Source organism: Rattus norvegicus, chromosome 9, assembly GCF_036323735.1.
Source record: "Rattus norvegicus strain BN/NHsdMcwi chromosome 9, GRCr8, whole genome shotgun sequence".
NCBI classification, from domain to species: Eukaryota; Metazoa; Chordata; class Mammalia; order Rodentia; family Muridae; genus Rattus; species Rattus norvegicus.
This window is the reverse complement of record NC_086027.1, coordinates 14,262,928-14,407,106: the sequence shown is the minus strand read 5'-3', so window position 1 is coordinate 14,407,106 and position 144,179 is coordinate 14,262,928. Positions and strand designations below refer to the sequence as shown.

Here is a 144,179-nt window from a genome sequence, read left to right as displayed (position 1 = left end):
GAGTACAGGCCAGGGCAGCACATCTTGCTTGAGTCTAAGAGACTTGTACACAGCATTATTCCCACTAATTCCTCACTCAACAGGAAATGTGCTGCATAAGAGCAAAGTTTTCATTTGTGCATGCGAGTGTGTATCTGTTTGTCTGTGTTTGTGTGTGTGTTTGTGTGTGTGTGTGTGTGTGGTGTGTGTGTGGGTATATGTGTGTGTGTGTGTGTGTGTGTGTTTGCAGTAGTGAACGTGTGTTTCCCTCTATTTCCAATTTTCATGAGAAAAGTACTCTAAGCGTTCACTTTAAATCCATGAAACATGAAATAGAGCTGCCCTGTCATTTGGCATCTCCATCTAGCTCTGTACAGCAAAAGGACACTTATATTACTAATTTATTCTATTTCCAAAAATTTCAGAACAGAATTATCTTGTGAAGTCTGGGGGAGGAGTAGAAATATGTTCAAGTGAGTCATGTTTCACAGGGGTAACAAATGGTACAGGCCTAGAGCTTGCAGGTCCCTTTTTGTTATGGTGTAGAAGCAGGACAATACAATCCTTTAGAAATGCAACCCCCAAAAAGAGGACACAAAAACACCTGTAAAGTTAGATTTTCAAGTGATTAGGGGCAAAACTACTGATCTGCATTGAAATCCTTTGGAGCACATCAAAGGAATGGAGTACTGGGAGGTAAGGGCAAGGCTTCTCTATAAAATCTATGAGTTTATGTTGCTTCTCTGTTCTTTGTGAATTGTGAAAGCCCACTGGAAGGTTATGTCACTCACTGTGTCTTCTCCAAGGTTGCTTTCCACACTGCCTGCTACCATTTCTTTCGAGCTACCTTGGCACACTACAACTTCCCCTGGGAGTTTGGCTTGGATTTTATTCATTGAGAATTTGAGTTGCTTGGAATTGTATCGTCATCCAGAAAAAGTCCCATAGCTATGCCGTGGTGCAAGAACAGGGCAGTTTCAGGAACCCCTTTAGGTGCACAGATAATCCAAAGCGCTCCTCTATGTTATCTGTGTAGCATTCTGCAAGTGCTGTCGATCAACATCATTTTCTCTCAGTTAATTTCTGCCTCAATGGGTTAGGAGAAATGATGAGCTTCAAATGGGTCTGACAGTGTAAGAACAGGTAGCCCTATGAGAAGCCATGTTCAGAAAGTGGAACAGAAGTTTTAGTTAACCCAGTGATTCCACAACAAGGAGTAGGTATTGCCATTGCAACTAGGGAGCATCAATGTTGTAGTGGTCCCAGAGTAGCCCTGAAGGAGAATCTACCCAGACGTCCATCAGCCAAGGAGTAAAAGTGTACCATACGATGGAGCCCTTCCATAGATTCTGATTCAGTGTGAGATAACCCATGCAAGCTTTTACTTACTTATTCAAATTATCTGTGGAACAATCACATTACGGGGAGAAAATTTGTTGATTTGGATCCTGGTTATGGAGATTTCCTATGATTCTAGCTTTGGGCATGAAGTCACTCAGGCTATGGTAAAGACAGCTCCGATTAGAAGAAGTTGCACACTTTGGGGAAAGTCTGAAAGAGTGAACAAGAACAAGAGTCTAGTCCACCACCAACATATGATCCTTTGCTGAGCAACAAGACAGCTCTACACAGCCTTTGGGACTTGCTAAGCCAGATTGTTAATGGGGAAAGAACCCTGAGTCTATGAAGGTTTATGGGAGGACAGCACATCACTGACTGAGCTGTCTCTAGGCTCTGGCCACTATGTACATATCCTACTCAACATTTGTTTTTATGCCTCCAGCGAATCCTGGGGAATCTTTACATTGAGCATTAATGTTCAGGTAGGAACATAGGCTGGAAGAAGCCATTTGAATATCCTTCCCTATATAAATACCCTTTTTGGGTGGATGACCACCCCACCTGGATTTCAGCCTCATGCAGCTAAGGAGCTACTCAGAGTATTGTTCTGGTACAGTTCATGTGAATTTTGCCCATGAAACAATATATATGATCCTCTGTATTTCTTGCTATGTTCTACTCCTTTCTTCCTGTGATCTCTCCAGAAAGATCTGAGGACATTTTCTCTTCTGTCCTCTCACAAATTGCCTTACACTAGCCATAGACTTACAGGGGTGCTGTTCTGTTTCTACATCACAATCACCTTTAATGTCCGTGTGTACGCTGCGAAGATTTGCATGGAGCACATTCTCAGTGATTACAGGATCTATGCAATTCCCATGGATTTGATGTGAGATGGCTTCTCTGTGTATTTGCAGATACAGTGGTTACAAATGGAAACTAGACGGGTTCCATCAGTGCTAACATAATCAGAAGTTTCACCTCAATTCTGGGCATGTTCTCCAGAAGGAATCCACATGGTATTCTAGGTTGCTCATACCTCTCTTGAACTCAGATTCAGACATAGCTACAATGTTATTATTCAATGTCATATACCTGGACCAGTGGGAAAAAATGCTCATTTTTCTCTTAATCCCAGCACAGTGCATAGTCCACAGTTCAAATTCTAGCAGTGTTAAAAGCTGAGATATAAATCCAAGCGCAGGTACTCTATGACACTTGGGGATGCAGGACCTGACCTCAGCTGACAGGTCATGCTGGATTGTCCAACTGAATAGAGCTGATGTAAGAGGGAGAGCTGAATTGACAACCACTCAATAAATCTTTATTCCCTTGCTCTGCTAGGTCTGAAATTCTCCAGCAGAAACTCGAACATGACACAGACCAGGACAAGATCTCCCTTGGAGAGAAGAGCTACAGGAGGAGAACTAAGTGTGCACAGCAAATACAGCACTATTGTGTTTTATCTGCAGTGTCCATAACAAGTGTGGACTGCATTTTCCTCCTTTAGTTTAACTTCTTTGGATTGAATAGGCCGTACTTTCACCTCAGTCTCTCCAACAAGTGTGCACTTTTTGAGGGACTCAGAGAAGTGCTGATGAACATCAATCAAGAGCTGCTGGTCATCCAGAAAGACTGTGCACGTGTAAATTTGTACTTGTCCTGATGGGTCATCCAGAAGAGTTTCATGGAGATCAGTTCACAACATTGGAAAGACTTTGTGACAAAGTCTTTAATATCATTTATACTCAGTATTGGTAGGCTTTTTCCTTAATACCCCCACTCCAACAAAACAGACCTACTTCCACTCCTCTCGAAAAGATTGTTACCATCACTAACTGCTTGTCTACTATGTCTCCAAGGCAAGCCACAGGCTATAAGTCTATTCTGCAAAAGGAGCAGCAAAAGAATGCTTAGCGCAATTCTTCTATTTAAAGTTTGGTTAATTTTTAATTGTTTTGGTTATTTGGTTTTCCTTCTATTCATTTGGAGATTTATTATTTATCTGTTGTTGTTGTTTTGTTCATTTGCTTTTCTATTTTGATAAGGATATAGACTGTATATATTTACTACCTGCATCTGGTTACTATCAAGTAAATTGGATGTATTCTGGTCAATAAAGGAGTAATCTCAAACACTTCACTCTTAAGAACCTTCTTTATTGATCATTAGTGTCAACATCTGAAGTCCCACAGCTATCAGGGAGGGATGGATCTCTGAATTCTCATGGGGACTGGGCATCAAATCACTTCCCAGTCAGACTGAGATTCACAGGCATTTATACAGTCACTGTGCACTGTGTTTCCAACTCTGAATTTCAACTTCATCATGCATACATTACCCACTGTGTATGCTTGCTGTCAAATATATAGTTACCTCTAAATTATACTCTGTCGATGACAGTTTTGACCAAATTAATAGGATAAACATTAATTTTTCTGTAACACCTCCCAGAACATATAAACATGGTATAAGGGAGTTTAAAGCCATCGGGAATCCTGCACCCAAATCCCGGGGCAGAAAATGCTGAACACCCAGGAATGCAGATAATCCTGAGACCACAGGAAAGAAAGCCACTTCTGACCAGCTCTGCCCACATCTCTGGCCCAATATTAATCTGCATGATGACTCTGGAAAGAGGAATAGAGGAGCAGTCACTGGCAGGAACCTGCTTGGTCCAGCCTGGACCCAGAATCTACCTGGGCCCTGAGCATATTTGAAGAAAACCAGAGGAATACAATTCTGTGTTTCCTGATTGTGACTTTTTTTGATTCGAAGCTCAAAATACCATTTTGTTGTTGTTGATTTTTAGTTGGATATTTTTCATTTCGAATTCAAATGTTCTTCCTTCCTTGTTTTCCAGAAATAAGTCTGAATACCATCGCCCTCCACCTCTGCTATAAAAGTATTCCCTTCACCATCCATCCACTTTCCCAGCCTAGGCAGGACCAAGGGCTGCTCATTCCATTTGTGCCCAAGAAGACCATCCTCTGATACACATGCAGATTTGGCCATTGCACAGTCCCTGTATAGTGATTGGGTAGTGGCTTAGTCTCTGGGATCTCTGCTTGGCAGGCATGGTTGTCCTTATGGGGTTGCAAGTCCCTTCAGCTCTTTCAATCTTTCTGTAATTCCTCCAACTGAGGTCTAGTTCTCAGTTCAATGGTTTGCTGCTAGCATTCACCACTGTATTTGACATGACCTGGCTGTGCCTCTCAGGAGACATCTATATCCAGTTCCTATCAGCCTGCACTTCTTAGCTTCATCCACCTTATCTAGATTGAAGGCTGTATATGTATAGGCCACATGTGGGGTAGACTCTGAATGGCCATTCCTCTAGGCTCTGTTTTAAACTGTGCATCCCTATCCCTTCAATAGGGATTCTGCTCCTTTAAAGGAAGGAGTGAAGAATCAGCATTTTGGTCATCCTTCCTGACTTTCATTTGGTCTGTGAATCTTGGAGAATTTGAGCATTTGGGCTAATATCCACTTATCAATGAGTGCATACCATGTGTGTATTTCTGTCATTGGGTTAACTCACTCACGAGGATATGTTTTAGTTCGTTCTCTTTGTCTATGAATTTCATGAAGTCATTGTTTTTGATATATCTGTAGTAGTCCATTGTGTAGATGTACCACACTTTCTGTTTCCATTCCTCTGTGGAAGGGCATCTGGGATCTTTTCATTTTCTGACTATTATAAATAAGGCTGCTATGAACATGGTGGAGCATGTGCCCTGTTGTATGTTGGAGCATCTTTTGGGTATATGTGCAAGAGAAGTATAGCTGGGTCCTCAGCTAGTGCAATGTCTAATTTTCTGAGGAACCTCCAGACTGATATCCAGAATGGTTGTACCAGTCTGCAATCTCACCAACAATGGAGGAGTGTTCCTCTTTCTCACATCCGTGCAAGCATCTTCTATAGCCTGAGTGTTTGATCTTAGCCATTCAGACTGGTGTGAGGTGAAATCTCAGGGTTGTTTTGATTTGCATTTCCCACATAACTAAAGACGTTGAACATTTCTTTTGGTGCTTCTCAACCACTCCATATTCCTCAGCTATGAATTCTTTGTTTAGCTCTGAACTGCAATTTTTAATAGGGTTATTAGTTTCCCTGCAGTCCAACTTCATGAGTTCTTTGTATATTTTGCATATTAGCCCTCTATCAGTTGTAGGATTAGTAAAGGTCTTTTCCCAGTCTGTTGGTTGCTGTTTTGTCCTATCCACAGTGTCCTTTGTCTTACAGAAGCTTTGTAGCTTTATGAGGTCCCATTTGTCTATTCTTGATCTTAGAGCATAAGCCATTCGTGTTTTGTTCAGGAAATATTTTCCAGTGTCCATGTGTTCAAGATTCTTCCCCGCTTTTGCTTCTATTAGTTTGAGTGATCTGGTTTGATGTAGAGGTCCTTGATCCACCTGGACTTAAGCTTTACACAGGGCAATAAGAAGAGGATGATTTGTACTCCTCCATATGCTGACCTCCATTTGAACAAGCACCCTTTGGTAAAAATGCTATCCTTTTTCCACTGGATGCTTTTGTTTCCTTTGTCAAAAATCAAGGGACGATATGTGTGCTGGTTCATTTCTGGGTCTGCAGTTCTATTCCACTGGTCTATCTTCCTGTCTCTGTACCAATACCATACAGTTTTATCACTAATTCTCTGTAAACTGCTTGAGTTCAGGGATGGTGATTCCCAGGGAAGTCCTTTTATTGTTGAGGATAGTTTTAGCTATCCTGTGTTACTTGTTATTCCAAATGAATTTCCAAATTGTTCTGTCTAACCCTATGAAGAATTGGAATCGAATTTTGATGGAGATTGCATTGCAACTGTAGGTCACTTTGGGAAAATGGCCATTTTTACTATCTTCATACTGCCAAGCCATGAACATGGGAGATCTTTCCATTTTGTGAGATCTTCTTCAATTTCTTTCTTCATATCATGAAGTTCTTGTCACACAGATCTTTCACTGGTTTGATAAAAGTCACACTGAGGTATTTTTATATGATTTGGGACTACTATGAAAGGTGTCATTTCCCTAATTTCTTTCTCAGCTTGTTTATCTTTTGTGTAGAGGAAGGCTACTGATTTGTTTGAGTTAATTTTATACCCAACCACTTTGCTGAAGTTGTTTATCAGGCTTAGGAGTTCTCTGTTGTAACTTTTGGGGTATCCCATGTATACTACCCTATCCTCTGCAACAGTGATATTTTGACTTCTTCCTTTCCAATCTGTATCCTTTTGACCTCCCTTTGTTGTCTGAGTTTTGGCTAATGCTGGGGACACCCACAATGGAGACATCTCAGTAGCCCGCAGTAGCTTTTTGTAAAAACTGGTTGTTTCCATTTCTCCAAACCTTAGCCCTGGACAACGGCTGTATAGATTTCATTTGTGTGTGACTGCCTATCAGTTGGCCTTGGTGTGCACAATTATTGTATTATATCTGACTTTCCTACTTCTTTCTCCTTCTGCTCTGGTGAATTCTGTGAAACTAGATGTTCCTTGAGGTTATGATTCTTAGACAATTGGAAATTGATGCATAGGGGCACAGCACAGCACAGCCCTAGAGGCCCATGTGGATACTGTGTATTCTCATCTTGGAAAAAATGTAATAACTGCAGAATTGTTGTTCTAGATTAGGGTTTTACTTGCAAAGACAGCTTGAAGAAAATAAGAGAAAATGAATTAGAGCCAACATTGGGACCCTAAGAAACGAAAAAGTTATTGACGTTAGGAAGTAAGTTTTACATAATATTATAGACTGGTTAAGGAAGTATAGAATATATAAAATAATATACTAGTAAACTAAGTCTAACTACTGGAACCCTAATGAGAGTCATTGTGTGCAAGGAACAGAACGCTAGTGGAATTAGTGTGCTAAGGGTTACCTTGATTCTTTCTGGCCACTGCCTGGCAGTTTTGCCTATGTCATTTATCATTAGAGTGTCACAGGAAAATGCAATTAGCTGATCTCGGAGCTTTGGACTCTGAAGTATAAAAGTAAAGAGTTAAAGTTTAAATAATGATAAGTTTACAATTATTATTATTATATTGGCCACAGGCCTGGGTATAGGGCAAGCCTGAAACTTTGGAGAACAGTTGTAATTCTTAGTTCTTGGTGTGATGTAGTCATTCTTTGCATTTGATTTGGCAATGATTATAAAATCTCTTTTTTCTACCCGCTTTTGGATTATTAATAAAGGACTGGGGCAAGAGAAAGGCTGTAGTTCTGTAGAACATGTGAAGAGTAAGTGAGAGAGAGCATGAGGGAGTGAATGAGAAAGTAAATCACAGAGCAAATGTAAGAACAAATGTGAGAGCCAGGGAGAGAGCATGAGAGGAGAATGTGAAAATGAGTGAGGAGAGAATGTGAGGTGTGTATGAAGATTGTGTGTGTGCGTGACAGGAGAGTGCATTGGTGTGTGTGAGATATGTGTGAGGTGTGTATGAAGAGTGTGTGTGAGAATGAAAGGGTAATGAACAGATGTGTGAATGATTGTGGGAGTTTGAGAAAAGAAAACTGCAATAAAAAAGACAGAGTGCACAAAAGAATTCAGAGTGTGTGCAGCCTCAAGCTGAGAGAGAGAAAGAGAGAGAGAGAGAGAGAAAGAGAGAGAGAGAGAGAGAGAGAGAGAGAGAGAGAGAGAGAATAACTTTAAGCCTTGAAGTTGCCTGTCAGTTTGTACCCAAAGAGTCGTCTGTGGATATGTATTATGTGCCTTCCAGATATTCCTGCTTCCAGGTGAGAACTCTGATCCTGTGACAGAAGCCAGGAAAGTCTGACAGAATGGCTGCAACCCTGAGGGCAGAGGATAAAATATTTGGCCTAGACCTCCTAATTTATCTTTTCACCTGAAGCCTTATTATTAAATTTTCTTACTGGAATAGGACTACGATCCTGGTGAGCATCTTGTCTCTTGGATACTTAATCATTTCTTTGTTGTCACAGACTGTTTGAGCTTACTCCAGTCACTGGGACTTATTCACATCTTCAATTTTCCTGAACTTTTCAGATTTCTAACATTTGTGGCAAACTGAGTAAAAAAGCAATGAATGTTGAGCACTTCACTGGGGTCCAGTGCATATGGAGCTACGGGTGTATGGATATGGTAAGTCCCTAGGAGTTACTCTAAGAAAGTAGGACTGTTCTCTTAGGACCCCTGCGTGACCTCACTTCACTTTGCCAGCTTTGTGGGCTTCTACACTGCTGGTCTGAGAAGAACTGAAAACTAATGGAATAGATGTGTAGCCTCCCATTACCTTTGTCATTGTTAGGATATTAGTAGGAGAGGTTTGATTGAAATACACTCTCAGGAATATTAACAAAACCACTGCCTCTTGTGTACCATCTGGATGAAGTACCAAGTTCACAGACAGTTCTTCACAAACTTCTCAAAGCCAGCAAACTGGAGCATGAAGAAAGCCAAGTCCAAGGCATTCAAAACCAGCATCCTCACCAATGCCCCCAGGAAAGGCTTTGTTAAAAGAAGGGAGGTACTGAGACAGTTGGCCCTCATACACACAGAGAAGACTGTGCCAGGAGAATTGGGGAAGGATTGTGGGAGAGAGTAAGTATCAGTAGTCAGTGAGCAGAACGTAAAGTGAAAAAGAAAAAATATATAAATAGAAATAAAATAAAGGTCTTTAACAAAATGGGACACAATGTATTGCTGAACTAACTCTACTGTGTTTACACTTGCACATGCTTTAACATCTAGAGAGACTAGATGTGATAAAGTAGGATGCCCTTGTTGTTTACATATACTATGTACACAACAAAGATAAATGAAGTGGATAACATGCAGATCACAGATCCATTGTTCCCTCACATCTATGTGACTCTGCTTCCCTTTATCAGGACTGTGGAGGCCTCCTCTCATCCAAGTCTCAGGGCTCAAGCAAAATGCAGTCCCCTATGATCTCTGGCCAAGTGCTCTTGTCTTCCCAAAATTACTCTGCCTCAGGCTGCAGAGGCACTGAAGTGCCAGTCTTCACCTTCAAGGTGCAACCACTCTTTCAGTCTTTCCAGGCTCTCTGTTACTCAACTGAACGTTTCAGCAGAGGCCTTTCATCTCAATAACAGAAGCTTACCTAATCCAAAACGTTGGGAAGCCATCCTACACTCCTGATTGCCTGCTTACCTAAGACCAAACAACATAGCTCTCCTCTTTATGCCTGTTTCCCTGATTTGAAAGTAAATATTGTGTTCATCTGTGGCATTGGTGGTAAGAATAAAATCCTTAACATGAATAAGAGGACCATGCAGAGCATGGCTTTACATTCTATATACAAATTGAATAGCTAGAGGGAATTACCAAAGAAAACAATAAGAATCCTAACAACAATTACAGAAATTATGAAATGAAATAAAACAAAAACAAGAGCAAAAACAAAAATACCTTGTGGGTGCTAGTATTAAAGGCATGTATTAACTCTGACCAGCTTTTAGGTATTTCCAATAAAAAGCAAACAAACAAACAAACAAACAAACAAACAAACAGCCTTATTACATTGCAGCAGGTGCAGGAGAGAAAGCTGGGAGATATCCTGTGCTGCTGCCCCCATGCTGTGATTCTGGAGCAACAACTTCCTTGGGAATAGGAACCTGTATGCAGTGGGATCCCTTGCTGGGCCTGTCATCTCAAAATTAGGGGCTTCCCTAATCCAAAACCTTGGAATCCAGTTTACTTCAGGCCAGGAATGAAGTCAACCATCATTAGGGAAAGAGCAAGGGGAAAATTACATAGGAAAAAATATGTGCCTTAATCAGAAAAGATCCTCAACTTCTAAGGCCTCCACAATCTCCACCCCTCTCTTCTGAGCTGTGCATAGAGATGTTGTATAACTCCAGATGGTAGGAAAAGGCAGAGTTCTTCCCAGAAGAGTCATACATGATTTTCACCCTGACATATGTGAGGTGAGGTGGCATCGTATCACAGAGTCAGCTCACCCGGGATAAGGACACAGAAGCCACAGATGACAATGCCAATGGACTCCCTCCTGAACTTATGGACCCATTAAAATTGAGGTTTAGCCTAACCTTAGGCCATTCCACTCCCTGCCCATCTACCTGATTTTTATGTTTGTTGTGAGTAAAAGATCAGAGTGGAGCCCCAAATATCCTCATGATAGGACTTGGAAATTCAGGAAGAATGATATTGGAGAAGGGATGGCTATGTGGTTACAATGTGGTAACTGGGTTCTGACCAGGAACCTCGTCCTTAGCCAATGGAGACTTTAAGGCCGGGCCTCCTGCTTGTTCCAGTGCAGGCTAAGACTTCAGGGTCAGGCCAGCTCCTGACCCCCACACAGGGCTGCTTGCATATCCTTGTGACTGCATTAGAGCCAGAGTGCTCTCTGCCCAATCCCCTTCTCTCCTCTTTGTCACAGCCATTGTCCCCAAGAGCACTTGTCAAACACCTTTATACATCTATGTCAATGTCAAAGTCAGATTCCCAGAGAATCAATCCCCATAGCTGACCATAAATGAGTATTCTTTGTGTGTGTATATATATATAATGTTGTAGAACACAGAATAGGGATTCTTGGTGACAGCTTCGTGGACATGTGTCTTTGCACTTTGATCTTTCCACATGACTTAGATATCCTTGCCATGAGGTCATTACCAGTCACCTTGCCATTTCAGTTTCGTTTTTCTTTTGGATGCTAATGCTGTTTGATGTAAGATCCAAGAATAAACTTCCATACTGGGCTATGGTTTCAGACTTGATTTACAGCCATGTGCCCCTCCGGTTGCTGCCTTTTGATCCTAGAGGTTGATTAATCTTTCCAGCAAGGCTTCCAGTACTTGATAGGATTGTGCTACATGCTGCCAGAGAAGAGTTATACAGAATTCATATGCTGGCCTTCCTCTGATGGTGCTTACCTTTGCCAAGTCCTCAAACAGGGCAGCTCTTGGAAAAAAAACACTGCAGGCAAAGAAATCATATATGTGGGTCTACCCCTGGCTCCTTGAGAAATGAAAGAGGAATATGTCTTGGCTTACTGGAAGTCTTATCCCAAGTCTAGGGAAGGGGACTCCCAGAGAGCACTAAGCCTTCTCCTCATCCATCATAGTCTATATAGCCTGTGGCTTTCATGTGGTCAGTGTGATGACCTTAAAATGTTCTAGGTATTTCTGCCATGTTACGTCTCTATACCTAGACATGACCTCAGGTGTACAGTCACATTGGAAATATAAAAAGCCTTGCATCTGAATTGTGAAATTCAATGTGTGTTATATTTAAAATACCACAATAATTGAGTGGCCATTGCTACAGTAAATATTATTAGGGGGTTTCTCCCCCACCGTAGATCATTTAGTTCCCAAATAAAAGACACAAAACTTTTAGATTTAGAATAAGCCTTAAAGTACTAGAGCTGGACAGACATCAACCCTCTGTGCTATTTTTTCTGCTTCCCTGTCCATAACCCCAAGGTATTGCTTGCCATGCTCTGCCTGGGCCACTCCTGTTCTGACAGGCTGCCCCTCATGGTAATACACTCACGATCCACCTACCCTATAAGGTGGTGTCTCCTTCCTTCTCCTCCATGTCCTTTCCCTCTCCTTGTGGACCCTGCCTGAGCCCCCAGGCCCAGGGAAACTTTGCTCTGTCCCCTCTCTTTTGCCCAGCCCATGTTGTACGGATTTTATTAACCAATCAGGGATAACTTAGGAGGCAAAAAAAGAAAGAAAGAACGAAAGAAAGAAAGAAAGAAAGAAAGAAAGAAAGGAAGGAAGGAAGGAAGAAAGAAAATCTGGTATACATGAGGATCTCCTTGTCTTGGAGCAACCAGAACTTAGGGTACAGAATTTACCATTTGAATATACAGCAGCAGCAGACACATTATAGGCCGATCTACTTTGTAGGTGGTCTCAAAGCTTGGCGCTCATACCCATTGGATGTTCAACCTGGAGAAGTTATTTTACCTTTGTGTGACTCAATTCCCTTATCTGCACAATGAGGATGATAACGAGTGTTAATTCACAGAGTTGTCTTGGGGACTGACGAGTTAATATATCTAGTATTTAAACATTAAACACCATCTACTTTGCATAATTAATAAAAGTCTGTGGAAAGGGCAAAGTCATAAAGCCAGAAGAACATTTGATTTGGAAATGGGGCCATACAACTACCTCTAATAACAAACTCAGAATCAGGGAATGGTGGAAGACTAAGGCCAGAGAATTGGGAAATCAAGGCTAGCCTGGGCTGCATAATAAGATCGTATCTCAAAATATCAAGAAAAGTCAGGTTCATAGTAATAATAAATCAAGAAATAGCCATTGTAAAGAATGTACAAAAAGCAAAGCAGTGGAGCAGAGTGGATGCTGAGTGTCAAATCCCTCTGCTGTCCATCTCTGGGACCAAGTATGCATCAGATCAGTGACAGGAATGGGGTGCTGAGAGCATGGAGCAAAGGGATGCTGGCTGCATGGCCACATTTGAACAGTGCTAAAGCAGGACTAAATGCTAAGAAAAAAAGCCATATGCAAAACATGTAAATTTTAATGTCCTCCAGAAAGGCAAAACCACAATAATTTTACTGTTTGTCAAGCTGCTTGTGTCACCAAACTTCTAATATTGGTAAGGATGTGAAAAACTCTTCTGATGCAAACCAGTTGCCAATAAGAAGAGCAACCACTGTCCTGACCAAGGTGACCTGGATGGTGTCAAATAGGCCGAGGCAGCCTGGACAGCCATGAGAGTATGTTTAACACACAGATATCTGTCATTTCAAAACGGGGAAAATGAAGCCTGACTTTTCCCCCCACTTTTTGCAAAACCAAGAATACTCCAGCATTGAGGCTTACAAATAAAAATATGCCAAGAAACTTCATAGAATATGCATTTCTCTTGTGTGTGCTCCTGAGTGTGTGTGTTTTGTTTGTGTTTTGTGTGTGTTTTGTGTGTGTGTATGTGTGAGTGTGTGTGTGTATGTGTGAGTGTGTGTGTATGTTTGAGTGTGTGTGTGAGTGTGTGTTTTGTGTGCATGTGTGTATGTCTGTGTGTATGTGTGTGAATGTGTGTGTGTTTTGTGTGCATGTGTGTGTGTCTGTGTGTATGTGTGTGAGTGTGTGTGTGAGTGTGTGTGTTTTGTGTGCATGTTTGTGTGTGTGTGTGTGTGTGTGTGTGTGCACAAATGCTTCAATTATCTGCTATGGTGAATACTATCCCCAACTCAATTATGAAGGTTAGTATTAAGCTGTGAGTAGTATGTGGAGAGTGGTCACAAAGAATAATTAGAAGTCCTCTTCTGTTAAGTTGTCTGAGACTTCCAAATGCTGCATGCTGTGAGTGGGCCTCACATCTCAGCACACTAATTCTACTAAGTACAATTCCCGTGTGTTTTTCTTAAACAATTTTCTATGAAAACCTTTAATAATTTTTTCTCCCATTCATTTTTTGTGGAGGGGACAAGGGTCTTTGTTTTGTTTTTTTTCCTTTTTTCTTTTTTTTTTTTCTTGCTTATTTTAGGTCCACAGGATTTTCTGAAACTTTTGAGGAAGTCCTAGACTTAGGACACTGGAGCTGTATAGTTTAGGGAATTAACCAGTTCACTGAGCACATTTTTTCTTTGTTTGGTTTCTGTTTTTCTTTTGAGATCTCACTGTGGGAGCAGAGGAAGTCCTGAGGAACTGCAGCCCTAAGAGGATGTGTGTTGTAAAAATGTTATGACCACGCCATGGACCCAAAGCTATTTATCCATGGGGAAAAGGCAAAGGCCCCCATACCCCTTGAGGCTCAGAGACATGACAAAGCCTTCTCAGGATGGTGTTGATAGTGTGTGCAGATAAAGTCTACTCTACCTTTCCCCCTGGTCCCATCTGGATATTTACAGCCTGAAGACTGCTCCCTGCACAGACTGCTCCTACTGAGATTAGCTAAATCTGCCCCTTGTCAGTTACATATGCATAGTCCTCCCCTCCTTGTTTATCTGCATGTAATGCCTACCTCCTTGCTGCCCCTTGCAACAGCCCTGCTTCCTGGCCAACTCTATATAATAAACATGCTGAGCTTCTGGGATGCTGCATTTTCTCCAGCTCATGGACCCAGCCTTCCCCATGTAAGTGTGTCCAATGTCATTCTTCATTTCCTCCTCACCCCTGGTCAGGCCCAAGACCCTGGAGCCAGGCAAAGGACTTGGCAATCTCAGTCTGCTCCACTTTGAAGGAAGTGCTTTCTACACTGAAATCTAAAGCACACAGTGGGTTCAGCTCCCTCTCAAGTGTCTTTGGTGAGGGTTGGGGTGGGTGTGAGACCAGTTGCATTATGACTATTTCAGAAGAGTAAGGATTCACAGTTTGTTTTTGGTGAAGCTGAGCTCCCCAAGAGGCTATCATTGCCAACGTTTTCCCAAGTCACCTTCTAGGAGGTCAACTGACTCCTAGGTGAGTCTTTGGTTACACTGCTTCAGTTTTCTGTGGCTACACTGTCCAAATGGCACCCACTGGTCACACATGGCTATTTGAGATGAACTAAACTTAGAACTAAAATCTGCCTCTTTAGTCACAGCAGGCAAACCAGGAGGCAAACAGCCAGCCAGAATCCATAGCCAGAAACACAGCAGATATAGAATATTTCTATCATCTAGAAATTTCTCCTGGACAGAAGTGGTCTAGGTTCTTGGTGTCTGGTTTTTCCTTCAGGGAGAATTACTTGCCATACTAATATCCAACGGTTTATTTTTAAAGCAACTTTAACAAAATACGACTTACTCATCCCCAAATTAATCCAGTTTAAGTCTACAGTGCAATGGTTCCCCATAAATCTACCCGAGTTCCCCATAAATCTACCGGAGTTCGTTGCTAGACCACGGAACAAAAGAACTCGAGTGTATGCAGTTTTGTAAAATGGTATGCAACAGTATTGTCCACTGCAGAATTATACTGCACTACTTTTGAATTCTTCAAAATTCAGGCCTTTTATTGATAGTTGTACAAAAATACATTATCCTAGAGTTAAGAAAATATACAGTATTTCATCTGGGCTTTTTTTTTCATTGAGACTTTAATATTTTTGCATCTTTTGCTAGTATCGTTAGATTCTTTATAAGAGTTTTATTTTTTGGAGTTTTTTTTCTTTTTGTTTTTTGGTTTTTTTTTTTTGTTTGTTTTTTGCCAATCTGGTCAGTATTTGATGCCATTTAAATGTTCTGAATATTTTGATGAAAATAATACTACAATGATAAAGTGATACTCATTTTCTTGAGCCATTTACATATGTATATACACACATATGGGAAGTTATATATACATATTTCTATGCTATACTGTGTAGAATACAATTCTATTATACGTCAACATATACATTTTGCTCAATATGATTTCTGTGAATGTTATCAGTCAAGGGGAAATATTAAGAGCCTGAATAAACATGGACAATATTTGCAGAATGCACATAAAATTGAAGATGGTATATAAGCAAAAATGTGAAGTATATCACTTACACTTTCATATCGAATGCACTTTAAAATTTTTAATAGATTAAAAAATTTAAATCATCTTTACCCAGTTTCTTGTTTTTTTTGAAATGTGTCTCCTGGATGATTTGAATTATATATGCTGCTTAAGATCCTTTTAACAACAGTGACCTAATACCTTAAATGTGTTTCTGATATTTCCATTCACTTGATCACTGTTCAATAATTGTACCATGTTGATAACTGTACTTTCTTTTTTATCACTTTAAGAATGTAACTTTCATGTGTGAGTATACACTTTTGATCCTAACACTTTGAAGGCATAAGCAGGTGGATCTGTTTTGTGAGGTGGACCTGGTCTATATAGGAAAACCCTATCTTAAAAAAAACAATCAATAAATAAGCAAATAAATATAAAGAATTTAAAACATTTCTAATTAATATGAACACAACCACATCTTTAATAACAATTGATTTTTATTGCTGATAATTCATATAATCAATTTACAAAATGTTACATAGTGTCATATGGGAACTCAATTTCATCGTAAAATAAACCTGCTTTTCTCTTTTCATTGCTTGCTATTAGTTTCCATATTCATACACATATATAATTTATTCTGATTATTCTCTCCCCCACATCGTCCCATTCCCTCCCCTGTGACTTAAACATATACAGTCTTCTAAATTTAGGTTTCCGATGTCTGATTTCTCTTTTATTTATTATACATTCCTTTACTTTTCCATCTATAGTTTATGATATCTTAATAAGAAACCCATTCTGTCATTAGCACTCTCTGTGCTTGATAGGAGACATTCACATTCTTCAGTAGCTTGTCATCAGTGCAGGAAATGACATCAAGCTCTCTCGCTCTCTCTCTCTCTCTCTCTCTCTCTGTCTCTCTGTCTCTCTGTCTCTGTCTCCCTCTCTGTCTCTCTGTCTCTCTGTCTCTCTGTCTCTCTCTCCATCCCCTCCCCAATTGTTCTGTTTTCTAGTACAAGGACTCACACTTTAGTCTAGCCTTGAACTCAAGGCAATCCACCTACCTCAGCCTTGTGAGTGTTGGGATTGCAGGTATACACCATCTTGCCCAGTGAATTTTGTGACTCTCGTACATCCCTTTACTATTTCTGAGTTATTTTTAATATTGCTGTGACCCTTTTCTAGCTTCTAGATGTAGATACATTAACTGATTAGAAGGTTTTATTTTTAAAGATTTATTTATGTACATGAGCACTCTGTTTGCGAGTGTGCCTGCATGTCAGAAGAGAGCTTCAGACAGAAGAGGGCATTGGATCCCACTACAGATAGTTGTGGGTCACCATGTGGTTGCTGGGAATTGAACTTGGGAGCACTGGAGAAGCAGAGCTCTTAACCACCAAGCCATCTCTCCAACCTGATAAAAAAGATTTTAAATTTCATTCTTTTCGTGTTTGTTTGCATCTTTCTTCTTGACAACACTGTGATGGAATGTCCAAATGGTAATTAGTGGCGGTTGGTAGAAGGAGCCATATGTGTGATGCTGCCATATGTGTGAGGGGCTGGCAACAAGGTGCAGACCCAAGGCCATGGCCCTGAGCACTGAGGCTCGCCTGCTGGATGTGGGCTCTCAGCCCCATCAAGATGCCTTCAGGGGAGGACATCAGGTGGTGGCTTGTGCCCTGCTGAACCGGCCTAGGAGAGTGGCAACCACAATCGCCATGCCCAAGCCTCCAGCCTGGGGCACCAGGAAGCTCCGACTGTGATGGCCTCAGGTTGGTCACGGTGGGCCTGGAGGCCCGAAGAAGCCGCCCAGGCCTCCGCGGGCCCTGAGAGGGGACTGACCCGCCTGAGCGGAGCCGGGAGCTCCACACCACACGCCTCCCCTTGTCCTGCCTCCCGGTGTTGTCTGCCCCACGGAGTGGGCACACGTGTCCTTCCCACCCCGCAGCTCGACCGCGCCCGAGCCGGGCCTCAGGGCACGCGGAGCTCGTGGGTGAGCGCGGGGCCTGAGGGGGCGGGGCGCTCGCGTTATATTTGGCGCCGGCAGCAGCGCCTGTGCCTGGGCGAGTTTTCCTTCCGCGGGTGCCGGCAGTCGGGGCGCCGCCGCCCAAGCTGACTCCTCTCTCTCCCTCTCCGACCGCGGCAGGGCCCAGAGGTGATTCTGCCTTCACGATGCCCTCCTTCCTGGAGACGAGCTCTTCGCAGGCGCCACCTCGCGAACAAAGAGAGAAAAGAAAAAAATGAAAAGAAAAATCAGAAGAAGCTGACAGAGAAGGGGGCGGTAACAGCGTTGGGGGTCACCTCGGCCACGGGAGGGCGCGCTAAGACAGTGGCGGTGTTTCCAAGGCGACTCCACCCTGCAGTTTCCAGGGAAGAAGCCTAAGCTAGTCCTGCCAGGGGACCTGGAGGCCTGGCGACCGCGCGGACCCCTAGCCCGACCTCCGGTCTGCTCCCCAGGGAGAGCAAGCAGCAAGCAGGGCGGGCTGCACCTTAAGAGAAGCATCATCAAGGTAGGTAGGAGACCGTGCCCGCCCGCGCCCCCCCTTAGGCTCCTTCTGCCCCCCTCCCCCGCCCTGGGAAAGCAGTGGCAGAAGGAGGCAATGCAAAGGGAGCCCATTGGGTAGGGGAAGGGAGGGTTCAGGGATGTATGGAGAGCTGAAGCAGGGATTGGAAAGCCTATGGCATTGGGAAAGAGTGTAGAGGTGCTCTGGAGTGTGCATGAGAGCTGTGCTCTGACATCCCCAGAGCAACTTGGGGCTGTCACCTCTCTCCAGATGACTTGGAATTAAATGGCCTGTACCTGCCAGGGCAGGACAGGCTTTTCAGAGGCAACTTAGCCTGGTGGCACACACCCTGTAATGTTTCCATTGTATGTTAAAGGGCAGGGATCATGGGAAAATATTTCCTTAAAACCTCAGGCAATGAATTATTATTTAATAGATATCTTCTGATCTACTTTGTAATTGGTTGCCCCTTGCAAGAGATTGTATTTGGAGGATGTAAAATACCCTCCTTCAATTACTCTGAGAAAGGGAACATAAACAGAGATTTCCTCTTTTTTAGCCTCCAAAGCTCTGAGATTACAGTTCCGCATAATTTAATTCTTTCCTGCCTGCTATGAGCAGGCCTCCAGATCAGCAAGTTCCTTTGGAATGGTTTTGCTTATTTTTATTTATTTTCCATGGTGCTGATTAGAAAGCCATGAATTGTTTTGTGAATTTTAAATTTCAAGAGGTGGCACCCAGAGTTGATGGTGTTTTCCTTCAAACACTGCAGTGTAGTTGCAGCACAAAAAATATACTTCTTGTGAAAAGAAGTGGAAAAAGAAAGTTGATGAGCTAAGAAAAGTAGAGCCTTGAGCCAGATCAACCATTTGACTTCCTCAAATAGGGAGCAAGCATGGAATGTGGCTTTTTCAGAATCGAGGGGGTTTTTAGGATTGGGCAGTGAATGCTGTCTGGGGCTAACCCGTCCCTTTTGTGGCTGACAACCCTTAGGAGAAGGTCAGAATGTGCCAACAGCACAGTGTTGGCACTGGTGGTGTTTGAACTCAAGTGCTCAGGAACTGTGAAAGTTTCTCTGTTATCACCCTGGAGCCATCTAGTGAAATAGACCAAGTGATGGTGTGTAAGAGGCCATTGTGAGGGCTGGAGAGATGGCTCAGTGGGTAAGAGCACCAAGTGTTCTTCCAGAGGTCCTGAGTTCAAATGCCAGCAACCACATGGTGGCTCATAACCATCTGTAATGAGTACTGATGCCCTCTTCTGGTGTGTCTGAAGACAGCTGCATGGTCTCACATATAAATAAATAAATCTTACAAAAGATTGTCATCTACTGCAGTTTCTATGTGGACAGGGCACAGTTTAAGGGCTTTAAGATCAAATACATTGCCTGTCTTTAAAGATCAAGTGTATCACCTAACTTTTAAACCAAGAAATGTAGTGTCTTTTTTGCTGCTTCTGTACCTTTTAATGATGTATCTTTTCTCCTATAACATCATTTGTTTCCATGATAGTTCTTTTCAAGTGTATATGATCATTGATCCTATTTGCAGAGCTATTCAATATTTCTGTTTTCATTGGTTAAATATCTGTGGTGAATTTGCATTGTGATATCAGTAAAATGCTATGTGAAAATTTTAGAGAATATACCGGTTTGGGCAATTGTAATAACCTTTCCCCTCAAGTGGTGGCCTGTTTACACATTAAAAAGACTGGAATGTATTACCATCCATAGCAGGATTGATAGGGAAGCACAATGGACAGCAACAGTGTTGTTCCCTTTGACAGTTTTGAGAGCCAAGAATGAAGTGTGAGTTGCCTATTTGTGTCTTACAAAATCAAGGCTTAGTGTCATTACTGTAGGAGCCCATGGAAAAAATGATGAGTTTTTCAGAAATCACCAGTTAAAGAAATGGTGGTATTGCTTATATTTAACTCTGAGTTTCAAAATTATGTTTCATTTTTCTTTATTCCTTAATGAAGCTTTTTATTAAGTTTTTTATTCACCATTACACCCTTAGATACACAGTGCTAGGATCGTAGTAGGTGCTCAATAAATCACTGACCATTGGGGAGGAGGAATGATAAGAAAGTATGTATTTTCTGTAAGTTCTGTTAGTTTCAGGAACAGGGGGTTTTAGGCTTACCAGTTATAGAAACAGAGAGAGCACTACCAAATTCCTTCTATGAAGCCACAATTATTCTTATACCTAAACCACACAAAGATACAACAAAGACAGAGTAATTCAGACCTATTTGATTTATGAATATTGATGCAAAATGCTCAATAAAATTCGTGCAAACTGAATCCAAGAACACATCCAAACAATCATCCATCATGATCAAGTAGGATTCATGGCAAGGCTGCAGGGATGGTTTAATATACAGAAATCCATCAACGAAATTCACCATATAAACAAACTCAAAAGAAAAAAAACACATGATCACTTCATTAGATGCTGAGAAATCATTTGACAAAATTCAATACCCTTTCATTAATAAAGTCCTGGAAATATCAGGAATTCAAGGCCCATATCTAAATATAGGAAAATGCAAAATACATCAAACCAGTAGGTAACATCAAACTAAACTGAGAAAATTGAAGGAATCCCACTAAAATCAGGGACTAGACAAGGCTGCCCACTCTTTCCCTACTTTTTCAATATGGTACTTAAGGTCCTAGACATAGCAATCAAACAATGAAAGTAGGTCAAAGGGATAAAAATTAGAAGGGATGAAGTCAAAACACTAATATTTGAAGATGATATGATAGTATACTTAAGCAACACCAAAATTCCACCAGAGAACTACTTAACCTGATCAACAACTTCAGCAAACTGTCCGAGTATAATATTAACTCAAACAATTCAGTAGCCTTCCTCTACTCAAAGGGTAAACAGGCTGAGAAAGAAATTAGGGAAATGACACCCTTCACAACAGTCCCAAATAATATAAAATAACTTGCTGTTACTTGAACCAAGCAAGTAAAAAAACTGTATGACAAGAACTTCAAATCTCTGAAGAAATTGAAGAAGATCTCAGAAGATGGAAAGATCTCCCATGCTCATAGATTGACAGGATGAATATGGTAAAAAAATGACCATTTTGCCAAAGGCAATCTACAGATTCAATGCCATCACCAACAATATTCCTACTCAATTCTTTATAAAGGTAGAAAGTGCAATTTGCCGTCATTTGGTATAACATAAAACCCAGGACAGCAAAACTCTACTCAACAATAAAAGACCTTCTGGGGGAATCACCATCTCTGACCTCAAGCAGTATTACAGAGCAATAGTTTGTATGGTATTGGCATACAGACAGGCAGCTCAGTGGAACATAATTGAAGACACAGAAATGAACACACACACCTATGCTCATTTGATCTTTGATAAAGGAGGTAAAACATCCAATGGAAGAAAGATAGCAGTTTTAACAAATAGTTCAACTGGAGGTCAGCAAGTAGAAGCATGCAAGTTGACCCATTCTTATTACCCTGTACAAGGCTTAAGTCCAAGTGGATCAAGGGCCTCCACATCAAACCAGATACACTAAAATTAATAGAAAAAATGTAGGGAAGAGTCTCGAAGACATGAGCAATAAGGAAATTTCCTAAACAAAACACCAATGGCTTATGCTTTAAGATCAAGAATCGACAAATGGGGGAACCTCATAAAACTGAAAATCTTCTGTAAGGCAAAGGACAGTGTCATTCGGACAAAAAGGCAACCAACAGATTGGGAAAGAATCTTTCCCAATCCTGCATCTGATGGAGGGCTAATATCCAAAGTATACACAAAACACAAGAAGTTAGAGTACAGAGAGCCAAACACCCCTGTTAATAAATGGGGTACGGAGCTAAAGAAAACATTCTCAGCTGAGGAATATCGAACAGCTGAAAAGGACCTAAAGAAATGCTCAACATCCTTAGTCATCTGGGAAATGCAAATCAAAACAACCCTAAGAATCCACCTCACACCAGTCAGGATGGCTAAGATCAAAAACTCAGGTGACAACAGAGGCTGGCGAGGATGTGGAGAAAAAGGAACACTCGTCCATTGTTGCTGGGATGGCAAACTGGTAAAAGAACTCTGGAAATCAGTCTGAAGGTTCCTCAGAAAATTGGACATTCCACTACCTGAGCACACAGGTATACCTGTCCTGGGCATGTAGCCAAAAGATTCTCCAACATACAACAACACACATGCTGCACTAAGTTCATAGCAGCCTTATTCATAATAGGCAGAAGCTGGAATGAACCCAGATGCCCTTCAACAGAGGAATTGACTTGAAAAATATGGTACATCTACACAATGGAGCACCACTCAGCTATCAAAAACAATGACTACGTTCAATTCATAGGCAAATGGAAAGAACTAGAAAATATCATACACAGTGAGGTAATCCAATCACAGAAAAACACACTTGGTATGCTGTTGGGAGCGATGGCCTTGAAGCCCTCCATTATTGATGTTATTATTATGGTTAGCATTAAGTATGACTGGGTTCATGGAAAATCCCCAGCCAGCTGCAGAAGACTAATACAAATGTGGTTGTCAAGATGAATAACCATATGATAACGTGTGAGGTTAAGATACCCAATGTCATGACCTGTAACCTTTCTGAAAAACCAACATCCTGCTTTCTAATAGATATGACAAACCTGTGACCTTTCTGACATCCTGTCAACATCAGCCGATTCCCTGACCACATGAATATTGTGTCCTTGGCTTGCGTAAATGTTTCTTAATTCCCTCCTCTCTCTGTTACCCTTTTTATGGTACAAATTCAGCCTTGGGGAAAAATAAAATTGTCGCCTTGATCAGACTCTTGTCTTGGAGTCCTTCTTCACATCTCTTGTCCCCCTTTCTCTTCCAGGTACTCAGCACCCCTCATTGACAGTATGCACTCATTGATAAGTGGATATTGACCAAAACCTCAAATTACCCAAAATGCAATCTACAGATCTCAGGAAACTCAAGTAGAAGGATGACCAAAGTGCAGATGCTCCCACTCCTTGTTAAAATGGGGAACAAAAATATCCATCAGAGGGGATATGGAGGCCAAATCTAAAGCAGAGACTGAAGGAACAGCCATTCAGAGCCTGCCCCACATGTGGCCCATGTATATACAGCCACCAAAATAGGTAAGATTGATGAAGCTAAAAAGTGCTTAGTGAAAGGGACCAGATATACATCTCCCCTGAGAGACACATCCAGAGCATGTCAAATAAAGAGGTCAGTGCTAGCAGTAAACTACTGAACTGAGAACAGGACCCCCTTTATGGGAATTAGAGGAAGGATTCAAAGAGCTGAAGGGCTTGCAACCCCATAAGAACAGTCATGCCAACCAAATAAACCACTAGCAAAAGGCTATACATGGACTGACGCAGGCATCCAACTGCATATGTAGGAGAGAATAGCCTTGTTGGGCACCTGTGGAAGGGGAAGCCCTTGTTCTTAACAAGGTTGGACCCTGAGTGCAGGGAAATGTCCGAAAAGGGGTTTCTAAGTGGCATGGATTGGGGGACCATACATATGGGAGAGGGCACGGCAGGGGGGCTTATGGACCAAAAACTGGGAAAGGGAATAACGTTTGAATAAAACATATATATCTATTAAAAAAACTGATATTTAAAAAAATGATACTAATACCAAAAAAAAAAAACCAAAAAAATGTGAATAAGAAAGACAGTTTAGTATTTGGAAAAAGATAAATGCCAGGTATTTGAAAAACTGTATGACCATGGTAAACAATTTAATATACTTGAGAAATATTTTACATGTTAATGAACTGCATCTTATTTTTAAATAGTGAATGGAAATCCACTCCCTTCCTGGCTGTGAGGCTAGGGATCCAGATGTAGTGGAATTCATTATTTGTTGGTCCTGAATCTTTGAGTCTGCTTCTAACTCAGCTTATGCCAAGGAAACTAGGCCAGGGTGATATCTAAGCCATTGACCAAACTATCTGGACTAACAATTACATGTGAAATTCCACCTTGTAAATGGGAGGAGAGGAATAAAAGATACCTTTAAGGATTTAAAAAAGATGAAATGTACCCAAAAAAATCCAATAAAAAAGTTTAAAATAAAAATAACTTAGGAAATACAAAATACTGGGGTGCCATTCCACAATCATGATGTGTTTCTTCTGTGATAGCTTACAGGTTAATTTACTTCTCTATAACTGTTTTCTTATTTCAAAGTAAGTAATGGCATCATCTGTGGAGTGATGGTGAGGACAAAAGCTTTGCCGAACTTGAATAATCGATCCCTCCCGAGCATGTGCTTAACATTCTAAGCACAGGGAAATTTCCTGAGGGGATTAAAGAACAAAATCCAAACATAAAACAGGAACAACAACGATTTAAAAATATTCTGCACGCTGGGTATGAAGGCATGTTACAACTTTAATCAGCTTTGTAGGTATTTCTAATAAACACACAAAGAAACAAAAATCCTATCACAGTCCTAGCAGTTGCATGCAACAAAGAGAGAGCTGTGAGGTAGTGCCTGCTACTTCTTTCCCCAGATACCCCTGGGCCTCAGGCCTGCACCCAGTGAGTTGGACCAAGAGCAGCCAGGTTGAAATTCCTGCTGCCATGGCAGGGTTCTGCAGGAACATTTCCCTTTGACAACAAGGAACCTGTGTGGAGGAGACCTCTTGGTGAGTCCTCAAGGACTCTACATGTCCTATTCTACAGGGAGAAGCCCTGCAAGGTCTTTGGCAAGGCCAGCCATTTGTATGGGGAAGTCTCTGGTCCTGTGGCAGAGGGCGAGGAATGGCAGAAAGAATGGCAGCTCCACTGAGATCAAAGGATAACCCTTCTAGGCCTGTGACCTCCTAATTAATTTATCTTTTCACCCGATGCCCTATTCACATTTTCTTAATCTCATACAACTGTGATCTTGATGAGCAGCTGGGCTCTTGTTTTCTTAATCAGTTCTTTGTTGTAACAGACCTTTTTAACTTACTCCAGCCCCTGAGACTTATTCATACCTTCTGTATGCAGTAGGACCCTTGGTGGGACTGTCATCTCGAAAATAGAAGGTTCGGTAATCCAAAAGATTGGACTCCAGTTTACCTCAGGCCAGGAAAGAAGTCAACCACCATTAGTAAAAGAGCAAGGGAAAAATTACATAGGAAAAACAAGTGCCCTAATCAGAAGAAAAGATCCTCAACTTCTAAGGCCCGCACATCTGCACCCCTCTCTTCTGAGCTTTGGATAGTGATGTTGTATAACTCCAGATGGTAGTAAAAGGCAGAGTTCTTCCCAGAAAGGTCAGACATGATTTTCACTCTTACCTCTCTGAGGTGGGCTGGCATTATAGCACACATTCATGTTGAATTATTATAACACCTATGATAAGAAGACAGAATGCTTATATCACAATGCCAAATAGACTCCCTCCTGAACGTATGGACCCATTAAAATTGAGGTTCAACCTGAACTCAGGCCATTCCACTCCCTTCCCGTCCTCCTGATTCTTATGTTTGCTACAAGTAAAAGATCATGTTGTAGTCCCCAATATTCTCATGCCTAGACTTGTCTATTCACGGAGAAGGATATTGGAGAAGTGATGGTTATATAGTTACAATGTAGTAACACAAGGTCCAGGTTGACATTTGCTCCCTGATGTCCAATTTAATTGTCTTGTTATATTTGAGAAAGGGAGGATGTCCTACATAATATATAAAACAGACAGAAATTTATTGTTTTATATATGTCCTGTAGTTGATCCCTATGTTCCCAAGGAAAAGGAGTTTTTATTGCAAAAAAATAGGATTATAGACCATTGATTTTGTGAAATACATGGATATGTAAATGGAAACAATGTCGGCTTTCAAGGACTGCACAGTAAGCAAATATTTCCAGGTTTTATACACTCAGAGGTATAGAAGAAATATACTGGCCTCCAGAAAAAGGGAAAACCTTAGAAATCGAAATACATGTCACATGCATTGTCTCGAGTAGTAGATTTACTTTTAAGGAAAATCTCCCTCCTCCTTGGTCTCTAGAGATTTGGGTGCTAAGAAAAATCTGTTCTCCAATTCAGGGTTGTAAGAAACCCTCCGCAGCAAAAGCATTGTTGACTTCTAATGAAGCAGAGAGACATATCTAGCTTTGAAATAGAGGTTGCCAAATGGTATTCCCAGTGACACATGGGAGACTGGAGGAAAGGGTCCCCACAGAAATTCATCAGTGTGGGGAGAGCTGGTTAATAGGTAGGCCATAGAATTTTCCAGTGACATCACCAGTAAGCTGTTCACTGGACACTCTATTGTATCTAAGAGATCCCTAGAATCTTCTGTGATGTCACCAGTGTTGTGGTGACACCAACTGCCTTTGGGATATTACTTCAGTTCCCTTTGGGTTCACAAGCAGGCATGTTTCGCCAGCTGCTCAGGCTATTTCGGAAGGAAAGTGTTGATCAAGGAGAGACCGCACCAGGTCAGAGGGAAGCTGACCCCCTCTCTAGTGAAACAGGAAGGAGGAAATCATTCTGGGGAAGGCTTGGTGAGTCGTGGGCAGAGTTGGGGAACATCCTCAAGGAGGTAGGTTTGAAATGTGCCTTCTAAGACTAGGCCTTACAAGCAGGAGCCTTGGGATTTTTCAAAGGCAAACCAAGAGTCAGGAGTTCCTGATCTTTAATTTGAGAGAAAGCCATAAAGTTGTAAGACTTCAGTGTCTTTTCTTGAAGCTTTTTAACTGTGAGTGTCAATGATTGGCAGGAGGAGGCACTGTGAGATTAACAATGTGACCATCCATGTTTGGGAGTTGAAGCACTTCATCCTCTAGATTACTGTAGGTTACATAAGTCTCTGATGGCGAGAACAAGGAAGGATGCACCCCTAGTCATGAATTGAGTTCGAAGACACTTTGGGTTGGACCACACTTGGTTAGAGCTTGATGGTGCTAAACATTATGAAGTCATTATGAACTCCAGGATTATCTGCACCACATCTGATATGAGATAACAATGTCGCAGATGTTTATGTCTCAGTCAGATTATAACTTTCACTGCCGGGGGTTGTGTAATAGTGAGTGTGGCACGTGTATGGCATTAGAGGTTGGGAACAGGGACATAGCTTAAGAATCAACCTTTAAGAAAGCTTTTCTGCTCTTTCACGGATTCACCCAGTCTCTACCATTTCCCCTTCCTCAACCTCCTTTTCAGATTCAGAATGATCTATTCTGCCCATTGGTTCAAATATGCAAATTCACTTGGGTTTATCTCTCTACAGGTTTTGGTAGGAAGGCATCATCCCAAAATGTCATCAGTAAGCAAGAGGAGTGTCTAAAGGAACTGGAGGAACTCAAATTTGAAATCCAGAAGTGTCAATTCGAGAGGGATGAACTTTATCAAATCCTGGATCTTTATATCTATGATGAGTGGGACCACAGGTAGTCATTATGCCCAGTAACCTGTTCACTGTCTTGCACTCTCTCTCTGCTACCTCAAGATTTACTCATAGCACGAGAGTGTTTCACCTCTCATCCTGGATTTTAAGGAGATTTGGCAGGCATTTGCTTGTGAGATGAGCTAGGTGCTGTGTGTTTAGGGTCAACCTCTTTTGTACTTGACCCTGAGCCTCTTGGATTAGCATTGGGTCTGTCAACACCTAGAATGATCTTGTCACACTTGCTGCAACTGTGTGTGTGAATGAAATGCCTGCACGTCATCACTCTTTCCTCTGAATTTGTTCATTATACACTGATTCTATGGCACCTCCATGGATGTAGTTGGCATTCTAAATGTGTTTGGATATGGGTTGGTGTGTATATATGTGGCAGTATTTGTTGGTGGTTTACTCTGGATCAGGACGTCTGGGACCTTTGATTGGGTCTGAGGATTTGTTTGATCAACAGTTTGCAGGTCATGATAGTGATGAGTACATGGAGGCCCACATTGATCAACACAGCACTTTGCTCCTTCTGTATACCTTGGTGGAACACAGGACTCTCCCGAAGGGAGGAGGTGCTATAAATCCTCTTCCCTGTCTAACATGGTTATGCCCTCTGGGAATTCATGTAACGATAGAAACCAAGGATTGAGTATACCTGCTTTCAATACAAGAGAAATGTCAGCACAGCTTTCTCTTGGGCCCAAAGCTGTGGCACAGACTGGAGGAATCTTCTTCCTGAACTAGTCAATTCCATCATGCTCACCTGGCCAGCTCTTGAAGGTCAGCTCCCTCCAACTGGTACCGTGACTCTGTTTTCCTGTGCCCAGGATAATAAACTTAACCAGTACAAATACTTTGAAGGAGCAAGTATGTGGAACATACTGAGTTTAAGTAATAGAGAGAACAGTCTGATTTCACCTAATTTGTTTCACCTGCTTTGATCTTTAGTTTTTTTATTTTTTTAACTATCCAGGGATTGTTTATTGTGACCTAGAAATGGTCACTGTGGTCTTGACAGTTGTTATTCCCAAACTGGCAGCTCTCAGGCTCTGCCCCCTCCTATATAGTGAGTCTTTGCAGAACCATATCTCTCAGGATTCCAAGGAGTCCTTATTTCAAAACAAATGTTTGCTTATTTACATAGAAATATTTTCTGTGGATTGAGTCTCACTGTTGGGTTTTGGTCTGGTTTTTGACTTTGCCATTTTCTTCCTTCCACCATTCCTTGAATTTGAAATTTTTTATTATATATTTTTATTTACATATCACCTAATTCTGAAATCGTGAGTTCAAAACATTATTTGTTCCTTTGGCCATGACCTAACCCAGGCTGCATGTCGAATTGCCAGTCCTTCAATCTGAACACGAGATGAGAATGATGGCTATGCAAATGATGACCAACTCAATAAGTGATGCCATGGAGAGGTACAAGGAGCTCATACAAGTGAACAGTTCCTACCGGTGAGTCGCTGACAGAGATGAGAACCCAGCACTAGGCTGGGAGTGCTTCTGTCCTGTATGACTTTAACAAAAGTCAGGGCTCTGGTTCTGTAGTGTCTGACTCTTAACAAGAAGGCTGCCTCCTGGCAAGGATCTTAGATTTGTAGCTCTTGGACTCAGTTGTCGTACATGTGAGGGGTGTAGAAGACCCTCCAATTGTTATTTTCCCAGTTAAAGTTCCTCTAGATAGAAAAGGTTTGCACCATGATGGGAATAGCAATCAACTCTGAATCTCTAGGACTCTGACAGGAGATTTAAAGATCTGTGATCCATGAGAAACACATGGCAAGATTGTATAGCTATTGGTCTTCAACTCCCCCTCAGCGGGGCTTTCCCCACAACGTGAAGATGGTTTCACCATACCATGGACATACGAGCTCCCTTATGGACCATCTCTTCTTCCTTGATTTATATAAACCGTCTTAGTGTCAGGATTTTCAGAAGTACTTTGATTCATGTGGAATGTGTCCTCTGGATTTGACCTCCTCTAATTGGTGCTAACCTGCATAGTGTGGCTCTATCTGGGGAATTCTGAGGATGAGGACCCTTGAAGGGATGATTGGACTTGCAGGAGTGACAGGCAAATAGAAGCTGGCTGGGATTTACCATTTTTTTGTTTGTGGTTCAGCATCAGGCACTCCCAGCTCCTGCGTGAACAAGCTCAATTGAAGAACAATACACAGATTTTGCTGAATGAGAAGAGAGAACTGCTGGTGGAGCAGACTGAACTGCCAGCATCCTCTGTGGAGACAAAGAGGCTCTGTGAAGAGGCCGGAATGAACATCTGTGACCCCAGAGCCAAGCATCAGCAGGTAGGGTTAGGCCTCAGGGTCAGGTTGTCCTCAGGTCTTACCATAACCATAGACAAACCAATGTAACTGTCTATTGACTGATCCATGTCCTGTCCTAGGTCTCATCCAAGTGTTCATTCATGTGATTGTTTACAAGGCTTTCTGTGGAGATAGCCCCATTTCAAGAAACTGCAAGTTTGGAAAGCAAATGCTCCTGCTCTTCGAAATCTGCACTTCATTAAGGGAGATAGGTTGATCACACAGCAGAGCACTACATGCCATTATGTATGGAGGGTGCTATGTGGGAGCCCCTCTTTAGACTAGAGCAGGGCTTTGAGGGATGAAGCAAAAGCCCAGAGCCCATTTTATTTACAGGGATCGTGTGAGACTCAGGAAGTAAGTAGTTTTCAAGGAGAGCCTGGTGGAAATGCCAAAGAAATTGTTCTCATTGTCATTTGTGGTGGCTTTTGTTCTCCCTCCCCTCATGTCCCTGTATATGAAGATGGTGACTTCATGCTTCATAGATCTTGGGTAACTACAGAGCCTGTGTATCAGCATGTCAGTCCTGTCTTATTTGAGTGCTCCTGGAGAGTTCATAACTGGGCCTTACAACCTGAAGCTGGTTAGAAGAGCAAGGATGTGGAAAAGGTTTCTCAAAGGCTGAGGGTTGGCATGAGAGACTTGAGACTTCAAGAACAAAGTTATCCGTATATACCCCCAATTCTCACCAAGAAAGTTGCATTGATGTGCTGACCTGCATCTTAGGGAGCATGCGGGGAGGCCAGTTCATGACATGCAGTTTTCTCCAGTCATTATCTAACTTAGTCCTTTAAGCCTAGGTCTCTCAACAAACATGAAGCTTCCTGTTTTGTGCTGGCCAGCAGTCTTTGCATCATTCGTCCAGTTCCAAGATGAGCCCCCTCTCTTATTTGTCTCAACACATTCTTAAACCATTCAGCTATTTTAAAAATAAGGATTAGATTTCTTCACTTTACCTGAACAGTGTTTTCCCCCGGGAAGATTCTGGATTGTCTTATTGGCTTCACCATGATATTGCATGGAATCCTAGAGTGCAACCCTCTGCTGACATTGCTTTGCTGACTATATCATGGGCACTGCATTCTTTCAGGATAGATTCCCTCTCAATATTGTACACAGTGCTGCATTTCAGAAAATTCACTGTATGTTATTTATTTAGCCTTTTTCTGACTGACATTGAGGTTGTTTTAATATCACAGGAACTCCAATGTGATCAAATGTTCCTGGTAACTGACCGTGAGTTACTGTCTTCTCTGATGCTTCCAAAGTCTTCTATGAAGGAAACAGGGTAGTTTTAGTGAGGGGCCTATGATGAGTCAGCATAGAGCTCCATGGAGTCTTTTCCTAGAAATCTCTCTTGGGGATTTGATGTTGTATTGTTTAGGCTATCTGTGCAGAACATGTAACTTACTTGTCGGGCCAGCAAGTATCTGCATAGAAATTTTCCTGAAGTGGAAATGAGTACAGCCAGGGCAGCACATCTTGCTTGTGTCTAAGAGACTTGTACACAGCATTGTTCCCACTAATTCCTCACTCAACAGCAAATGTGCTGCATAAGAGCAAAGTTTTCATTTGTGCATGCAAGTGTGTATCTGTGTGTCTGTGTTTGTGTGTGTGTTTGTGTGTGTATGTGTTGTGTTTGTGTGGGTATATGTGTGTGTGTGTGTGTGTGTTTGCAGTAGTGAACGTATGTTTCCCTCTATTTCCAAGTTTCATGAGAAAAGTACTCTAAGCATACACTTTACATCCATGAAACATGAAATAGAGCTGCCCAGTCATTTGGCATCTCCATCTAGCTCTGTACAGCAAAAGGACACTTAAATTACTAATTTATTGTTTCCAAAAATTTCAGAATGAATTATCTTGTGAAGTCTGGGGGAGAAGTGGAAATATGTTCAAGTGAGTCATGTTTCACAGGGGTAACAAATGGTACAGGCCTAGAGCTTACATGTCCCTTTTTGTTATGGTGTAGAAGCAGAACAATACAATCCTTTAGAAATGCAACCCCCAAAAAGAGGGTACAAAAACACCTGTAAAGTTAGATTTTCAAGTGATTAGGGGCAAAACTACTGATCTGCATTGAAATCCTTTGGAGCACATCAAAGGAATGGAATACTGGGAGGTAAGGGCAAGGCTTCTCTAGAAAAATCCATGAGTTTATTCTGCTTCTCTGTTCTTTGTGAATTGTGAAAGCCCACTGGAAGGTTGTGTCACTCACTGTGTCTTCTCCAAGGTTGCTTTCCACATTGCCTGCTACCATTTCTTTCGAGCTACCTTGGCACACTACAACTTCCCCTGGGAGTTTGGCTTGGATTTTATTCATTGAGAATTTGAGTTGCTTGGAATTGTATTGTCATCCAGAAAAAGTCCCATAGCTATGCTGTGGTGCAAGAACAGGGCAGTTTCAGGAAACCCTTTAGGTGCACAGATAATCCAAAGCGCTCCTCTATGTTATCTGTGTAGCATTCTGCAAGTGCTGTCGATCAACATCATTTTCTCTCAGTTAATTTCTGCCTCAATGGGTTAGGAGAAATGATGAGCTTCAAATGGGTCTGACAGTGTAAGAACAGGTAGCCCTATGAGAAGCCATGTTCAGAAAGTGGAACAGAAGTTTTAGTTAACCCAGTGATTCCACAACAAGGAGTAGGTATTGCCATTGCAACTAGGGAGCATCAATGTTGTAGTGGTCCCAGAGTAACCTTGAAGGAGAATCTATCCAGACGTCCATCAGCCAAGGAGTGAAAGTGTACCATACGATGGAGCCCTTCCATAGATTCTGATTCAGTGTGAGATAATCCATGCAAGCTTTTACTTACTTATTCAAATTATCTGTGGAACAATCACATTACGGGGAGAAAATTTGTTGATTTGGATCCTGGTTATGGAGATTTCCTATGATTCTAGCTTTGGGCATGAAGTCACTCAGGCTACGGTAAAGACAGCTCCGATTAGAAGAAGTTGCACACTTTGGGCAAAGTCTGAAAGAGTGAACAAGAACAAGAGTCTAGTCCACCACCTACATATGATCCTTTGCTGAGCAACAAGACAGCTCTACACAGCCTTTGGGACTTGCTAAGCCAGATTGTTAATGGGGAAAGAACCCTGAGTCTATGACGGTTTATGGGAGGACAGCACATCACTGACTGAGCTATCTATAGGTCTGGCCACTATGTACATATCCCACTCAACATTTGTTTTTATGCCTCCAGCGAATCCTGGGGAATCTTTACATTAAGCATTAATGTTCAGGTAGGAACATAGGCTGGAAGAGGCCATTTGAATATCCTTCCCTATATAAATACCCTTTTTGGGTGGATGACCACCCCACCTGGATTTCAGCCTCAGGCAGCTAAGGAGCTACTCAGAGTATTGTTCTGGTACAGTTCATGTGAATTTTGCCCATGAAACAATATATATGATCCTCTGTATTTCTTGCTATGTTCTACTCCTTTCTTCCAGTGATCTCTCCGGAAAGATCTGAGGACATTTTCTCTTCTGTCCTCTCACAAACTGCTTTGCACTAGCCATAGACTTACAGGGGTGCTGTTCTGTTTCTACATCACAATCACCTTTAATGTCCATGTGTACACTGGGAAGATTTGCATGGAGCACATTCTCAGTGATTACAAGATCTGTGCGGTGAGCATGAATTTGAAGGGAGATGGCTTCTCTGTGTATTTGCAGATTCAGTGGTTACAAATGGAAACTAGACGGGTTCCTTCAGTGCTGACATAATCAGAAATTTCACCTCAATTCTGGGCATGTTCTCCAGAAGGAATCCACATGGTATTCTAGGTTGCTCATACCTCTCTTGAACTCAGATTCAGACATAGCTACAATGTTATTATTCAATGTCATATACCTGGACCAGTGGGAAAAATGCTCATTTTTCTCTTAATCCCAGTACAGTGCATAGTCCACAGTTCAAATTCTAGCCGTTTGAAAGGTGAGATATAAATCCAAGCACATTTACTCTAGGACACTTGGGGATGCAGGGACTGACCTCAGCTGACAGGTCATGCTGGATTGTCCAACTGAATAGAGCTGATGTAAGAGGGAGAGCTGAATTGACAACCACTCACTAAATCTTTATTCCCTTGCTCTGCTAGGTCTGAAATTCTCCAGCAGAAACTCGAACATGACACAGTCCAGGACAAGATCTCCCTTGGAGAGAAGAACTACAGGAGGAGAACTAAGTGTGCACAGCAAATACACCACTATAACATCTCATCTGTAATGTCCATAGCAATTGTGGACTGCATTTTCCTCCTTTAGTTTGATTTCTTTGGATTGAATACGCTGTATTTTCAACTTGCCTCTCTCCAGCAAGTGTGCACTTTTTGAGGGACTCAGAGAAGTGCTGATGCACATAAATCAAGAGCTGCTGGTCATCCAGAAAGACTGTGCACCTGTAAATTTGTACTTGTCCTGATGGGTCACCCAGAAGAGTTTCATGGAGATCAGTTCACAATATTGGAAAGACTTTGTGACAAAGTCTGTAATATCATTTATACTCAGTATTGGATGGCTTTTTCCTTAATACCCCCACTCCAACAAAACAGACCTACTTCCACTCCTCTTGAAAAGATTATTACCATCACTAACTGCTTGTCTACTATGTCTCCAAGGCAAGCCACAGGCTATAAGTCTATTCTGCAAAAGGAGCAGCAAAAAATGCTTAGTGCAATTCCTCTATTTAAAGTTTGGTTAATTTTTAATTGTTTTGGTTATTTGGTTTTCCTTCTATTCATTTGAAGATTTGTTATTTATCTGTTGTTGTTTTCTTCATTTGCTTTTCTATTTTGATAAGGATATAGACTGTATATATTGACTACCTGCATCTGGTTACTATCAAGTAAATTGGATGTATTCTGGTCAATAAAGGAGTAATCTCAAACTCTTCACTCTTAAGAACCTTCTTTATTGATCATTAGTGTCAACATCTGAAGTCCCACAGCTATCAGGGAGGGATGGATCTCTGCTTTCTCATGGGGAATGGGCATCAAATCACTTCCCAGTCAGACTGAGATTCACAGGCATTTATAAAGTCACTGTGCACTGTGTTTCCAACTCTGAATTTCAACTTCATCATGCATACATTACCCACTGTGTATGCTTGCTGTCAAATATATAGTTACCCCTAAATTATACTCGGTCGATGAGAGTTTTGACCAAATTAATAGGATAAACATTAATATTTCTGTAATACCTCTCAGGACATATAAACATGGTATAAGGGAGTTTAAAGCCATCGGGAATCCTGCACCCAAATCCCGGGGCAGAAAATGCTGAACACCCTGGAATGCAGATAATCCTGAGACCACAGGAAAGAAAACCACTTCTGACCAGCTCTTCCCACATCTCTGGCCCAATATTAATCTGCATGGTGCCTCTAGAAACAGGAATAGAGGAGCAGTCAGTGGCAGGAACCTGCTTGGTTCAGCCTGGGCCCAGAACCTACCTGGGCCCCTAGCATATTTGAAGAAAACCAGAGGCATACAATTCTCTGTTTTCTGACTGTGGCTTTTTTTGATTCGAAGCTCAAAATACCATTTTGCTGTTGTTGATTTTTAGTTGGATATTTTTCATTTCGAATTCAAATGTTATTCCTTCCTTGTTTTCCAGAAATAAGTCCGAATACCATCGCCCTCCACCTCTGCTATAAAAGTATTCCCTTCACCAGCCATCCACTTTCCCAGCCTAGGCAGGACCAAGGGCTGCTCATTCCATTTGTGCCCAAGAAGACCATCCTCTGATACACATGCAGATGGAGCCATGGCACAGTCCCTGTATAGTGGTTGGGTACTGGTTTAGTCTCTGGGAACTCTGCTTGGCAGCCATGGTTGTTCTTATGGGGTTGCAAGTCCCTTCAGCTCTTTCAATCTTTCTGTAATTCCTCCAACTGAGGTCCAGTTCTCAGTTCAATGGTTTGCTGCTAGCATTCACCACTGTATTTGACATGACCTGGCTGTGCCTCTCAGGAGACATCTATATCCAGTTCCTATCAGCCTGCACTTCTTAGCTTCATCCACCTTATCTAGTTTGAAGGCTGTATATGTATAGGCCACATATGGGGTAGACTCTGAATGGACATTCCTCTAGGCTCTGTTTTAAACTTTGCATCCCTATCCCTTCAATAGGGATTCTTCTTCTCCTTTAAAGGAAGGAGTGAAGAATCAGCATTTTGGTCATCCTTCCTGAGTTTCATTTGGTCTGTGAATCTTGGAGAATTTGAGCATTTGGGCTAATATCCACTTATCAATGAGTGCATACCATGTGTGTGTTTCTGTCATTGGGTTAACTCACTCAGGAGGATATGTTTTAGTTCGTTCTCTTTGCCTATGAATTTCATGAAGTCATTGTTTTTGATATCTCTGTAGTACTCCATTGTGCAGATGTACCACACTTTCTGTTTCCATTACTCTGTTGATGGGCATCTGGGATCTTTTCATTTTCTGACTATTATAAATAAGGCTGCTATGAACATGGTGGAGCATGTGCCCTGTTGTATGTTGGAGCATCTTTTGGGTATATGTGCAAGAGAGTTACAGCTGGGTCCTCAGCTAGTGAAATGTCTAATTTTCTGAGGAACCTCCAGACTGATATCCAGAATGGTTGTACCAGTCTGCAATCTCAGCAACAATGGAGGAGTGTTCCTCTTTCTCACATCCGTGCAAGCATCTTCTATAGCCTGAGTGTTTGATCTTAGCCATTCAGACTGGTGTGAGGTGGAATCTCAGGGTTGTTTTGATTTGCGTTTCCCACATAACTAAAGATGTTGAACATTTCATTTGGTGCTTCTCAGCCACTCCATATTCCTCAGCTATGAATTCTTTGTTTAGCTCTGAACTGCAAATTTTTTTGTTTTTTTTAAATTTAGAGAATACTTTATTATTTTTTGTAATCAAACCCACGTAGATAAGACCTTACATATTTAATACAGTGTTTTACCCCTGTACAAATGGAAAAAACTTAAGTTCAACATTACTAGACCAATATGGCTGTTAATTTCTGTACAGTGCCAACTCAACACAGTAAACGGGGATACTTTTTTCCAAAGTTGACAGCACAGCTAAAGTTTCAAAAAATTCAAATTATATATCTGTATATATATATTTATATTTATATAAAAAGACCAATAATAGCAGTGTGTTATGCATCAACAGCAGCAACAGCTTTTCCAGATTCTGCAGTCATCTGAACAAAACTGTAGAAACATCCAGCACACTCCATTAAAAAAGAAAAGTAAAAAAACAAAACCCGAGAAAACAGCACAGTTCTGTTACTCTTGTGGTACCTGGCACCATTTTTTTTTAAAATTAGCTTCTCAATCATCATCTGGAAAGAAAACATTCTGAGCAACATCATTAAAAACAGCTCTGATAAAGCACGGTCACTACTACGTATCATAAAGCAGGTACAAGCTATTTTACATCCACAGAGGTATGATACAGTACTGTCCTACATCTATAATACTAGAGGATACAATTTAAAAGGCATTATTTGAGACTTGATTCTACTTTTCCAGCAGAGGGCCCAAAGGATGGTGTGACACAGCTTTGTAAAGAAACATACTCTAGACAGGATTTCCTTTCACTAGTGGCACAGTTCTAAGGATTCATTCTCTCCATGAATGTCAGCTAAAACCGTTATTAAAAAAATGAAATATCCCTAGAACAAAACCGTATAACCACCGGATTCACATGAAGATGACCTAGTGGAGACAAGCTGGACCTCACCTTACCAACAAGCTATCAAATCTGTTATGTTTAAACAGTGAGACCTCCAAGGAAGGAGATGCCAAGTAGTGCTTCAAAGCTTCGGACCACAATCAAACACAGCATCCTTTTCAACAGAAGCAGAAGCTCATCTGAATATGCTCAAGGATGCTGACATCAACATTTAATCATCTCCTCACTCATCCAGGAAGAGGGGGAGATCAGTTACTACTGTACTTTATTGTGTTCAACCAAATCACCATGTTACAAAAATAGCAAGCTGCCATAATAAAAAATAAGGCTCCTCTATCCAGCACCAGATAGCATCATTTTACTTTCAAGCCTAGAAATTGCACACTTGTATATAAACCAACCGAAGATGAGGATTGAGAGTTCATCTTGGTGGATTTTTCCTTTGATGAATATGAAGTGTCCTTCCTTATCTTTTTTGATGACTTTTAGTTGAAAATTGATTTTATTTGATATTAGAATGGCTACTCCAGCTTGCTTCTTCTGACCATTTGCTTGGAAAGTTGTTTTCCAGCCTTTCACTCTGAGGTAGTGTCTGTCTTTGTCTCTGAGGTGTGTTTCCTGTAGGCAGCAGAATGCAGGGTCCTCATTGCGTATCCAGTTTGTTAATCTATGTCTTTTTATTGGGGAGTTGAGGCCATTGTTGTTGAGAGATATTAAGGAATAGTGATTATTGCTTCCTGTTATATTCATATTTGGATGTGAAGTTATGTTTGTGTGCTTTTCTTCTCTTTGTTTTGTTGCCAAGATGATTAGTTTCTTGCTTCTTCTAGGGTATAGCTTGCCTCCTTATGTTGGGCTTTACCCTTCATTATCCTTTGTAGTGCAGGATTTGTAGAAAGATATTGTGTAAATTTGGTTTTGTCATGGAATATCTTGGTTTCTCCATCTATGTTAATTGAGAGTTTTGCAGGATACAGTAACCTGGGCTGGCATTTGTGTTCTCTTAGGGTCTGTATGACATCTGTCCAGGATCTTCTGGCCTTCATAGTTTCTGGCGAGAAGTCTGGTGTGATTCTGATAGGTCTGCCTTTATATGTTACTTGACCTTTTTCCCTTACTGCTTTTAATATTCTTTCTTTATTTTGTGCGTTTGGTGTTTTGACCATTATGTGACGGGAGGTGTTTCTTTTCTGGTCCAATCTATTTGGAGTTCTGTAGGCTTCTTGTATGTCTATGGGTATCTCTTTTTTTAGGTTAGGGAAGTTTTCTTCTATGATTTTGTTGAAGATATTTACTGGTCCTTTGAGCTGGGAGTCTTCATTCTCTTCTATACCTATTATCCTTAGGTTTGATCTTCTCATTGAGTCCTGGATTTCCTGTATGTTTTGGACCAGTAGCTTTTTCTGCTTTACCTTATCTTTGACAGTTGAGTCAATGATTTCTATGGAATCTTCTGCTCCTGAGATTCTCTCTTCCATCTCTTGTATTCTGTTGGTGAAGCTTGTATCTACAGCTCCTTGTCTTTTCTTTTGGTTTTCTATATCCAGGGTTGTTTCCATGTGTTCTTTCTTGATTGCTTCTATTTCCATTTTTAATTCCTTCAACTGTTTGATTGTGTTTTCCTGGAATTCTTTCAGGGATTTTTGCAATTCCTCTCTGTAGGCTTCTACTTGTTCTCTAAGGGAGTTCTTTATGTCTTTCTTGAAGTCCTCCAGCATCATGATCAAATATGATTTTGAAACTAGATCTTGCTTTTCTGGTGTGTTTGGATATTCCGTGTTTGCTTTGGTGGGAGAATTGGGCTCCGATGATGCCATGTAGTCTTGGTTTCTGTTGCTTGGGTTCCTGCGCTTGCCTCTCGCCATCAGATTATCTCTAGTGTTACTTTGTTCTGCTATTTCTGACAGTGGCTAGACTGTCCTATAAGCTTGTGTGTCAGGAGTGCTGTAGACCTGTTTTCCTGTTTTCTTTCAGCCAGTTATGGGGACAGAGTGTTCTGCTTTCGGGCGTTTAGTTTTTCCTCTCTACAGGTCTTCAGCTGTTCCTGTGGGCCTGTGTCTTGAGTTCACCAGGCAGGTTTCTTGCAGGGGAAAAGTTGGTCCTACCTGTGGTTCCAAGGCTCAAGTTTGCTCGTGGGGTACTGCCTAAGTCCTCTCCGCGGCGGCAGCAACCGGGAAGATCTGAGCCGCTCTTTCTGGGAGCCTCCGTGCACCAGGGTTCCAGATGACGTTGGGTGTTTTCCTCTGGTGTCTGGATGTGCACAGAGTGCAGTCTCTTCTGGTTTCCCAGGCGTGTCTGCCTCTCTGAAGGTTCAGCTCTCCCTCCCACGGGATTTGGGTGCAGAGAACTGTTTGTCCGGTCTATTTCCTTCAGGTTCCGGCGGTGTCTCAGGTGCAGGGGTCCTGCCGCTCCTGGGCCCTCCCCTACGGGAACCCAGAGGCCTTATACAGTTGCCTCTTGGGCCAGGGATGTGGGCAGGGGTGGGCAGTGTTGGTGGTCTCCTCCGCTCTGCAGCCTCAGGAGTGCCCACCTGATCAGGCAGTGAGGTCTCTCTCCCACGGGGTTTGGGAGCAGAGAGCTGCTGCGGGCCGGGATCCGTCTGAACTGCAATTTTTAATAGGGTTATTAGTCTCCCTGCAGTCCAACTTCATGAGTTCTTGTATATTTTGGATATTAGCCCTCTATCAGTTGTAGGATTAGTAAAGGTCTTTTCCCAATCTGTTGTTTGCTGTTTTGTCCTAACCACAGTGTCCTTTGTCATACAGAAGCTTTGTAGCTTTATGAGGTCCCATTTGTCTATTCTTGATCTTAGAGCATAAGCCATTCGTGTTTTGTTCAGGAAATTTTTTCCAGTATCCATGTGTTCAAGATTCTTCCCCGCTTTTGCTTCTATTAGTTTGAGTGATCTGGTTTGATGTAGAGGTCCTTGATCCACCTGGACTTAAGCTTTACACAGGGCAATAAGAAGGGGATGATTTGTACTCCTCCATATGCTGACCTCCATTTGAACCAGCATCCTTTGCTAAAAATGCTATCCTTTTTCCACTGGATGCTTTTGTCTCCTTTGTCAAAAATCAAGGGACCATAGGTGTGCTGGTTCATTTCTGGGTCTGCAGTTCTATTCCACTGGTCTATCTTCCTGTCTCTGTACCAATACCATACAGTTTTATCACTAATGATCTGTAAACTGCTTGAGTTCAGGGATGGTGATTCCCAGGGAAGTCCTTTTATTGTTGAGGATAGTTTTAGCTATCCTGCGTTACTTGTTATTCCAAATGAATTTGCAAATTGTTCTGTCTAACCCTATGAAGAATTGGAATCGAATTTTGATGGAGAGTGCATTGCAACTGTAGGTCACTTTGGGAAAATGGCCATTTTTACTATCTTCATACTGCCAAGCCATGAACATGGGAGATCTTTGCATTTTCTGAGATCTTCTTCAATTTCTTTCTTCAGATTATGAAGTTCTTGTCACACAGATCTTCCACTTGTTTGATAAAAGTCACACTGAGGTATTTTTATATGATTTGGGACTACTATGAAAGGTGTCATTTCCCTTATTTCTTTCTCAGCTTGTTTATCTTTTGTGTAGAGGAAAGCTACTGATTTGTTTGAGTTAATTTTATACCCAACCACTTTGCTGAAGTTGTTTATCAGGCTTAGGAGTTCTCTGTTGTAACTTTTGGGGTGTCCCATGTATACTACCCTATCCTCTGCAACAGTGATATTTTGACTTCTTCCTTTCCAATCTGAATCCTTTTGACCCCCCTTTGTTGTCTGAGTTCTGGCTAATGCTGGGGACAACATACAATGGAGACATCGCAGTAGCCCGCAGTAGCTTTTCGTAAAAACTGGTTGTTTCCATTTCTCCAAACCTTATCCCTGGACAACGGCTGTATAGATTTCATTTGTGTGTGACTGCCTATCAGTTGGCCTTGGTGTACACAATTATTGTATTATATCTGACTTTTCTACTTCTTTCTCCTTCTGCTCTGGTGAATTCTGTGAAACTAGATGTTCCTTGATGTTATGATTCTTAGACAATTGGAAATTGATGCATAGGGGCACAGCACAGCACAGCCCTAGTAGCCCAGGTGGATACTGTGTGTTCTCATCTTGGAAAAAATGTAATAACTGCAGAATTGTAGTTCTAGATTAGGGTTTGACTTGCAAAGAAAGCTTGAAGAAAATAAGAGAAAATGAATTAGAGCCAACATTGGGACCCCAAGAAAGGAAAAAGTTATTGACGTTAGGAAGTAAGTTTTACATAATATTATAGACTAGTTAAGGAAGTATAGAATATATAAAATAATATACTAGTAAACTAAGTCTAACTACTGGAACCCTTATGAGAGTCATTGTGTGCAAGGAACAGAACGCTAGTGGAATTAGTGTGCTAAGGGTTACCTTGATTCTTTCTGGCCACTGCCTGACAGTTTTGCCTATGTCATTTATCATTAGAGCTTCACAGGAAAATGCAATTAACTGATCTCGGGGCTTTGGACTCTGAAGTATAAAATTAAGTGGTTAAAGTTTAAATAATGATAAGTTTACAATTATTATTATTATATTGGCCACAGGCCTGGGTATAGGGCAAGCCTGAAACTTTGGAGAACAGTTTTAATTCTTAGTTCTTGGTGAGATGTAGTCATTCTTTGCATTTGATTTGGCAATGATTATAAATCTCCTTTTTCTACCCGCTTTTGGATTATTAATAATGGACTGGGGCAAGAGAAAGGCTGTAGTTCTGTAGAACATGTGAAGAGTAAATGAGAGAGAGCATGAGGGAGTGAATGAGAGAGTAAATCACAGAGCAAATGTAAGAACAAATGTGAGAGCCAGGGAGAGAGCATGAGAGGAGAATGTGAAAATGAGTGAGGACAGAATGTGAGGTGTGTATGAAGATTGTGTGTGTTCGTGACAGGAGAGTGCATGTGCTGTGTGTGAGATATGTATGAGGTGTGTATGAAGAGTATGTGTGCGTGACAGGAGAGTGCATGTGGTGTGTGTGAGATATGTGTGAGGTGTGTATGAAGAGTGTGTGAGAATGAAAGGGTAATGAACAGATGTGTGAATGATTGTGGGAGTTTGAGAAAAGAAAACTGCAATAAAAAAGGCAGAGTGCACAAAAGAATGCAGAGTGTGTGCAGCCTCAAGCTGAGAAGGAGAAAGAGAGAGAGAGAGAGAGAGAGAGAGAGAGAGAGAGAGAGAGAGAATAACTTTAAGCCTTGAAGTTGCCTGTCAGTTTTTACCCAAAGAGTCATCTGTGGATATGTATTATGTGCCTTCCAGATATCCCTGCTTCAGGTGAGAACTCTGATCCTGTGACAGAGGCCAGGAAAGTCTGACAAAATGGCTGCAACCCTGAGGGCAGAGGATAAAATATTTGGCCTAGACCTCCTAATTTATTTTTCACCTGAAGCCTTATTATTAAATTTTCTTACTGGAATAGGACTACGATCCTGGAGAGGGTCTTCTCTTTTGGATACTTAATCATTTCTTCGTTGTCACAGACTGTTTGAGCTTACTCCAGTCACTGGGAGTTATTCACACCTTCAAATTTGCTGAACTTTCCAGATTTCTAACATTTGTGGCAAACTGAGTGACAAAAGCAATGAATGTTGAGCACTTCACTGGGGTCCAGTGCATATGGAGCTACGGGTGTATGGATATGGTAAGTCCCTAGGAGTTACTCTAAGAAAGTAGGACTGTGCTCTTAGGACCCCTGCGTGACCTCACTTCACTTTGCCAGCTTTGTGGGCTTCTACACTGCTGGTCTGAGAAGAACTGAAAACTAATGAAATAGATGTGTAGCCTCCCATTACCTTTGTCATTGTTAGGATATTAGTAGGAGAGGTTTGATTGAAATATACTCTCAAAAATATTAACAAAACCACTACCTCTTGTGTACCATCTGGATGAAGTACCAAGTTCACAGACAGTTCTTCACAAACTTCTCAAAGCCATCAACATGGAGCATGAAGAAAGCCAAGTCCAAGGCATTCAAAACCAGCATCCTCAACAATGCCCCCAGGAAAGGCTTTGTTAAAAGAAGGGAGGTCCTGAGACAGTTGGCCCTCATACACTCAGAGAAGACTGTGCCAGGAGAATTGGGGAAGGATTGTGGGAGAGAGTAATTAAGTATCAGTAGTCAGTGAGCAGAACTTAAAGTGAAAAAGAAAAAATATATAAATAGAAATAAAATAAAGGTCTTTAACAAAATGGGACACATTGTATTGCTGAACTAACTCTACTGTGTTTACACTTGCACATGCTTTAACATCTAGAGAGACTAGATGTGATAAAGTAGGATGCCCTCGTCGTTTACATATACTATGTACACAGCAAAGATAAATGAAGTGGCTAACATGCAGATCACAGATACATTGTTCCTTCACATCTATGTGACTCTGCTTCCCTTTATCAGGACTGTGGAGGCCTCCTCTCATCCAGGTCTCAGGGCTCAAGCAAAATGCAGTCCCCTATGATCTCTGGCCAAGAGCTCTTGTTTTCCCAAAATTACTCTGCCTCAGGCTGCAGAGGTACTGAAGGGCCAGACTTCACCTTCAAGGTGCAACCACTCTTTCAGTCTTACAGGCTCTCTGTTACTCAACTGAAGGTTTCAGCAGAGGCCTTTCATATCAATAACAGAAGCTTACCTAATCCAAAACGTTGGGAAGCCATCCTACACTCCTGATTGCCTGCTTACCTGACACCAAACAACATAGCTCTCCTCTTTATGCCTGTTTCCCTGATTTGAAAGTAAATACTGTGTTCATCTGTGGCATTGGTGGTAAGAATAAAATCCTTAACATGAATAAGAGGACCATGCTGAGCATGGCTTTACATTCTATATACAAATTGAATAGCTAGAGGGAATTACCAAAGAAAACAATAAGAATCCTAACAACAATTACAGAAATTATGAAATGAAATAAAACAAAAACAAAAGCAAAAACAAAAATACCTTGTGGGTGCTGGTATTAAAGGCATGTATTAACTCTGACCAGCTTTTAGGTATTTCCAATAAAAAGCAAACAAACAAACAAACAAACAGCCTTATTACAGTTGCAGCAGGTGCAGGAGAGAAAGCTGGGAGATATCCTGTGCTGCTGCCCCCATGCTGTGATTCTGGAGCAACAACTTCCTTGGGAATAGGAACCTGTATGCAGTGGGATCCCTTGCTGGGCCTGTCATCTCAAAATTAGGGGCTTCCCTAATCCAAAACCTTGGAATCCAGTTTACTTCAGGCCAGGAATGAAGTCAACCATCATTAGGGAAAGAGCAAGGGGAAAATTACATAGGAAAAAATATGTGCCTTAATCAGAAAAGATCCTCAACTTCTAAGGCCTCCACAATCTCCACCCCTCTCTTCTGAGCTGTGCATAGAGATGTTGTATAACTCCAGATGGTAGGAAAAGGCAGAGTTCTTCCCAGAAAAGTCATACATGATTTTCACCCTGACATCTGTGAGGTGAGGTGGCATCTTATCACAGAGTCAGCTCACCCGGGATAAGGACACAGAAGCCACAGATGACAATGCCAATGGACTCCCTCCTGAACGTATGGACCCATTAAAATTGAGGTTTAGCCTAACCTTAGGCCATTCCACTCCCTGCCCATCCACCTGATTTTTATGTTTGCTATGAGTAAAAGATCAGAGTGGAGCCCCAAATATCCTCATGATAGGACTTGGAAATTCAGGAAGAATGATATTGGAGAAGGGATGGCTATGTGGTTACAATGTGGTAACTGGGTTCTGACCAGGAACCTCATCCTTAGCCAGTGGAGACTTTAAGGCCGGGCCTCCTGCTTGTTCCAGTGCAGGCTAAGACTTCAGGGTCAGGCCAGCTCCTGACCCCCACACAGGGCTGCCTGCATACCCTTGTGACTGCATTAGAGCCAGAGTGCTCTCTGCCCCATCCTCTTCTCTCCTCTTTGTCACAGCCATGGTCCCCAAGAGCACTTGTCAAACACCTTTATACATCTATGTCAATCTCAAAGTCAGATTCCCAGAGAATCAATCCCCATAGCTGACCATAAATGAGTATTCTTTGTGTGTGTGTATATATAATGTTGTAGAACACAGAATAGGGATTCTTGGTGAAAGCTTCGTGGACATGTGTCTTTGCACTGGGATCTTTCCACATGACTTAGATATTCTTGCCATGGGGTCATTACCAGTCACCTTGCCATTTCAGTTTCATTTTTCTTTTGGATGCTATCGCTGTTTGATGTAAGATCCAAGGCTGAACTTCCATACTGGGCTATGGTTTCAGACTTGCTTTACAGCCATATGGCCCTCGGGTTGTTTCCTTTTGATCCTAGAGGTTGATTAATATTTCCAGCAAGGCTTCCAGTACTTGATAGGTACATGTTGTCAGAGCAGAGTTATACAGAATTAATATGCTGGCCTTCCTCTGATGGTGCTTACCTTTGCCAAGTTCTCAAACAGGGCAGCACTTGGGAAAAAAAACCCTGCAGGCTAAGAAATCATATATGTGGGTCTACCCCTGGCTCCTTGAGAAATGAAAGAGGAATATGGCCTTGGCTTACTGGAAGTCTTATCCCAAGACTAGGGAAGGGGACTCCCAGAGAGCACTAAGCCTTCTCCTCATCCATCATAGTCTGTATAGCCTGTGGCTTTCATGTGGTCAGTGTGATGACCTTAAAATGTTCTAGGTATTTCTGCCATGTTCTGTCTCTATACCTAGACATGACCTCAGGTGTACAGTCACATTGGAAGCATAAAAAGCCTTGCATCTGAATTGTGAAATTCAATGTGTGTTATATTTAAAATACCACAATAATTGAGTGGCCATTGCTACAGTAAATATTATTAGGGGGTTTCTACCCCACCGTAGATCATTTAGTTCCCAAATAAAAGACACAAAACTTTTTGATTTAGAATAAGCCTTAAAGTACTAGAGCTTGGCAGACATCAACCCTCTGTGCTATTTTTTCTGCTTCCCTGTCCATAACCCCGAGGTATTGCTTGCCATGCTCTGCCTGAGACACTCCTGTTCTGACAGGCTGCCCCTCATGGTAATACACTCACGATCCACCTACCCTATGGGGTGGTGTCTCCTTCCTTCTCCTCCATGTCCTTTCCCTCTCCTTGTGGACCCTGCCTGAGCCCCCAGGACCAGGGAAACTTTGCTCTGTCCCCTCTCTTCTGACCAGCCCATGATGTAGGGATTTTATTAACCAATCAGGGATAACTAGGAGGCAAAAAAAAAAAAGAAAGAAAGAAAGAAAGAAAGAAAGAAAGAAAGAAAGAAAGAAAATCTGGTATACATGAGGATCTCCTTGTCTTGGAGCAACCAGACCTTAGGGTACAGAATTTACCATTTGAATATACAGCAGCAGCAGACACATTATAGGCCGATCTATTTTGTAGTTGGTCTCAAAGCTTGGCTCTCACACCCATTGGATGTTCAACCGTGGAGAAGTCATTTTACCTTTGCGTGACTCAATTCCCTTATCTGCACAGTGAGGATGATAACGAGTGTTAATTCACAGAGTTGTCTTGGGGACTGACGAGTTAATATATCGAGTATTTAAACATTAAACACCATCTAATTTGCATAATTAATAAAAGTCTGTAGAAAGAGCAAAGTCATAAAGCCAGAAGAACATTTGATTTGGAAATGGGGCCATACAACTACCTCTAATAACAAATTGAGAATCAGGGAATGGTGGAAGACTAAGGCCAGAGAATTTGGAAATCAAGGCCAGCCTGGGCTGCATAATAAGATCGTATCTCAAAATATCAAGAAAAGTCAGGTTTATAGTAATACTAAATCAAGAAATAGCCATTGTAAAGAATTTACAAAAAGCAAAGCAGTGGAGCAGAGTGGATGCTGTGTGTCAAGTCCCTCTGCTGTCCATCTCTGGGACCAAGTATGCATCAGATCAGTGATGGGAATGGGGTGCTGAGAGCCTGGAGCAAAGGGATGCTGGCTGCATGGCCACATTTGAACAGTGCTAAAGCAGGACTAAATGCTAAGAAAAAAAGCCATATGCAAAACATGTAAATTTTAATGTCCTCCAGAAAGGCAAAACCACAATAATTTTACTGTTTGTCAAGCTGCTTGTGTCACCAAACTTCTAATATTGGTAAGGATGTGAAAAACTCTTCTGATGCAAACCAGTTGCCAATAAGAAGAGCAACCACTGTCCTGACCAAGGTGACCTGGATGCTGTCAAATAGGCCGAGGCAGCCTGGACAGCCATGAGAGTATGTTTAACAAAGAGATATCTGTCATTTCAAAAGGGGGAAAATGAAGCCTGACTTTTCCCCCCACTTTTTGCAAAACCAAGAATACTCCAGCATTGAGGCTTACAAATAAAAATATGCCAAGAAACTTCATAGAATATGCATTTCTCTTGTGTGTGCTCCTGAGTGTGTGTGTTTTGTTTGGGTTTTGTGTGTGTTTTGTGGGTGTGTATGTGTGAGTGTGTGTGTATGTGTGAGTGTGTGTGTGAGTGTGTGTGTGAGTGTGTGTGTGAGTGTGTATTTTGTGTGCATGTGTGTATGTCTGTGTGTATGTGTGTGAATGTGTGTGTGTGTTTTGTGTGCATGTGTGTGTGTCTGTGTGTATGTGTGTGAGTGTGTGTGTTTTGTGTGCATGGTTGTGTGTGTGTGTGTGTGTGTGTGTGTGTGTGTGTGTGTGTACAAATGCTTCAATTATCTGCTATGGTGAATACTATCCCCAACTCAATTATGAAGGTTAGTATTAAGCTGTGAGTAGTATGTGGAGAGTGGTCACAAAGAATAATTAGGAGTCCTCTTCTGTTAAGTTGTCTCAGACTTCCAAATGCTGCATGCTGTGAGTGGGCCTCACATCTCAGCACACTAATTCTACTAAGTACAATTCCCGTGTGTTTTTCTTAAACAATTTTCTATGAAAACCTTTAATAATTTTTTCTCCCATTCATTTTTTTGTGGAGGGGACAAGGGTCTTTGTTTTGTTTTTTTTCCTTTTTTCTTTTTTTTTTCTTGCTTATTTTAGGTCCACAGGATTTTCTGTAGCTTTTGAGGAAGTCCTAGACTTAGGACATTGGATCTGTATAGTTTAGGGAATTAACCAGTTCACTGAGCACATTTTTTCTTTGTTTGGTTTCTGTTTTTCTTTTGAGATCTCACTGTGGGAGCAGAGGAAGTCCTGAGGAACTGCAGCCCTAAGAGGATGTGTGTTGTAAAAATGATATGACCATGCCATGGACCCAAAGCCATTTATCCATGGGGAAAAGGCAAAGGCCCCCATACCCCTTGAGGCTCAGAGACATGACAAAGCCTTCTCAGGATGGTGTTGATAGTGTGTGCAGATAAAGTCTACTCTACCTTTCCCCCTGGCCCCATCTGGATATTTACAGCCTGAAGACTGCCAGCTGCAGAGACTGCTCCTGCTGAGATTAGCTAAATCTGCCCCTTGTCAGTTACATATGCATAGTCCCCCCTCCTTGTTTATCTGCATTAATGCCCACCTCCTTGCTGCCTGGAGCAACAGCCCTGCTTCCTGGCCAACTCTATATAATAAACATGCTGAGCTTCTGGGATGCTGCATTTTCTCCAGCTCATGGACCCAGCCTTCCCCATGTAAGTGTGTCCAATGTCATTCGTCATTTCCTCCTCACCCCTGGTCAGGCCCAAGTCCCTGGAGCCAGGCAAAGGACTTGGCAATCTCAGTCTGCTCCACTTCGAAGGAAGTGCTTTCTACACTGAAATCTAAAGCACACAGTGGGTTCAGCTCCCTCTCAAGTGTCTTTGGTGAGGGTTGGGGTGGGTGTGAGACCATTTGCATTATGACTATTTCAGAAGAGTAAGGATTCACAGTTTGTTTTTGGTGAAGGTGAGCTCCCCAAGAGGCTATCATTGCCAACGTCTTCCCAAGTCACCTTCTAGGAGGTCAACTGACTCCTGGGTGAGTCTTTGGTTACACTGCTTCAGTTTTCTGTGGCTACACTGTCCAAATGGCACCCACTGGTCACACATGGCTATTTGAGATGAACTAAACTTAGAACTAAAATCTGCCTCTTTAGTCACAGCAGGCAAACCAGGAGGCAAACAGCCAGCCAGAATCCATAGCCAGAAACACAGCAGATATAGAATATTTCTATCATCTAGAAATTTCTCCTGGACAGAAGTGGTCTAGGTTCTTGGTGTCTGGTTTTTCCTTCAGGGAGAATTACTTGCCATACTAATATCCAACGGTTTATTTTTAAAGCAACTTTAACAAAATGCGACTTACTCATCCCCAAATTAATCCAGTTTAAGTCTACCGTGCAATGGTTCCCCATAAATCTACCTGAGTTCCCCATAAATCTACCGGAGTTCGTTGCTAGACCACGGAACAAAAGAACGAGAGTGTATGCAGTTATGTAAAATGGTATGCAACAGTATTGTCCACTGCATAATTATACTGCACTACTTTTGAATTCTTCAAAATTCAGGCCTTTTATTGATAGTTGTACAAAAATACATTATCCTAGAGTTGAGAAAATATACAGTATTTCATCTGGGCTTTTTTTTTTCATTGAGACTTTAATATTTTTGCATCTTTTCCTAGTATCGTTAGATTCTTTATAAGAGTTTTATTTTTTGGAGGTTTTTTTTCTTTTTGTTTTTTGTTTTTTTTTGTTTTTTGTTTTTTGCCAATCTGGTCAGTATTTGATGCCATTTCAATGTTCTCAGGATTTTGATGAAAATAATACTACAATAATAAAGTGATACTCATTTTCTTGAGCCATTTACATATGTATATACACACATATATGGGAAGTTATATATACATATTTCTATGCTATACTGTGTAGAATACAATTCTATTTTACCTCAACATATACATTTTGCTCAATATGATATCTGTGAATGTTATCAGTCATGGGGAAATATTAAGAGCCTGAATAAACATGGACAATATTTGCAGAATGCACATAAAATTGAAGATGGTATATAAGCAAAAATGTGAAGTATATCACTTACACTTTCATATCGAATGCACTTTAAAATTTTTAATAGATTAAAAAATTTAAATCATCTTTACCCAGTTTCTTGTTTTTTTTTTCGAAATGTGTCTCCTGGATGATTTGAATTATATATGCTGCTTAAGATCCTTTTAACAACAGTGACCTAATGCCTTAAATGTGTTTCTGATATTTCCATTCACTTGATCACTGTTCAATAATTGTACCATGTTGACAACTGTACTTTCTTTTTTATCACTTTAAGAATGTAACTTTCATGTGTGAGTATACACTTTTGATCCTAACACTTTGAAGGCATAAGCAGGTGGATCTGTTTTGTGAGGTCGACCTGGTCTATATAGGAAAACCCTATCTTAAAAAAAAATCAATCAATAAATAAGCAGATAAATAAAAAGAATTTAAAACATTTCTAAATAATATGAACACAACCACATCTTTAATAACAATTGATTTTTATTGCTGATAATTCATATAATCAATTTACAAAATGTTACATAGTGTCATATGGGAACTCAATTTCATCGTAAAATAAACCTGCTTTTCTCTTTTCATTGCTTGCTATTAGTTTCCATATTCATACACATATATAATTTATTCTGATTATTCTCTCCCCCACATCGTCCCATTCCCTCCCCTGTGACTTAAACATATACAGTCTTCTAAATTTAGGTTTCCGATGTCTGATTTCTCTTTTATTTATTATACATTCCTTTACTTTTCCATCTATAGTTTATGATATCTTAATAAGAAACCCATTCTGTCATTAGCATTCTCTGTGCTTGATAGGAGACATTCACATTCTTCAGTAGCTTGTCATCAGTGCAGGAAATGACATCAAGCTCTCTCGCTCTCTCTCTCTCTCTCTATCTCTGTCTCTGTCTCTGTCTCCCTCTCTGTCTCTCTGTCTCTCTGTCTCTCTGTCTCTCTCTCCATCCCCTCCCCAATTGTTCTGTTTTCTAGTACAAGGACTCACACTTTAGTCTAGCCTTGAACTCAAGGCAATCCACCTACCTCAGCCTTGTGAGTGTTGGGATTGCAGGTATACACCATCTTGCCCAGTGAATTTTGTGACTCTCGTACATCCCTTTACTATTTCTGAGTTATTTTTAATATTGCTGTGACCCTTTTCTAGCTTCTAGATGTAGATACATTAACTGATTAGAAGGTTTTATTTTTAAAGATTTATTTATTTATGTACATGAGCACTCTGTTTGCGAGTGTGCCTGAATGTCAGAAGAGAGCTTCAGACAGAAGAGGGCATTGGATCCCACTACAGATAGTTGTGGGTCACCATGTGGTTGCTGGGAATTGAACTTGGGAGCAATGGAGAAGCAGCGCTCTTAACCACCAAGCCATCTCTCCAACCTGATAAAAAAGATTTTAAATTTCATTCTTTTCGTGATTGTTTGCAATCTTTCTTCTTGACAACACTGTAATGGAATGTCCAAATGGTGATTAGTGGCGGTTGGTAGAAGGAGCCATATGTGTGATGCTGCCATATGTGTGAGGGGCTGGCAACAAGGTGCAGACCCAAGGCCATGGCCCTGAGCACTGAGGCTCGCCTGCTGGATGTGGGCTCTCAGCCCCATCAAGATGTCTTCAGGAGAGGACAGCAGGTGGTGGCTTGTGCCCTGCTGAGCCGGCCTAGGAGAGTGGCAACCACAATCGCCATGCCCAAGCCTCCAGCCTGGGGCACCAGGAAGCTCCGGCTGTGATGGCCTCAGGTTGGTCATGGTGGGCCTGGAGGCCCGAAGAAGCCGCCCGGGCCTCCGCGGGCCCTGAGAGGGGACTGACCCGCCTGAGCGGAGCCCGGAGCTCCACACCACAGGCCTCCCCTTGTCCTGCCTCCCGGTGTTGTCTGCCCCACGGAGTGGGCACACGTGTCCTTCCCACCCCGCAGCTCGACCGCGCCCGAGCCGGGCCTCAGGGCACGCGGAGCTCGTGGGTGAGCGCCGGGCCTGAGGGGGCGGGGCGCTCGCGTTATATTTGGCGCCCGCAGCAGCGCGTGTGCCTGGGCGAGTTTTCCTTCCGCGGGTGCGGGCAGCCTGGGCGCCGCCGCCCAAGCTGACTCCTCTCTCTCCCTCTCCGACCGCGGCAGGGCCCAGAGGTGATTCTGCCTGCACGATGTCCTCCTTCCTGGAGACGAGCTCTTCGCAGGCGCCACGTCGCGAACAAAAAGAGAAAAGAAAAAAATGAAAAGAAAAATCAGAAGAAGCTGACAGAGAAGGGGGCAGTAACGGCGTTGGGGGTCACCTCGGCCACGGGAGGGCGCGCTAAGACAGCGGCGGGGTTTCCAACGGAGACTGCAGCCTTGCAGTGTCCGGGGATGAAGCCCAGGCCAGCCCTGCCAGGGGACCTGTGAGTGGACCCCTAGTCCGACCTCCGGTCTGCTCCCCAGGGACAGCAAGGAGCAAGCAGGGCGGGCTGCACCTTAAGAGCAGCATCATCAAGGTAGGTAGGAGACCCGCGTCCCTCCTTAGGCTCTTTCTGGGCCCCCCCTCCCCCGCCCTGGGGAAGCAGTGGCAGAAGGAGGCAATGCAAAGTGAGCCCATTGGGTAGAGGAAGGGAGGGTTCAGGGATGTATGGAGAGCTGAAGCAGGGATTGGAAAGCCTATGGCATTGGGAAAGAATGGAGAGGTGCTCTGGAGTGTGCATGAGAGCTGTGCTCTGACATCCCCAGAGCAACTTGGGGCTGTCACCTCTCTCCAGATTGACTTAGAATTAAATGACCTGTACCTGCCAGGGCAGGACAGGCTTTTCAGATGCAGCTTAGCCTGGTGGCACACTCCCTGTAATGTTTCCATTGTATGTTAAAGGACAGGGATCATAGGAAAATATTTCCTTAAAACCTCAGGCAATGAATGATTATTTAATAGATTTCTTCTGATCTACTTTGTAATTGGTTGCCCCTTGCAAGAGATTGTATTTGGAAGATGTAAAATACCCTCCTTCAATTACTCGGGAAAAGGGAACATAAACAGAAATTTCCTCTTTTTTAGACTCCAAAGCTCTGAGAGATTACAGTTCTGCATAATTTAATTCTTTCCTACCTGCTATGAGCAGGCCTCCAGATCAGCAAGTTCCTTTGGAATGGTTTTGCTTGTTTTTGTTTATTTTCCATGGTGCTGATTAGAAAGCCATGAATTTTAAATTTCAAGAGGTGACACCCAGAGTTTATGGTGGTTTCCTTCACACACTGCAGTGTAGTTGCAGCATAAAAACATACTTCTTGTGACAAGAAGTGGAAAAAGAAAGTTGATGAGCTAAGAAAAGTAGAGCCTTAAGCCAGATCAACCATTTGGCTTCCTCAAATAGGGAGCAAGCATGGAATGTGGCTTTTTCAGAATCGAGGGGGTTTTTAGGATTGGGCAGTGAATGCTGTCTGGTGCTAACCCGTCCCTTTTGTGGCTGACAACCCTTAGGAGAAGGTCAGAATGTGCCAACAGCACAGAGTGGGCACTGGTGGTGTTTGAACTCAGAAGTGCTCAGGAACTGTGAAAGTTTCTCTGTTATCACCCTGGAGCCATCTAGTGAAATAGACCAAGTGATGCTGTGTAAGAGGCCATTGTGAGGGCTGGAGAGATGGCTCAGTGGGTAAGAGCACCAAGTGTTCTTCCAGAGGTCCTGAGTTCAAATGCCAGCAACCACATGGTGGCTCACAACCATCTGTAAGGAGTACTGATGCCCTCTTCTGGTGTGTCTGAAGACAGCTGCATTGTCTCACATATAAATAAATAAATCTTACAAAAGATTGTCATCTACTGCAGTTTCTGTGTGGACAGGGCACAGTTGAAGGGCTTAAAAATCAAGTACAATGCCTGTCTTTAGAGATCAAGTGTATCACCTAACATTCAAACCAATCAATGTAGTGTCTTTTTTGCTGCTTCTGTACCTTTAAGTGATGTAACTTTTCTCCTATTACATCGTTTGTTTCCATGATAGTTGTTTTCAAGTATATATGATTATCGCTCCTATTTGCAGAGCTATTCAATATTTTCATTGATTAAATATTTGTGGTGAATTTACATTGTGATATCAGTAAAATGCTATGTGAAAATTTTAGAGAATATACCGGTTTGGGTAATTTTAATAACCTTTACCCTCAAGTGGTGGCCTGTTTTCACATTGAAAAGACTGGAATTCATTACCATCCATAGCAGGATTGATAGGGAAGCACAATGGACAGCGACAGTGTAGTTCTCTTTGACAGTTGTGGGAGCCAAGAAAGAAGTGTGACTTGCTTTTTGTGATGTACAAAATCAAGACTGAGTATCATTACTGTAGAAGCCCATGGAAAAAATGATGAAGTTTTCAGAAATCACCAGTTAAAGAAATGGTGGTTTTGTTTATATTGAATTCTGAGTTTCAAAGTTATGTTTCATTTTTCTTTATTCCTTAATGAGGCTTTTTATTAATTTTTTTATTCACCATTACACCCTTAGATGCACAGGGCTAGGATTGTAGTAGGTGCTCAATAAATCTCTGACCATCGGGGAGGAGGAATGATAAGAAAGTATGTATTTTCTGTAAGTTCTGCTAGTTTTGGGAACAGGTGGTTTTAGGTTGACCAGTTACAGCTTGGTATCTTGTCCCACATAAGACAACTTGACAGAACCCCCTTTCTGGCCATTATGTTCAACTTATTTTTGTCTTAATCATTCTTGAAAATCATGGAAGTAGTGTGGAAAATTGATTGTACCTGCAGTATAGCAAAAAAGGCCAGTCTAGATAGGTAAGCAGTTATGTTTCTCCATGAGCTGATGTCTTAAAACATCTATATTTTAGGAATTTAGTGTTGTGTTTTCTAAACGTACATCGTACAGCATACAGATAACATCGTAATAGAATTAAGGAATCTTTTGATTTAGCACCAAATTCCATAAAGCGATGACTACTGCACAGCTCTCTTGGCTATATGAATAGCCGAAATTATATTTCATTCTTTTAAAGAAATAATGAAAGTACTTAAGGTTAAGCAAAGCCCATTGGAATAGTTTACTGTGGTTTTTCTCTTTGGTTTCTTGTGCTCTTTTAGAAGACGACTTTAAGAAGTCAGGGCGGTCAGGTGGTCAGTGTGGTCAGGCAGTCATGAGCAGATGGTTAAGTGATGTATGTGCTAGGGCCCCATAGGCCAGTGAGCCCAGCCGAAGAGCAGAGGCTAGCCAGTGAGCCTGACTAAAGAGCAGAGGCTAGCCAGTGAGCCTGACTGAAGAGCAGAGGCTAGACAGTGAGCCTGACTGTAGAGCAGAGGCTAGCCAGTGAGCCAGGCTGAAGAGCACAGGCTAGCCAGTGAGCCTGACTGAAGAGCACAGGCTACTCAGTGAGCCTCGCTGAAGGCTGAAGAGCAGTGATTTTAACCTTTATTTCTAAGTTCTTCCGTTTTCCTAAAATTTCTACAAAAGTTTGCCTCCATAAAGTTTGGCTTTAAAGGTTCTCCTTGCTCTCTTCTTCTTATCTCCTTTCCTCTTGCTCTTATGTCACAATAATTTCCTTACTCTCAATGCCTTACTCTCAACGCTATGCTTTACTTCTAAGTTCTTCTTGAGTTCTGTTCTCTTCAGTTCAGTTCTGTCTAAAAAGCTTTCTCTCTCTTTCTCCTCAGCATTTGTATATCTTTCTGAACACAGCATCACATGGTGAAAAGTTCACCACAAGTTTGCACAGGAATTCAAATCATAAGTTGGATAATCAGTTTAAGACAGAGAATGTTTACATGCATATCCATGAAGAGTAATCATCAGGATAAACAGTCACCATCTGTCACTAGCTCTGCACATTCATGGAGAGTTAAAAGCTGTAATTTTTATGAGAAAAGAATAAGTGAAATTACCTATAGGCAAATCCAGTCAATTATTTATGTTCAGTCCTTGCACCTATAGTAAATCATTAGTTCTCTTTTTATGAACTTTGGTTAATTGGTTTATACCCTCTTAGGATGGGCTCTAATTTGTAGATGCCTGCTTGGTATTGCAGAAGCAATTCACTCATGACACTTTAAGAAGAAGAGTTCTCAATGCAATTTTGATTACCAGAGAAAACTTAATAGCATTCTCATTATAAAGGAGCTTAAAATTACTAATCTCATTTTAGGAATACTTATAGAATTATAAGAATTATAGGAATTAAGACATCATCTATTTGTCTGTACATCATCATGCCAAGACAATACATCTTCGTTGCTCTGTGGTGATCTGCTCAAAAGAGTAGGGTAAAGAGCATGACAAATACAGAGGCAGATACTTGCAGCCAACCATTTAGCTGAGATCAGGGTCCCCAATGGGGGAGTAAGAGAAAGGATTGAGGGAGCTGAAGGGGTTTACAGCCCCATAAGAAAAACAGTAAGAAACACCCATAGCTCCCAGGGCTGAAACCACCATCCAAAGAGTACACATGGACAGACCCATGGCTACAGCTGCATATGTAGAAGAGGATGGCCTTCTTGGGCACAAATGGGAGGAGAAGCCCTTGGTCTTGTCAAGGCTTGATGCCCCAGTGTAGGGGAAACCAGAACAGGGAGGCAGGTAGTCCTGGGTAGTGGGGTGGGTGTGGTAACACCCTCATAGTAGAAGGACGAGGTGGTTTTATAAGGGGTTTTGTAGATGGGAAAACAGGAAAACGGTTAACATTTGAAATGTAACAAAAGCCCTCTCTGGGGATGGACAGCTGCTAAGGTGCTCTGAGCCCCTACTTCCCTGCTGCCTCCCTTTGATCGCGACTGTGGTGCATGGTGTCAGCCTGGGACTCTCCATGGGCTGCTGCTGGCACTGGTCCTGGCGTTCAGGGCCAAAAGCATGATGAGCAAGGAGCACATGGTTTGTCCCGATTCAGAGCTGGCCGAATGGCCACCAAAGGACAAGCACAGCTTCCTGTACGATCATGAGGTCTTCCTGGGCAAGGAGGACTCCAAGACCTTTGATAGCTAAGCCTGGACGAGAGCAGGAGAGGCTGGGGAAAATTGTTGATCCAATTGACAGTGATGGAGGCGGCCCTGTTACTACTGAGGACCTGAAAGTTTGGATCAAACATGTACAGAAAGGATACATCTACCATAATGTGGCTAAACTCTGGAAGGATTATGACAGGGACATAAACGAAAAGATCTCCTGGGAAGAATACAAGCAGGCCACCTATGGCTACTACCTGGTTAACCTTGCTGATTTCCAAGATGGCTCTGATCATCACAACTTTAAAAAGATGCCTCCACGAGATGAGAGGAGTTTTAAGGCCTTGACGGTGACCTGACAGCTACTCAGGACGGGTTCATTGCTTTTCTGCACTAAGAGCATTTAGAACATATGAAGGAGATTGTAGTTCTGGAAACCCTGAAGGATATCGACAAGAACGGGGATGGGTTTGTGGACCAGGATGAGTACATTGTGGACATCTTTTCCTCACGAGGACAATTGCCCTGAGACAGACTGGATTTTGTCTGGGGAGCAGTTCAGTGATTTCCCAGATCTGAACAAGGATGGGAAGTTGGACTAGGATGTGATTCTCCACTGGATCCTCCCTCAGGACTATGACCATGTGAAGGCTGAGGCCTGGCATCTTGTGTATGAGTAAGACAAAAACAAGGATGAGTGCTAACCAAGGAGGAGATTCTAGACAACTGGACCATGTTTGTGGGAAGCCAAGCCACCAATTACGCGAAAGATCTTACCAAAATCGTGATGAATTTTGAAAGACACTCATATTCATGTGGCCAACGGTCACAGGCTTCCTGCGGATGTTCTGGGTTATTGCTATATTTGTCAAGTATATAGCAGTTGTGTCCCTAAACAATGAGAAATCTTTCTAAAGCTCAAAAAAATCATACATTGCACCAAACAATAATAGTAGGAGATTTAAACACCCCACTTTCATCAATGGACAGATCAGGGAAACAGAAATTAAACATAGACATAGAAAGACTAACAGAAGGTATGAACCAAATGGATTTAACATATATTTATAGATCATTACACCCTAAAACAAAAGGATATACCTTCTTCTCAGCATCTCATGGTACCTTCTCCAAAATTGACCATATAATCGGTCACAAAACAAGCCTCAACAGGTATAGGAAGATAGAAATAATCCCATGCATCCTTTAAAAAAACCACGGACTAAGGCTGCTGATCAATAACAACAAATAAGACAGAAAGCCCACATATACATGGAAGTTGAAGTCAATGAAAACTTGGTCTTTGGAGACATAAGAAAGAAATTAAAGATTTCTTCTAATTTAATGAAAATGAAGATACAACATACCCAAACTTATAGGACACAATAAAAGCAGCGCTAAGAGGAAAACTCATAGCTCTGAGTGCCTGCAAAAAGAAACAAGAGAGAGCATATGTCAGCAGCTTGACAGCACACCTCAAAGCTCTAGAAAAAAATTAAATAAACCCTAGAGGAGTAGAAGACAGGAAATAATCAAACTCAGGGCTGAAATCAAACAAGAAGATACAAAACCAAGTATCAAAAGAATCAGTAACCCTGGAGTTGGTTCTTTGAGAAAATCAACAAGATAAATAAACACTTAGCCATACTAACCAGAGGTCACAGAGAGTGTATCCAAATTAATAAAATCAGAAATAAAAGGGAGACATAACAATAAAATCTGAAGAAATTAAGAAGATCATCAGATCCTACTACAAAAACATATTCAACAAAACTGTAAAATGTGAAGGAAATGGACAATTTTCTATACAGATACCAGGTACCACAGTTAAATCAGGAACAAATAAACCATCTAAACAACCCAATAACTCATAAAGAAATAGAAACTGTTATTAAACATCTCCCATCCAAAAAGAGCCCAGAACCAGATGGATTTAGTGCAGAATTCTATCAGACCTTCATAGAAGACTTCATACCAATACTGCCCAAACTATTCCGCAAAATAGAAACAGACAGAGCACTACCAAATTCCTTCTACGAATCCACAATTACTCTTATACCTAAACCACACAAAGATACAACAAAGATAGAGTAATTCAGACCTATTTGCTTTATGAATATTGATGCAAAAATGCTCAATAAAATTCTTGCAAACTGAGTCCAAGAACACATCCAAACAATCATCCATCATGATCAAGTAGGCCTCATGGCAAGGATGCAGGGATGGTTTAATATACAGAAATCCATCAACGAAATAACCATATAAACAAACTCAAAGGAAAAAAGACACACATGATCATTTCCTTAGATGCTGAGAATTCATTTGACAAAATTCAATACCCTTTCACTAATAAAGTCCTGTTAAGATCAGGAATTCAAGGCCCATATCTAAATATAGGAAAATGCAAAATATATCCAACCAGGAGCTAATATCAAACTAAACTGAGAAAATTGAAGGAATCCCACTAAAATCAGAGACTAGACAAGGCTGCCCACTCTTTCCCTACTTTTTCAATATGGTACTTAAAGTCCTAGCCATAGCAATCAAACAATGAAAGTAGGTCAAAGGGATAAAAATTAGAAGGGATGAAGTCAAAACACTAATATTTGAAGATGATATGATAGTATACTTAAGCAACACCAAAATTCCACCAGAGAACTACTTAACCTGATCAACAACTTCAGCAAACTGTCCAAGCATAAAACTAACTCAAACAATTCAGTAGCCTTCCTCTACTCAAAGGGTAAAAAGGCTGAGAAAGAAATTAAGGAAATGACACCCTTCACAATACTCCCAAATACTATAATATAACTTGCTGTTACTTGAACCAAGCCAGTAAAAAAAACTGTACGACAAGAACTTCAAATCTCTGAAGAAACTGAAGAAGATCTCAGAAGATGGAAAGATCTCTCATGCTCATAGATTGGCAGGATGAATATGGTACAAAAAAAATGGCCTTTTTGCCAAAAGCAATCTACAGATTCAATGACATCACCATCAATATTCCTACTCAATTCTTTATAAAGGTAGAAAGTGCAATTTGCTATCATTCGGTATACCATAAAACCCAGGATAGCAAAAACTATACTCAACAATAAAAGAACTTCTGGGGGAATCACCATCTCTGACCTCAAGCAGTATTACAGAGCAATAGTTTGTATGGTATTGGCATACAGACAGGCAGATCAGTGGAACATAATTGAAGACACAGAAATGAACCCACACACCTATGGTCATTTGATCTTTGACAAAGGAGTTAAAACATCCAATGGTAGAAACATAGCATTTTTAACAAATGGTGCTGTATCAACTGGAGGTCAGCATGTAGAAGAATGCAACTTGACCCATTCTTATTGGCCTGGACAAAGCTTAAGTCCAAGGGGATCAAGGGCCTCCACATCAAACCAGATACACTAAAATTAATAGAAAAAAAAGTAGGAAAGAGTCTCGAAGACATGAGCACTAAGGAAAATTTCTTGAACAAAATACCAATGGCTTATGCTTTAAGATCAAAAATCGACAAATGGGGGGACCGCATAAAACTGAAAAGCTTCTGTAAGGCAAAGGAGAATGTCATTAGGACAAAAAGGCAACCAACAGATTGGGAAAGAATCCTTACCAATCCTGCATCTGATGGATGGTAATATCCAAAGTGTACACGAAACACAAGAAGTTAGAGTACAGAGAGCCAAACATCCCTGTTAATAAATGGGGTTCAGAGGTAAAGAAAACATTCTCAGCTGAGGAATATCGAACAGCTGAAAAGCACCTAAAGAAATGCTCAACATCCTTAGTCATCAGGGAAATGCAAACCAAAACAACCCTAAGAATCCACCTCACACCAGTCAGGATGTCTAAGATCAAAAACTCAGGTGACAACAAATGCTGGTGAGGATGTGGTGAAAGAGGAACACTCCTCCATTGTTGCTGGGATGGCAAACTGGTACAAGCACTCTGGAAATCAGTCTGAAGGTTCCTCAGAAAATTGGACATTGCACTACCTGAGCACACAGCTATACCTGTCCTGGGCATATACCCAAAAGATACTCCCTCATACAACAACACACATGCTGCACTAAGTTCATAGCAGCCTTATTCATAATAGCCAGAAGCTGGAATGAACCCAGATGCCCTTCAACAGAGGAATGGATTCGAAAAATGTGGTACATCTACACAATGGAGTACCACTCAGCTATCAAAAACAATGCTACGTTCAATTCATAGGCAAATGGAAAGAACTAGAAAATATCATCCACAGTGAGGTAATCCAATCACAGAAAAACACACTTGGTATGCTGTTGGGAGCGATGGCCTTGAAGCCCTCCATTATTGATGTTATTATTATGGTTAGAAGTAAGTATGATGGGGTTCATGGAAAATCCCCAGCCAGCTGCAGAAGACTAATACAAATATGGTGGTCAAGATGAATAATCATATGATAACGTGTGACATTAACATACCCAATGTCATGACCTGTAACCTTTCTGAAAAACCAACATCCTGCTGACTAATAGATATGACAAACCTGTGACCTTTCTGACAACCTGTCAACATCAGCCAATTCCCTGACCACATGAATATTGTGTCCTTGGCGTGGGTAAATGTTTCTTACTTCTCTCCTCTCTCTGTTACCCTTTTTATGGTACAAATTCAGCCTTGGGGAAAAATAAAATTGTCGCCTTGATCAGACTCTTGTCTTGGAGTCCTTCTTCACATCTCTTCTCCCTCATTCTCTTCCAGATACTCAGCACCCCTCATTGACAATATGCACTCATTGATAAGTGGATATTGACCAAAACCTCGAATTACCCAAGATGCAATCTACAGATCTCAGGAAACTCAAGAAGAAGGATGACCAAAGTGCAGATGCTCCCATTCGTTCTTAAAATGGGGAACAAAAATATCCATAGGAGGGGATATGGAGGCCAAATCTAAAGCAGAGACTGAAGGAACAGCCATTCAGAGTCTGCCACACATGTGGCCCATATATATACAACCACCAAAACTAGGTAAGATTGATGAAGCTAAAAAGTGCTTACAAAAGGGACCGGATATACATCTCCCCTAAGAGACACATCCAGGGCATGTCAAATAAAGAGGTCAGAGCTAGCAGTAAACTACTGAACTGAGAACAGGACGCCCTTTATGGGAATTAGAGGAAGGATTCCAAGAGCTGAAGGGCTTGCAACCCCATATGAACAGCAATGCCAACCAAATAAACCACTAGCAAAAGACTATACATGGACTGACCCAGGGGTCCAACTGCATATGTAGGAGAGACTAGCCTTGTTGGGGCACCTGTGGAAGTGGAAGCCCTTGTTCTTCCAAGGTTGGACCCTCAGTGCAGTGGAATATCCAGGAAGGGGTTTCTAAGTGGCGTGGATTGGGGGACCATACATATGGGAGAGGGCACGGCAGGGGGGCTTATGGACCAAAAGCTGGGTAATGGAATAAGGTTTGAATAAAAAGTATATATCTATTAAAAAAAACTAAAATTTTTTTTTACATTCTTTTTTTTTTTTTATTAACTTGAGTATTTCTTATATACATTTCGAGTGTTATTCCCTTTCCCGGTTTCCGGGCAAACATCCCCCTCCCCCCTCCCCTTCCTTATGGGTGTTCCCCTCCCAACCCTCCCCCCATTGCCGCCCTCCCCCCATAGACTAGTTCACTGGGGGTTCAGTCTTAGCAGGACCCAGGGCTTCCCCTTCCACAGGTGCTCTTACTAGGATATTCATTGCTACCTATGGGGTCAGAGTCCAGGGTCAGTCCATGTATAGTCTTTAGGTAGTGGCTTAGTCCCTGGAAGCTCTGGTTGCTTGGCATTGTTGTACTTTTGGGGTCTCGAGCCCCTTCAAGCTCTTCCAGTTCTTTCTCTGATTCCTTCAATAGGGGACCTATTCTCAGTTCAGTGGTTTGCTGCTGGCATTCGCCTCTATATTTGCTGTATTCTGGCTGTGTCTCTCAGGAGCGATCTACATCCGGCTCCTGTTGGTCTGCACTTCTTTGCTTCATCCATCTTGTCTAATTGGGTGGCTGTATATGTATGGGCCACATGTGGGGCAGGCTCTGAATGGGTGTTCCTTCAGTCTCTGTTTTAATCTTTGCCTCTCCCTTCCCTGCCAAGGGTATTCTTTTTCCTCATTTAAAGAAGGAGTGAAGCATTCACATTTTGATCATCCGTCTTGAGTTTCGTTTGTTCTAGGGATCTAGGGTAATTCAAGCATTTGGGCTAATAGCCACTTATCAATGAGTGCATACCATGTATGTCTTTCTGTGATTGGGTTAGCTCACTCAGGATGATATTTTCCAGTTCCAACCATTTGCCTACGAATTTCATAAACTCGTTGTTTTTGATAGCTGAGTAATATTCCATTGTGTAGATGTACCACATTTTCTGTATCCATTCCTCTGTTGAAGGGCATCTGGGTTCTTTCCATTTTCTGGCTATTATAAATAAGGCGGCGATGAACATAGTGGAGCACGTGTCTCTTATATGTTGAGGCATCTTTTGGGTATATGCCCAAGAGAGGTATAGCTGGATCCTCAGGCAGTTCAATGTCCAATTTTCTGAGGAACCTCCAGACTGATTTCCAGAATGGTTTTACCAGTCTGCAATCCCACCAACAATGGAGGAGTGTTCCTCTTTCTCCACATCCTCGCCAGCATCTGCTGTCACCTGAGTTTTTGATCTTAGCCAATCGCACTGGTGTGAGGTGAAATCTCAGGGTTGTTTTGATTTGCATTTCCCTTATGACTAAAGATGTTGAACATTTCTTTAGGTGTTTCTCAGCCATTCGGCATTCCTCAGCTGTGAATTCTTTGTTTAGCTCTGAACCCCATTTTTAATAGGGTTATTTGTTTCCCTGCGGTCTAACTTCTTGAGTTCTTTGTATATTTTGGATATAAGGCCTCTATCTGTTGTAGGATTGGTAAAGATCTTTTCCCAATCTGTTGGTTGCCGTTTTGTCCTAACCACAGTGTCCTTTGCCTTACAGAAGCTTTGCAGTTTTATGAGATCCCATTTGTCGATTCTTGATCTTAGAGCATAAGCCATTGGTGTTTTGTTCAGGAAATTTTTTCCAGTGCCCATGTGTTCCAGATGCTTCCCTAGTTTTTCTTCTATTAGTGTGAGTGTGTCTGGTTTGATGTGGAGGTCCTTGATCCACTTGGACTTAAGCTTTGTACAGGGTGATAAGCATGGATCGATCTGCATTCTTCTACATGTTGCCCTCCAGTTGAACCAGCACCATTTCCTGAAAATGCTATCTTTTTTCCATTGGATGGTTTTGGCTCCTTTGTCAAAAATCAAGTGACCATAGGTGTGTGGGTTCATTTCTGGGTCTTCAATTCTATTCCATTGGTCTATCTGTCTGTCTCTGTACCAATACCATGCAGTTTTTATCACTATTGCTCTGTAATACTGCTTGAGTTCAGGGATAGTGATTCCCCCTGAAGTCCTCTTATTGTTGAGGATAGCTTTAGCTATCCTGGGTTTTTTGTTATTCCAGATGAATTTGCAAATTGTTCTGTCTAACTCTTTGAAGAATTGGATTGGTATTTTGATGGGGATTGCATTGAATCTGTAGATTGCTTTTGGTAAAATGGCCATTTTTACTATATTAATCCTGCCAATCCATGAGCATGGGAGATCTTTCCATCTTCTGAGGTCTTCTTCAATTTCTTTCCTCAGTGTCTTGAAGTTCTTATTGTACAGATCTTTTACTTGCTTGGTTAAAGTCACACCGAGGTACTTTATATTATTTGGGTCTATTATGAAGGGTGTCGTTTCCCTAATTTCTTTCTCGGCTTGTTTCTCTTTTGTATAGAGGAAGGCAACTGATTTATTTGAGTTAATTTTATACCCAGCCACTTTGCTGAAGTTGTTTATCAGCTTTAGTAGTTCTCTGGTGGAACTTTTTGGATCACTTAAATATACTATCATATCATCTGCAAATAGTGATATTTTGACCTCTTCTTTTCCGATCTGTATCCCCTTGACCTCCTTTTGTTGTCTGGTTGCTCTGGCTAGGACTTCAAGAACTATATTGAATAAGTAGAGAGAGAGTGGGCAACCTTGTCTAGTCCCTGATTTTAGTGGGATTGCATCAAGTTTCTCTCCATTTAGTTTAATGTTAGCAACTGGTTTGCTGTATATGGCTTTTACTATGTTTAGGTATGGGCCTTGAATTCCTATTCTTTCCAGGACTTTTATCATGAAGGGGTGTTGAATTTTGTCAAATGCTTTCTCAGCATCTAATGAAATGATCATGTGGTTCTGTTCTTTCAGTTTGTTTATATGATGGATCACGTTGATGGTTTTCCGTATATTAAACCATCCCTGCATGCTTGGGATGAAGCCTACTTGATCATGGTGGATGATTGTTTTGATGTGCTCTTGAATTCGGTTTGCCAGAATTTTATTGAGTATTTTTGCGTCGATATTCATAAGGGAAATTGGTCTGAAGTTCTCTTTCTTTGTTGTGTCTTTGTGTGGTTTAGGTATAAGAGTAATTGTGGCTTCGTAGAAGGAATTCGGTAGGGCTCCATCTGTTTCAATTTTGTGGAATAGTTTGGATAATATTGGTATGAGGTCTTCTATGAAGGTTTGATAGAATTCTGCACTAAACCCGTCTGGACCTGGGCTCTTTTTGGTTGGGAGACCTTTAATGACTGCTTCTATTTCCTTAGGAGATATGGGGTTGTTTAAATGGTTTATCTGTTCCTGATTTAACTTCGATACCTGGTATCTGTCTAGGAAATTGTCCATTTCCTGAAGATTTTCAAATTTTGTTGAATATAGGTTTTTATAGTAAGATCTGATGATTTTATGAATTTCCTCCGAATCTGTAAAAAAACTAAAATTTTAAAAAATGATAATAATACTAAGAAATAATCAAAAAAAGAAAATGTGAATAAGAAAGAAATTTTAGGATTTGGAAAAAGATGAATGCCAGGTATTTGAAAAACTGTACGACCATGTAAACACTTTAATATACTTGAGAAATTTTTTACATGTTAATGAACTGCATCTTTTTTTTAAATAGTGAATGGAAATCCAGTCCCTTCCTGGGTGTGAGTCTAGGGATCCAGATGTAGTTGAATTCATTATTTGTTGAGTCCTGAACCTTTCAGCCTGCTTCTAACTCAGCTTATGCCAAGGAAACTAGGCCAGGGTGATATCTAAGCCATTGACCAAACTATCTGGACTAACAATCAGAGGTGAAATTCCACCTTGTAAATGGGACGAGAGGAATAAAAGATACCTTTAAGGATTTAAAAAAAATGAAATGTACCCCAAAAAAATCCAATAAAAATGTTTAAAATAAAAATAACTTAGGAAATACAAAATACTGGGGTGCCATTCCACAATCATGATGTGTTTTTTCAGTGATAGCTTACAGGTTAATTTACTTCTCTATAACTGTTTTCTTATTTGAAAGTAAGTAATGGCATCATCTGTGGAGTGATGGTGAGAACAAAAGCTTTGCCTAACTTGAATAATCGATCCCTCCTGAGCATGTGCTTAACATTCTAAGCACAGGGAAATTTCCTGAGGGGATTAAAGAACAAAATCCAAACATAAAACAGGAACAACAACGATGTAAAAACATTCTGCACTCTGGGTATGAAGGCATGTTACAACTTTAATCAGCTTTGTAGGTATTTGTAATAAACACACAAGAAACAAAAATCCTATCACAGTCCTAGCAGTTGCATCCAACAAAGAGAGAGCTGTGAGGTAGTGCGTGCTGCTTCTTTCCCCAGATACCCCTGGGCCTCAGGCCTGCACCCAGTGAGCTGGACCAAGAGCAGCCAGGTTGAAATTCCTGCTGCCATGGCAGGATTCTGGAGGAACATTTCCCTTTGACAACAAGGAACCTGTGTGGAGGAGACCTCTTGGTGAGTCCTCAAGGACTCTACTGTCCTATTCTACAGGGAGAAGCCCTGCCAGGTCTTTGGCAAGGCCAGCCAGTTGTATGGGGAAGTCTCTGGTCCTGTGGCAGAGGGCGAGGAATGGCAGAAAGAATGGCAGCTCCACTGAGAGCAAAGGCTACCCCTTCTAGGCCTATGACCTCCTAATTAATTTATCTTTTCACCCAATGCCCTATTCACATTTTCTTACTATCATACAACTGTGATCTTGATGAGCAGCTGGGCTCTTGTTTTCTTAATCAGTTCTTTGTTGTCACAGACGTTTTTAACTTACTCCAGCCCCTGAGAATTATTCATACCTACTGTATGCAGTAGGACCCTTGGTGGGACTGTCATCTCAAAAATAGAAGATTCGGTAATCCAAAAGATTGGACTCCAGTTTACCTCAGGCCAGGAAAGAAGTCAGCCACCATTAGTAAAAGAGCAAGGGAAAAATTACATAGGAAAAACAAGTGGCTTGATCAGTAGAAAAGATCCTCAACTTCTAAGGCCCGCATATCTGCACCCCTCTCTTCTGAGCTTTGTATAGTGATGTTGTATAACTCCAGATGGTAGTAAAAGGCAGAGTTCTTCCCAGAAAGGTCAGACATGATTTTCACTCTTACATCTCTGAGGTGGGGTGGCATTATAGCACACATTCATGTTGAATTATTATAACACCTATGATAAGAAGACAGAATCCATATATCACAATGCCAAATAGACTCCCTCCTGAACTTATGGACCCATTAAAATTGAGGTTCAACCTGAACTCAGGCCATTCCACTCCCTTCCCATCCTCCTGATTCTTATGTTTGCTACAAGTAAAAGATCATGGTGCAGTCCCCAATATTCTCATACCTAGACTTGTCTATTCACGAAGAATGATATTGGAGAAGTGAAGGCTATATAGTTACAATGTAGTAACACAAGGTCCAAGTTGACATTTGCTCACTGATGTCCAATTTAATTGTCTTGTTATATTTGAGAAAGGGAGGATGTCCTACATAATATATAAAACGGACAGAAATTTATTATTTTATATATGCCCTGTAGTTGATCACTATGTTCCCAAGTAAAAGGAGTTTTTATTGCAAAAAAATAGGATTATAGACCATTGATTTTGTGAAATACATGGATATGTAAATGGAAACAATGTCGGCTTTCAAGGACTGCACAGTAAGCAAATATTTCCAGGTTTTATACACTCAGAGGTATAGAAGAAATATATTGGCCTCCAGAAAAAGGGAAAAGCTCAGGAATCGAAATGTGTGTCACATGCATTGTCTCGAGAAGTAGATTTACTTTTAAGAAAAATCTCCCTCCTCCTTGGTCCCTAGAGTTTTGGGTGCTAAAGAAAATCTGTTCTCCAATTCAGGGTTGTAAGCAACCCTCCCCAGCAAAAGCATTGTTGACTTCTAATGAAGCAGAGAGACATATCTAGCTTTGAAATAGAGGTTGCCAAATGGTATTCCCAGTGACACATGGGAGACTGGAGGAAAGGGTCCCCACATAAATTCATCAGTGTGGGGAGAGCTGGTTAAGGTAGGCCATAGAATTTTCCAGTGACATCACCAGTAAGCCGTTCACTGGACACTCTATTGTATCTAAGAGATCCCTAGAATCTTCTGTGATGTCACCAGTGTTGTGGTGACACCAACTGCCTTTGGGATATTACTTCAGTTCCCTTTGGGTTCACAAGCAGGCATGTTTCGCCAGCTGCTCAGGCTATTTCGGAAGGAAAGTGTTGATCAAGAAGAGACCGCACCAGGTCAGAGGGAAGCTGACCCCCTCTCTAGTGAAACAGGAAGGAGGAAATCATTCTGGGGAAGGCTTGGTGAGTCGTGGGCAGAGTTGGGGAACATCCTCAAGGAGGTAGGTTTGAGATGTGCCTTCTAAGACTAGGCCTTACAAGCAGGAGCGTTGGGATTTTTCAAAGGCAAACCAAGAGTCAGGAGTTCCTGATCTTTAATTTGAGAGAAAGCCATAAAGTGGTAAGACTTCAGTGTCTTTTCTTGAAGCTTTTTAACTGTGAGTGTCAACAAATGGCAGGAGGAGGCACTGTGAGATTAACAATGTGACCATCCATGTTTCGGAGTTGAAGCACTTCATCCTCTAGATTACTGTAGGTTACATAAGTCTCTGATGGCAAGAACAAGGAAGGATGCACCCCTAGTCATGAATTGAGTTCTCAGACATTTTGGGCTGGACCACACTTGGTTAGAGCTTGATGGTGGTAAGCATTATGAAGTCATTATGAACTCCAGGATTATCTGCACCACATCTGATATGAGATAACAATGTCGCAGATGTTTATGTCTCAGTCAGATTATAACTTTCAGTGCCGGTGATTGTGTAATAGTGAGTGTGGCACGTGTATGGCATTAGAGGTTGGGAAGAGGGACATAGCTTAAGAATCAACCTTTAAGAAAGCTTTTCTGTTCTTTCAGGGATTCACCCAGTCTCTACCATTTCCCCTTCCTCAACCTCCTTTTCCGATTCAGAATGATCTATTCTGTCCATTGGTTCAAATATGCAAATTCAGTTGGGTTTATCTGTCTACAGGTTTTGGTAGGAAGGCATCATCCCAAAATGTCATCAGTAAGCAAGAGGAGTGTCTAAAGGAACTGGAGGAACTCAAATTTGAAATCGAGAAGTGTCAATTCGAGAGGGATGAACTTTATCAAATCCTGGATCTTTATATCTATGATGAGTGGGACCACAGGTAGTCATTATGCCCAGTAACCTGTTCACTGTCTTGCGCTCTCTCTCTGCTACCTCAAGATTTACTCATAGCACGAGAGAGTTTCACTTCTCATCCTGGATTTTAAGGAGCTTTGGCAGGCATTTGCTTGTGAGATGAGCTAGGTGCTGTGTGTTTAGGGTCAACCTCTTTTGTACTTGACCCCGAGCCTCTTGGATTAGCATTGGGTCTGTAAACAGATAGAAGGACCTGGTCACACTTGCTGCAACTGTGTGTGTGAATGAAATGCCTGCACGTCATCACTCTTTCCTCTGAATTTGTTCATTATACTCTGATTCTATGGCACCTCCATGCATGTAGTTGACATTCTAAATGTGTTTGGATATGGGTTGGTATGTATGTATGTGGAAGTATATGTGGTGTTTTACTCAGGATCAGGACGTCTGGGACCTTTGATGGGGTCTGAGGATTTGTTTGATCAACACTTTGCAGGTCATGATAGTGATGAGTACGTGGAGGCCCACATTGATCAACAGAGCACTTTGCTCCTTCTGTATACCTTGGTGGCACACAGGACTCTCCCGAGGGGAGGAGGTGCTATAAATCCTCTTCCCTGTCAAACTCAGTTATGCCCTCTGGGAATTCATGTAACTATAGAAACCAAGGATTGAGTATACCTGCTTTCAAAACAAGAGAAATGTCATCACAGCTTTCTCTTGGGCCCAAAGCTGTGGCACAGACTGGAGGAATCTTCTTCCTGAACTAGTCAATTCCATCATGCTCACCTGGCCAGCTCTGGAAGGTCAGGTCCCTCCAACTGGTACTGTGGCTCTGTTGTCCTGTGCCCAGGACAATAAACTTAACCAGTACAAATACTTTGAAGGAGCAAGTATGTGGTACATACTGAGTTTAAGTAATAGAACAGTCTGATTTTACCTAATTTGTTTCACCTGCTTTGATCTTTAGTTTTTTATTTTTATAACTATCCAGGGATTGTTTATTGTGACCTAGAAATGGTCACTGTGGTCTTGACTGTTGTTATTCCCAAACAGGCAGCTCTCAGGCTCTGCCCCCTCCTATATAGTGAGTCTTTGCAGAACCATATCTCTCAGGATTCCAAGGAGTCCTTATTTCAAAACAAATGTTTGCTTATTTAAATAGAAATATTTTCTGTGAATTGAGTCTCACTGTTGGGTTTTGGTCTGGTTTTTGACTTTGCCACTTTCTTCCCTTCCACCATTCCTTGAATTTGAAATTTTTTATTATATATTTTTATTTACATTTCACCTAATTCTGAAATCGTGAGTTCAAAACATTATTTGTTCCTTTGGCCTAACCCAGGCTGCATGTCAAATTGCCAGTCCTTCAATCTGAACATGAGATGAGAATGATGGCTATGCAAATGATGACCAACTCAATAAGTGATGCCATGGAGAGGTACAAGGAGCTCATACAAGTGAACAGTTCCTACCGGTGAGTCGCTGACAGAGATGAGAATCCAGCACTAGGCAGGGAATGCTTCTGTCCTGTATGACTTTAACAAAAGTCAGGGCTCTGGTTCTGTAGTGTCTGACTCTTAACAAGAAGGCTGCCTCCTGGCAAGGGTCTTAGATTTGTAGCTCTTGGACTCAGTTGTTGTACATGTGAAGGGTGTAGAAGACCCTCCAATTGTTATTTTCCCAGTTAAAGTTCCTCTAGATAGAAAAGGTTTGCACCATGATGGGAATATCAATCAACTCTGAATCTCTAGGACTCTGACAGGAGATTTAAAGATCTGTGATCCATGAGAAACACATGGAAAGATTGTATAGCTATTGGGTCTTCAACTACCCCTCAGAGGGGCTTTTTCCACAACGTGAAGATGGTTTTACCATACCATGGACATACGAGCTCCCTTATGGACCATCTCTTCTTCCTTGATTTATATAAACCGTCTAAATGTCAGGATTTTCAGAAGTACTTTGATTCTTGTGGAATGTGCCCTCTGGATTTGACCTCCTCTAATTGGTGCTAACTTGTATAGTGTGGCTCTATTCTGGGGATTTCTGAGGATGAGGACCCTTGAACGGATGATTGGACTTGCAGGAGTGACAGGCAAATAGAAGGTGCCTGCGATTTACCATTTTTTGTTTGTGGTTCAGCATCAGGCACTCCCAGCTCCTACGTGAACAAGCTCAATTGAAGAACAATATACAGATTTTGCTGAATGAGAAGAGAGAACTGCTGGTGGAGCAGACTGAACTGCAGGCATCCTCTGTGGAGGCAAAGAGGCTCTGTGAAGAGGCCGGAATGAACATCTGTGACCCCAGTGCCAAGCAACAGCAGGTAGGGTTAGGCCTCAGGGTCAGGTTGTCCTCATGTCTTACGATAACCATAGACAAACCAATGTAACTTTCTATTGACTGATCCATGTCCTGACCTAGGTCTCATCCAAGTGTTCATTCATGTGATGGTTTACAAGGCCCTCTGTTGAGATAGCCCCTTTTCAAGAAACTGCATGTTTGGAAAGCAAATGTTCCTGCTCTTTGAGAATCTGCACTTCATTAAGGGAGATAGGTTGATCACACAGCACAGCACTACATGCCATTATGTATGGAGGGTGGTATGTGGGAGCCCCTCTTTAGACTAGAACAGGGCTTTGAGGGATGAAGCAAAAGCCTGGAGCTCATTTTTTTTACAGGGTTCGTGTGAGACTCAGGAAGTAAGTAGTTTTCAAGGAGGAGAGCCTGGTGGAAATGCCAAAGAAATGGTTCTCATTTTCAATTGTGGTGGCTTCTGTTCTTCCTCCCCTCATGTCCCTGTATATGAAGATCGTGACTTCATGCTTCATAGATCTTGGGTAACTACAGAGCCTGTGTATCAGCATGTCAGTCCTGTCTTATTTGAGTGCTCCTGCAGAGTTCATAACTGGGCCTTACAGTCTGAAGCTGGTTAGAAGAGCAAGGATGTGGAAAAAGTTTCTCAAAGGCTGAGGGTTGCCATGAGAGATTTGAGACTTCAAGAACAAAGTTATCAGTATATACCCCCAATTCTCAAGAAAGGTGCATTGCTCTGCTGACCTGCATCTTAGGGAGCATGCGGGGAGGCCAGTTCATGACATGCAGTTTTGTCCAGTCATTATCTAACTTAGTCCTTTAAGCCTAGGTCTCTCAACAAACATGAAGCTTCCTTTTTTTGTGCTGGCCAGCAGTCTTTGCATCATTCGTCCAGTTCCAAGTGGAGCCCCCTCTCTTATTTGTCTCAACACATTCTTAAACCATTCAGCTCTTTTAAAAATAAGGATTAGATTTCTTCACTTTACCTGAACAGAGTTATCGCCCGGGAAGATTCTGGATTGTCTTATTGGCTTCACCATGATCTTGCATGGAATCCTAGAGTGCATCCCTCTGCTGACATTTCTTTGCTGACTATATCATGGGCACTGCATTCTCACAGGATAGATTCCCTCTCAATATTGTACACAGTGCTGCATTCCAGAAAATTCACTGTATGTTATTTATTTAGCCTTTTTCTGACTGACATTGAGGTTGTTTTAATATCACATGAACTCTAATGTGATGAAAAGTTCCTGGGAACTGACCATTAGTTACTGTCTTCTCTGATGCTTCCAAAGTCTTCTATGAAGGAAACAGGGTAGTTTTAGTGAGGGGCCTATGATGAGTCAGCATAGCGCTTGATGGAGTCTTTTCCTAGAAATCTCTCTCTTGGGGATTTGATGTTGTGTTGTTTAGGCTATCTGTGCAGAACATGTAACTTACTTGTCGGACCAGCAAGTATCTGCATAGAAAGGTTTCCTGAAGTGGAAATGAGTACAGGCCAGGGCAGCACAGCCTGCTTGAGTCTAAGAGAGTTGTACACAGCATTGTTCCCAGTAATTCCTCACTCAACAGGAAATGTGCTGCACAAGATCAAAGTTTTCATTTGTGCGTGCAAGTGAGTATCTGTGTATGTCTGTGTGTGTGTGTGTGTGTGTTTGTGTGTGTGTGTGTGTGTGGTGTGTGTGTGGGTATATGTGTGTGTGTGTGTGTGTGTGTGTGTATGTTTGCAGTAGTGAACGTGTGTTTTCCTCTATTTCCAAGTTTCATGAGAAAAGTACTCTAAGCGTTCACTTTACATCCATGAAACATGAAATAGAGCTGCCCAGTCATTTGGCATCTCCATCTAGCTCTGTACAGCAAAAGGAACTTAAATTACTAATTTATTCTGTTTCCAAAAATTTCAGAACAGAATTATCTTGTGAAGTCTGGGGGAGGAGTGGAAATATGTTCAAGTGAGTCGTGTTTAACAGGGGTAACAAATGGTACAGGCCTAGAGCTTGCAGGTCCCTTTTTCTTATGGTGTAGAAGCAGGATAATAAAATCCTTTAGAAATGCAACCCCCAAAAAGAGGACACAAAAACACCTGTAAAGTTAGATTTTCAAGTGATTAGGGGCAAAACTACTGATCTGCATTGAAATCCTTTGGAGCACATCAAAGGAATGGAGTACAGGGCAGTAAGTGCAAGGCTTCTCTATAAAATCCATGAGTTTATGCGGCTTCTCTGTTCTTTGTGAATTGTGAAAGCCCACTGGAAGGTTATGTCACTCACTGTGTCTTCTCCAAGGTTGCTTTCCACATTGCCTGCTACCATTACTTTCGAGCTACCTTGGCAACTACAACTTCCCCTGGGAGTTTGGCTTGTATTTTATTCATTGAGAATTTGAGTTGCTTGGAATTGTATCGTCATCCAGAAAAAGTCGCATAGCTATGCTGTGGTGCAAGAACAGGGCAGTTTCAGGAACCCCTTTAGGTGCACAGATAATCCAAAGCGCTCCTCTATGTTATCTGTGTAGCATTCTGCAACTGTCGATCAACATCATTTTCTCTCAGTTAATTTCAGCCTCAATGGGTTAGGAGAAATGATGAGCTTCAAATGGGTCTGACAGTGTAAGAACAGGTAGCCCTATGAGAAGCCATGTTCAGAAAGTGGAACAGAAGTTTTAGTTAACCCAGTGATTCCACAACAAGGAGTAGGTATTGCCATTGCAACTAGGGAGCATCAGTGTTGTAGTGGTCCCAGAGTAACCTTGAAGGAGAATCTATCCAGACGTCCATCAGCCAAGGAGTGAAAGTGTACCATACGATGGAGCCCTTCCATAGATTCTGATTCAGTGTGAGATAATCCATGCAAGCTTTTACTTACTTATTCAAATTATCTCTGTAACAATCACATTACGGGGAGAAAATTTGTTGATTTGGATCCTGGTTATGGAGATTTCCTATGATTCTAGCTTTGGGCATGAAGTCACTCAGGCTATGGTAAAGACAGCTCCGATTAGAAGAAGTTGCACACTTTGGGGAAAGTCTGAAAGAGTGAACAAGAACAAGAGTCTAGTCCACCACCAACATATGATCCTTTGCTGAGCAACAAGACAGCTCTACACAACCTTTGGGACTTGCTAAGCCAGATTGTTAATGGGGAAAGAACCCTGAGTCTATGACGGTTTATGGGAGGACAGCACATCACTGAATGAGCTGTCTATGGGCTCTGGCCACTATGTACATATTACGCTCAACATTTGTTTTTATACCTCCAGTGAATCCTGGGGAATCTTTACATTAAGCATTAATGTTCAGGTAGGAACATAGGCTGGAAGAAGCCATTTGAATATCCTTCCCTATATAAATACCCTTTTTGGGTGGATGACCACCCCACCTGGATTTCAGCCTCAGGCAGCTAAGGAGCTACTCAGAGTATTGTTCTGGTACAGTTCATGTGAATTTTGCCCATGAAACAATATATATCATCCTCTGTATTTCTTGCTATGTTCTACTCCTTTCTTCCTATGATCTCTCAGGAAAGATCTGAGGACATTTTCTCTTCTGTCCTCTCACAAATTGCCTTACACTAGCCATAGACTTACAGGGGGGCTATTCTGTTTCTACATCACAAGCACCTTTAATGTCCGTGTGTACGCTGGGAAGATTTGCATGGAGCACATTCTCAGTGATTACAGGATCTATGCAATTCCCATGGATTTGATGTGAGATGGCTTCTCTGTGTATTTGCAGATACAGTGGTTACAAATGGAAACTAGACGGGTTCCTTCAGTGCTAACATAATCAGAAATTTCACCTCAATTCTGGGCATGTTCTCCAGAAGGAATCCACATGGTATTCTAGGTTGCTCATACCTCTCTTGAACTCAGATTCAGACCCAGCTACAATGTTATTATTCAATGTCATATACCTGGACCAGTGGGGAAATATGCTCATTTTTCTCTTAATCCCAGCACAGTGCATAGTCCACAGTTCAAATTCTAGTAGTGTTAAAAGCTGAGATATAAATCCAAGCGTAGGTACTCTATGTCACTTGGGGATGCAGGGACTGACCTCAGCTGACAGGTCATGCTGGATTGTCCAACTGAATAGAGCTGATGTAAGAGGGAGAGCTGAATTGACAACCACTCAATAAATCTTTATTCCCTTGCTCTGCTAGGTCTGAAATTCTCCAGCAGAAACTCGAACATGACACAGTCCAGGACAAGATCTCCCTTGGAGAGAAGTGCTACAGGAGGAGAACTAAGTGTGCACAGCAAATACACCACTATTGCGTCTCATCTGTAGTGTCCATAGCAATTGTGAACTGCATTTTCCTCCTTTAGTTTAACTTCTTTGGATTGAATAGGCCGTACTTTCACCTCAGCATCTCCAACAAGTGTGCACTTTTTGAGGGACGCAGAGAAGTGCTGATGCACATCAATCAAGAGCTGCTGGTCATCCAGAAAGACTGTGCACGTGTAAATTTTTACTTGTCCTGATGGGTCATCCAGAAGAGTTTCGTGGAGATCAGTTCACAATATTGGAAAGACTTTGTGACAAAGTCTGTAATATCATTTATACTCAGCATTGGTAGGCTTTTTCCTTAATACCCCCACTCCAACAAAACAGACCTACTTCCACTCCTCTCGAAAAGATTGTTACCATCACTAACTGCTTGTCTACTATGTCTCCAAGGCAAGCCACAGGCTATAAGTCTATTCTGCAAAAGGAGCAGCAAAAGAATGCTTAGCGCAATTCTTCTATTTAAAGTTTGGTTAATTTTTAATTGTTTTGGTTATTTGGTTTTCCTTCTATTCATTTGAAGATTTATTATTTATCTGTTGTTGTTGTTTTGTTCATTTCCTTTTCTATTTTGATAAGGATATAGACTGTATATATTTACTACCTGCATCTGGTTACTATCAAGTAAATTGGATGTATTCTGGTCAATAAAGGAGTAATCTCAAACACTTCACTCTTAAGAACCTTCTTTATTGATCATTAGTGTCAACATCTGAAGTCCCACAGCTATCAGGGAGGGATGGATCTCTGTATTCTCATGGGGACTGGGCATCAAATCACTTCCCAGTCAGACTGAGATTCACAGGCATTTATACAGTCACTGTGCACTGTGTTTCCAACTCTGAATTTCAACTTCATCATGCATACATTACCCACTGTGTATGCTTGCTGTCAAATATATAGTTACCTCTAAATTATACTCTGTCGATGACAGTTTTGACCAAATTAATAGGATAAACATTAATTTTTCTGTAACACCTCCCAGAACATATAAACATGGTATAAGGGAGTTTAAAGCCATCGGGAATCCTGCACCCAAATCCCGGGGCAGAAAATGCTGAACACCCAGGAATGCAGATAATCCTGAGACCACAGGAAAGAAAGCCACTTCTGACCAGCTCTGCCCACATCTCTGGTCCAATATTAATCTGCATGGTGCCTCTGGAAACATGAATAGAAGAGCAGTCAGTGGCAGGAACTTACTTGGTCCAGCCTGGACCCAGAACCTACCTGGGCCCTGAGCATATTTGAAGAAAACCATAGGCATACAATTCTCTGTTTCCTGACTGTGGCTTATTTTGATTCAAAGCTCAAAATACCCTTTTGTTGTTGTTGATTTTTAGTTGGATATTTTTCATTTCGAATTCAAATGTTATTCCTTCCTTCTTTTCCAGAAATAAGTCTGAATACCATCGCCCTCCACCTCTGCTATAAAAGTATTCCCTTCACCAGCCATCCACTTTCCCAGCCTAGGCAGGACCAAGGGCTGTTCATTCCATTTGTGCCCAAGAAGACCATCCTCTGATACACATGCAGATGAGGCCATGGTACAGTCCCTGTATAGTGATTGGGTAGTGGTTTAGTCTCTGGGATCTCTGCTTGGCAGGCATGGTTGTCCTTATGGGGTTGCAAGTCCCTTCAGCTCTTTCAATCTTTCTGTAATTCCTCCAACTGAGGTCCGGTTCTCAGTTCAATGGTTTGCTGCTAGCATTTGCCACTGTATTTGACATGATCTAGCTGTGCCTCTCAGGAGACATCTATATCCAGTTCCTATCAGCCTGCACTTCTTAGCTTCATCCACCTTATCTAGTTTGAAGGCTGTATATGTATAGGCCACATGTGGGGTAGACTCTGAATGGACATTCCTCTAGGCTCTGTTTTAAACTTTGCATCCCTATCCCTTCAATAGGGATTCTTCTTCTCCTTTAAAGGAAGGAGTTAAGAATCAGCATTTTGGTCATACTTCCTGAATTTCATTTGGTCTGTGAATCTTGGAGAATTTGAGCATTTGGGCTAATATCCACTTATCAATGAGTGCATACCATGTGTGTATTTCTGTCATTGGGTTAACTCACTCACGAGGGTATGTTTTAGTTCGTTCTCTTTGTCTATGAATTTCATGAAGTCATTGTTTTTGATATATCTGTAGTAGTCCATTGTGTAGATGTACCACACTTTCTGTTTCCATTCCTCTGTTGAAGGGCATCTGGGATCTTTTCATTTTCTGACTATTATAAATAAGGCTGCTATGAACATGGTAGAGCATGTGCCCTGTTGTATGTTGGAGCATCTTTTGGGTATATGTGCAAGAGAAGTATAGCTGGGTCCTCAGCTAGTGCAATGTCTAATTTTCTGAGGAACCTCCAGACTGATATCCAGAATGGTTGTACCAGTCTGCAATCTCACCAACAATGGAGGCGTGTTCCTCTTTTTCACATCCGCAAAAGCATCTTCTGTCACCTGAGTGTTTTATCTTAGCCGCTCAGACTGGTGTGAGGTGGAATCTCAGGGTTGTTTTGATTTGCATTTCCCACATAACTAAAGATGTTGAACATTTCTTTTGGTGCTTCTCAGCCACTCCATATTCCTCAGCTATGAATTCTTTGTTTAGCTCTGAACTGCAATTTTTAATAGGGTTATTAGTCTCCCTGCAGTCCAACTTCATGAGTTCTTTGTATATTTTGGATATTAGCCCTCTATCAGTTGTAGGATTAGTAAAGGTCTTTTCCCAGTCTGTTGGTTGCTGTTTTGTCCTAACCACAGTGTCCTTTGTCTTACAGAAGCTTTGTAGCTTTATGAGGTCCCATTTGTCTATTCTTGATCATAGAGCATAAGCCATTCGTGTTTCGTTCAGGAAATTTTTTCCAGTGTCCTTGTGTTCAAGATTCTTCCCTGCTTTTGCTTCTATTAGTTTGAGTGATCTGGTTTGATGTAGAGGTCCTTGATCCACCTGGACTTAAGCTTTACACAGGGCAATAAGAAGGGGATGATTTGTACTACTCCATATGCTGACCTCCATTTGAACCAGCACCCTTTGCTAAAAATGCTATCCTTTTTCCACTGGATGCTTTTGTCTCCTTTGTCAAAAATCAAGGGACCATAGGTGTGCTGGTTCATTTCTGGGTCTGCAGTTCTATTCCAGTGGTCTATCTTCCTGTCTCTATACCAATACCATACAGTTTTATCACTAATGCTCTGTAAACTGGTTGAGTTCAGGGATGGTGATTCCCAGGGAAGTCCTTTTATTGTTGAGGATAGTTTTAGCTATCCTGCGTTACTTGTTATTCCAAATGAATTTGCAAATTGTTCTATCCAACCCTATGAAGAATTGGAATTGAATTTTGATGGAGATTGCATTGCAACTGTAGGTCACTTTGGGAAAATGGCCATTTTTACTATCTTCATACTGCCAACCCACGAGAATGGGAGATCTTTCCATTTTCTGAGATCTTCTTCAATTTCTTTCTTCATATCATGAAGTTCTTGTCACACAGATCTTTCACTTGTTTGATAAAAGTCACACTGAGGTATTTTCATATGATTTGGGACTGTTATGAAAGGTGTCATTTCCCTAATTTCTTTCTCAGCTTGTTTATCTTTTGTGTAGAGGAAGGCTACTGATTTGTTTGAGTTAATTTTATACCCAGCCACTTTGCTGAAGTTGTTTAACAGGCTTAGGAGTTCTCTGTTGTAACTTTTGGGGTGTCCCATGTATACTACCCTATCCTCTGCAACAGTGATATTTTGACTTCTTCCTTTCCCATCTGTATCCTTTTGACCTCCCTTTGTTGTCTGAGTTCTGGCTAATGCTGGGGACAACATACAATGGAGACATCTCAGTAGCCTGCAGTAGCTTTTTGTAAAAACTGGTTGTTTCCATTTCTCCAAACCTTAGCCCTGGACAACGGCTGTATAGATTTCATTTGTGTGTGACTGCCTATCAGTTGGCCTTGGTGTACACAATTATTGTATTATATCTGACTTTCCTACTTCTTTCTCCTTCTGCTCTGGTGAATTCTGTGAAACTAGATGTTCCTTGATGTTATGATTCTTAGACAATTGGAAATTGATGCATAGGGGCACAGCACAGCACAGCCCTATTGGCCCAGGTGGATACTGTGTGTTCTCATCTTGGAAAAAATGTAATAACTGCAGAATTGTAGTTCCAGATTAGGGTTTGACTTGCAAAGACAGCTTGAAGAAAATAAGAGAAAATGAATTAGAGCCAACATTGGGACCCCAAGAAAGGAAAAAGTTATTGAAGTTATGAAGTAAGTTTTACATAATATTATAGACTAGTTAAGGAAGTATAGAATATATAAAATAATATACTAGTAAACTAAGTCTAACTACTGGAACCCTTATGAGAGTCATTGTGTGCAAGGAACAGAACGCTAGTGGAATTAGTGTGCTAAGGGTTACCTTGATTCTTTCTGGCCACTGCCTGGCAGTTTTGCCTATGTCATTTATCATTAGAGTGTCACAGGAAAATGCAATTAGCTGATCTCAGAGCTTTGGACTCTGAAGTATAAAAGTAAAGAGTTAAAGTTTAAATAATGATAAGTTTACAATTATTATTTGGTCTCTGAAGTATAAAAGTAAACAGTTAAAGTTTAAATAATGATAAGTTTACAATTATTATTATTATATTGGCCACAGGTCTGGGTATTGGGGGAAGCCTGAAACTTTGGAGAACAGTTGTAATTCTTAGTTCTTGGTGAGATGTAGTCATTCTTTGCATTTGATTTGGCAATGATTACACAATGTCTTTTTTCTACCTGCTTTTGGATTATTAATAAAGGACTGGGGCAAGAGAAAGGCTACGGAACATGTGAAGAGTAAATGAGAGAGAACATGAGCTAGTGAATGAGACAGTAAATGACAGAGCAAATGTAAGAACAAATGTGAGAGCGAATGAGAGAGCATGAGAAGAGCATGTGAAGAGTGAGTGGAGAGAGAATGTGAAGAGTGAATGAGGGAGCTAATGAGAGAGCGAGTCTGAGAACAAATGTGAGAGCCAGGGAGAGAGCATGAGGAGAGCATGTGAGAATGAGTGAGGAGAGAATGTGAGGTGTGTATGAAGATTGTGTGTGTGAGTGACAGGAGAGTGCATGTGGTGTGTGTGAGATATGTATGAGTTGTGTATGAAGAGTGTGTGTGTGCGTGACAGGAGAGTACATGTGGTGTGTGAGATATATATGAGGTGTGTATGAAGAGTGTGGGTGTGAGTGACAGGAGAGTGCATGTGGTGTGTGTGAGATATGTGTGAGGTGTGTATGAAGAGTGTGTGTGTGCGTGAAAGGATAATGAAAAGATGTGTGCATGATTGTGGGAGTTTGAGAAAAGAAAACTGCAATAAAAAAGGCAGAGTGCACAAAAGAATGCAGAGTGTGTGCAGCCTCAAGCTGAGAGAGAGAGAGAGAGAGAGAGAGAGAGAGAGAGAGAGAGAGAGAGAGAGAGAGAATGACTTTAAGCCTTGAAGTTGCCTGTCAGTTTGTACCCAAAGAGTCGTCTGTGGATATGTATTATGTGCCTTCCAGATATTCCTGCTTCCAGGTGAGAATTCTGATCCTGTGAGAGGCCAGGAAAGGCTGACAGAATGGCTGCAACCCTGAGGGCAGAGGACAAAATATTTGGCCTAGACCTCCTAATTTATCTTTTCACCTGAAGCCTTATTATTAAATTTTCTTACTGGAATAGGACTACGATCCTGGTGAGGGTCTTCTCTCTTGGATACTTAATCATTTCTTCGTTGTCACAGACTGTTTGAGCTTACTCCAGTCACTGGGAGTTACTCACACCTTCAAATTTGCTGAACTTTTCAGATTTCTAACATTTGTGGCAAACTGAGTGACAAAAGCAATGAATGTTGAGCACTTCGCTGGGGTCCAGTGCATATGGAGCTATGGGTGTATGGATGTGGTAAGTCCCTAGGAGTTACTCTAAGAAAGTAGGACTGTGCTCTTAGGACCCCTGCGTGACCTCACTTCACTTTGCCAGCTTTGTGGGCTTCTACACTGCTGGTCTGAGAAGAACTGAAAACTAATGAAATAGATGTGTAGCCTCCCATTACCTTTGTCATTGTTAGGATATTAGTAGGAGAGGTTTGATTGAAATATTCTCTCAAAAATATTAAGAAAACCACTGCCTCTTGTATACCATCTGGATGAAGTACCAAGTTCACAGACAGTTCTTCACAAACTTCTCAAAGCCAGCAAACTGGAGCATGAAGAAAGCCAAGTCCAAGGCATTCAAAACCAGCATCCTCAACAATGCCCCCAGGTAAGGCTTTGGTAAAAGACGGGAGGTACTGAGACAGTTGGCCCTCATACACTCAGAGAAGACTGTGCCAGGAGAATTGGGGAAGGATTGTGGGAGAGAATAATTATCAGTAGTCAGTGAGCAGAACGTAAAGTGAAAAAGAAAAAATATATAAATAGAAATAAAATAAAGTTCTTTAACAAAATGGGACACAATGTATTGCTGAACTAACTCTACTGTGTTTACACTTGCACATGCTTTATATCTTGAGAGACTAGATGTGATAAAGTAGGATGCCCTTGTTGTTTACATATATGATGTACACTGCAAAGATTAATGAAGTGGATAACATGCAGATCACAGATCCATTGTTCCCTCGCATCTATGTGACTCTGCTTCCCTTTTCAAAACTGTGGAAGCCTCTGCTCATCCAGGTCTCAGGGCTCAACCAAAATGCAGTCCCCTATGATCTCTGGCCAAGTGCTCTTGTGTTCCCAAAATTACTCTGCCTCTGGCTGCAGAGGCACTGAAGGGCCAGCCTTCACCTTCAAGGTGCAACCATTCTTTCAGTCTTTACAGGCTCTCTGTTACTCAACTGAAGGTTTCAGCAGAGGCCTTTCATCTCAATAACAGAAGCTTACCTAATCCAAAACATTGGGAAGCCATCCTACACTCCTGATTGCCTGCTTACCTGACACCAAACAACATACCTCTCTTCTTTATGCCTGTTTCCCTGATTTGAATGTAAATATTGTGTTCATCTGTGGCATTGATGATAAGAATAAAATCCTTAACATGAATAAGAGGACCATGCAGAGCATGGCTTTACATTCTATATACAAATTGAATAGCTAGAGGGAATTACCAAAGAAAACAATAAGAATCCTAACAACAATTACAGAAATTATGAAATGAAATAAAACAAAAACAAAAGCAAAAACAAAAATACCTTGTGGGTGCTGGTATTAAAGGCATGTATTAACTCTGACCAGCTTTAAGGTATTTCCAATAAAAAGCAAACAAACAAACAAAGAAACAGCCTTATTACAGTTGCAGCAGGTGCAGGAGAGAAAGCTGGGAGATATCCTGTGCTGCTGCCCCCATGCTGTGATTCTGCAGCAACAACTTCCTTGGGAATAGGAACCTATATGCAGTGGGATCCCTTGCTGGACCTGTCATCTCAAAAATGGGGGCTTCTCTAATCCAAAACCTTGGAATCCAGTTTACTTCAGGCCAGGAATGAAGTCAGCCATCATTAGGGAAAGAGCAAGGGAAAAATTACATAAGAAAAAATATGTGCCTATATCAGAAAAGATCCTCAACTTCTAAGGCCTCCACAATCTCCACCCCTCTCTTCTGAGCTGTGCATAGAGATGTTGTATAACTCCAGATGGTAGGAAAAGGCAGAGTTCTTCCCAGAAAAGTCATACATGATTTTCACCCTGATATCTGTGAGGTGAGGTGGCATCGTATCACAGAGTCAGCTCACCCGGGATAAGAACACAGAAGCCACAGATGACAATGCCAATGGACTCCCTCCTGAACTTATGGACCCATTAAAATTGAGGTTTAGCCTAACCTTAGGCCATTCCACTCCATGCCCATCCACCTGATTTTTATGTTTGCTATGAGTAAAAGATCAGAGTGGAGCCCCAAATATCCTCACGCTAGGACTTGGAAATTCAGGAAGAATGATAATGGAGAAGGGATGGCTATGTGGTTACAATGTGGTAACTGGGTTCTGACCAGGAAACTCGTCCTTAGCCAATGGAGACTTAAAGCCAGGCCTCCTGCTTGTTCCAGTGCAGGCTAAGACTTCAGGGTCAGGCCAGCTCCTGAGCCCCACACAGGGCTGCCTGCATACCCTTGTGACTGCATTAGAGCCAGAGTGCTCTCCGCCCCATCCTCTTCTCTCCTCTTTGTCACAGCCTTGGTCCCCAAGAGCACTTGTCAAACACCTTTATACATCTATGTCAATCTCAAAGTCAGATTCCCAGAGAATCAATCCCCATAGCTGACCATAATGAGTATTCTTTGTGTGTGTATATATATAATGTTGTAGAACACAGAATAGGGATTCTTGGTGAAAGCTTCGTGGACATGTGTCTTTGCACTGGGATCTTTCCACATGACTTAGATATCCTTGCCATGGGGTCATTACCAGTCACCTTGACATTTCAGTTTCGTTTTTCTTTTGGATGCTATCGCTGTTTGATGTAAGATCCAAGGCTGAACTTCCATACTGGGCTATGGTTTCAGACTTGCTTTACAGCCATATGGCCCTCGGGTTGTTTCCTTTTGATCCTAGAGGTTGATTAATATTTCCAGCAAGGCTTCCAGTACTTGATAGGTACATGCTGTCACAGCAGAGTTATACAGAATTAATATGCTGGCCTTCCTCTGATGGTGCTTACCTTTGCCAAGTCCTCAAACAGGGCAGCGCTTGGAAAAAAAAAAACCCTGCAGGCAAAGAAATCATATATGTGGGTCTACCCCTGGCTCCTTGAGAAATGAAAGAGGAATATGGTCTTGGCTTACTGGAAGTCTTATCCCAAGACTAGGCAAGGGGACTCCCAGAGAGCAGTAAGCCTTCTACTCATCCATCATAGTCTGTATAGCCTGTGGCTTTCATGTGGTCAGTGTGATGACCTTAAAATGTCCTAGGTATTTCTGCCATGTTCTGTCTCTATACCTAGACATGACCTCAGGTGTACAGTCACATTGGAAACATAAAAAGCCTTGCATATGAATTGTGAAATTCAATGTGTGTTATATTTAAAATACCACAATAATTGAGTGGCCATTGCTACAGTAAATATTATTAGGGGGTTTCTACCCCACCGTAGATCATTATTTCCCAAATAAAAGACACAAAACTTTTAGATTTAGAATAAGCCTTAAAGTACTAGAGCTGGGCAGACATCAACCCTCTGTGCTATTTTTTCTGCTTCCCTGTCCATAACCCTGAGGTATTGCTTGCCATGCTCTGCCTGGGTCACTCTTGTTCTGACAGGCTGCCCTCATGGTAATACACTCACGATCCACCTACCCTTTGGGGTGGTGTCTCCTTCCTTCCCCTCCATGTCCTTTCCTTCTCCTCATGGACCCTGCCTGAGCCCCCAGGCCCAGGGAAACTTTGCTCTGTTCCCTCTCTTCTGCCCAGCCCATGTTGTACGGATTTTATTAACCAATCAGGGATAACTTAGGAGGCAAAAAAAAATCTGGTATACATGAGGATCTCCTTGTCTTGGAGCAACCAGACCTTAGGGTACAGAATTTAGCATTTGAATATACACAAATGCCAGCACAGGCCAACCCATTATAGGTCGATCTACTTTGTAGTTGGACTCAAAGCTTGGCTCTCACACCCACTGGATCTTCAACCATGGAGAAGTTATTTTACCTTTGTGTTACTCAATTCCCCTATCTGCACAGTGAGGATGATAACGTGTGTTTAATTCACAGGATTGTCTTGGGGACTGACGAGTTAATATATCTAGTATTTAAACATTAAACACCATCTACTTTGCATAATTAATAAAAGTCTGTGGAAAGGGCAAAGTCATAAAGCCAGAAGAACATTTGATTTGGAAATGGGGCCATACAACTACCTCTAGTAACAAACTGAGAATCAGGGAATGGTGGAAGACTAAGGCCAGAGAATTTGGAAATCAAGGCCAGCCTGGGCTGCATAATAAGATCGTATCTCAAAATATCAAGAAAAGTCAGGTTCATAGTAATAATAGATCAAGAAATAGCCATTGTAAAGAATTTACAAAAAGCAAAGCAGTGGAGCAGAGTGGATGCTGTGTGTCAAGTCCCTCTGCTGTCCATCTCTGGGACCAAGTATGCATCAGATCAGTGACGGGAATGGGGTGCTGAGAGCCTGGAGCAAAGGGATGCTGGCTGCATGGCCACATTTGAACAGCACTAAAGCAGGACTAAATACTAAGAAAAAAATGCCATATTCAAACCATGTAAATTTTAATGTCCTCCAGAAAGGCAAAACCACAATAATTTTACTGTTTGTCAAGCTGCTTGTGTCACCAAACTTCTAATATTGGTAAGGATGTGAAAAACTCTTGTGATGCAAACCAGTTACCAATGAGAAGAGCAACCACTGTCCTGACCAAAGTGACCTGGATGCTGTCAAATAGGCCGAGGCAGCCTGGACAGCCATCAGAGTAAGTTTAACACACAGATATCTGCCATTTCAAAAGGGGGGAAATGAAGCCTGACTTTTCCCCCCTTTAAGCAAAACCAAGAATACTCCAGCATTGAGGCTTACAAATAAAAATATGCCAAGAAACTTCATAGAATATGCATTTCTCTTGTGTGTGCTACTGAATGTGTGTGTTTTGTATGTGTTTTGTGTGTGTTTTGTGTGTGTGTATGTGTGAGTGTGTGTGTGTATGTGTGTGAGTGTGTGTGAGTGTGTGTGTCTTGTGTGCATGTGTGTGTGTGTGTGTGTGTGAGTGTGTGTGTATGTGTGTGTGTCTTTGTGCACTAATGCTTCAATTAACTGCTATGGTGAATACTATCCCCAACTCAATTATGAAGCTTAGTATGAAGCTGTGAGTAGTATGTGGAGAGTGGTCACAAAGAATAATTAGGCGTCCTCTTCTGTTAAGTTGTCTGAGACTTCCAAATGCTGCATGCTGTGAGTGGGCCTTACATCTCAGCACACTAACTCTATTAAAGTATAATTCCCATGTATTTTTCTTAATCAATTTTCTATGAAAACCTTTAATAATTTTTTCTCCCATTCATTTTTTTGGAGGGGACAAGGGTCTTTGTTTTGTTTTTTCTTTTTTCTTTGTTTTTTCCTTGCTTATTTTAGGTCCACAGGATTTTCTGTAGCCTTTGAGGAAGTCCTAGATTTAGGACACTGGATCCATATACGTTAGGGAATTAACCAGTTCAGTGAGCACATTTTTTGTTTGTTTGGTTTCTGTTTTTCTTTTGAGATCTCACTGTGGGAACAGAGGAAGCCCTGAGGGAGTGCAGCCCTAAGTGGATGTGTGCTATAAATCTGATATGACCATGCCATGGACCCAATGCCATTTATCCATGGGGAAAAGGCAAAGGCCCCCATACCCCTTGAGGCTCAGAGACATGCCAAAGCCTTCGCAGGATGACATTGATAGTGTGTGCAGAAAAAGTCTACTCTACCTTTCTCCCTGGCCCCATCTGTATATTTACATCCTGAAGACTGCTCCCTGCAGAGACTGCTCCTACTGAGATTAGCTAAATCTGTCCCTTGTCAGTTACATATGCATAGTCCTCCCCTCCTTGTTTATCTGCATGTAATGCCCACCTCCTTGCTTCCCTGTGCAACAGCCCTGCTTTCTGGCCAGCTCTATATAATAAACATGCTGAGCTTCTGGGATGCTGCATTTTCTCCAGCTCATGGACCCAGCCTTCCCCATGTATGTTTGTCCAATGTCATTCTTCATTTCCTCCTCACCCACGGTCAGGCCCAAGTCCCTGGAGCCACTCAAAGGACTTGGCAATCTCAGTCTGCTCCACTTTGAAGGAAGTGCTTTCTACACTGAAATCTAAAGCACACAGTGGGTTCAGCTCCCTCTCAAGTGTCTTTGGTGAGGGTTGGGGTGGGTGTGAGACCAGTTACATTCTGACTATTGCAGAAGAGTAAAGGATTCACAGTTTGCTTTTGGTGAAGTTGAGCTCCCCAAGATGCTATCATTGCCAACGTTTTCCCAAGTCTCCTTCTAGGAGGTCAACTGACTCCTAGGTGAGTCTTTGGTTACACTGCCTCAGTTTTCTGTGGCTACACTGTTCAAATGGCACCCACTGGTCACACATGGCTATTTGAGATGAACTAAATTTAGAACTAAAGTCTGCCTCTTTAGTCACAGCAGGCAAACCAGGAGGCAAACAGCCAGCCAGAATCCCTAGCCAGAAACACAGCAGATTTAGAATATTTCTATCATCTAGAAATTTCTCCTGGACAGCAGTGGTCTAGGTTCTTGGTGTCTGGTTTTTCCTTCAGGGAGAATTACTTGCTGTACTAATATCCAAAGGTTTATTTTTAAAGCGACTTTAACAAAATATGACTTACTCATCCCCAAATTAATCCAGTTTAAGTGTACAGTGCAATGGTTCCCCATAAATCTACCCGAGTTCATCGCTACACCACAGAACAAAAGAAGGAGAGTGTATGGAGTTATGTAAAATGGTATGCAACAGTATTGACCACTGCATAACTATACCGCACTACTTTTGAATTCTTCAAAATTCAGGTCTTTTATTGATAGTTGTACAAAAATACATTATCCTAGTGTTGAGAAAATATTATACAGTATTTCATCTGGGCTTTATATTTCATTGAGACTTTAATATTTTTGTCTCTTTTGCTAGTATCGTTAGATTCTTTATAAGAGTTTTACTTTGTGGAGTTGGTTTTTTTTTTTTTTTTTTTTTTTTTTTTTTTGCCAATCTGGTCAGTATTGGATGCCATTTCAATATTCTCAGGATTTTGAGGAAAATAATACCACAATGATAAAGTGATATTAATTTTCTTTAGCCATTTACATATGTATATACACACATATGGGAAGTTATGTATACATATATCTATGCTATACTGTGTAGAATACAATTCTATTATACGTCAACATATACAGTTTACTCAATATGATTTCTGTGAATGTTATCACTCCTGGGGAAATATTAAGAGACTGAATAAACATGTACAATATTTGCAGAATGCACATAAAATTGAAGATGGTATATAATCAAAAATGTGAAATATATCACTTACAGTTTTCATATCGAACGCACTTTAAAATTTTAATAGATTAGAAAAATTTAAATCATCTTTACCCAATTTCATGTTTTTTTTCACAATGTATCTCCTGGATGATTTGAATTATAATTATATATGTTGCTCAAGATCCTTTTAACAACAGTAACCTAATGCCTTAAATGTGTTTCTGATATTTCTATTCACTTGATCACTGTTTAATAATTGTACCAAGTTGATAGCTGTAATTTTTTATCATTTTAAGAATGTAAATTTCATGTGTGTGTATACACTTTTGATCCTAAATCTTTGGAGGCATAGGCAGGTGGATCTCTTTTTGAGGTCAACCTGGTCTACATAGGAAAACCCTATCTTAAAAAAGCAATCAATAGGGGGTTGGGGATTTAGCTCAGTGGTAGAGCACTTGCCTAGGAAGCACAAGGCCCTGTGTTTGGTCCCCAGCTCCGAAAAAAAGAACCAAAAAAAAAATCAATCTATAAATAAGCAAATAAATAAAAAGAATTTAAAACACTTGAAATTAATATGAACATAATCACATCATTAATAACAATTGATTTTTTATTGCAGATAATTCATATAATCCATTTACAAAATGCTATATAGTGTCATATGGGACCTCAATTTCATCGTAAAATAAACCTGCTTTTCTCTTTTCATTGGTTGCTCTTAGTTAACATTTTCATACACATATATAATTTATTCTGATTATTCTCTCCCCCACATTGTCTCATCCCCTCCCCTATGACTTAAACTTATACAGTCTTCTAAATTTAGGCTTTCCAAATTTAGGATTTCTCTTTTATTTATTATAAATGTATATTCTTTTACTTTTCCATCTACATTTTATTATATCTTAATAAGAAACCCATTGTGTCATTAGCATTATCTCAGTGCTTGGTAGGAGACATTCACATTCTTCAGCAGCTTGTCATCAGTGCAGGAAATGATATCGAGGTCTCTCTCTCTGTTTCTGTCTCTCTCTGTCTCCATCTCTCTCTGTCTCTGTCTCTCTGTCTCTCTGTCTCTTCTGTCTCTCTGTCTCTCTGTCTCTTCTGTCTCTCTGTCTCCCTCTCTGTCTCTTCTGTCTCTCTGTCTCTCTGTCTCTCTCTCCATCCCCTCCCCAATTGTTTTGTTTTCTAATACAAGGTCTCACACTTTAGTCTTGAAATCAAGACAATCCACCTACCTCAGCGTTGTGAGTGTTGGGATTCTAGGCATACACCATCTTGCCCAGTGAATTTTGTGACTCTCGTACATCCCTTTACTATTTCTGAATTATTTTTAATATTGCTGTGACCCTTTTCTAGCTTCTAGATGTGGATACATTAACTTGATTAGAAGGTTTTATTTTTAAAGATTTATTTATTTATGTACATGAACACTCTGCGAGTGTGCCTGCATGTCAGAAGAGAGCTTCAGACAGAAGAGGGCATTGGATCCCACTAGAGATAGTTGTCACCATGTGGTTGCTGGGAATTGAACTTGGGAGCAATGGAGAAGCAGCACTCTTAACCACCAAGCCATCTCTCCAGCCTGATAAAAAAGATTTTAAATTTCATTCTATTTGTGTTTGTTTGCATCTTTCTTCTTGAGAACACTGTGATGGAATGTCCAAATGGTAATTGGTGGCGGTTGGTAGAAGGAGCCATATGTGTGATGCTGCCATATGTGTGAGGGGCTGGCAACAAGGTGCAGACCCAAGACCATGGCCCCGTGCCCTGAGGCTCGCCTGCTGGATGTGGGCTCTCAGCCCCATACAAGATGCCTTCAGGTGAGGAAAGGTGGTGGTGGCTTGCGCCCTGCTGAGCCAGCCTAGGAGAGTGGCAACCACAATCACATTGTCCAAGCCCGGAGCCTGGGGCAGCGCGAAGCTCCGGAGGCAATGGCCACGGGTAGGTCACGGTGGTCCTGGGGACCACAAAAGCCGCCCTGGGCCTCCACAGAGCCCTGAGGGGGGACTGACTGGCTTGGGCGGAGCCCGGAGCTCCACACCACACGCCTCGCCATGTCCCGCCTCTCGGTGTTGCCTGCACCGCAGAATGGGCACACGTGTCCTTCCCACCTCGCCGCTCGACCGCGCCGGAGCCCGGCCTCAGGGCACGCGGAGCTCGTGGGTGAGCGCGGGGCCTGAGGGGGCGGGGCGCGCGCATTCTTTTGGCGCCGGCAGCAGCACGTGTGCCTGGACGAGTTTTCCTTCCGCAGGTGCCCGCAGCCGGGGCGCCGCCGCCCAAGCTGACTCCTCTCTCTCCCTCTCCGACTCCGGCAGGGCCCAGAGGTGATTCTGCCTGCACGATGTCCTCCTTCCTGTAGACGAGCTCTTCGCAGGCGCCACAACGCGAACAAAAAGAGAAAAGAAAAAAATGAAAAGAAAAATCAGAAGAAGCTGACAGGGAAGGGGGCGGTAACGGCGTTGGGGGTCACCTCGGCCACGAGAGGGCGCGCTATGACAGCGGCGGGGTTTCCAACGGAGACTGCAGCCTTGCAGTGTCCAGGGAGGAAGCCCAGGCAAGCTCTGCCAGGGGACCTGGAGGCATAGCGCTCGCGCGGACCCCTAGCCCGAACTCAGGTCTGGTACCCAGGGACAGCAAGCAGCAAGCAGGGCGGGCTGCACCACCAGAGCAGCAGACACAAGGTAGGTAGGAAACCCGAGTCCCTCCTTAGGCTCTTTCTGCGCCCCCCACCCCCACCCCCGTTCCCCTGTCCTGGGAAAGCAGTGGCAGAAGGAGGCAATGCAAAGTGAGCCCATTGGGTAGAGGAAGGGAGGGTTCAGGGATGTATGGAGAGTTGAAGGAGGGATTGGAAAGCCCGTGGCATTAGGAAAGAATGGAGAGGTAATCGGAGTGTGCATGAGAGCTGTGCTCTGACATCCCCAGAGCAACTTGGGGCTGTCACCTCTCTCCAGATTGACTTAGAATTAAATGACCTGTACTTGCCAGGGCAGGACAGGCTTTTCAGAGGCAGGTTAGCCTGGTGGCACACTCCCTGTAATGTTTCTATTGTATGTTAAAGGATGGGTATCTTGGGAATATATTTTCTTAAAACCTCAGGCAATGAATATGTATTATTTAATAGATTTCTTCTGATCTACTTTGTAATTGGTTGCCCCTTGCAAGAGATTGTATTTGGAGGATGCAAAATACCCTCCTTCAATTACTCGGAAAAAGGGAACATAAACAGGGATTTCCTCTTTTTTAGCCTCCAAAGCTCTGAGAGATTACAGTTCCGCATAATTTAATTCTTTCCTGCCTGCTATGAGCAGGCCTCCAGATGAGCAAGTTCCTTTGGAATGGTTTTGCATGTTATTGTTTATTTTCCATGGTGCTGATTAGAAAGCCATGAATTGTTCTGAGAATTTTAAATTTCAAGAGGTGGCACCCAGAGTTTATGGTGGTTTCCTTCACACACTGCAGTGTAGTTGCAGCATAAAAAAATACTTCTTGTGACAAGAAGTGGAAAAAGAAAGTTGATGAGCTAAGAAAAGTAGAGCCTTGAGCCAGATCAACCATTTGGCTTCCTCAAATGTGGAGCAAGCATGGAATGTGGCTTTTTCAGAATCGAGGGGGTTTTAAGGATAGGGCAGTGAATGCTGTCTGGTGCTAACCTGTCCCTTTTGTGGCTGACAACCCTTAGGAGACAGGTCAGAATGTGCCAATAGCACAGAGTTGGCACTGGTGGTGTTTGAACTCAGAAGTGCTCAGGAACTGTGAAAGTTTCTCTGTTATCACCCTGGAGCCACCTAGTGAAATAGACCACTGTGATGCTGTGTAAGAGGCCATTGTGAGGGCTGGAGAGATGGCTCAGTGGGTAAGAGCACCAAGTGTTCTTCCAGAGGTCCTGAGTTCAAATGCCCGAAACCACATGGTGGCTCACAAATATCTGTAATGAGTACTGATGCCCTCTTCTGCTGTGTCTGAGGACAGCTGCATTGTCTCACATATAAATAAATAAATCTTACAAAAGATTGTCATCTACTGCAGTTTCTATGTGGACAGGGCACAGTTGAAGGGCTTAAAGATCAAGTACATTGCCTGTCTTTACAGATCAAGTGTATCACCTAACTTTTAAACCAAGAAATATAGTGTATTTTTTGCTGCTTGTGTAGCTTTTAGTGATGTATCTTTTCTCCTAGTACATCCTTTGTTTCCATAATAGTTGTTTTCAAGTATATACGATTATCGCTCCTATTTGCAGAGCTATTCAATATTTTCATTGGTTAAATATTTGTGGTGAATTTACATTGTGATATCAGTAAAATGTTATGTGAAAATTTTAGAGAATATACCGGTTTGGGTAATTGTAATAACCTTTGCCCTCAAGTGGTGGCCTGTTTTCACATTGAAAAGACTGGAATTCATTACCATCCATAGCAGGATTGATAGGGAAGCACAATGGACAGTGACAGTGTTGTTCCCTTTGACAGTTGTGGGAGCCAAGAAAGAAGTGTGAGTTGCTTTTTGTGATTTACCAAATCAAGACTGAGTATCATTACTGTAGAAGCCCATGGAAAAAATGATCAAGTTTTCAGAAATCACCAGTTGAAGAAATGGTGGTTTTGCTTATATTGAATTCTGAGTTTCAAAGTTATGTTTCATTTTTCTTTATTCCTTAATGAGGCTTTTTATTAAGATTTTTATTCACCATTACACACTTAGATGCACAGTGCTAGGATCGTAGTAGGTGCTCATTAAATCACTGACCATTGGGGAGGAGGAATGATAAGAAAGTATGTATTTTCTGTAAGTTCTGTTAGTTTTGGGAACAGGTGGTTTGAGGTTTACCATCATAGTTTGGTATCTTGTCCCACATAAGACAACTTGACAGAACCCCCTTTCTGGCCATTATGTTCAACTTATTTTTCTCTTAATCATTCTTGAAAATCATTGGAGTAGTGTGGAAAATTGATTTTACCTGCAGTATAGCAAAAACACCAGTCTAAATAGGTAAGCAGTTATTTTCTCCATGAGCTGATGTCTTAAAACATCTAGATTTAGGAATTTAGTGTTGTGTTTTCTAAACATACATGTACAGCATACAGATAACATCGTAATAGAATAAAGGAATCTTTTGATTTATCACCAAATTCCATAAAGCAGTGACTACTGCACAGCTCTCTTGACCATATGAATAGCCGAAATTATATTTCACTCTTTTAAAGAAATAATGAAAGCACTTAAGGTTAAGCAAAGCCCATGGGAAAAGTTTGCTGTGGTGTTTCTCTTTGGTTTCTTGTGCTCTTTCTAGAGAATGACTTTAAGAAGTCAGGGTGGTCAGGTGGTCAGTGTGGTCAGGCAGTCATGAGCAGATGGTTAAGCGATGTGCTAGGGCCCCATAAGCCAGTGAGCCCAGCTGAGAAGCAGAGTCTAGCCAGTGAGCCTAGCTGAAGAGCAGAGGCTAGCCAGTGAGCCTGACTGAAGAGCAGAGTCTAGCCAGTGAGCCCAGCTGAAAAGCAGAGTCTAGGCAGTGAGCCAGGCTGAAGAACAGAGGCTAGCCAATGAGTCTGACTGAAGAGCAGAGGCTAGCCACTGAGCCTGACTGAAGAGCACAGGCTAGTCAGTGAGCCAGGCTGAAGAGCACAGGCTAGCCAGTGAGCCAGGCTGAAGAGCACAGGCTAGCCAGTAAGCCAGGCTGTAGAGCAAAGGCTAGCCAGTGAGCCTGACTGAAGAGCAGAGGCTAGCCAGTGAGCCTGACTGAAGAGCACAGGCTAGCCAGTGAGCCAGGCTGAAGAGCACAGGCTAGCCAGTGAGCCTAACTGTAGAGCAGAGGCTAGCCAGTGAGCCTGACTGAAGAGCACAGGCTAGCCAGTGAGCCAGGCTGAAGGCTGAAGATCAGTGATTTTAACCTTTATTTCTAAGTTCTTCAGTTTTCCTAAAAGACAAAAGTTTGCATCCATAAAGTTTGACTTAAACGGTTCTCCTTGCTCTCTTCTTATCTCCTTTCCTCTTCCTCTTATGTCACAATAATTTCCTTACTCTCAATGCCTTACTCTGAACGCTATGCCTTTACTTCTAAGTTCTTCTTGAGTTCTGTTCTCTTCAGTTCAGTTCTGTCTAAAAAGCTTTCTCTCTCTTTGTCCTCAGCATTTGTATATCTTTCTGAACACAGCATCACATGGTGAAAAGTTCACCCCAAGTTTGCACAGGAATTCAAATCATAAGTTGGGTAATCAGTTTATGACAGGGAATGTTTACATGCATATCCATGAAGAGTAATCATCAGGATAAACAGTCACCAGCTGTCACAAGCTCTGCACATACATGGAGAGATAAAAGCTGTAATTTTTATGAGAAAAGAATAAGTGAAATTGCCTATAGGCAAATCCAGTCAATTATGTATGTTCAGTCCTTGCACTTTTGTAAATGATTAGTTCTCTTTTTATGAACCTTGGTTAATTGGTTTATACCCTCTTAGGATGGGCTCTAATTTGTAGATGCCTACTTGGTATTGCAGAAGCAATTCACTCATGACAATTTAAGAAGGAAGAGTTCTCAATGCAATTTTGATTACCAGAGAAAACATAATAGCTGTCCCATTATAAAGGAGCTTAAAATTACTAATCTAATTTTAGGAATTCTTATAGAATTATAAGAATTATAGGAATTAAGACATCATCTATTTGTCTGTACATCATCATGCCAAGACAATAAATCTTCGTTGCTCTGTGGTGTTCTGCTCAAAAGAGTGGGGTAAAGAGCATGACAAATACAGAGGCAGATACTTGCAGCCAACCATTCAGCTGAGAGCAGAGTCCCCGATGGAGGAGTAAGAGAAAGGATTGAGGGAGCTGAAGGGGTTTACAGCCCCATAAGAACAACATTAAGAAACACCCAGAGCTACCAGGGCCGAAAACCACCATCCAAAGAGTACACATGGACAGACCCATGGCTACAGCTGCATATGTAGACGAGGATGGCCTTCTTGGGCACAAATGGGAGGAGAAGCCCTTGGTCTTGTCAAGGCTTGATGCCCCAGTGCAGGGGAAACCAGAAGAGGGAGGCAGGTAGGCCTTGGTGTTTGGGTGGGTGTGGTAACACCCTCACAGTAGAAGGGGGAGGGGGTTTTATAAGGGGTTTTGTGGAAACCAGGAAAACGGATAACGTTTGAAATATAACAAAAGCCCTCTCTGGGGAAGGGACAGCTGATAAGGTGCTCTAAGCCCCTACTTCCCTGCTGCCGCCCTTTGATCACGACTGTGGTGCATGATGTCAGCCTGGGACACTCCGTGGGCTGCTGCTGGCACTGGTCCTGGCGTTCATGGCCAAGAGCATGATGAGCAAGGAGCACATGGTTTGTCCCGATTCAGAGCAGGGCGAGTGGCCACCAGAGCATAAGCACAGCTTCCTGTACGATCATGAGGTCTTCCTGGGCAAGGAGGACTCCAAGACCTTTGATAGCTAATCCTGGACGAGAGCAGGAGAGGCTGGGGAAAATTGTTGATCCAATTGACAGTGATGAAGGCAGCCTTGTTACTACTGAGGACCTGAAAGTTTGGATCAAACAGGTACAGAAAAGATACATCAACCAAAATGTGGCTAAACTCTGGAAGGATTATGATAGGTACATAGATGAAAAATCTCCTGGGAAGAATACAAGCAGGCTACCTATGGCTACTACCTGGGAAACCTTGCTGAATTCCAAGATAGCTCTGATCATCACAACTTTAAAAAGTTGCCTCCACGAGATGAGAGGAGGTTTAAGGCCTTGACGGTGACCTGCAGCTACTCAGGACGGGTTCATTGCTTTTCTGCACTAAGAGGATTTAGAACATATGAAGGAGATTGTAGTTCTGGAAACGCTGGAGAATATCGACAAGAACGGGGATGGTTTTGTGGACTAGGATGAGTACATTGTGGACATCTTTTTCTCATGAGGACAATTGCCCTGAGACCGACTGGGTTTTGTCTAGGGAGCAGTTCAATGATTTCCCAGATCTTAACAAGGATGGGAAACTGGATTAGGATGAGATTCACCATTGGATCCTCCCTCAGGACTATGACCATGCACAGCCTGAGGCCCAGCATCTGGTGTATGAGTCAGATAAAACCAAGGATGAGATGCTAACCAAGGAGGAGATTCTAGACAACTGGACCATGTTTGTGGGAAGCCATGCCACCAATTACAGGGAAGATCTTACCAAAAATCATGATGATCTTTGAAAGATACTCATCCTCATGTGGCCAACGGTCACAGGCTTCCTGCGGATGTTCTGGGTTATTGCTATATTTGTCAAGTATAAAGCAGTTGTGTCCCTAAACAATAAGAAACCTTTCTAAAGCTCAAAAAAATCATGCATTACACCACAAACAATAATAGTAGGAGACTTAAACACCCCACTTTCATCAATGGACAGATCAGGGAAACAGAAATTAAACAGAGACACAGAAAGACTAACAGGTTATGAAACAAATGGATTTAACATATATTTATAGAACACTCCACCCTAAAACCAAAGGATATACCTTCTTCTCAGCATCCCAATGTACCTTCCCCAAAATTGACCATATAATCGGTCACAAAACAGGCCTCAACAGATACAGGAAGATAGAAATAATCCCATGCATCCTATCAAAAAACCACGGACTAAGGCTGCTGATCAATAACAACAAATAGGACAGAAAGCCCACATATACATGGAAGTTGAAGTCAATGACAACTTGGTCATTCGAGACATATGAAAGAAATTAAAGACTTCTTAGAATTTAATGAAAATGAAGATACAACATACCCAAACTTATGGGACACAATAAAAGCAGCGCTAAGAGGAAAACTCATAGCTCTGTATGCCTGCAAAAAGAAACAAGAGAGAGCATATGTCAGCAGCTTGACAGCACACCTAAAAGCTCTAGAAAAAATTAAATAAACCCTAGAGGAGTAGAAGGCAGGAAATAATCAAACTCAGGGCTGAAATCAAACAAGAAGAAACAAAACCGAGTATCAAAAGAATCAGCAAACCCAGGAGCTGGTTCTTTGAGTAAATCAACAAGATACATAAATGCTTAGCCATATTAACCAGAAGTCATAGAGAGTGTATCCAAATTAATAAAATCAGAAATAAAAGGGAGACATAACAACAAAATCTGAAGAAATTAAAAAGATCATCAAATCCTACTACAAAAACATATATTTAACAAAACTGGAAAGTGTGGAGAAAATTGACAATTTTCTATACAGATACCAGGTACCACAGTTAAATCAGGAACAAATAAACCATCGAAACAACCCCATAACTCATAAAGACATAGAAACTGCTATTAAACATCTCCCATCCAAAAAGAGCCCAGGACCAGATGGATTTAGTGCAGAATTCTATCAGACCTTCATAGAAGACTTCATACCAATACTGTCCAAACTATTCCGCAAAATAGAAACAGACAGAGCACTACCAAACTCCTTCTATGAAGCCACAATTACTCTTATACCTAAACCACACAAAGATACAACAAAGATAGAGAAATTCAGACCTATTTTATTTATGAATATTGATGCAAAAATGCTCAATAAATTCTTGCAAACTGAATCCAAGAACACATCCAAACAATCATCCATCATGGTCAAGTAGGCCTCCTAGCAAGGATGCAGGGATGGTTTAATATACGGAAGTCCATCAACGAAATTCATCATATGAACAAAGTCAAAACCACATGATCATTTCATTAGATGCTGAGAAATCATTTGACAAAATTCATTACCCTTTCATTAATAAAGTCCTGGAAAGATCAGGAATTGAAGGCCTGAATCTAAATATAGGAAAATGCAAAATACATCAAACCTGTACCTAACATCAAACTAAACTTAGAATATTGAAGGAATCCCACTAAAATCAGGGACTAGACAAGGCTGCCCACTCTTTCCCTACTTAAGTACAATATGGTACTTAACGTCCTAGCCATAGCAATCAAACAATGAAAGTAGGTCAAAGGGAAAAAATTAGAAGGGATGAAGTCAAAACACTAATATTTGAAGATGATATGATAGTCTACTAAGGAACACCAAAATTCCACCAGAGAACTACTTAACCTGATCAACAACTTCAGCAAACTGTCTGAGTATAAAATTAACTCAAACAATTCAGTAGCCTTCCTCTACTCAAAGGGTAAACAGGCTGAGAAAGAAATTAGGGAAATGACACCCTTCACAATAGTCCCAAATAATATAAAATAACTTGCTGTTACTTGAACCAAGCAAGTAAAAAATCTGTATGACAAGAACTTCAAATCTCTGAAGAAATTGAAGAAGATCTCAGATGGAAAGACCTCCCATGCTCATAGATTGGCAGGATGAATATGGTAAAAAAATGGCCATTTTGCCAAAGGCAATCTACACATTCAATGCCATCACCAACAATATTCCTACTCAATTCTTTATAAAGGTAGAAAGTGCAATTTGCCGTCATTTGGTATAACATAAAACCCAGGATAGCAAAACTATACTCAACAATAAAAGACCTTCTGGGGGAATCACCATCTCTGACCTCAAGCAGTATTACAGAGCAATAGTTTGTAAGGTATTGGCATACAAACAGGCAGATCAGTGGAACATAATTGAAGACACAGAAAAGAACCCACACACCTATGGTCATTTGATCTTTGACAAAGGAGTTAAAACATCCAATGGAAGAAAGATAGTATTTTTAACAAATGGTGCTGATTCAACTGGAAGTCAACATGTAGAAGAATGCAAGTTGACCCATTCTTATTACCCTGTACAAAGCTTAAGTCCAAGGGGATCAAGGACCTCCACATCAAACCAGATACACTAAAAGTAATGGATAAAAGGTAGGGAAGAGTCTCGAAGACATGAGCACTAAGGAAAATTTCCTGAACAAAATACCAGTGGCTTATGCTTTAAGATTGAGAATCGACAAATGGGACCTCATAAAACTGAAAATCTTCTGTAAGGCAAAGGACAGTGTCATTAGGACAAAACGGCAACCCACAGATTGGGAAAAAATCTTTACCAATCCTGCATCTGATGGAGGGCTAATATCCAAAGTATACACAAAACACAAGAAGTTAGAGTACAGAGAGCCAAACACCCCTGTTAATAAATGGGGTTTGGAGCTAAAGAAAACATTCTCAGCTGAGGAATATAGAATAGCTGAAAAGCACCTAAAGAAATGCTCAATATCCTTAGTCATCAGGGAAATGCAAATCAAAGCAACCCTAAGAATCCACCTCACACCAGTCAGGATGTCTAAGATCAAAAAATCAGGTGACAACAGATGCTGGTGAGGATGTGGAGAAAGAGGAACACTCGTCCATTGTTGCTGGGATTGCAAACTGGTACAAGAACTCTGGAAATCAGTCTGAACGTTCCTGGAAAATTGGAAATTCCACTACCTGAGCACACAGGTATACCAGTCCTGGGCATATACTCAAAAGATGCTCCAACATACAATAACACATATGATCCACTATGTTCATAGCAGGCTTATTCATAATAGCCAGAAGCTGGAATGAACCCAGATGCCCTTCAGCAGAGGAATTTATTCAAAAAATGTGGTACATCTACACAATGGACTACCACTCAGCTATCAAAAACAATGATTACGTTCAATTCATAGGCAAATGGAAAGAACTAGAAAATATCATCCACAGTGAGGTAATCCAATCACAGAAAAACACACTTGGTATGGTGTTGGGAGCGATGGCCTTGAAGCCCTCCATTATTGATGTTATTATTATGGTTAGCATTAAGTATGACTGGGTTCATGGAAAATCGCCAGCCAGATGCAGAAGACTAATACAAATGTGGTGGTCAAGATGAATAATCATATGATAACGTCTGACATTAATATACCCAATGTCATGACCTGTAACCTTTCTGAAAAACCAACATCCTGCTGACTAATAGATATGACAAACCTGTGACCTTTCTGACAACCTGTCAACATCAGCCGATTCCCTGACCACACGAATATTGTGTCCTTGGCGTGGGTAAATGTTTCTTACTTCTCTCCTCTCTCTGTTATCCATTTTATGGTACAAATTCAGCCTTGGGGAAAAATAAAATTGTCGCCTTGATCAGACTCTTGTCTTGGAGTCCTTCTTCACATCTCTTGTCCCTCATTCTCTTCCAGGTACTCAGCACCCCTCATTGACAATATGCACTCATTGATAAGTGGATATTGACCAAAACCTCAAATTACCCAAGATGCAATCTACAAATCTCAGGAAACTCAAGAAGAAGGATGACCAAAGTGCAGATGCTCCCACTCCTTCTTAAAATGGGGAACAAAAATATCCATAGGAGGGGATATGGAGGCCAAATCTAAAGCAGAGACCAAAGGAACAGCCATTCAGAGCCTGCCCCACATGTGGCCCATATATACAGCCACCAAAACTAGGTAAGATTGATGAAGCTAAATGTGCTTACTGAAAGGGACCAAATTTGCATCTCCCCTGAGAGACACATCCAGAGCATGTCAAATAAAGAGGTCATTGCTAGCAGTAAACTAATGAACTGAGAACAGGACGCCCTTTATTGGAATTAGAAGAAGGATTCAAAGAGCTGAAGGGCTTGCAACCCCATAAGAACAGCAATGCCAACCAAATAAACCACTAGCAAAAGACTATACGTGGACTGACCCAGGGGTCCAACTGCATATGTAGGAGAGAATAGCCTTGTTGGGGCACCTGTGGAAGGGGAAGCCCTTTTTCTTAACAAGGTTGGACCCTGGGTGCAGGGAAATGTCCGGGAAGGGGTTTCTAAGTGGCGTGGATTGGGGGACCATACATACGGGAGAGGGCACGGCAGGGGGGCTTATGGACCAAAAGCTGGGAAAGGGAATAAAATTTGAATAAAACATATATATCTATTAAAAAACTGAAATTTAAAAAAATGATACTAATACCAAAAAATAATCAAAAAAATGTGAATAAGAAAGATATTTTAGGTTTTGGAAAAAGATGAATGACAGGTATTTGAAAAAATGTATGACCATGGTAAACACTTTAATATACTTGAGAAATTTTTTACATGTTAATGAACTGCATCTTTTTTTTAAATAGTGAATGGAAATACAGTCCCTTCCTGGCTGTGAGGCTGGGGATCCAGATGTAGTGGAATTCATTATTTGTTGGTCCTGAACCTTTGAGTCTGCTTCTAACTCAGCTTATGCCAAGGAAACTAGGCCAGGGTGATATCTAAGCCATTGACCAAACTATCTGGACTAACAATCACAGGTGAAATTCCACCTTGTAAATGGGAGGAGAGGAATAAAAGATACCTTTAAGGATTTAAAAAAGATGAAATGTACCCAAAAAAATCCAATAAAAAAGTTTAAAATAAAAATAACTTAGGAAATACAAAATACTGGGGTGCCATTCCACAATCGTGATGTGTTTCTTCTGTGATAGCTTACAGGTTAATTTACTTCTCTATGACTGTTTTCTTATTTCAAAGTAAGTAATGGCATCATCTGTGGAGTGATGGTGAGAACAAAAGATTTGCCGAACTTGAATAATCGATCCCTCCTGAGCATGTGCTTAACATTCTAAGCACAGGGAAATTTCCTGAGGGGATGAAAAAACAAAATCCAAACATAAAACAGGAACAACAACGATGTAAAAACATTCTGCACTCTGGGTATGAAGGCATGTTGCAACTTTAATCAGCTTTGTAGGTATTTGTAATAAACACACAAGAAACAAAAATCCTATCACAGTCCTAGCAGTTGCATCCAACAAAGAGAGAGCTGTGAGGTAGTGCGTGCTGCTTCTTTCCCCAGATACCCCTGGGCCTCAGGCCTGCACCCAGTGAGCTGGACCAAGAGCAGCCAGGTTGAAATTCCTGCTGCCATGGCAGGATTCTGCAGGAACATTTCCCTTTGACAACAAGGAACCTGTGTGGAGGAGACCTCTTGGTGAGTCCTCAAGGACTCTAAGTGTCTTATTCTACAGGGAGACCCTGCCAGGTCTTTGGCAAGGCCAGCCAGTTGTTTCGGGAAGTCTCTGGTCCTGTGGCAGAGGGCGAGGAATGGCAGAAAGAATGGCAGCTCCACTGAGAGCAAAGGATAACCCTTCTATGCCTATGACCTCCTAATTAATTTATCTTCTCACCTGATGCCTATTCACATTTTCTTACTATCATACAACTGTGATCTTGATGAGCAGCTGGGCTCTTGTTTTCTTAATCAGTTCTTTGTTGTCACAGACGTTTTTAACTTACTCCAGCCCCTGAGACTTACTCATACCTTCTGTATGCAGTAGGACCCTTGGTGGGCCTATCATCTCAAAATTAGAAGGTTCGGTAATCCAAAAGATTGGACTCCAGTTTACCTCAGGCTAGGAAAGAAGTCAGCCACCATTAGTAAAAAAGAGCAAGGGAAAAATTACATAGGAAAAAGAAGTGGCTTAATCAGTAGAAAAGATCCTCAACTTCTAAGGCCCGCACATCTGCACCCCTCTCTTCTGAGCTTTGCATAGTGATGTATAACTCCAGATGGTAGTAAAAGGCAGAGTTCTTCCCAGAAAGGTCAAACATGATTTTCACTCTTACATCTGTGAGGTTGGGTGGCATTATAGCACACATTCAGGTGGAATTATAACACCTAGGATAAGAAGACAGAATCCACATATCACAATGCCAAATGGACACCCTCCTGAACTTATGGACCCATTGACAAAACCATTGCCTCTTGTGTACCATCTGGATGAAGTACCAAGTTCACAGACAGTTCTTCACCAACTTCCCAAACCAGCGAACTGGAGTATGAAGAAAGCCAAGTCCAAGGCATTCAAAACCAGCATCCTCACGAATGCCACCAGGAAAGGCTTTGGTAAAAGACGGGAAGTACTGAGACAGTTGGCCCTCATACACTCAGAGAAGACTGTGCCAGGAGAATTGGGGAAGGATTGTGGGAGAGTAATCAGGTATCAGTAGTCAAGAAAAAGAAAAAAATATAAATAGAAATAAAATAAAGATCTTTAACAAAATGGGACATAATGTATTGCTGAACTAACTCTACTCTGTTTACACTTGCACATGCTTTAACATCTACAGTCATTTACATATACTATGTATACAGCAAAGATTAATGTAGCAGAGAACAGGCAGATCAAAGATCCATTGTTCCCTCACATCTATGTGGCTCTGCTTCCCTTTATCAGGACTATGGAGGCCTCTGCTCATCCAGGACTCAGGGCTCAACCAAAATGCAGTCCCCTATGATCTCTGGCCAAGTGCTCTTCTGTTCCCAGTAGAACTCTGCCTCAGGCTGCAGAGGCACTGAAGGGTTCACCTTCTAGGTACAACCACTCTTTCAGTCTTTCCAGGCTCTCTGTTACTCAACTGGAGGCTTCAGCAGAGGCCTTTCATCTCAATAACAGAAGTTTACCTGATCCAAAACATTGGGAAGCCATCCTACACTCCTGATTGGCTGGTTACCTGAGACCAAACAACATAGCTCTCTTCTGTATGCCTGTTTTCCTGATTTGAAAGTAAATATTGTGTGCATCTGTGGTGTTCGTGGTAAGAAAAAATCCTTAACATGAATAACAGGACCATGCAGAGCATGGCTTTACATTCTATGTACAAATTGAATAGCTAGATGGAATTACCAAAGAAAACAATAAGAATCCTAACAACAATTACAGAAATAATGAAATGAAATAAAACAAAAACAAAAGCAAAAACAACAATACTTTGTGGGTGCTGGAATTTAAGGCACGTATTAATTTTGACCAGCTTTGTAGGTATTTCCAATTAAAAGCAAACAAACAAACAAACAGCCTTATTAAAAGTGCTGCAGGTGCAGGAGAGAAAGGTGGGAGATGTCCTGTGCTGCTGCCCCCATGCTGTGATTCTGCAGCAACAACTTCCTTGGGAATAGGAACCTGTATGCAGTGGGATCCCTTGCTGGGCCTGTCATCTCAAAAAGAGGGGCTTCCCTAATCCCAAACCTTGGAATCCAGTTGACTTCAGGCCAGGAATGAAGTCAACCATCATTAGTGAAAGAGCAAGGGAAAAATTACATAGGAAAAAATATGTGCCTTAATCAGAAAAGATCCTCAACTTCTAAGGCCTCCACAATCTCCACCCCTCTCTTCTGAGCTGTGCATAGTGATGTTGTATAACTCCAGATGGTAGTAAAAGGCAGAGTTCTTCCCAGAAAACTCATACATGATTTTCACCCTGACATCTGTGAGGTGAGGTGGCATCATATCACAGAGTCAGCACACCCAGGATAAGGACACAGAAGCCACAGATGACAATGCCAAATGGACTCCCTCCTGAACTTATGGACCCATTAAAATTGAGGTTTAGTCTAACCTTAGGCCATTCCACTCCCTGCCCATCCGCCTGATTTTTATGTTTGCTCTGAGTAAAAGATCAGCGTGTAGCCCCAAATATCCTCAGGATTGGACTTGGAAATTCAGGAAGAACGATATTGGAAAAGGGATGGCTATGTGGTTACAATGTGGTAACACAAGGTCCAGGTTGACGTTTGTTCGCTGATGTCCGATTTCACTGTCTTGTTATATTTGAGAAAGGGAGGATGTCCAACTTAATATATAAAAGGTACAGAAATTTATTATTTTATATATGCCCTGTAGTTGATCCCTATGTTTCAAGAAAAAAGGAGTTTTTATTCTAAAAAAATAAGATAATAGACCATTGATTTTGTGAAATACATGGATATGTAAATAAAAACAATGTCAACTGTCAAGGACTGCACAGTAAGCAAATATTTCCAGGTTTTATACACTCAGAGGTCTAGAAGAAACATATTGGCCTCCATAAAAAGGAAAACCTTAGGAATTGAAATGTGTGTCACATGCATTGTCTCGAGTAGTAGATTTACTTTTAAGAAAAAACTCCCTCTTCCTTGGTCCCTAGAGATTTGGGTGCTAAGAAAAATCTGTTCTCTCATTCAGGTTGTAAGCAGCCCTCCCCAGCAAAAGCACTGTTGAGTTCTAATGATGCACAGAGAAACATCTAGCTTAGCAATAGAGGTTGCCAAATGCTATTCCCAGTGATGTATGAGAGACTGGAGGAAAGTGTCCGCACAGAAATTGATCAATTTTTGGAGAGCTAGTTAGCAGGTAGGTCATAGAACTTCCCAGTGGCATCATCAGTAAGCCCTTCACTGGACAATCTATTGTATCTAAGAGATCCCTAGAATCTTCTGTGATGTCACCAGTGTTGTGGTGACACCAACTGCCTTTGGGATATTACTTCAGTTCCCTTTGGGTTCACAAACAGGCATGTTTCGCCAGCCGCTCAGGCTATTTCAGAAGGAAAGTGTTGATCAAGGAGAGACCACACCAAGGCTGAAGGAAGATGACCTCCTCTCATCTTCCTTGGAAGGAAGGAAATCATTCTGGGGAAGGCTTGGTGAGTCCTGGGCAGAGTTGGGGAACATCCTCAAGGAGGTATGTTTGAGATGTGCCTTCTAAGATTAGGCCTTACAAGCAGGAGCCTTGGGATTTCTCAAAGGCAAACCAAGAGTCAGGAGTTCCTGATCTTTAATTTGAGAGAAAGCCAGAAAGTGGTAAGCCTTCAGTTTCTTTTCTGGAAGCTTTTTAACTGTGAGTGTCAATGAATGGCAGGAGGAGGCACAGTGAGATTAAAAATGTGACCATCCATGGTTGGGAGTTGAAGCATTTCTTCCTCTAGATTACTGTAGTTTACATAAGTCTCTGATGGTGAGAACAAGGAAGGATGCACCCCGAGAAATGAATTGAGTTCTCAGACACTTTGGGTGGAACACACATGATTAGAGCCTGATGGTGCTAAGCAGTATGAACTCCAGGATTAACTGAAACACATCTGATATGAGATAACAACGTTCCAGATGTTTATGTATCAGTCAGGTTATACTATTCAGGGTGAGGGTCCTGTAATAGTGAATGTGGCACGTGTATGGCATTAGAGGTTGGGAAGAGGGACATAGCTTAAGAATCCACCTTTAAGAAAGCTTTTCTGCTCTTTAAGGGATTCACCCAGTCTCTACCATTTCCCCTTCCTCACCTCCTTTTCGGAATCAGAATGATCTTTTCTGCCCATGGGCCACCAAATATGCAAATTCACTTGGGTTTATCTATTTACAGGTTTTGGTAGGAAGGCATCATCCCAAAATGTCATCAGTAAGCAAGAGGAGTGTTTAAAGGAACTGGAGGAACTTAAATTTGAAATCCAGAAGTGTCAATTCGAGAGGGATGAATTTTATCAAATCCTGGACCTTTATATCTATGATAATTGGGACCACAGGTAGTCATTATGGCCAGTAACCTGTTCACTGTCTTGTGCTTTCTCTCTGCTAACCCAAGATTTCCTCTTAGCACAAGAGAGTTTCACCTCTCATCCTGGATTTTAAGGAGATTTGGAAGGCATTTGCTTGTGAGACAAGCTAGGTCCTGTGTGTTTAGGGTCAACCTCTTTTGTACTTGACCCTGAGCTCCTTGGATTAGCATTGGTTCTGTCAACAGCTAGAAGGACCTGGTCACACTTGCTGCCTCTAAGTGAGGGGATGAAATGCCTGCACGTCATCCCTCTTTTCCTCTAATTTTTTTCATTATACACTGATTCTATGGCACCTCCATGCATGTAGTTGGGATTCTGCTTGTGTTTGTATATTGATTGGTATGTAAGTATGTGAAAGTGTTTGTGGGTTTTAAGCTCTCGGTCAGGGAGTCTGGGGAGTTTCATGGGATCTTAGGATATGTGTGATGGACAGTTTGCAGGTCATGATAGTGGGGATGCCCACATGGATCAACTGAGCACTTTGCATCTTCTGTTTACTTAGGTGGTAGATAGGACCCTCCTGAGGGAAGGAGGGGTTACAAATCCTCTACCCTGTTAAAGTAGTTATTCCCTCTGGGAATTCATGGAACAATAGGAAACAAGGTTTGAGAATCCCTGTTTTCAAAACAAAAGAAATATCATCACAACTATCTGTTAGACCCAAGCCACTGCAGTACAGTTGGTCTTGGGGGAACCATATCTCTACAGTCTTAGAAAATGTCCATATTTCAAAATAACTCTTTGCTGATTTGCGTAGAAATATTTCCTTGAAAGAATTGTTGTTGGAGTCTCACTGTTGTGTTTTTGCTCTGGTCTTTGTGTTTGCCACATTCTTCCCTCCCCCCACATTTCTTAAATTTCAATTTTTTATTGGGTTTTTTTAATTTACAATTCACTTAATTCTGAAATCCTGAGTTCAGATGGTTATTTTTTTCTTGGGCCATGCCCCACAACAGGCTGGATGTCGAATTGCCAATACTTCAATCCGAACATGAGATGAGAATGATGGCTATGCAAATGATGACCAGTTCAATAAGTGAGGCCATGGAGAGGTACAAGGAGCTCATACAAGTGAACAGTTCCTACCGGTGAGTCGCTGACAGAGATGAGAACCCAGCACTAGGCAGGGAATGCTCCTGTCCTGTATGACATTGAACCAAAGTCAGGGCACTTGTTCTGTAGTGTCTGACTTTTAACAAGAAGCCTGCCTCCTGGCAAGGGTCTTATGTTTGTAGCTCTTGGACTCAGTTGTCCTACATGTGAAGGCTATAGAAGACCCTCCAATTGTTATTTTCCCCATTAAGGATCCTCTAGATAGAAAGTTTTGTACCGTGATGGGAATATCAATCAACTCTGAATCTCTAGGACTCTGACAGAAGATTTAAAGATCTGTGATCCATGAGAAACACATGGAAAGATTGTATAGCTATTGGGACTTCAATTACCCCTCAGAGGGGATTTCCCCACTACGTGAAGATGGTTTTAGCATATCATGGACATATAAGCACCCATATGGACCATTTCTTCTTCCTGGATTTATATAAACCGTCTTAGTGTCAGGATTATCAGAAGTACTTTGATTCATGTTGAATGTGGATTCTGGATTTGACCTCCTCTAATTGGTGCTAACTTGTATAGTGTGGCTCTGTTCTGGGGATGTCTGGGGATGAGGGATTCCTTGAAGGGATGATTTGACTTGCAAGAGTGACAGGCAAATAGAAGCTGGCTGGGTTTACCATTTTTTGTTTGTGGTTCAGCATCAGGCACTCCCAGCTTCTGCGTGAACAAACTCAATTGAAGAACAATATACAGATTTTGCTGAATGAGAACAGAGAACTGCTGGTGGAGCAGACTGAAAGGCCAGCATCATGTGTGGAGGCAAAGAGGCTCTGTGAAGAGGCCGGAATGAACATCTGTGTCCCCAGTGCAAAGGAACAGCAGGTAGGATTAGGCCTCCAGGTCAGGTTGTCCTCAGGTCTTTCCATAAACATAGACAAACCAATGTAACTGTCTATTGACTGATCCATGTCCTGACCTAGGTCTCATCCAAGTGTTCATTCATGTGATGGTTTACAAGGCTTTCTGTGGAGATAGCCCCTCTTCAGGAAACTGCATGTTTGGAAAGCGAATGCTCCTGCTCTTTGAGAATCTGCAGTTTATTAAGGGAGATGGGTTGATCACATATCACAGCACTACATGCCATGTGTGTGGAGGGTGCTATGTGGGAGCCCCTCTTTAGACTAGAACAGGGCTTTGAGGGATGAAGCAAAAGCCTGGAGCTCATTTTCATTACAGGGATCTTGTGAGACTCCAGGAAGTAAGTAGTTTTCAAGGAGGAGAGGCTGGTGGAAATGGCAAAGAACCGGTTCTCATTTGTGGTGGCTTTTGTTCTCCCTCCCCTCATGTCCCTGTATATGAAAATGGTGACTTCATGCTTCATAGATCTTGGGTAACTACAGAGCCTGAGGAGCAGCATGTCAGTCCTGTCTTATTTGAGTGCTCCTGGAGAGTTCGTATGCGGGCCTTACAATCTGAAGCTGGATAGAAGAACAAGGATGTGGAAAAGGTTTCTCAAAGGCTGAGGGTTGGCATGAGAGATTTGAGACTTCAAGAACAAAGTTATCCGTATATACCCCCAATTCTCACCAAGAAAGGTGCATTGCTGTGCTGATCTGCATCTTAGGGAGCATGCGGGGAGGCCAGTTCATGACATGCAGTTTTGTCCAGTCATTATCCAACTTCGTCCTTTAAGCCTAGGTCTCTCAACAAACATGAAGCTTCCTTTTTTTGTGCTGTCCAGCAGTCTTTGCATCACCGGTCCAGTTCCAGGTGGAGCCCTGTCTCTTATTTGTCTCAACACATTCTTAAACTATTCAACTATTTTCAAAATAAGGATTAGATTTCTTCACTTTACCTGAACAGAGGTATCCCCCGGGAAGATTCTGGATTGTCTTATTGGCTTCACCATGATCTTGCATGGAATCCTAGAGTGCATCCCTCTGCTGACATTGCTTTGCTGACTATATCATGGGCATGGCATTCTTTCAGGATAGATTCCCTCTCAATACTGTACACAGTGCTGCATTTCAGAAAAGTCAGGGTATGTTATTTCTTTAGCCTCCTTCTGACTGACATTGAGGTTGTTTTAACATCACATGAACTCTAATGTGATGAAAAGTTCCTGGTAAATGACCATGAGTCCCTGTCTTCTCTGATGGTTCCAAGGTCTTCTATGAAGGAAACAGGGTAGTTTTAGTGAGGGGCCTATGATGAGTCAACATAGAGCTTGATGGAGTCTTTTCCTAGAATCTCTCTCTTGGTAATTTGATGTTGTATTGTTTAGGCTATCTGTGCAGAACATGTAACTTACTTGTAAAACCAACAAGTATCTGCATAGAAAGGTTTCCTGAAGTGGAAATGAGTACAGGCCAGGGCAGCACAGCCTGCTTGAGTCTAAGAGACTTGTACACAGCATAGCTCCCACTAATTCCTCACTCAACAGGAAATGTGCTGCACAAGATCAAAGTTTTCATTTGTGCGTGCAAGTGAGTATCTGTGTATTTCTGTGTGTTTGTGTGTGTTTGTGTTTGCAGTAGTGAATGTGTTTCCCTCTATTTCCAAGTTTCATGAGAAAAGTACTCTAAGAGTTCACTTTACATCCATGAAACATGAAATACAGCTGCCCAGTTATTTGGCATCTCCATACAGCTCTGTACAGCAAAAGGACACTTAAGGTATTAATTTAATCTGTTTTCAAAAATACTGTAACAGAATTATCTCGTGAAGTCTGGGGGAGGAGTGGGAAATATGTTCAAGTGAGTCGTGTTTCACAGTGGTAACAAATGGTACAGGCCTGGAGCTTGCAGGTCCCTTTTAGTTATGGTGTAAAAGAAGGACAATAGAGTCCTGTAGAAATGCAGCCCCCCCCCAAAAAAAGAAATGCAGCCCCCCAAAAAGAGGACACAAAAACACCTGTAAAGTTAGATTTTCAAGTGATTAGGGGTAAAACTACTGGTCTGCATTGAAATCCTTTGGAGCACATCAAAGGAAAGGAGTACAGGGAGGTAAGGGGGGCTTCTCTCTAAAATCCATGAGTTTATGCGGCTTCTCTGTTCTTTGTGAATGGTGAAAGCCCACTGGAAGGGTGTGTCACTCACTGTGTCTTCTCCAAGGTTGCTTTCCACATGGCCTGCTACCATTTCTCTCCAGCTACCTTGGCACACTACAGCTTCCACTGGGAGTTTGGCTTGTATTTTATTCATTGAGAATTTGAGTTGCTTGGAGTTGTATTGTCATCCAGCAAAAGCCCCATAGCTATGCTGTGGTGCAAGAACAGGGCAGTGTCAGGAGCCCCTTTGGTGCACAGATAATCTAAAGCGCTCCCCTATGTTATCTGTGTAGCATTCTGCAAGTGCTGTCAATCAACATCATTTTCTCTCAGTTAATTTCAGCCTCAATGGAGTTAGGAGAAATGATGAATTTCAGATGGGTCTGGGAGTTTAAGAACAGGTAGCCCTATGAGAAGCCATGTTCAGAAAGTGGAACAGAAGGTTTAGTTAACCCAGAGATTCCACAACAAGGAGTAGGTGTTGCCATTGCAACTAGGGCACATCAGTGTTGTAGTGGTCCCAGAGTAGCCCTGAAGGAGAATCTATCCAGACGTCCATCAGGCAAGGAGTAAAAGTGTACCATAGGGTGGAGCCCTTCCATAGATTCTGATTCAGTCTGAGAAAATCCATGCAAGCTTTTACGTACTTACTCAAAATATCTGTGGCACAATCACATTACGGGGAGAAAAATTGTTGATTTGGATCCTGGTTATGGAGATTTCCTATGATTCTAGCTTTGGGCATGAAGTCACTCAGGCTATGGTAAAGACAGCTCAGATTAGAAGAAGCTGCACACTTTGGGGAAAGTCTGAAACAGTGAACAAGAACAAGAGTCTAGTCTACCACCAACATATGATCCTTTGCTGGGGAACAAGACTGCTCTACACAGCCCTGGGAACTTGCAAAGCAAGATTGGTAATAGGGAAAGAACCCTGAGTCTATGTCAGTTTATGAGAGGACAGCACATCACTGACTGAGCTGTCTATAGGCTCTATTCACTATGTACATATCCCACTCAACATTTGTTTTTATGTCTCCAGCGTATACTGGGGAGTCTTTACATTAAGCATTAATGTTCAGGTAGGAACACAGGCTGGAAGAAGCCATTTGAATATCCTTTCCCTATATAAGTACCCGTTTTGGGTGAATGACCACCTACATGGATTTCAGCCTCAGGCAGCTAAAGAGCTACTCAGAGTATAGTTCTGGTACAGTTCATGTGAATTTTTCCCATGAAACAATATATATGATCCTCTGGATTTCTTGCTATGTTCTACTCCTTTCTTCCTGTGATCTCTCTGGAAAGATCTGAGGACATTTTCTCTTCTGTCCTCTCACAAATTGCCTTACACTAGCCATAGACTTACAGGGGTGCTGGTGTGTTTCTACATCACAATCACCTTTATGTCCGTGTGTACGCTGGGAAGATTTGCATGGAGCACATTCTCAGTGATTACAGGATCCATGCAATTCCCATGGATTTGATGTGAGATGGCTTCTCTGTGCATTTGCAGGTATGTTTGCACTGCAAACATAATCAGAACTTTCACCTCAATTCTAGGCATCTTCTCCAGAAGGCATCCACATGGTATTGTAGGTTGCTCATCCCTCTCTTGAACTCAGATTCAGACATAGGTACAATGTTATTATTCAACATAATATATCTGGACCAGTGGAAAAATACGCTCATTTTTCTCTAAATTCCAATACAGTGTATAGTCCACAGTTCAAATTCTAGCAGTTTTAAAAGCTGAGATACAAATCCAAGAGCAGGTACTCTATGACACTTGGGGATGCAGGGACTGACCTCAGCTGACAGGTCATGCTGGATTGTCCAACTGAATAGAGCTGATGTAAGAGGGAGAGTTGAAAGACTGAACCCCCAGTGAACTAGACTGTGGGGGGGAGGGCAGCAATGGGGGGAGGGTTGGGAGGGGAACACCAATAAGGAAGGGGAGGGGGGAGGAGGACGTTTGCCCGGAAACCGGGAAAGGGAATAACACTGGAAATGTATACAAGAAATACTCAAGTTAATAAAAAAAAAAAAAAAGAGGGAGAGCTGAATTGACAACCACTCACTAAACCTTTATTCCTTTGCTCTGCTAGGTCTGAAATTCTCCAGGAGAAACTCGAACAAGACACAAACCAGGGCAAGATCTCCCTTGGAGAGAAGTGCTACAGGAGGAGAACTAAGTGTGCACAGCAAATACACCACTATTGCATCTCATCTGTAATGTCCATAGCAATTGTGGACTGCATTTTCCTCCTTTAGTTTTATTTCTTTGGATTGAATAGGCCGTACTTTCACCTCCCCACCCTCCAGCAAGTGTAAACTTTTGGAGGGACTCAGAGAAGTGCTGGTGCACATCAATCAAGAGGTGCTGGTCATCCAGAAAGACTGTGCACGTGTAAATGTGTACTTGTCCTGGTGGGTCATCCAGAAGAGTTTCATGGAGATCAGTTCACAACATTGGAAAGACTTTGAGATAAAGTCTGTAATATCATTTCTACTCAGTATTGGATGGCTTTGTCCTTAATACCCCCACTCCAACAAAACAGACCTACTTCCACTCCTCTTGGAAAGATTATTACCACCAGTAACTGCTTGTCTACTGTGTCTCCAAGGAAAGACACAGGCTATAAATCTATTCTGCAGAAGGAGCAGCAAAAAATGCTTAGCGCAGCTCCTCTATTTAAAGTGTGGCTGAGTTTTGATTATTTTGGTTATTTGGTTTTTCTCCTATTCATTTGAAGTTTTGTTATTTATGTCTTGTTGTTTTGTTCATTTGGTTTTCTATTTTGATAAGGATATAGACTGTATATATTGACAACCTGCATCTGGTTACTATCATGTAAATTGGATGTATCCTGGTGAAAAAAAGAGTAATCTCAAACTCTTCACTCTTAAGAACCTTCTTTATTGATCATTAGTGTCAACATCTGAAGTCCCACAGCTATCAGGGAGGGATGGATCTCTGCATTCTCATGGGGACTGGCATCAAAATCACTTCCCAGTCAGACTGAGATTCAAAGGCAATTATACAGTCACTGTTCACTGTGTTCCAAACTCTGTGAATTTCAACTTCATATTGCATATATTACCCACTGTGTATGCTTATTGTCAAATATATACTTACCTCTAAATTATACTCTGTGGATGAGAGTGTTGAACAAATTAATGGGATAAACATTAATTTCTCTGTAATATCTCCCAGGACATATAAACGTGGTATAAGGGAGTTTAAAGCAATCAGGAAGCCTGCACCCAAATCCCGTGGTGGAGAGTGCTGAACACCCAGGAATGCAGATACTCCTGATGCCACAGGACAGAAAGCCACTTCTGCCCAACTTTGCCCACATCTCTTGCCCAATATTAATCTGCATGATGCCTCTGGAAACAGGAATATAGGAGCAGTCAGTGGCAGGAACCTGCTTGGTTCAGCCTGGGTCCAGAACCAACCCAGGCCCTGAGCATATTTGAAGAAAACCAGAGGCATACAATTCTGTTTCCTGATTGTGGCTTTCTTTTATTTGAAGTTCTAAACACCATTTTGTTGTTGTTGAATTTTAATTGGATATTTTTCATTTTGAATTCAAATGTTATTCCTTCCTTGTTTTCCAGAAATAAGTCTGAATACCATCGCCCTCCCCCTCTTCTATAAAGGTGTTCCCTTCACCATCCATTCACTTTCCCAGCCTAGGCAGGATCAAGGGCTGCTCATTCCATTTGTGCCCAAGAGGACCATCCTCTGATACACATGCAGATGGAGCCATGGCACAGTCCCTGTATAGTGATTGGGTAGTGGTTTAGTCTCTGGGAACTTTGCTTGGCAGTCATGGTTGTTCTTATGGGGTTGTTAGTCCCTTCAGCTCTTCCAATCTTTCTGTAATTCCTCCAACTGAGGTCCAGTTCTCAGTTCAATGGTTTGCTGCTAGCATTCTCCACTGTATTTGACATGCTCTGGCTGTGCCTCTCAGGAGACATCTATATCCAGTTCCTGTCAGCCTGCACCTCTTAGCTTCATCCACCTTATCTAGTTTGAAGGCTGTATGTGTATAGGTCACTCGTGGGGTAGACTCGGAATGGCCATTCCTCCAGGCTCTGTTGTAAACTTTGTCTCCCTATCCCTTCAATAGGGATTCTTCTTCTCTTTTAAAGGAAGAAGTGAAGCATCTACATTTTGGTCATCCTTCCTGAATTTGATTTGGTCTGTGAATCTTGGGGAATTCCAGCATTTGGGCTAATATCCACTTATCAATGAGTGCATACTATGTGTGTGTTTCTGTGATTGGGTTAACTCACTCAGGATGATATGTTTTAGTTCATTCTATTTGCCTATGAAATTCATGAAGTCATTGTTTTTGATATCGCTGTAGTACTCCATTGTGTAGATGTACCACACTTTCTGTTTCCATTCCTCTGTTGAAGGGCATCTGGGATCTTTTCATTTTCTGACTATTATAAATATGGCCGCTATGAACGTGGTGGAGCATGTGCCCTCTTGTATGTTGGAGTATCTTGTGGGAATATGTGCAAGAGAGGTATAGCTGGGTCGTCAGCTAGTGCAATGTCTAATTTTCTGAGGAACCTCCAGACTGATATCCAGAATGGTTGTACCAGTCTGCAATCTCACCAACAATGGAGGAGTGTTCCTCTTTCTCATATCCATGCAAGCATCTTCTGTTGCCTGAGTATTTGATCTTAGGCATTCAGACTGGTGTGAGGTGGAATCTCAGGGTTGTTTTGATTTGCATTTCCCTTATAACTAACGATGTTGAACATTTCTTTTGGTGCATCTCAGCCACTCCATATTCCTCAGCTGTGAATTCTTTGTTTAGCTCTGAACTGCAATTTTTATTAGGGTTATTAGTCTCCCTACAGTCCAACTTCATGAGTTCTTTGTATATTTTGGATATTAGCCCTCTATCAGTTGTAGGATTAGTAAAGGTCTTTTCCCAATCTGTTTGTTGCTTTTTAGTCTTAACCACAGTGTCTTTTGCCTTACAGAAGCTTTGTACCTTTATGAGGTCCCATCTGTCTACTCTTGATCGTAGAGCATAAGCCATTCATGTTTTGTTCAGGAAATTTTTTCCAGTGTCCTTGTGTTCAAGATTCTTCCCCACTTTTGCTTCTATTAGTTTGAGTGATCTGGTTTGATGTAGAGGTCCTTGATCCACCTGGACTTAAGCTTTACACAGGGCAATAAGCAGGAGATGATTTGGACTCTTCCATATGCTGACCTCCAGTGGAATTGGCACCATTTGCTGAAAAAGTATATTTTTTCCACTGGATGGTTTTGTCTCCTTTGTCAAAAATCAAGTGATCATAGATAGGTGTGTGGGTTCATTTCTGTGTCTGCAATTGTATTCCACTGGTATATCTTCCTGTCTCTGTACCAATACCATACAGTTTTTATCACCAATGCTCTGTAATACTGCTTGAGTTCAGGGATGGTGATTCCCAGGGAAGTCCTTTATTGTTGGGGATAGTTTTAGCGATCCTGTGTTCTTTTGTTATTCCAAGTGAATTTGCAAATTGTTCTGTCTAACCCTATGAAGAATTGGATTGTAATTTTGATGGGGATTGCATTGAATCTGTAGGTCACTTTGGGTAAAATGGCCATTTTTACTATCTTCATCCTGACAAGCCATGAGCATGGAAGATCTTTCCATTTTCTGAGATCTTCTTCAATTTCTTTCTTCAGATCATGAAGTTCTCATCACACAGATCTTTCACTTGTTTGATAAAAGTCACACTGTGGTATTTTTATATTATTTGGGACTGTTATGAAAGGTGTCATTTCCCTAATTTCTTTCTCAGCTTCTTTATCTTTTGTGTAGAGGAAGGCTACTGATTTGTTTGAGTTAATATTATACCCAGGCACTTGCTGAAGTTGTTTATCAGGCTTAGGAGTTCTCTGGTGTAACTTTTGGGGTGAATCAAGTGTACTCTTCTGTCGTCCGCAATAGTGATATTTTGACATCTTCCTTTCCAATCTGTATCCCTTTGACCTCCTCTTGTTGTCTGTTTGCTCTGGCTAATGCTGGGGACAACATACAATGACAGGGACTGCAGGCAGTAGGCCGGGATGGAGACATCTCAGAAGCCTGCAGCAGCTCCTTGTAAAGTAGGGTGGCTTCTTGGAACCCTGAGAAGCAGGAGACACATCTCTCCATGAACCCACCATCTGAAATAAGAGGCTGCCTGCAGCAGTCCGGGATGGAGACATCTCAGTAGCCCACAGTAGCTCTTTTTAAAAACTGGTTGTTTCCATTTCTCCAAACCTTATCCCTGGACAAGGGCTGTATAGATTTCATTTGTGTGTGACTGCCTATCAGGTAGCCTTGGTGTGCACAATTATTCTATTATGTCTGACTTTCCTACGTCTTTCTACTTCTGCTCTGGTGAATTCTGTGAAACTAGATGTTCCTTGAGGTTATGATTCTTAGACAATTGGAAATTGATGCATAGGGGCACAGCACAGCATATCCCTAGTGGCCCAGGTGCATATTGTGTATTCTCATCTTGGAAAATATATAATAACTGCACAATTGAAGTTCCAGATTAAGGTTTGACTTGCAAAGACAGCTTGAAGAAAATAAGAGAAAATGAATTAGAGCCAACAATCGGGCGCTAGGAAAGGAAAAGGTTATTGAAGTTAGGAAATAAGTCTTATATAATATTACAGACTAGTTAAGTAAATATACAATATATAAAATTATATACTAGTAAACTAAGTCAAACTACTGGAACTCTTATGAGAGTCATTGTGTGCAAGGAACAGAAAGCTAGTGGAATTACTGTGCTAAGGGTTACCTTGATTCTTTCTGGCCACTGCCTGGCAGTTTTGCCCATGTCATTTATCATTAGAGAGTCTCAGGAAAATGCAATTAGCTGACCTCGGAGCTTTGGACTCTGAAGTATAAAAGTAAAGAATTAAAGTTTAAATAATGATAAGTTTACAATTATTATTATATTGGCCACAGGCCTTGGTATAGGGGAAGCCTGAAACTTTGGGGAACAGTTGCAATTCTTAGATCTTGGTGGGATGTAGTCATTCTTTGCATCTGATTTGGCAATGATTAAAAAATGTCATTTTTCTACCCGCTTTTGCATCAGGAATAAAGGACTGGGGCAAGAGAAAGGCTACAGAACATGTGAAGAGTAAATGAGAGAGAGCATGCGGGAGTGAATGAGAGAGTAAATGACAGAGCAAATGTAAGAACAAATGTGAGAGCGAATGAGAGAGCATGAGAAGAGCATGTGAAGAGTGAGTGGAGTGAGAATGTGAAGAGTGAATGAGGGAGCTAATGAGAGAGCGATTCTGAGAACAAATGTGAGAGCCAGGGAGAGAGCATGAGGAGAGCATGTGAGAATGAGTGAGGAGAGAATGTGAGGTGTGTATGAAGATTGTGTGTGTGCGTGACAGGAGAGTGCATGTGGTGTGTGTGAGATATGTGTGAGGTGTGTATGAAGATTGTGTGTGAGTGACAGGAGAGTGCATGTGGTGTGTGTGAGATATGTATGAGGTGTGTAGGAAGATTGTGTGTGTGAGTGACAGGAGAGTGCATGTGGTGTGTGTGAGATATGTGTGAGGTGTGTATGAAGATTGTGTGTGAGTGACAGGAGAGTGCATGTGGTGTGTGTGAGATATGTATGAGGTGTGTAGGAAGATTGTGTGTGTGAGTGACAGGAGAGTGCATGTGGTGTGTGTGAGATATGTATGAGGTGTGTATGAAGATTGTGTGTGTGCGTGACAGGAGAGTGCATGTGGTGTGTTTGAGATGTGTATGAGGTGTGTATGAAGAGTGTGTGTGTGCGTGACAGGAGAGTGCATGTGGTGTGTGTGAGATATGTGTGAGGGGTGTATGAAGACTGTGTATGTGCGTGACAGGAGAGTGCATGGGGTATGTGTGAGATATGTATGAGGTGTGTGTGAAGATTGTGTGTGTGAGTGACAGGAGAGTGCATGTGGTGTGTGTGAGATATGTATGAGGTGTGTATGAAGATTGTGTGTGTGCGTGACAGGACAGTGCATGTGGTGTGTGTGAGATATGTGTGAGGTGTGTATGAAGAGTGTTTGTGTAAGTGACAGGAGAGTGCATGTGTTGTGTGTGAGATATGTGTGAGGTGTGTATGAAGAGTGTGTGTGAGAATGAAAGGGTAATGAACAGACGTGTGCATGATCGTGGGAGTATGAGAAAAGAAAATTGCAATTAAAAAGGCAGAGTGCACAAAAGAATGTTAAGTGTGTGTAGCCACAAAATGTGTGTGTGTGTGTGTGTGTGTGTGTGTGTGTGTGTGGGAGAGAGACAGAGAGAGAGACAGAGAGAAAGACAGAGAGATAGAGAGAGAGACAGAAACAGAGAGAGAGAGAGAACGACTTTAAGCCTTGAAGTTGCCTGTCAGTTTGTACCCAAAGAGTAGTCTGTGGATATGTATTATGCCCCTTCCAGATATCCCTGCTTCCAGGTGAGAACCCTGAACCTGTGAGAGGCCAGGAAGGGCTGACAGAATGGCTGCAACCCTGAGGCCAGAGGATAAAACTTTTTGGCCTAGAACTCCTAATTTATCTTTTCATCTGAAGCCTTAATATTAAAATTTTCTTACTGGGAAAAGACTATGATCCTGGTGAGCGACTTGTCTCTTGGATACTCAAGCAGTTCTTTGTTGTCACAGACTGTTGGAGCTTACTCCAGTCACTGGGACTTATTCACACCTTCAAATTTGGTGAACTTTTCAGATATCTAACATTTGTGGCAAACTGAGTGACAAATGCAATGAATGTTGAGCACTTCGCTGGGGTCCAGTGCATATACAGCTATGGGTGTATGGATATGGTAAGTCCCTATGAGTTACTCTAAGAAAGTAGGACTGTGCTATTAGGACCTGTCCCGCCCGCGACTTTTCGCCAGCAAGGAGCACGCGGACATTTAGAAATCCTTACTGTGACCACTTTATTAATCTTAGAAGAGGAAAAACCATGCCGCGCCAACATGGCGCGCTTATAAAACCCTAGTGCAGCGCACCCACACCTGGTTGGTTGTTACCCATGATCTCATAAGGCACGCCCCAGAGTGGGCAAAGACCTGGCACAAAGGCACTCTTGCACATGCACACAGTTAACTTCCTGAAAGGGGGCCGGCTGGTGCGGCGAAGGCTGGCGCCATCTTGCAATGGCAGAGTCTATCCTAGCCTACCAAGTGGGGCGCAGTGGAAGCCAGCGCCATCTAGTGCTGGCGAATATTATTGCAGCCCTCTACATCTCACCCTTATAATTTATATAATTTATAGCAGTCATGATCACCCTATCGCGTGCAATGAGGAAACCTCAGCGATGTGCAAGGGCTGATCAAAGGAACACTGAGTCTCTCTCAATCCCAGTGCAATGGATCCACAGATCCATGGGGTGCAGGAGCAGAGAACTCAGATACAGAGAGAGTCCCTCTCCTCCCAGTGCAATGGACCCACAGATCCATGGGGTGCAGGAGCAGGGAACTCAGATACAGAGTAAATCCTGAACAAGATAACCAAATTCCAGGTGAGGCCCTTTGTACAATGGCCACAAGTGCTTGAGTGATAACGGCCTTGTCACGTTACGGTTGAGATCTGAGTTTGCAAACCAACCATGGTATGAATACTGATCAACAGCATAGGGCTGCATCAAACAGAGCCACTCCCGATAAGTAGTGGGTACCTCATTTGGTCCTCCTCAGCTGTTACCACCAAGGACCGTAGTCAAGCCACTCCTATAAAATTTAGAACTCCCAATTGTTAGTAACTACTCCAGAAAGTTCACCCACTGTACTTGTCTAACAATAGATTGGGGGAGGATAACTCCAGACACTGCAGACACAATGTCTGCAGCAGTAAAGGCTGCTACAATAGCAGCGAAAGTGTCAAGGTCTTTTCCAGGACAGAGTTCTCCAGTCACTGTAGCTTTACACAGGTGGCTTTCTGTGAAGCTACAGTCTGTAAAATGACAACACCAGTTACCAGTTAAGGCAGCAAGAGTCACCAGAGAAATGAAGGGACAGGGGTAACAGTTGGAGTCAGCAAGCAGCAGTGTACAGAGTCTGAGCGTAGGCCACAGTGGGACGGGAACACACGCAGCGGTAACACTGACTGCAGCAACGGCAAAATCTCTGTGATGACAAAGGATGAAGGGGAATCTTATATCTTCCTCTCAGGGCAGAAGAATGACTCCAGGGACCCGAACCAGGAGAGCTGAATAACCAGGATCAGCAAGTCTCAGCAACCACTCAGGCAGCTGGCACACTCTTGTAGCATCCTGTAGAAAAAACACAAACATTCCCTCTTCCCCATATAAAATATCTGGACAGGAACATGTCAATAAGTGGATCTCTCTATTTCACCTAGGCAGAAGTATGCCTAGTTGTAGGGTGCCATAAACTTTGGCATCCAAAATTTTAAAATTGAAATAAAAGGAGCATTATTTAACATACAGGGATAACTCCCCCTTTTTATTTATTAAGATATAGGAAAGATATTATTTATTAAGGTAAGTCCTCGAGGATTAAATTGAGGACACTGAGCACTTGTATTTATAAATTGACCTGTATACCAAATTATTGTCTCCAGCATAATTGTATTGGATATATAAAGAATGAGATTTTTTTACTAATTGTTCTTATGTAAGGACTATAATCTCTCTGGTATCTGTCCTCCCTTGCTAAAGAGCCCAGGCAATCCAGTTTGAGTTCTTAAATGTCCTATAAAGGAACAGTATTTAGTGCTCTTAACCACTAAGCCATTTCTCTAGCACCTCACAAACTTTATTTACCTAAACATAAGCATTAATTAGAAATGTCAAATCTTGTAAATATTGTCCAGATTCAGTCTTACTAGAAATCCCTGAGCTGGCAGGGTGAAGCTGGGAGTTGAAAGTAAGCAAATGTAGTTTTCCTCTTTTCCTGAGGGTGTGTTAGCAACTCTATTACCATTTTTAAAGAGCTGGGTCTATGGTTTTGTTTAGTTGTCTGAGCCAGAGCACTGAAGGGACAGTGAGTTGTCAGACATTTACACTGAAATCACTCACTGATTTCATGTAGAAAACTTGTCTCTAATAAAGCATTAAGTAATTGAAATCAATTGTAAACCACAAACCACACATTGGCTATCAGTATATGAATTGAAAGCTTGATTTTTTAACATTTTAAAAACAGCGGCTAAAGCATGGAATTTAATAATCTTTGCTGAAGCAGCAGAAACTCAGGAGAATAAACAAGTGATCCAATCATACCTGTAGCCTTTTCATTAGATGAACCACCTATAAATGCACTAAGCGCATTTCCTATGGGTTGTACGCACAAATATGCAGGAAGTACAAAAGCATGTAAAGAGTAAAATTATCAATTTTGCCTGAAAAAGTTGTATATGTAATAGGCCAAATATCAGTATTTAGTAGTAACCAATTAACTGTTGTTTGGAATAAGATATGTTTTACCAGGTTTCTATTCAAAATACTTCCATGACTCTAGTCCACAACTCTGTACTAACACAGCTGAAGCTTTATCTCCAATGTGCATAACAAAGACCGAAGTCCTCTGGTAAGGTGAGGTACTTAGCCAATTAACATATCTTTAGAAGCTTAAAATTAGCTTCAAATATTCTTATCTGGAGTAGTGTGACAGCTACTCCCCAAATATTAAAGCTCATTTTAAGAGCAAAGGTTTGTAGTAAAAATTTCTATATACATTGAAAGATTTAAGTTCTAACTTCTTACACTGAAGAAGCAACAAAATTATCCTACATGAGGCTGTTAGCAATCCTCTAAATCTATCCTGAAATGGCAGTTGGAGTAAGTAAACTGGCTGTAATGCTCTCACAAGTTCCAAAACCTCATCAGTCCTTCGTAAATCTTGTAACAATCTCTACCTGTATGATTTTTCCTTAATTAAAAATATGTTTGAGTTAGTCAATGTAACACTGGCAATCTTAAATCACAATCTTTAAGTTCTCTTTGTAACACCAGAACACAGCCAGGAGGTCACCTGAGTTCTGAGTATGGGACTAGGCAGCTGTTCTCTGGGCAGTGGAAATTAGCATTAGAATACGGATAACTTCAGGGCAAGCCACAACTTTGGAAAGCAAAACTCAACCTCCAACAAACAATCTAGTCTCCAAGGCACCCCAGGTCTATCTATTATGTTACAACTTTTGACTGTCAATTCTTACATTTGGACGCACAATGGTGCGGTCTCCAATACCTCAAGGGACAATGTCCTAAATTCTTTTAGAAGCCTGGTTTCTAGGATAAGAGTTCCATAAAAATATTACCTCAATTTAGACCTGTTTCCCTAGGTTGGCTCATGTCACCTGTTATCTAGAATGACTCCATCCAGATTACCAGCTTTATGTCAACTTTCTGTTACCAATATTATACCTTTTTAACCGTATCCAATAACTTGAAAGCCAATAGTCCATAACCAAGGCAAGTAGAGCATATTTATACATTTAAAACCAATGAGAAACAAAATTGAAGTGGCTACACCTATCTTTAATATATAGACCAAACACCATTTTTACCCTTTTGTTATGATTTTAAGAGAAGCACCTTGTCACCTGTTGAGTCAATTAATCAGTCAGGGATTTTTCTAAGAGAAACAGCTATCAACTCTTGTATGAAGAAGCTGTTGGCGCTTTTAAGATCAGCTCCTGTAGACGCTTAGCTTCTGGGCAGCTTCTCTAGCTAATCTAGACACCTGGCTCTAGGCACAGGGCTTCAAAGACCTGATTAAAACTGTTTTTTATTCATTGTTCCCTTCTTGAAGCTAGTTAAAACCAAGTCAAGGTGCGCACGACCGGCAGATAAAGTTTTTACCATTTTTTTCTTTTGAACATGAAACATAAAACTTTTAGACAACGAGAAACAAAAACCACATACATACACTGACAGACATGGGGACATCCTGGTGTACCAGAGACAAACAATAGAGAAAGAGGGGAAAAAGCCAGATGGTGTTCACGGTGACTATCCATCGAGTGGAGCTGATATGGGCGATGGATTGTCTCAATTCCTGGACTAGTCCACCAACGTGTTGAAACCCAATTCTGTAAGACACTGAGAGATATCTGAGCAGTACAACCGATATTCGCCAATGGTATGGAAGTGAAACACAGCCCTGAGTATCTTTACTCACAACCCAATTACATTAACTCTATCAGGCTGTGCACGGGCACTGAGATGTCCTTTTGTTTGATTCTCCTGAATAAATTTTCAGGCGGTCTGCCTCTATCAAATCTGATCAGTATGACTCTGTAAAGCTGTCGCGTCAGCACCCGGACGCCGCAGCATCCCCAGAGTCGGCGCGGGAGCCTAATTACACCTTTCATAAGCACTAAGACAAAGTTTTTCTCCCAAAATACTGTGTTCTGTTTATCTCCTTCCTTGTTCTCTCCCGGGGCGTTTTTTCCCCACTCTCTCTCTCCCTCGGATCTAAAGTCCTCGAGAGGGTCTCTTTTCTTAAGTGCACTTTTTCCCTTAAAACTCTTTAATTCGTTCTCTAACTCTGTTTCTGACGCACTGTCTCTCCCTGTCCCCAACGCTCTCCGCTTTGCTGTTACAGCTGGGCAGTTCCCACGCGACCTCTGACGCCGTTTGGTGGTAGCTAGAAACTCAAAGGTCAATAGAAAAAGCCCGAGGGTTGCCAGAGCAACCACAGCGGCACCTGCCGCGTCCGGCAGGGGACTGAGTTGGAGCAGATCAAGGCTAGCCATGGTCTCTCAGAGTTTTTTACCTGTATTCCATAGCTTCTGAATTTCTTCCGTGAAACGGAGGCCTCTCGTAGCACCAGCGATGTTTTTGTCCCGGGTTTCTCGGCACCAAATGTCCCACGCGAGACTTTCTGCCGGCAAGAAGCACGCGAGACATAGAAATTCTTGCTATGAGTGATACTTTATTCCTATCTCATGGAGAAGCCCCGCGCGCCGGCCAGGCACGCCTATTTAAACCTCGAGCACGCATCCACACCTGATTGGTTGCTTACTCATGATCTCATCAGGCACGCCCCGGAATGGGCAAAGACCTGGCAGGAAGGCACTCTTGCACATGCGCACAGTTAACTACCTGAAAGGGGGGGCCGGCTGGCGCAGCGAAGGTTGGAGCCATCTTGCAATGGCAGAGTCTATCCTGACCTACCACGTGGGGCGCAGTGGAAGACAGCGCCAACTAGTGGTGGCGAACGTATTGCAGCCCTCTACACAGAGCTTTGGACTCTGAAGTATAAAAGTAAAGAGTTAAAGTTTAAATAATGATAAGTTTACAATTATTATTATTATATTGGCCACAGGCCTGGGTATAGGGCAAGCCTGAAACTTTGGAGAACAGTTGTAATTCTTAGTTCTTGATGAAATGTAGTCATTCTTTGCATTTGATTTGGCAATGATTATAAATATCTTTTTTCTACCCACTTTTGGATTATTAATAAAGGACTGGGGCAAGAGAAAGGCTACAGAATATGTGAAGACTAAATGAGAGAGCATGAGGGAGTGAATGAGAGAGTAAATGACAGAGCTAATGTAAGAACAAATGTGAGAGCGAATGAGAGAGCATGACAAGAGCATGTGAAGAGTGAGTGGAAAGAGAATGTGAAGAAGGAATGAGGGAGCTAATGAGGGAGCGAGTCTGAGAACAAATGTGAGAGCCAGGGAGAGAGCATGAGGAGAGCATTTGAGAATGAGTGAGGAGAGAATGTGAGGTGTGTGTGAAGACTGTGTTTGTGCGTGACAGGAGAGTGCATGTGCTGTGTGTGAGATATGTGTGAGGTGTGTGTGAAGATTGTGTGTGTGCATGACAGGAGAGTGCATGTGGTGTGTTTGAGATGTGTATGAGGTGTGTATGAAGAGTGTGTGTGTGCGTGACAGGAGAGTGCATGTGGTGTGTGTGAGATATGTGTGAGGGGTGTATGAAGACTGTGTATGTGCGTGACAGGAGAGTGCATGTGGTATGTGTGAGATATGTATGAGGTGTGTGTGAAGATTGTGTGTGTGAGTGACAGGAGAGTGCATGTGGTGTGTGTGAGATATGTGTGAGGTGTGTGTGAAGATTGTGTGTGTGCATGACAGGAGAGTGCATGTGGTGTGTGTGAGATATGTATGAGGTGTGTATGAAGACTGTGTGTGTACGTGACAGGAGAGTGCATGTGGTGTGTGTGAGATATGTGTGAGGTGTGTATAAAGAGTGTGTGTGAGAATGAAAGGGTAATGAACAGACGTGTGCATGATTGTGGGAGTTTGAGAAAAGAAAACTGCAATAAAAAAAGTGGAGTGCACAAAAGAATGCAGCGTGTGTGCAGCCTCAAGCTGAGAGAGAGAGAGAGAGAGAGAGAGAGAGAGAGAGAGAGAGAGAGAGAGAGAGAATGACTTTAAGCCTTGAAGTTGCCTATCAGTTTGTACCCAAAGAGGAGTCTGTGGATATGTATTATGTGCCTTCCAGATAACCCTGCTTCCAGGTGAGAACTCTGATCCTGTGTGAGGGCCAGCAAAGGCTGACAGAATGGCTGCTCCCCTGAGGGCAAAGGATAAAACTTTTAGGTCTATGACCTCCTAATTTATCTTTTCACCTGAATACTTATTATTCAAATTTTCTTACTGGGATAAAACTATGATCCTGGTGAGGGTCTTGTCTCTTGGATGCTCAATCAGTTCTTTGTTGTCACAGACTGTTTGAGCTTACTCCAGTCACTGGGACTTATTCACACCTTCAAATTTGCTGAACTTTTCAGATTTCTAACGTTTGTGGCAAACTGAGTGGCAAAAGCAATGAATGTTGAGCACTTCCCTGGGGTCCAGTGCATATGGAGCTACGGGTGTATGGATATGGTAAATGTATGGCTAGCCTGCTGGATGTGGGCTCACAGCCAGGTCAGGATGCCTTCAGGTGAGGACAGCAGGTGGTGGCTTGCCCCCTGCTGAGCCTGCCTAGGAGAGTGGCAACCACAATCGCCATGCCCAAGCCTCCAGCCTGGGGCACCTGGAAGATCCGGAGGCTTTGGCCTCGGTTAGGTCACGGTGGGCCTGGGGGCCTCAGAAGCAGCCCTGGGCCTCCGCAGAGCCCTGAGGGGGACTGACGGGCCTGGGCGCAGCCGGGAGCTAGGCACCAGGCGCCTCCGCGGGTCACACTTCAGCGTGTTGCCTGCACCACGCAGTGGGCACACGTGTCCTTCCCACCCCGCCGTTCGACCGCGCCCGAGCCAGGCCTCAGGGCACGCGGAGCTCGTGGGTGAGCGCGGGGCCTGAGGGGACGGGGAACGCGCGTTATATTTGGCGCCGGCAGCAGCGCGTGTGCCTGGGCGAGTTTTCCTTCCGCAGGTGCCAGCAGCCGGGGCGCCGCCGCCCAAGCTGACTCCTCTCTCTCCCTCTCTGACCCCGGCAGGGCCCAGAGGTGATTCTGCCTGCACGATGTCCTCCTTCCTGGAGACGAGCTCTTCGCAGGCGCCACGTCGCGAACAAAAAGAGAGAGAAAAAAAGAAAAGAAAAAGCAGAAGAAGAGACCAGGGAAGCGGGCCTTAGCGGCCTTGGGGTCACCTCGGCCCCGGGAGGGCGCGCTATGACAGCGGCGGTGTTTCCAATGGAGACTGCAGCCTCTCAGTGTCCAGGAACGAAGCCCAGGCCAGGGGACCTCGAGGCGTGGAGCTCCCGCTGACCCTAGCCCGACCTCCGGTCTGGTCCCCAGGGACAGCAAGCAGCAAGCAGGGCGGGCTGCACCGCCAGAGCAACAGAATCAAGGTAGGTAGGAGACCCGCGTCTGTCCTTGGCTGGTTCTGGCCCCGCCCCCTCCCCTCCCCTCCCCCCCCTTCCCCCTGTCCTGGGAAAGCAGTGGCAGAAGGAGGCAGGGTAGGGGAAGGGAGGGTTCAGGGATGTATGGAGAGCTGAAGTAGGGATTGGAAAGCCCAAGGCATTGGGAAAGAATGGAGAGGTAATCTGGAGTGTGCTGTTAATGGACGGGGATCCTGGGAAAATATTTTCTTAAAACCTCAGGCAATGAATGTATTATTTAATAGATTTTTTCTGATCTACTTTGAAATTGGTTGCCCCTTGCAAGAGATTGTATTTGGAGGATGTAAAATACCCTCCTTCAATTACTCGGAGAAAGGGAACATAAACAGAGATTTCCTCTTTTTTAGCCTCCAGAGCTCTGAGAGATTACAGTTCTGCATAATTTAATTCTTTCCTGCCTGCCATGAGCAGGCCTCCAGATCAGCAAGTTCCTTTGGAATGGTTTTGCTTGTTTTTGTTTATTTTCCATGGTGCTGATTAGAAAGCCATGAATTGTTTTGTGAATTTTAAATTTCAAGAGGTGGCACCCAGAGTTGATGGTGGTTTCCTTCACACATTGCAGTGTAGTTGCAGCATAAAAAAAAATACTTCTTGTGACAAGAAGTGGAAAAAGAAAGTTGATGTGCTAAGAAAAGTAGAGCCTTGAGCCAGATCAACCATTTGGCTTCCTCAAATATGGAGCAAGCATGGAATGTGGCTTTTTCAGAATCGAGGGGGTTTTTAGGATAGGGCAGTGAATGCTGTCTGGTGCTAACCCGTCCCTTTTGTGGCTGACAACCCTTAGGAGAAGGTCAGAATGTGCCTACAGAACAGAGTGGGCACTGGTGGTGTTTGAACTCAGAAGTGCTCAGGAACTGTGAAAGTTTCTCTGTTATCACCCTGGAGCCATCTAGTGAAATAGACCACTGTGATGCTGTGTAAGAGGCCATTGTGAGGACTGGAGAGATGGCTCAGTGGGTAAGAGCACCAAGTGTTCTTCCAGAGGTCCTGAGTTCAAATGCCAGCAACCACATGGTGATTCACAACCATCTGTAATGAGTACTGATGCCCTCTTCTGGTGTGTCTGAAGACAGCTGCATTGTCTGACATATAAATAAATAAATCTTACAAAAGATTGTCATCTACTGCAGTTTCTATGTGGACAGGGCTTAAAGATCAAGTACATTGCCTGTCTTTAAAGATCAAGTGTATCACCTAACTTTCAAACCAAGAAATGTAGTGTCTTTTTTGCTGCTTGTGGAGCTTTTAGTGATGTATCTTTTCTCCGATTACGTCGTTTGTTTCCATGATAGTTGTTTTCAAGTGAATGTGATTATTGATCCTATTTGCAGAGCTATTCAATGTTTCTGTTTGAATTGGTTAAATATTTGTGGTGAATTTGCTTTGTGATATCAGTAAAATGTATGTGAAAATTTTAGAGAGTATATTGTTTGGGTAATTATAATAACTTTCCCCTCAAGTGGTGGCCTGTTTACACATTTAAAAGACTGGAATGTATTACCATCCATAGCAGGATTGATAGGGAAGCACAATGGACAGCAACAGTGTTGTTCCCTTTGACAGTTGTGGGAGCCAAGAATGAAGTGTGAGTTGCCTGTTTGTGTCTTACAAAACTGAGACTGAGTATCATTACTGTAGAAGCCCATGGAAAAAATGATGAAGTTTTCAGAAATCACCAGTTAAAGAAATGGTGATATTGCTTATATTGAACTCTGAGTTTCAAAGTTATGTTTCATTTCTCTTTATTCCATAATGAAGCTTTTTATTAATTTTTTTATTCACCATTGCACCCTTAGATGCACAGGGCTAGGATTGTAGTAGGTGCTCAATAAATCTCTGACCATTGGGGAGGAGGAATGATAAGAAAGGATGTATTTTCTGTAAGTTCTGTTACTTTCGGGAACAGGTGGTTTTCGGCTTACCATTCATAGCTTGGTATCTTGTCCCACATACGACAACTTGTCAGAACCCCCTTTCTGGCCATTATGTTCAACTTATTTTTCTCTTAATCATTCTTGAAAATCATGGAAGTAGTGTGGAAACTTGATTGTACCTGCAGTATAGCAAAAGAGGCCAGTCTAGATAGGTAAGCAGTTAAGTTTCTCCATGAGGTGATGTCTTAAAACATCTAGACTTTAGGAATATAGTGTTGCGTTTTCTAAAGATACATCATACAGTACACAGATAACATGGTAATAGAATAAATGAATCTTTTGATTTAGCCTCAAATTCCATAAAGTAATGACTACTGCACAGTTCTCTTGGCCATATGAATAGCGGAAATTATATTTCACTTTTTTAAAAAAATAATGAAAGTACTTAATCTTAAGCAAAGCCCATGGGAAAAGTTTGCTGTGGTGTTTCTCTTTGGTTTCTTGTGCTCTTTCTAGAGGACGACTTTAAGAAGTCAGGGCGGTCAGGTGGTCAGCGTGGTCAGGCAGTCATGAGTAGATAGTTAAGCAATGTGCTAGGGCCCCATAGGCCAGTGAGCCAGGCTGAAGAGCAGAGGCTAGCCAGTGAGCCTGACTGAAGAGCAGAGGCTAGCCAGTGAGCCTGACTGAAGAGCAGAGGCTAGCCAGTGAGCCTGACTGAAGAGCAGAGGCTAGCCAGTGAGCCTGACTGAAGAGCAGAAGCTAGCCAGTGAGCCTGACTGAAGAGCAGAGGCTAGTCAGTGAGCCAGGCTGAAGAGCATAAGCTAGCCAGTGAGCCTGACTGAAGAGCAGAGGCTAGCCAGTGAGCCTGACTGAAGAGCAGAGGCTAGCCAGTGAACCTGACTGAAGAGCAGAAGCTAGCCAGTGAGCCTGACTGAAGAGCAGAGGCTAGCCAGTGAGCCTGACTGAAGAGCAGAGGCTAGGCAGTGAGCCTGACTGAAGAGCAGAAGCTAGCCAGTGAGCCTGACTGAAGAGCAGAGGCTAGCCAGTGAGCCAGGCTGAAGAGCAGAGGCTAGCCAGTGAACCTGACTGAAGAGCAGAAGCTAGCCAGTGAGCCTGACTGAAGAGCACAGGCTAGCCAGTGAGCCAGGCTGAAGGCTGAAGAGCAGTGATTTTAACCTTTATTTCTAAGTTCTTCAGTTTTCCTAAAAGTTTCTACAAAGTTTTGCCTCCATAAAGTTTGGCTTAAAAGGTTCTCCTTGCTCTCTTCTTCTGATCTCCTTTCCTCTTGCTCTATGTCACAATAATTTCCTTACTCTCAATGCCTTACTCTCAACGCTATGCCTTTACTTCTAAGTTCTTCTTGAGTTCTGTCCTGTTCTGTTCTGTTCAGTTCTGTCTAAAAAGCTTTCTCTCTCTTTGTCCTCAGCATTTGTATATCTTTCTGAACACAGCATCACATGGTGAAAAGTTCACCACAAGTTTGCACAGGAATTCAAATCATAAGTTGGATAATCAGTTTACGACAGGGAATGTTTACATGCATATCCATGAAGAGTAATCATCAGGATAAACCATCACCATCTGTCACTAGTTCTGCACGTTCATGGAGAGTTAAAAGCTGTAATTTTTATGAGAAAAGAATAAGTGAAATTACATATAGGCAAATCCAGTCAATTATGTTAAGTCCTTGTACCTATAGGAAATCATTAGTTCTCTTTTTATGAACTTTGGTTAATTGGTTTACACCCTCTTAGGATGGGCTATAATTTGTAGATGCCTGCTTGGTATTGCAGAAGCAATTCACTCATGACACTTTAAGAATAGAAGAGATTTCAATGCAATTTTGATTATCAGATAAAACATAATAGCAGTTCTATTATAAAAGCTTAAAATTACTAATCTAATTTTAGGAATTCTTATAGAACCATCCTTAGGAATTAAGAAATCATCTATTTGTCTACAGATCATCACTCCAAGACAATACATCTTCGTTGCTCTGTGGTGATCTGCTCAAAAGAGTGGGGTAAAGAGCATGACAAATACAGAGGCAGATGCTTGCAGCCAACAATTCAGCTGAGATCAGGGTCCCCAATGGAGAAGTAAGAGAAAGAATTGAGGGAGCTGAAGGGCTGTACAGCCCCATAAGAACAACAGTAAGAAACAACCAGAGCTCCCAGGGCTGAAATCACCATCCAAAGAGTACACATGGACAGACCCATGGCTACAACTGCATATGTAGAAGAGGATGGCCTTCTTGGGTACAAATGGGAGGAGAAGCCCTTAGTCTTGTCAAGGCTTGATGGCCCAGCATAGGGGAAAACAGAACAGGGAGGCAGGTAGGCCTCGGTGTTTGGGTGGGTGTGGTAACACCCTCATAGTAGAAGGGGGAGGCATGTTATAAGGGGTTTTGTGGATGGGATACCAGGAAAAGGGATAACATTTGAAATGTAACAAAAGCACTCTCTGGGGGATGGACAGCGGCTAAGGTGCTCTGAGCCCCTACTTCCCTGCTGCCTCCCTTTGATCACGACTCTGGTGCCAGATGTCAGCCTGGGACACTCCATGGGCTGCTGCTGGCACTGGTCTTGGCGTTCAGGGCCAAAAGCATGATGAGCAAGGAGCACTTCGTTTGTCCCGATTCAGAGCAGGGCTAGTGGCCACCAGAGAACAAGCACAGCTTCCTGTACGATCATGAGGTCTTCCTGGGCAAGGAGGACTCCAAGACCTATGATAGCTAATCCTGGACGAGAGCAGGAGAGGCTGGGGAAAATTGTTGATCCAATTGACAGTGATGGAGGCGGCCTTGTTACTTCTGAAGACCTGAAAGTTTGGGTCAAACAGGTACAGAAAAGATACATCTACCATAATGTGGCTAAACTCTGGAAGAATTATGATAGGGACATAGAGGAAAAGATCTCCTGGTAAGAATACAAGCAGCCACCTATGGCTACTACCTCAGAAACCTTGCTGAATTCCAAGATAGCTCTGATCATCACAGCTTTAAAAAGATGCCTCCAGGGGAATCACTATCCCTGAATTCAAGCAGTATTACAGAGCAATAGTGATAAAAACTGCATGGTATTGGTACAGAGACAGACAGATAGACCAATGGAATAGAATTGAAGACCCAGAAATGAACCCACACACCTATGGTCACTTGATTTTTGACAAAGGAGCCAAAACCATCCAATGGAAAAAAGATAGCATTTTCAGCAAATGGTGCTGGTTCAACTGGAGGTCAACATGTAGAAGAATGCAGATTGATCCATGCTTATCACTCTGTACAAAGCTTAAGTCCAAGTGGATCAAGGACCTCCACATCAAACCTGATACACTCAAACTAATAGAAGAAAAACTAGGGAAGCATCTGGAACACATGGGCACTGGAAAAAATTTCCTGAACAAAACACCAATGGCTTATGCTCTGAGATCAAGAATCGACAAATGGGATCTCATAAAACTGCAAAGCTTCTGTAAGGCAAAGGACACTGTGGTTAGGACAAAACGGCAACCAACAGATTGGGAAAAGATCTTTACCAATCCTACAACATATAGAGGCCTTATATCCAAAATATACAAAGAACTCAAGAAGTTAGACCGCAGGGAGACAAATAACCCTATTAAAAAATGGGGTTCAGAGCTAAACAAAGAATTCACAGCTGAGGAATGCCGAATGTCTGAGAAACACCTAAAGAAATGTTCAACATCTTTAGTCATAAGGGAAATGTAAATCAAAACAACCCTGAGATTTCACCTCACACCACTGAGAATGGCTAAGATCAAAAACTCAGGTGACAGCAGATGCTGGCGAGGATGTGGAGAAAGAGGAACACTCCTCCATTGTTGGTGGGATTGCAGACTGGTAAAACCATTCTGGAAATCAGTCTGGAGGTTCCTCAGAAAATTGGACATTGAACTGCCTGGGGATCCAGCTATACCTCTCTTGGGCATATACCCAAAAGATGCCCCAACATATAAATAAGACACGTGCTCCACTATGTTCATCGCAGCCTTATTTATAATAGCCAGAAGCTGGAAAGAACCCAGATGCCCTTCAACAGAGGAATGGATACAGAAAATGTGGTACATCTATACAATGGAATATTACTCAGCTATCAAAAACAACGGCTTTATGAAATTCGTAGGCAAATGGTTGGAACTGGAAAATATCATCCTGAGTGAGCTAACCCTATCACAGAAAGACATACATGGTATGCACTCACTGATAAGTGGCTATTAGCCCAAATGCTTGAATTACCCTAGATGCCTAGAACAAATGAAACGCAAGACGGATGATCAAAATGTGAATGCTTCACTCCTTCTCTAAAAGGGGAGCAAGAATACCCTTGGCAGGGAAGAGAGAGGCAAAGATTAAAACAGAGACTGAAGGAACTCCCATTCAGAGCCTGCCCCACATGTGGCCCATACATATACAGCCACCCAATTATACAAGATGGATGAAGCAAAGAAGTGCAGACCGACAGGAGCCGGATGTAGATCGCTCCTGAGAGACACAGCCAGAATACAGCATATACAGAGGCGAATGCCAGCAGCAAACCACTGAACTGAGAATAGGACCCCCGTTGAAGGAATCAGAGAAAGAACTGGAAGAGCTTGAAGGGGCTCGAGATCCCATATGTACAACAATGCCAAGCAACCAGAGCTTCCAGGGACTAAGCCACTACCTAAAGACTATACATGGACTGACCCTGGACTCTGACCCCATAGGTAGCAATGAATATCCTAGTAAGAGCACCAGTGGAAGGGGAAGCCCTGGGTCCTGCTAAGACTGAACCCCCAGTGAACTAGACTGTTGGGGGGAGGGCGGCAATGGGGGGAGGGTTGGGAGGGGAACACCCATAAGGCAGGGGAGGGGGAGGGGGATGTTTGCCCGGAAACCAAAGAATTATTATTAAGTATTAAATAAATTAAAAAAACTGAAAACAACAAAAAAAATGTAAGTTAAAATTATCCAATAAAAAGATTCAAAGCCAAAAAAAAAAAAAAAAGGTGCCTCCACGAGATGAAATGAGAGGAGGTTTAAGGCCTTGACGGTGACCTGACAGCTACTCAAGACTGGTTCATTGCTTTTCTACACTAAGAGGATTTAAAGCATATGAAGGAGATTGTAGTTCTGGAAACCCTGGAGGATATCGACAAGAACGGGGATGGTTTTGTGGACCAGGATGAGTACATTTTGGACATCTTTTTCCCATGTGGACAATTCCCCTATGACAGACTGGGTTTTGTCTGGGGAGCAGTTCAATGATTTCCTAGATCTGAACAAGGATGGGAAACTGGATTAGGATGAGATTCACCATTGGATCCTCCCTCAGGACTATGACCATGCACAGGCTGAGGCCTGGCATCTGGTATATGAGTCAGACAAAAGCAAGGATGAGATGCTAACCAAGGAGGAGATTCTAGACAACTGGACCATGTTTATGGGAAGCCAAGCCACCAATTATGCGGAAGATCTTACCAAAAATCATGATGAACTTTGAAAGACATTCATCTTCGTGTGGCCAATGGTCACAGGCTTCCTGCGGATGTTCTGGGTTATTGCTATATTTGTAAAGTATATAGCAGTTGTGTCCCTAAACAATGAGAAACCTTTCTAAAGCTCAAAAAAAAAAATCATATATTGCACCACAAACAATAATAGTTGGAGATTTAAACACACCACTTTCATCAATGGACAGATCAAGGGAACAGAAATTAAACAGAGACATAGAAAGACTAACAGAAGTTATGAAACAAATGGATTTAACTTATATTTATAGAACATTCCATACTAAAACAAAAGGATATACCTTCTTCTCAGCATCTCATGGAACCTATTCCAAAATTGTCCATATAATCAGTCACAAAACAAGCCTCAACAGGTACAGGAAGATAGAAGTAATCCCATGCATTTATCAAAAAACCACAGACTAAGGCTGCTGATCAATAACAACAAATAGGACAGAAAGCCCACATATACATGGAAGTTGAAGTCAATAACAACTTGTTCATTGGAGACATAAGAAAGAAATTAAAGACTTCTTAGAACTTAATGAAAGTGAAGATATAACATACTCAAACTTATGGGACACAATAAAAGCAGTGCAAATAGGAAAACTCACAGCTCTGAGTGCCTGCAAAAAGAAACAGGAGAGAGCATCTGTCATCAGCTTGACGGCACACCTAAAAGCACTAGAAAAAAAATTAAATAAACCCTAGAGGAGTAGAAGGCAGGAAATAATCAAACTCAGGGCTGAAATCAAACAAGAAGAAACAAAACTGAGTATCAAAAGAATCAGCAAACCCAGGAACTGGTTCTTTGAGAAAATCAACAAGATAAATAAACACTTAGCCATACTAACCAGAGGTCACGGAGAGTGTATCCAAATTAATAAAATCAGAAATAAAAGGGAGACATACAACAAAATCTGAAGAAATTAAAAAGATCATCAGATCCTACTACAAAAACATATATTCAACAAAACTGGAAAATGTGAAGGAAATGGACAATTTTCTATACAGATACCAGGTACCACAGTTAAATCAGGAACAAATAAACCATCTAAACAACCCCATAACTCCTAAAGAAATAGAAACTGCTATTAAACATCTCCCATCCAAAAGGAGCCCAGGACCAGATGGATTTAGTGCAGAATTCTATCAGACCTTCCTAGAAGAGTTCATACCAATACTGTCCAAAATACTCCGCAAAATACAAACAGACAGAGCACTACCAAATTCCTTCCATGAAGCCACAATTACTCTTATACCTAAACCACCCAAAGATACAACAAACATAAAGAAAATCAGATCAGTTTGCTTTATGAATATTGATGCAAAAATGCTCAATAAAATTCTTGCAAATTGAATCCAAGAACACATCCAAATGATCATCCATCATGATCAAGTAGGCCTCATGGCAAGGATGCAGGGATGGTTTAATATACAGAAATCCATCAACGAAATTCACCATATAAACAAACTCAAAGGAAAAAAAACACATGATCATTTCATTAGATGCTGAGAAATCATTTGACAGAATTCATTACCCTTTCATTAATAAAGTCCTGGAAAGATCAGGAATTAAAGGCCCATATCTAAATATAGGAAAATGCAAAATACATCAAACCAGTACCTAACATCAAACTAAACTGAGAAAATTGAAGGAATCCCACTAAACCAGGAACTAGACACGGCTGACCACTCTTTCCCTACTTTTTCAATATGGTACTTAAAGTCCTAGCCATAGCAATCAAACAATGAAAGTAGGTCAAAGGGAAAAAATTAGAAGGGATGAAGTCAAAATACTAATATTTGAAGATGATATGATAGTCTACATAAGCACCACCAAAATTCCACCAGAGAACTACTTAACCTGATCAACAATTTCAGCAAACTGTCCGGGTATAAAATTAACTCAAACAATTCAGTACTCTTCCTCTACTCAAAGGGTAAACAGGCTGAGAAAGAAATTAGGGAAATGACAGCCTTCACAATAGTCCCAAATAATGTAAAATAACTTGCTGTTACTTGAACCAAGCAAGTAAAAAATCTGTATGACAAGAACTTCAAGTCTCTGAAGAAATTGAAGAAGATCTCAGAAGATGGAAAGATCTCCCATGCTCATAGATTGGCAGGATGAATATGGTAAAAAATGGCTATTTTGCCAAAAGCAATATACAGATTCAATGCCATCACCATCAATATTCCTACTCAATTCTTTATAAAGGTAGAAAGTGCAATTTGCCATCATTTGGTATACCATAAAACCCAGGATAGCAAAAACTATACTCAACAATAAAAGAACTTCTGGGGGAATCACCATCTCTGACCTCAAGCAGTATTACAGAGCAATAGTTTGTATGGTATTGGCATACAGACAGGCAGATCAGTGGAACATAATTGAAGACACAGAAATGAACCCACACACCTATGGTCATTTGATCTTTGACAAAGGAGTTAAATCATTCAATGGAAGAAACATAGCATTTTTAACAAGTGGTGCTTGTTCAACTGGAGGTAAGCATGTAGAAGAATGTAAGTTGACCCATCCTTATTGCCCTGGACAAAGATTAAGTCCAAGTGGATCAAGGGCCTCCACATCAAACCAGATACACTAAAATTAATCGAAAAAAAGTAGGGAAGAGTCCCGAAGACATAAGAACTAAGGAAAATTTCCTGAACAAAATACCAATAGCTTATGCTTTAAGATCAAGAATCGACAAATGGGACCTCATAAAACTGAAAAGCTTCTGTAAGGCAAAGGACAGTGTCATTAGGACAAAAAGGCAACCTACAGATTGGGAAAAAATCTTGACCAATCCTGCATCTGATAGAGGACTAATATCCAAAGTATACACAAAACACAAGAAGTTAGAGTACAGAGAGCCAAACACCCCTGTTAATAAATGGGGTTCGGAGCTGAAGAAAACATTCTCAGCTGAGGAATATCGAACAGCTGAAAAGCACATAAAGAAATGCTCAACATCCTTAGTCATCAGGGAAATGCAAATCAAAACAACCCTAAGAATCCACCTCACACCAGTCAGGATGTCTAAGATCAAAAACTCAGGTGACAACAGATGCTGGCGAGGATGTGGAGAAAGAGGAACACTCGTCCATTGTTGCTGGGATTGCAAACTGGTACAAGCACTCTGGAAATCAGTCTGAAGGTTCCTCAGAAAATTGGACATTCCACTACCTGAGCACACAGCTATACCTGTCCTGGGCATATACTCAATAGATGCTCCAACATACAACAACAAACATGCTGCACTAAGTTCATAGCAGCCTTATTCATAATAGCCAGAAGCTGGAATGAACCCAGATGCCCTTCAACAGAGGAATGGATTTGAAAAATGTGGTACATCTACACAATGGAGTACCACTCAGCTATCAAAAACAATGACTACGTTCAATTCATAGGCAAATGGAAAGAACTAGAAAATATCATCCACAGTGAGGTAATCCAATCACAGAAAAACACACTTGGTATGCTGTTGGGAGCAATGGCCTTGAAGCCCTCCATTATTGATGTTATTATTATGGTTAGCATTAAGTATGACTGGGTTCATGGAAAATCCACAGCCACCTCAGAAGACTAATACAAATGTGGTGGTCAAGATGAATAATCATATGATAATGTGTGATGTTAAGATACCCAATGTCATGACCTGTAACCTTTCTGAAAAACCAACAGCCTGCTGACTAATAGATATGACAAACCTGTGATCTTTCTGACATCCTGTCAACATCAGCCAATTCCCTGACCACACGAATATTGTGTCCTTGGCGTGCGTAAATGTTTCTTACTTCACCCCTCTCTCTCTTACCTTTTTATGGTACAAATTCATCCTTGGGGAAAAATAAAATTGTCACCTTGATCAGACTCTTGTCTTGGCGTCCTTCTTCGCGTCTCTTGTCCCTCATTCTCTTCCAGGTACTCAGCACCCCTCATTGACAATATGCACTCATTGATAAGTGGATATTGACCAAAACCTCAAATTACCCAAGATGCAATCTACAGATCTCAGGAAACTCAAGAAGAAGGATGACCAAAGTGCAGATGCTCCCACTCCTTCTTAAAATGGGGAACAAAAATATCCACAGGAGGCCAAATCTAAAGCAGAGACCGAAGGAACAGCCATTCAGAGCCTGCCCCACATGTGGCCCATATATATACAGCCACCAAAACTAGGTAAGATTGATGAAGCTAAAAAGTGCTTACTGAAAGGGACCGGATATACATCTCCCCTGAGAGACACATCCAGAGCATGACAAATAAAGAGGTCAGTGCTGGCAGTAAACTACTGAACTGAGAACAGGACGCCCTTTATGGGAATTAGAGGAAGGATTCAAAGAGCTGAAGAGCTTGCAACCCCATATGAACAGCAATGCCAACCAAATAAACCACTAGCAAAAGACTATACATGGACTGACCCAGTGGTCCAACTGCATATGTAGGAGAGAATAGCCTTGTTGGGGCACCTGTGGAAGTGGAAGCCCTTGTTCTTAACAAGGTGGGACCCTCAGTGCAGGGGATTGTCCGGGAAGGGGTTTCTAAGTGGCATGGATTGGGGGACCATACATATGGGAGAGGGCACGGCAGGGGGGCTTAAGGACCAAAAGCTGCAAAACGGAATAAGTTTTGAATAAAAAATGTATATATATTTAAAAAACTAAAATTTTAAATAATGATAATAATACTAAGAAATATTCAGAAAAAGAAACTGTGAATAAGAAAGAAATTTTAGGATTTGGAAAAAGATGAATGCCAGGTATTTGAAAAACTGTATGATCGGGTTGGGGATTTGGCTCAGCTGTAGAGCACTTGCCTAGCAACCGCAAGGCCCTGGGTTCGGTCCCCAGCTCCAAAAAAAAAAAAAAAAGAAAGAAAAACTGTATGATCATGGTAAACACTTTAATATACATGAGAAATTTTTTTACATGTTAATGAACTGCATCTTTTGTTTAAATAGTGAATGGAAATCCAGTGCCTTCCTGGCTGTGAGTCTAGGTATCCAGATGTAGTGGAATTCATTATTTGTTGGTCCTGAATCTTTGAGTCTGCTTCTAACACAGCTTATGCCAAGGAAACTAGGCCAAGGTGATATCTAAGCCATTGACCAAACTATCTGGACTAACAATCACAGGTGAAATCCCACCTTGTAAATGGGAGGAGAGGAATAAAAGATACCTTTAAGGATTTAAAAAAGATGAAATGTACCCAAAAAAAATCCAATAAAAAAGTTTAAAATAAAAATAACTTAGGAAATACAAAATACTGGGGTGCCACTCCACAATCATGATGTGTTTCTTCTGTGATAGCTTACAGGTTAATTTACTTCTCTATGACTGTTTTCTTATTTCAAAGTAAGTAATGGCATCATCTGTGGAGTGGATGGTGAGAACAAAAGCTTTGCCTAACTTGAATAATCGATCCCTCCTGAGCATGTGCTTAACATTCTAAGCACACGGAAATTTCCTGAGGGGATTAAAAAACAAAATCCAAACATAAAACAGGAACGACAACGATGTAAAAACATTCTGCACTCTGGGTATGAAGGCATGTTGCAACTTTAATCAGCTTTGTAGGTATTTCTAATAAACACACAAAGAAACAAAAATCCTATCACAGTCCTAGCAGTTGCATCCAACAAAGAGAGAGCTGTGAGGTAGTGTGTGCTGCTTCTTTCCCCAGATACCCCTGGGCCTCAGGCCTGCACCCAGTGAATTGGACCAAGAGCAGCCAGGTTGAAATTCCTGCTGCCATGGCAGGATTCTGCAGGAACATTTCCCTTTGACAACAAGGAACCTGTGTGGAGGAGACCGCTTGGTGAGTCCTCAAGGACTCTACATGTCCTATTCTACAGGGAGAAGCCCTGCCAGGTCTTTGGCAAGGCCAGCCATTTGTATGGGGAAGTCTCTGGTCCTGTGGCAGAGAACGAGGAATGGCAGAAAGAATGGCAGCGCCACTGAGATCAAAGGATAACCCTTCTAGGCCTATGACCTCCTAAATAATTTATCTTTCACCCGATGCCCTATTCACATTTTCTTAATCTCATACAACTGTGATCTTGATGAGAACTGGGCTCTTGTTTTCTTAATCAGTTCTTTGTTGTAACAGACCTTTTTAACTTACTCCAGCCCCTGAGACTTATTCATACCTTCTGTATGCAGTAGGACCCTTGGTGGGACTGTCATCTCGAAAATAGAAGGTTCGGTAATCCAAAAGATTGGACTCCAGTTTACCTCAGGCCAGGAAAGAAGTCAGCCACCATTAGTAAAAGAGCAAGGGAAAAATAACATAGGAAAAACAAGTGGCTTAATCAGTAGAAAAGATCCTCAACTTCTAAGGCCCGCACATCTGCACCCCTCTCTTCTGAGCTTTGTATAGTGATGTTGTATAACTCCAGATGGTAGTAAAAGGGAGAGTTCTTCCCAGAAAGGTCAGACATGATTTTCACTCTTACATCTCTGAGGTGGGCTGGCATTATAGCACACATTCATGTTGAATTATTATAACACCTATGATAAGAAGACAGAATCCATATATCACAATGCCAAATAGACTCCCTCCTGAACGTATGGACCCATTAAAATTGAGGTTCAACCTGAACTCAGACCATTCCACTCCCTTCCCGTCCTCCTGATTCTTATGTTTGCTACAAGTAAAAGATCATGTTGTAGTCCCCAATATTCTCATGCCTAGACTTGTCTATTCACGGAGAAGGATATTGGAGAAGTGATGGTTATATAGTTACAATGTAGTAACACAAGGTCCAGGTTGACATTTGCTCACTGATGTCCAATTTAATTGTCTTGTTATATTTGAGAAAGGGAGGATGTCCTCCATAATATATAAAACAGACAGAAATTTATTGTTTTATATATGCTCTGTAGTTGATCCCTATGTTCCCAAGGAAAAGGAGTTTTTATTGCAAAAAAATAGGATTATAGACCATTGATTTTGTGAAATACATGGATATGTAAATGGAAACAAGGTCGGCTTTCAAGGACTGCACAGTAAGCAAATATTTCCAGGTTTTATACACTCAGAGGTATAGAAGAAATATATTGGCCTCCAGAAAAAGGGAAAAAGCTTAGAAATCGAAATACATGTCACATGCATTGTCTTGAGTAGTAGATTTACTTTTAAGAAAAGTCTCCCTCCTCCTTGGTCCCTAGAGATTTGGGTGCTAAGAAAAATCTGTTCTCCAATTCAGGGTTGTAAGAAACCCTCCGCAGCAAAAGCATTGTTGACTTCTAATGAAGCAGAGAGACATATCTAGCTTTGAAATAGAGGTTGCCAAATGGTATTCCCAGTGACACATGGGAGACTGGAGGAAAGGGTCCCCACAGAAATTCATCAGTGTGGGGAGAGCTGGTTAGTAGGTAGGCCATAGAATTTTCCAGTGACATCACCAGTAAGCCGTTCACTGGACACTCTATTGTATCTAAGAGATCCCTAGAATCTTCTGTGATGTCACCAGTGTTGTGGTGACACCAACTGCCTTTGGGATATTACTTCAGTTCCCTTTGGGTTCACAAGCAGGCATGTTTCGCCAGCTGCTCAGGCTATTTCGGAAGGAAAGTGTTGATCAAGGAGAGACCGCACCAGGTCAGAGGGAAGCTGACCCCCTCTCTAGTGAAACAGGAAGGAGGAAATCATTCTTGGGAAGGCTTGGTGAGTCTTGGGCAGAGTTGGGGAACATCCTCAAGGAGGTAGGTTTGAGATGTGCCTTCTAAGACTAGGCCTTACAAGCAGGAGCCTTGGGATTTTTCAAAGGCAAACCAAGAGTCAGGAGTTCCTGATCTTTAATTTGAGAGAAAGCCATAAAGTTGTAA

General features: G+C 41.9%; 4 protein-coding genes and 1 pseudogene across 7 annotated transcripts in view; all 5 read left to right on the top strand.

The window, feature by feature from the left end:
• The first annotated feature begins 25,944 nt into the window (after nucleotides 1-25,944).
• On the top strand, nucleotides 25,945-34,865 carry LOC134480518 (uncharacterized). Of its 2 annotated transcripts, none has more exons than XM_063268034.1 (5): nucleotides 25,945-26,748; nucleotides 27,477-27,636; nucleotides 28,968-29,099; nucleotides 29,767-29,950; nucleotides 34,078-34,865. In XM_063268034.1, the coding sequence occupies exons 1-5, from the start codon at nucleotides 26,619-26,621 to the stop codon at nucleotides 34,081-34,083; spliced, it is 612 nt and encodes a 203-aa protein (XP_063124104.1). In that variant the 5' UTR covers nucleotides 25,945-26,618; the 3' UTR covers nucleotides 34,084-34,865. The 2 variants fall into 2 exon arrangements, with proteins under 2 accessions (XP_063124104.1, XP_063124105.1); XM_063268035.1 differs by having other exon boundaries at nucleotides 33,428-34,865.
• An 18,110-nt stretch (nucleotides 34,866-52,975) lies between these two features.
• LOC134480454 (reticulocalbin-1-like) lies at nucleotides 52,976-101,880 on the top strand (annotated as a pseudogene).
• On the top strand, nucleotides 66,972-77,420 carry LOC134480513 (girdin-like). The gene is made up of 5 exons (XM_063268024.1): nucleotides 66,972-69,284; nucleotides 70,013-70,172; nucleotides 71,493-71,624; nucleotides 72,293-72,476; nucleotides 76,630-77,420. The coding sequence occupies exons 1-5, from the start codon at nucleotides 69,155-69,157 to the stop codon at nucleotides 76,633-76,635; spliced, it is 612 nt and encodes a 203-aa protein (XP_063124094.1). The 5' UTR covers nucleotides 66,972-69,154; the 3' UTR covers nucleotides 76,636-77,420.
• LOC134480512 (uncharacterized) lies at nucleotides 92,000-115,301 on the top strand. Of its 3 annotated transcripts, none has more exons than XM_063268023.1 (6): nucleotides 92,000-92,434; nucleotides 107,005-107,136; nucleotides 107,853-108,012; nucleotides 109,002-109,133; nucleotides 109,803-109,986; nucleotides 114,261-115,301. In XM_063268023.1, the coding sequence occupies exons 2-6, from the start codon at nucleotides 107,007-107,009 to the stop codon at nucleotides 114,264-114,266; spliced, it is 612 nt and encodes a 203-aa protein (XP_063124093.1). In that variant the 5' UTR covers nucleotides 92,000-92,434; nucleotides 107,005-107,006; the 3' UTR covers nucleotides 114,267-115,301. The 3 variants fall into 3 exon arrangements, with proteins under 3 accessions (XP_063124093.1, XP_063124092.1, XP_063124091.1); XM_063268022.1 differs by lacking the exon at nucleotides 92,000-92,434 and adding an exon at nucleotides 102,012-102,145; XM_063268021.1 differs by lacking the exon at nucleotides 92,000-92,434 and having other exon boundaries at nucleotides 103,423-107,136.
• Nucleotides 115,302-141,248: 25,947 nt separating this feature from the next.
• LOC134480511 (uncharacterized) overlaps nucleotides 141,249-144,179 on the top strand; it is a 10,912-nt gene continuing 7,981 nt past the window's right edge. Inside the window, exon 1 of the mRNA XM_063268020.1 lies at nucleotides 141,249-144,018. Within this exon, the coding sequence (XP_063124090.1) occupies nucleotides 143,889-144,018 (130 nt within the window). The 5' untranslated portion in view covers nucleotides 141,249-143,888. The remainder of the gene's footprint in view (nucleotides 144,019-144,179) is intronic.

Bases quoted from the DNA above. Each gene is read 5' to 3' on its own strand.
- LOC134480512 (XM_063268023.1), top strand. From the start codon at position 107,007: ATGTTTCGCCAGCCGCTCAGGCTATTTCAGAAGGAAAGTGTTGATCAA. The intron at 107,137-107,852 runs GTGAGTCCTGGG...ATCTATTTACAG, and splicing joins ATCATTCTGGGGAAGGCTTG to GTTTTGGTAGGAAGGCATCA. The intron at 108,013-109,001 runs GTAGTCATTATG...GCCCCACAACAG, and splicing joins TATGATAATTGGGACCACAG to GCTGGATGTCGAATTGCCAA.
- LOC134480518 (XM_063268034.1), top strand. From the start codon at position 26,619: ATGTTTCGCCAGCTGCTCAGGCTATTTCGGAAGGAAAGTGTTGATCAA. The intron at 26,749-27,476 runs GTGAGTCGTGGG...ATCTCTCTACAG, and splicing joins ATCATTCTGGGGAAGGCTTG to GTTTTGGTAGGAAGGCATCA. The intron at 27,637-28,967 runs GTAGTCATTATG...GACCTAACCCAG, and splicing joins TATGATGAGTGGGACCACAG to GCTGCATGTCGAATTGCCAG.
- LOC134480513 (XM_063268024.1), top strand. From the start codon at position 69,155: ATGTTTCGCCAGCTGCTCAGGCTATTTCGGAAGGAAAGTGTTGATCAA. The intron at 70,173-71,492 runs GTAGTCATTATG...GGCCTAACCCAG, and splicing joins TATGATGAGTGGGACCACAG to GCTGCATGTCAAATTGCCAG. The intron at 71,625-72,292 runs GTGAGTCGCTGA...TTTGTGGTTCAG, and splicing joins CAAGTGAACAGTTCCTACCG to CATCAGGCACTCCCAGCTCC.